This window comes from Panthera onca, chromosome F1 (genome assembly GCF_046562875.1).
Source record: "Panthera onca isolate mPanOnc1 chromosome F1, mPanOnc1 haplotype 2, whole genome shotgun sequence".
NCBI lineage: Eukaryota > Metazoa > Chordata > Mammalia > Carnivora > Felidae > Panthera > Panthera onca.
The window spans coordinates 3,889,839-4,023,957 of NC_138355.1; the positions used below are offsets into that span (position 1 = coordinate 3,889,839).

The 134,119-nt window shown below is 49.1% G+C and overlaps 2 protein-coding genes and 1 long non-coding RNA gene across 9 annotated transcripts; 2 read left to right on the top strand and 1 right to left on the bottom strand.

Moving 5' to 3' along the window:
* Positions 1-14,324: 14,324 nt before the first annotated feature.
* On the bottom strand, positions 14,325-103,367 carry NVL (nuclear VCP like). Of its 7 annotated transcripts, none has more exons than XR_014136403.1 (24): positions 103,056-103,237; positions 98,813-98,886; positions 97,020-97,072; positions 96,839-96,938; positions 93,681-93,738; positions 92,024-92,281; positions 88,914-89,043; positions 88,637-88,713; positions 87,938-88,072; positions 86,060-86,161; positions 84,133-84,250; positions 81,447-81,591; positions 73,429-73,732; positions 71,959-72,177; positions 71,099-71,203; positions 66,868-66,930; positions 61,032-61,151; positions 57,125-57,224; positions 44,432-44,538; positions 27,360-27,436; positions 25,839-25,927; positions 23,192-23,262; positions 21,583-22,674; positions 14,325-14,572 (listed from the first exon to the last, which is right to left on the bottom strand). XR_014136403.1 is itself a non-coding variant. In XM_081791825.1 (24 exons), exons 1-23 carry the CDS (start codon positions 103,110-103,112, stop codon positions 14,528-14,530), a joined length of 2,607 nt encoding a protein of 868 aa, XP_081647951.1. In that variant the 5' UTR covers positions 103,113-103,236; the 3' UTR covers positions 14,325-14,459; positions 14,494-14,527. The 7 variants fall into 7 exon arrangements, 6 of the variants coding, with proteins under 6 accessions (XP_081647951.1, XP_078297147.2, XP_081647954.1 ...); XM_081791825.1 differs by lacking the exon at positions 21,583-22,674 and having other exon boundaries at positions 14,325-14,459; positions 14,494-14,572; positions 103,056-103,236; XM_078441021.2 differs by lacking the exon at positions 21,583-22,674 and having other exon boundaries at positions 14,325-14,453; positions 14,488-14,572; positions 103,056-103,236.
* Positions 103,368-103,499: 132 nt separating this feature from the next.
* Positions 103,500-111,670, top strand: LOC132685899 (uncharacterized). The gene is made up of 3 exons (XR_013553178.2): positions 103,500-103,938; positions 104,099-104,220; positions 111,592-111,670. It is a non-coding gene; the product is annotated as an uncharacterized LOC132685899 (long non-coding RNA).
* A 6,622-nt stretch (positions 111,671-118,292) lies between these two features.
* On the top strand, positions 118,293-133,147 carry CNIH4 (cornichon family member 4). Its single transcript, XM_060643289.3, has 5 exons — positions 118,293-118,425; positions 121,833-121,901; positions 125,063-125,175; positions 130,653-130,793; positions 132,951-133,147. The coding sequence occupies exons 1-5, from the start codon at positions 118,357-118,359 to the stop codon at positions 132,976-132,978; spliced, it is 420 nt and encodes a 139-aa protein (XP_060499272.1). The 5' UTR covers positions 118,293-118,356; the 3' UTR covers positions 132,979-133,147.
* Positions 133,148-134,119: the final 972 nt, after the last annotated feature.

Here is a 134,119-nt window from a genome sequence, read left to right on the forward strand (position 1 = left end):
AAAGGCCTGGAGGAATTGCAGTGCCCTCCACGTGGGGCTCCGGATCCTTGCAGACCAGCAGTTTGCTGATCCAGGACGGCCTCTAATCTACCCCCCCAAGGCCGCTGGACGGGCCGTCGGGGGCGGGGGGGGGGGGGTGGCCGGGAGCGACCCTGAGTGAACAGCCACTTGTCAAAACGGGAACAGGGCCGGCAGGAGCCCGGGGTGGGGGGTGGTGGTGTAGGCCCCGAGTTTCCCTCCCACTTAGCGGAGGTGTCCCAGCCCCAAGCGCACACCCACCGTCCGCCTTCCTCTGCGGTGGCTGTTGTCTTGACCGGCACGTCATGTCCCCTCGCCAGCCGGGGCTGTCAGAGCGCTGACGGGAAAAGGGCCCCCAGCCCCGTGCCCCTTGCGGCCCCCCCCCCCCCCCCGGCGCCCTGGCGCTCCAGGGGCATCGGCTCTGGGCCGCCCACGGCCAGGTTCCCCGGTCGGGAGCCCGGTGCTTCTCCTCAGCCGAGGGGGGAGGGCAACACGCGGAGGGGCTCCCCGCTGCGCCCCACTTGCAGACTCCAGTTCACACGCTGCCTCCTCAGTTTTGTAAAAGCGACTCTTAATCTCCGGCTACCGTCTCAAAAACAGACAAATACAAGCGAGGGGGCTCAGCGACAATCAAGACGGAGTGACAAACTCCACACACTCTTGACAGTTTCTTTCTCCCCCTTGAGCGCAAGTGACCCGCGGACCCCAGGCCGCGCTCTGGGCTTCCCCCGCCACCCACCGGGGGCCCGGACCGCAGGACGGACCCAAGCGAAACCCAAACTCCCGTGGCCCCTCGGGAGCGGGGGCGGTGCCCGGCTAACGGCTCCCGAGCCCCGGGCCCCACGCGGTCCACCCATCCCTGTGTTGGCTCCTTTCTCCGCGGACCAGAGACGCGTGACGACGCCCTAGGAAGATCTCCGCCCTACGAGAATGTAGCCACGTTCTCTCCTTTCAAATCAGACGACTCGGTTAAAGGAGCAGGACAGAGACAAGGTCAGGCGGGCCGCCCGCTCTCCGAGGAGCCGCAGAACCACAAGCTTCAACTAGATCCTTCTGAGCAGGAGCCCGTGGCGCCAGGCCACCTGCCTCCCAGCACCCGCCCCTCTCGGTTCCCCATGTGGACCGAGGGCGCCGGGCCACGTGCGAGGGGCCCTGGGTCTGACTGGGGGGGATGTTCTTCTGCGCTGAGGGCCGGGCCCCAACGTCTCCCCGCCTCCCAGGGAGAAGGACCAGCCGTCTCTGTCTCTGCACCTCTAGGGGCCACCTGGCACGGCTCCGGGCCCCGGGGGACCCGGCCGCTCTGACGCTGCCCTAGCTCTGCACAGGTTTGCACGGGGCCATCTCTGCCGCTTTGCAGAGTTACATGTTACGAGGGCAAACGAATTTTCTGAGGAGGAGAAGCCAGCGGATGCACGTGGGCTGCATGTGCACAGAGTCCTTCCCCGGGGGTGGGGGGTGGGGGGCTCGCGGTGCCGAGGGGGCTCCTGGGGGCGGGGTCTGCCCGTGTGCCGTCAGTCCCATCATCCTCATTGTGCAGCTAAGGAAACAAATTCAGAGTCTGTGACATTGTTCTTGACTCCCGGGCCCACTTCCTGATTAGTGTGAAAACTGAAGTGTCAAAGACGGACGGGATCAGGTCTGTCACTCCCAGGAATGTGGCCCTCCTCCCCCACCTCCTGGCCACGTGGCCGGGCGGGTGTGACTGCTGCTCTTCAAGCTGTCTCCTCCAAGTGCTCCCGAGGCCCGGAGCGCACATCTAACCTAGCATTTTTTTTTTTTTTTTAATGTTTATTTTTTGAGAGAAAGAGAGAGTGTGTGAGCAGGGGAGGAGCAGAGAGAGAGGGAGACACAAAATCGGAAGCAGGCTCCGGGCTCCCAGCTGTCAGCACAGAGCCCGACGCGGGGCTCGAACCCACGAACCGCGAGATCGTGCCCTGAGCCCAAGTCGGATGCTCAGCTGCCTGAGCCACCCAGGCGCCCCAAACCGAACGCTTTTAAGAGCTGGCTCAGGGGGCACCTGGGTGGCTCAGTCAGTTAAGCATCCAACTTCGGCTCAGGGCACGATCTCACGGTAGGTCGGTGAGTTCGAGCCCCGCGTCGGGCTCTGTGCTGACAGCATGGGGCCGGGAACCTGCTTCGGATTCTGTCTCCCTCTCTCTCTGCCCCTCCCCGCTCACACTCTGTCTCTCTCAAAAGTAAATAAACATTAAAAAAAATAATAAAACAAAAAACAGTTCAAAAAAAAAAAAAAAAAAAGAGAGCTGGCTCAGAATCATACGGTTTGCAAAGGACGCAGCTCTGTAGAGACCATCCCGCCCCTGTTCTTGGAAAAGCAGGCAGGACCTGGGCCCAGTTAGCCAGCAAGAAAGGAGGTGGGCACGGGACGCAGTGAGCGCCCCTGCCTGGGAGGACGGGAGTCGGGGGGGTGGGGGCAGCCGCTGCAGACCCAGCTCCAGGGCCCAGGGCCCAGCCCCGGCCTGTGAGTGGGGCTCTGGGAAGGGGGCCCGGCCGGGCCACCGCTGTTCCGTGGCGCTTGAAGGACACCGCGTCACCTCTCGACACCTTGGAGACAACAGGGAAGAGAAACCGCAGCAAAGCCCTCTGTGCCGCTTCCCTGTCCTTCCGTCCACCTCCCAGGGCGGGGGAGGGGGGGACGCGCTGGGGGACCCTGTATTGAAGGCACGGTCACTGCCTGGCCTTAGCTCCTCCTGCCCCTGGGAACGCCACGGTGTTGAAACTGGTCACCAGCCGTCTGCCGCACGGCTAGCTCCGGAACGGGCCCCCCCTGCGGAACGGGCGCGTCTACACCCACGGAACGACTGCCCAGACGCTCCTCCTGCCCCCGAGGCCACCACTCCGCCTTCCGTGCCTGTGATCGCGACGCGGGTGTTCCTGTTTGAAAAGAAGCGCAAGTCTTAACCACGCACAAGCACCCACAGCAGTCACTCCGCGGGAGGCCTGTGTAGGGGCAGCCGCGCCCACACCGCTCGGGTCGGGGCGGCGGCCGGCCCCTGGTCCAGCCGGCGGCTGGGGTCCACTGGCACGACCCCGGCCCGCGGAAAGTCTGCCTGCCACCGGGGCCTCTGGGCCTGGGGACCCGCACGTCCCGCGTTACCGACATGACCTGCTTTTCTAACCGCCTGATTTGAGTAGATTCTTGTCCCGGGACTGGAATGGCCGCGTGACGTCGGCTTTTCAAAACTCAGTTCGCCGTGAACGTGCGCCTGAATGTGGACGCGCGGGTGCAGCTGGGCGGGGTGGGCGGCGAAACGGGAGGAGCGGGCGGGCCTCGCGCCTTCTTCCCGCCTCCCCCGGGACTCACACACGTGTGAGCGAGCACACGCGCACACACGCGTGTGCCCGCGGGACCTGGAGGCCCCGTGTGACGCGGCCTCGGCTCCCCGACTCGCTGGCGGCCCCCCCCCCACCCCCCCCCCCTACCTTGTCCAAGGTCCCAGGAGGAGCCTGGCCGTGTGCTGTGCATTGAACTGTCTCCCCCGAAAGACGTGCTGAAGCCGAGCCCCCAGACCTCAGAATGGGGCCTTATCAGACGCGGGGCCACGGTGGATGCAATCACTTCCCACGTGGTCATGCCGGTGTCCTTGTGATGGCCACCCTGGGCAGCGAACTCCCCGTGTTTGCACGTGCTCACACGTGTCCCATGGAACTCGGGTCTGATTCATCTGCTCTAGACGCACAGCGTCGTGCTCAGGGGCCTGCTCCCTGCAGGTACCAGCCCATCGCTTGGCCGCGGGGGCCGCCTCCCCTGCCCGGGGCACTCGCTCCCCAGGGAGCCCGGCGGGGCTCGCCACCCTTCTGCCGAAAAACCAGCCGGGTCAAGCCTCCGCCCCCGTCCCTCGAACTGGCTTCCGAGGGGCTCTGGGTGCAGGGAGTGAGGTGTGATGTGGTGGCCGCCTCCAGCCTCGACGTGAAGCCCACCGTGCCTGCTCCTTGGCCTTGGGCTTTCGGGTGGTCGGCACCGCGGCCAGCGGTTTCTGCCGTCCAGTCGTCTGGTGCGCGTGCCTCTGTCACGGCTGGATGGACAGTGCGTGTGGGAAAGTCCTGCGTGTTTTCACCGACGGCAGAGGAGGGGAATTCAACACGGAGACGAAAAAGAAAGCGCGACTCGGGCGCCGGCCCGGCGCGTCCCGTGAAGCACCAGGCGGGCGTCAGGGAAACGTCCCGATGGTGGGGAGGCCCGCAGAGCTGCGGGATCTGTCCCCCAAGGGCCCCGCGTCCAGGAGGGAGCGTAGGGACAGAGGCAGGTGACCGGTCAGGGACGCGAGACCTATTTGACGGAAGTGTTGATCAGGGACAAAACCACCCGGCACGTCTGACGGGAGGAAAACTTAGGCACAACGTTTGAAACACGTGAACAGTGCTGGTCTCGGAGAAGTGGGATTCGGCCACCTTTCTGTAAGTTTCTAGGGATTCCTGTAGCAGCAGGAAGGTCAGCATCAGCATCGCGAGCGAATCACGAGCTGGTCAGCGGACCCGGCGCCGGGCGCCCCCTCATCGTGTGGACCTGAGGCCAGGCTTCCAGGACTCGAGTCCTCTCTCCCCGGATGAGTCACCGCTCTGCCTTGGGACGGCTCACGGAGCAGCGGCCCAACCCCGGACCAACTGCCCCCGACCGTCCTTTGTGTCTGTAAAGAAAGGGATTTTCAGCCGCGAGGCCGGCCGGCTGCTCCTCTGGCTGTGGCCGGCTCCTCGCGCCGTCGGGGGTCACTTTCCTCACCTGCTGACCCGGCGGGCTGCCAGGACTGTCCCGGAGCGTCTTCGCGGAGGGGGCAGGACAGACGCACGGACACAGGACTGCCCGGCTGCAAGGCTGCGGCCGCGAGGGGCCCACACCATGATCCCACGCAGGGGAGCCCCGCGGGCCTTGCCGGCCGCCTGTCTGCTATTCCCGACGCGTCGGCACACAACGGCACGCTCAGCCCCTGAGCCCCGTGTGCCCCGTGTGCACGTGAGCACCCGTGTGTCCGGCTCACTGACCAGACCCCCACCCCCAGGAGAGCCCCACGGGGACTCTGGGTGTGCTCAGAGCGGAGCGGCCAGGGACCATTTTTTGTTGAACCAATTCACGAAATCTTTGTCTGCCCTTGGGCCCTTGGTGGCCCGGGCCACCCCGCAGACTCTCAAGCAGAGGCGCCCTTTCACCTCAGCAAACACCTGCCGGCTTGGCGCCCGGGGAGGGCAAGGGCAGGAGCAGGTGCCGAGGCACCAGTCTGCTGGGTCGGAAGGTGCTCCTACGGGCTTCACCCCGCGAACCTGCAGCCCCGGAGGCGGGCACATCTGGGTGGTGAGTCAGGGCTGGAGGGAGGCTGAGGGTTCCCGGCCCGTGTAACTGTCCCTGTGACCTTGAACCTGAGATCGCGTCTCCCTCAGCGACTCTCTCAGTCGTGCCGTGTTTCCCGAAAGCAGCCCCGACTCTAAAAATGCTTCCTTTGTGAAAGATGCCACAGATACAGGAAGGAGCGTAAAATGTCCGCCTGGCACTTGAAGGGTCACAACAGAGCAAGGATGGGGTCACCAGTCAAGGGTACAAAGCGTGTCGCAGGAGATGAACCGTGTGTGTGTCGTGCCCTGAGCCGTGCTTAACAACGCCGCGCCGTCTGCCTACAAACTCAGAAAGCGGGTAGATCTAAGGTCACATGTTCTTATCACGAGCAGGAAAATTAATGAGGGCGGGAGGAGGTGACAGGTTTATGCCACGGAATGTCATAACGACTTCACAGGTGGCCGCTTATCTCCAGTCTCCTCCAGCCGTATTCAGTGGGCACGGCGTTTTGTACACAGTTGTACTTCAATAATGTGGGTCAACAGGAACGAAGCAGGACACGCGCACCAGAGGGGACCCCGGGCGCCCGCCCCACCCCACCCCGTCCCCCCAGAGGAGACCATTACGTGCCTTTTGTGCCAATCCCTTCCTTGTATTTCTTCTCTTTTTGTGAAGTTCTCCACGAAAAAGTGTTCTTGAGCTTTTCGAGGAAGCGGAGATCAAAAGCATTGTGAACACACTACCTTCTCAATTGCTGCAAAACGTTTCTCATCTATTCGTTCATGGAATTTCTTCAAATTACTGCCACAAAATTTTTTTTTTAACGAGAAAACATTTAAAAAAAAAAATTTTTTTTTAACGTTTTTTTATTTTTGAGACAGAGACAGAGCATGAACGGGGGAGGGGCAGAGAGAGAGGGAGACACAGAATCTGAAGCAGGCTCCAGGCTCTGAACCATCAGCCCAGAGCCCGACGCGGGGCTTGAACTCACGGACCGTGAGATCGTGACCTGAGCTGAAGTCGGACGCTCAACCGACTGAGCCACCCAGGCGCCCCCGAGAAAACATTTTTTCATTAAAGCATAATCGGCGTGCGATGTTCTATCCATATTTCAGGCGCACGACAGTGTGGTCACCCTCTGCCATCACACGATGCCGTGACAGGAGTATCGACGGCATTCCCCATGTCGCACGTCACATCCCCGTGACTTACTTCTTTGTAACTGGAAGGTTCTGCTCTGGATCCCCCTCGGCCTCCCTGGGGCTCCCTGGGGACGCCGAGGCAGGCGGCAGGCGCGGTGTGAACGAGGTGCCACCTGTCCGGCAGGAACCTGATCAGAAGCTCGCAGGGAGTGCGCCGCTCTGGGCCTCCTGCCTCCAGACTCGCTGGCTGCCGGACGGCGGAATCCGCGCGCTCGGGTGCTCGGGAAGCGAGGTGACCAGCTCTCCGGGGAAGGGACAGAAGAACACGTGCTGAGGGAAGTGGGCCAGGCAGTCTTCATGTTCAAAGGACCGTGGGAGGCGGGCGTTCGCGCCGTGGTTACGCCCTGTGGCGGCTCCGTGTTGTCAGCGGCTGCAGGCTGGACAGGCGGCCTCCCCGAGGGCCCCCGGCCTCCTCCCTCTGTCCCCCGTCTTCTGTTCTTGGGGTTCCTCCTCATTCTGGTGGGGCGCATCCGGACACCCTCCTGAAGGGTGGAAGGGGCAGAAGTAGACAAGACACCCCCTGCTTCCCGGGACCCACCTCGCCTCCCTGGAGGTTGGGGGGGGGGGGGGCGGTCCCGGAAGAGGGCTTGCCACCGGGCTCGGGAGAAACTATCAGAGCCTTCGGGGTCGATGGGGTCGCAGAAGACTTGGGAGGGGCAAGTCCCAGCCCGGAAGAACTTCCGTGAGACCTGGCCCGCCGGTGGGAACCCTTCAGGAAGCGGTGAATGGAAACCCCGGGCCCTCCGTGTAGGCTCAGATGGGGGTGCGTCCCACGCTGGTGTAGCCGCTCTTACTGCCCGGAGCCTGGACGCGAGGCCTGGGCGCCGCCGGGCACCCTCCATGGGGCACGTGGGGTCTGAAGGGTTGGGGTTCAGACCCGGCCGCCAAGAAAGAATTCTTGAGAGGTCTTCAGTGCAAAAAGGTGGTTTCATTAAAGGACGGGGACAGGATCCGGGGGCAGAAAGGGCCGCCCTGGGGTCGTGGGGAATGACTGGTTATAGAGTTGGGGGAGGTAAGGACAGAGGTTTCCAAAAGGACTTTCCTATGTGAAACTCCCAGGATCCTGGAGGCCTGGCTATTGTCAAGCTAAGGTTGTTTTTCTCTAACAAAGCATTAACGTTAAGACGTTAAGGCGTTAAGGTAGGGAGTTCCTGGAGAAATGTTTTCCTCTGCCAGCTTCAGATGTCCCTCAATGGGCTGCAGGTCATAAGGAAACTTAATTTTTTCTGCCATTTCCTTCTGCCTTTGTTCCCATTATCAGAGGATAGGCCAGCCGGCTCTGCCCAGGAGGAGGGGCCCCGCCCGCGGTCTGCTCTGCCCCTGCCCATGTGCTGCAGGGATGCGGGGGGGGGGGGGGAGGGGGGGAAGGTGGTCTCAGATCAGTCCATGCCATCATCTCCCCATCTCAAGGCTGGCGAGCGTTTGCGGTCGTAGGACAAGCACCTGGGACCCACCCCTGGGCCCCACTGACGGTGTTTTTGGGCAGTTCGTTCCTGGGTTCCCCACCTTTAACCGCAAGGTGGGGTTTTACGGGTCCTCCCGGGGGAGACCGAGTGAGCAGGGCCCCCCACGCCCCACCCGGGGACCCCGAGTCAACACGTATCATGGAGGGGACACACCGACAGGCGACTCACAACCCAGAAGTTCTGAAAATCAACTGCAGGTAGTATTTTCGCCAACGAAATCCAAATGGTGCCAACGGCAGCGTGCCGCGTGAGCTCAGCCCCTCGGTGGGCAGCCCCAGAAGACACGTCCACTGTTCTCCGGAATCTAGAAACCACTTCTGCTTCTGCGGAGGATAGGTGGGCACATTCCTGTCCCTGGGGTTAAACATTCACCCATTTCCTTAAATCTTTGACTCGTGAGGCTGGACAACAGGGTAGCTATTTCTTCGCCCCCACGGTAGCCATTTAAAAATCACTGAACTGAAATACATATGGATTAAATGATACATCGTCTCAGGTTCATTTCCCAGTAATCCGTGGCGGGCAGTCTTGAGGGACGGACAGATGGAATGAGACTGGCCACGAGCTCATCGGCGGAGAAGCTGGGTGGGGGTGTGTGGGGAGTCACCCTGTCTGGACCAGGTGACATTGCTGTGTTTGGACCAGGTGACGGGACGTTGCTGTGTTTGATCTGCAAAACAGCAGCTGCTTATGGTTTAACCAAGTACTGTTCTTCCATATGTATTCAAAAGTTTCCGTAGGAAATCGCTAAATCACGCATTTGTTTTTACCTCTGTGGCTACATCTTGCTCCACAGACCTTGACCTGCAACCCGACAGTCATTTCAACAGGCGGTTGTTTTTCACAACTGGAGAGTTCACAAGTGGCTAGCGCCTAGAGGCTTCTGATGCTAGTTGCTTGAATTCGAAGAAACGTTGTCCATTATTTTAAAAAGATTATCGTTGTTTCGAGTCAGACTAGCTAACGGAGGCAGAACCTCTTACAGACCCAGGAGACACGACACAGAATTCCACTTCCTAACAAAGCAGCCGGTAGGATGTAGGAGGACAGAGGCTTTAGACTTAAGCCAGTCTTGGTTCGAATCCCCAGATGTCACTTGTTAGCTGTGTGACCAAGGGCAAGTTGCTTAACCTCTCTGGGCCTCAGTTTTCTCAAATATAAAAGGAAGATACTCTATTCCTCAGTTTCGATGTTTTAGTAAGATAATGTCTATAGTTCACCTTCCTCTGCATGCCCAACCCAGGCCACCGGGCAGAATGGCAAAGCTGTGACGTTTTGTGTTAAAGCACAGATACTCCAAACCTGTGCCCTGCAGAGCGTATGATGGTAGTGGAAGCAAGTGAGTCCATGTTTAAGAAGCAAATCTAAGCTGGAAGCAAGGGTTGAAAGGTCTGCTCGTTACTTCGGCATCGAAGTTCTTCGTGAGCTAAGAATCAAGGAGGCACCCGAAAGCCAGCAGACGTGAGGCAGGGCTCACGAAGCGTGTGTTGAATTAACACGAGAACTCGCATCCGGCACTTAGGGCTGATCTGGTGTGGGCGCCACAGTCCAGGTGGGCACAAAGCAGTTTGTGCAGAACCCAGGGGGAGGGATTGGGCGGGGCTGCTCGGGAAGAGGCACTTTCGGCCCTGGGGGGGGGGGGGGGCGGGGGGCTGTTCCAGGGAGCAGGGACATCCCAGCAGTGGTTCCATGTGAAAGAACAATGCGCCTCACTGGAGTGACAGTAAACGTGGTCAGGGGAGGGGGCGGGACAGGGGCCAAAGCTGGTGTCGTATCACAAAGGTCCCTGTGTTAACCTGAGAAGTGACTCTGTGACCCAACAGTGCAGAAGTGACGAGAGGCTGATGGCTGTTCCAGGCAGGGATTTACTGGGGCCCCGAGGAGTCAGGGGGGTTTGGGGGGCGGGGGGAAGGCAGGGACAGGTCAGCATGTCCCCGAGGAGAGGTCAGGGAGGGTCAAGAGGGAAGGCAGGGACAGGTAAGCACGTAGAGATGGGACTTTAAAGGTCCTGCTTCTTCTTGGGCTGTGAGTCTGCTGACTCGTTAAACCTCCGCCCCGGGCATGGGTTTTAGGATGGTGATGAGGGCGCGCGGGGGAGAGGTCGGCGCCGGGGTCCATCGAGGCACAGATGGGGTCGCCAGTCCCTGCTCGGCTTCCTTCCTGCCACATGGGCTTCGCAGGCACCGGGTTTCTACGTCTTTCCGTCTTCCTCACGGAGGATCCAGGTCACGCACTGGATCCGGCGGCTGGGGCTGAGGGGACCCAGGGGCTGGCCCTGCTCTGTGTCAACAGGAAGAATTAGAGATCTGGAGGGGCGACCCTGTGTGACAGTGTGCAGGGCTGGAACGGGACAAGGCACCACCGCCAGGGCCGCGTCTGGGGAACTCTCAGAAACGCTCCTACGGGAGCAGGGCCTCACCGCCACCCGGAGACCAGAAGCCGCCTTCAAGACTCGGAGCGCGGGAGGGCAGGAGGGCAGGTGTCCCAGCAGGTGCTGCTGGGACGGAGGGACCGACCCACGTTCCAGTTGCTCTGTCTGGCTGTGGTCTTGGGAGACGGAATATTCGGGGCCGTGACAGAACGTGCACTACTGGCCTCCGTGGCTGAGAGCCCCAACCTGACAAGCCTCCCTCCTGCCCCCGGGCAAGACTCACTCGGCTGCACGGTCATATCAACACCCAAGAGGGGAAACGGTCCAGGAGGCAACTTCCGTCCACCCGCCCTCAACGGCTCACCCTCTGCTCCTGGGAGCAAAGAACAGCACTGGCGTCAGGCCAACTGAAATAACGCTCCCTCCCTCTTTACCTCAGTTTCTCACCAGCCATGGGATGGGGGGACAGAGTGCGCAAAGCACCAGGGGTCTCAAGGAAAACGGAGGAAAGAAAGGTCAACTCAGCCTTGGGCCCATGTGGCTGTTCACAGCTAAGTAACCCCCACTTTCAGTACTGATGCTCTGTTCTTAATCTTCAATGTTTTCTACTATTGAAAGTTTTAATTAAGAAAAAAATTTTTAAATGTTTTTATTTTGAGAGACAGAGCATGAGTGGGGGGAGGGGCAGAGAGAGAAGGAGACAGAATCCGAAGCAGGCTCCAGGCTCTGGGCTGTCAGCACAGAGCCCGATGTGGGGCTCGAACTCACAAACCGTGAGATCATGACCTGAGCCGAAGTCGGACGCTCAACCGACTGAGCCACCCAGGTGCCCTCAAAATGTTTACTGTGAATCACATCAGATAAAGGATTGTGAATTATAGGGAAAATTGGGAAGTTGGTTTAAATTCTTTGACTGAGGTGAAGACACAGGAAAGAGCCCAGCACAGGGAGTGAGGACTTGCCACAGAGACCATGCGCCCGTGTGCTGGGCACTGGGTCCAGACCCCTTCCAGGCACCACCAGCCCAGGAGTAACCATCAGCCCGACTGCTAATGGCATCCGTGGCCGTGGCCTATTTGAACTTGATACGTTCCCGAGCAGGATGCACGAGGTCTGGGATCCAAGAGCATCGTCTGTGCGGTTGCAGGGTCGCATCCCAGTGACTGGGACACCTCGAGCGGCCGCTCCACTGCTGACAGATGTTGGGGCTGTCCCTGGTTCTGGTCTGGGATGGACTCTGCCGCTGTTTGGTGAACACGTGCACACGTTTCCGTCGGGTAGATGTGCAGGAGTGAGTTGCCGGGTTATAGGCTCTTCACGTGTCCCGGCCTCGGTTTCCGGACGACAAAGTCAGATTTCTATGACCCAATGAATCCACGTCATGTCTGCACGTGGAAGGGCCACGTGCCAGGCAGCAGTCTCCTCGCGATGGCCTTGTAAGACCGGAGAATTCACTTTCATTGGACGCGCCCCGGCACCAGGCCCTGGCTGGGTGAGGGAGCGAAGCGGCCGAGCCGGGGTGGGCGTCAGACGACTGCAAGGCTTGAATGTTTAGCTGCGTGTTTTGACCTTTTATACAAGTAAGTTGAAGATAACAGGCAAATGCCGATCCTAGTGATTGGCACGGTTCTTACACATCTAGAGCAATGGGACCACGGACAGCGTCTGAGTGAGGAGGGCGCCAACTTAGGCTGGATCCGTGGCTTCTCAGCTTTGGAACACGAACAGGACAGTTTCCAAGTGAGGATCTCGTCCACTGTGTCCAAATGTGTTCAGTCCCCGAGTTCAGGCAGCAGAGCCTGGGCGGCGAGACATGTGCCATGCGGACGCGTGTGTCAAAAACGCACAGGGTGATTGGGTAACTAATCGGGTAATTAGGTTACTCTGAGCTTTTGGAAATAAGACCCTCCCGCGGACACGACTTCGCGCGGTTGTGGCGATAACCTGCGAAAGAAAGGGAACGCCCACCTGCTCCCCAGGGACACCGGCCCCAGGTCTGTTCTCAGCTCAAGTTGCCCCTTCCCTTCCGGCATTTCCATCCTGGCCTCCAGGGCTCAGCTGAGACCTCACTTTCTCAGAACTTCCCTGGCCCCGGTGTGGCCTGGCTGCCCAGCCCCAGCCCTCCTCTTACCGCGTCAGAGCTCTGCTCGCGCTGGTTCACAACTGCCTCTTTCCTGGTCTGAACGCTGTGTTAACTAGGCCATTATTAGCCTGGCTGCTTTAACGGAGACCAAAATATAAATGGCTTAAGCCAGACAAAGGTCCAGTTCATCTGAGTCTGAGAAAACTGCTCACAGGTGCCCAGAGGCCTTGGCTTCTTACCCCTTGTGGCCCCACTGCCTCCCAGAGTGTCACCAGGTACCTGGCGGAAGGGGTTTGTGATCACAGAGCACAGCCCCGCAAAGGGCAAGGGTGGCGTTAAAAAGCCACACAGAATTTTCTTCTTCCAACACCAGTTGTGGTCTTTGGGGACGATCCCAGAGGCTCTGCTTACGGCCTCAGATCCAAGGTTTCCACGCAGGCTGCCCCAGGTGGGACAGGCCACGCAGGCCAGGCCGGGTCAGGTCAGGTCACTGTTCTCAGCACACCCTGTCACCAGAGGAAGAAGGGTGAACAACAGATCGTGGGGGGCCATCGCTGTTTGTGCCACACACACCAGCCTGGGCGAGGAGTTGAGGTCGTCAGCACCAAGTGTTCAGGGAGACCACGGAGCGTTTCCACATATGGACAGAATTCCAGGTGTTTCTGAACACAGGACCGGGTCTTTCTCACAAGTGGACTAAAAGCTGGGCAGGTTTAACTAGAGAGCCATATTCGTGAACCAGCTCCGGACCTCACTTCTGTCTGATGAAATGGGGGTGGCATCTGCCCCCCGGCGCGAGCCGGGGACCAAGAACTCATGACTGTGCAGCCTGCACATCGTGCTTACGTGGTGGCACCTCTCCTTCCTTCCGGAGAAGCACTGGCAGCACGCACTGTGACCCTAGAGGGTTGATCTCCCGCCTAGTAAGCACCTGCCATCCAGCCAGGCCCAGCTGTTGGTGAGGCTCAAGGACACGCGGCCTGTCCGGTCGCTCACGCTCAGGCTGAGCTCAACCACTGAAAGGAAGGGTGCTCAGACCTAACGTTCAAGTGCCACGAAAACCTTAGCCTTTTCTCATGATTTGCCACGTGATTTGCCAGTTGGCTTTCTCCTTCTATTTGGCTGCAAAAACAGTCGAACCTACTACTCAAATTTAGGGCCCCAAACCTTCCGGCCTCTAATAACTGCCCTTCATCCTTCGCCATCTCTAGCACAGGATGCCGTTCCATTGCCCCCGTGTCCCGTCCCCTAGGGTCCCAGAGCGCTGTCCTCCCAGCGCCCTGCCCCACGCAACAGCACCTGCGGCAACTGTGGGAGGGGTCACGTCAGAGGTCGCTGTGCTTCTGCGGGCTCCTCAGTAAAAAGGACGGTGTTTTATCTGCCTGGGGTGCTTTCATCTATTCGTATTTCCTCCACTTCGTCAAGTCCATTCTTAAAAGTAGCATAAACACTTCTGGAGCATGAAGGAGAGACTCTGGGAGGGGCTACAGCCGCGGACCCCACCGTGGGGAGCGCGGTAAACGAGGTGTAGCAGAAACACAGCACAAAGTGGGGCTTTCAGGACGGAGCAGTGACCGGTGGAAGCCTCAGAGGGGCTGTGGAAGGAGGACAATCTGGACACCACAGGGACACAGCAGAGTCTGATGAGGAAGGAGACACTTACCTGGTTTCCAGCACCTTCCACGGGAGGGCACAGCTGGGGCAGCTGGAGATCTGGAAGGGGCCTGAGGCCACAGGACAGCGGGTCCCACGGCTGCTTTCTCGGTTGTGGGGGTGTCCTGGCGGCAGGAAACAAAGTATCTGGGGGTGACGCGGCCTCAGGTTGGCAACGTACCTCAGACGGCTCAGGGGAGAAAAGCTCTTTTTGCTGTGATTGCAACTTCTCCGCAGCACAGTTGAGAACAGTTCAAAATAAACGTTTTATTTAAAAAAAGTTATCAGTGATTTTATTTCAACAGTTAAACGTGATTTACTTAAAGAGAGGGGAGGGTGTTCCCACGCGCGGCTGGTGGATGGGAAGCGTCTTCAGCTCGGAACGGGCCGCGTCGCTCTGAGAAGAACACGCGTACACGGGCCGCCATCCGCGGCCCGTCGGAAGGGGGGTCACCGGCCGAGGGACCGCTGCAGGGCTTCGTACATCACCTGGTCCTGAGAACAGGGGACAAGACACAGAGCTGGTGAGTGTGCGGTGGGCCGAACCGTGCCCCCGAAACGCGTATGCGGATATCCCAGCCCCCCAGGACCTCATGTGACTGTGACTGGAGAAAAGATCTTTAGGGAGGCGATTACGTTCAATCGAAGCCCCCGGGACGGGCTCTAAGCCAGCACGACCGGTGTCGCTGCAAGAAGAGGGGCGAAGCCCAGACAGGTGCGGGGACACCGTGTGAGGACGCCCAGTCTCCGGGCCGAGGAAGGAGCCGCCTGCTCGGTGCGCGGCCCGCCCCACGTGCCCCCCCCTTCCACGGGGACTGAGGTTTGCCGTAAAAGTCGGGTGACGAGCTGCTTACGGCTCTATCCACGCAGCAAAGAAAGCAGGATTTTAAGTGTTCTGAGCGTGGACGGGAAGGGGACAGCGGCGGGGGGGGGGAGGCTGCCTTCAGGGGGATGCCCCGTGGGGTCTCGCCGGGGCCACACACGCATCTAAGGTCTGGGGAAGCGGCTCGACTGCTGCTTGTTTAGGCCGAGGGAGGACGTGCTTGTGTTTCGAGCCCTCGAACACCTGTTTTAAAATCCAATGTCGTTCTTCTTTCGGATGCGCGAGGTGCTCGCAAGGTTCGAGGACCCGACGCAGTCGCAGAGTGAACGAAGCCCCTCCCGTCGACGCTGTCAGGTCTTCCTCCTGTGGCACGAGCACTGACGCCGCTGCGTCTCCCTCGTGTTTGACTGAAACAGGACCCCTGCTTCCCGACGGCACGTTTAGAAGACACTCCTCTCTTCCGAGTTGATCCGTCAGAGCCTCACAGCGGAGCCACCGTCGGGTCCGCTCCGCTGTCGTGAGCGCTTCCGGGGGAAGTTCCCGGAGCCGCCCGGCCAGCCGCGGCGGGAATCCGGTTCAGTCCCGGGAAAGGGCTGTGCCCCCCCACCTCCTCGTATCCCGGCCAACAGGCATCATCAAGTCCGGAGATCTTTGCCTACTGCCAGGCAAAGAGTAGTATCTTAGTTGCTTTTCTTCCATTATCAGTAAGGTGAGGAGTTTTCCGTTTAACGAGCCGGTTGGCTTTTCCGTGAAGGGTCTGTCCCTGTTCTTCACCTAGCGCCTCTTTTCCAACATTTTCTGTGTCGGTCTCTTCCTCATCAGTTTCTGGTCGTTCTGATTCACCTTTGTGACATTAACTGCAAACATTTTCCTTATTTGGTCACTTGTCTTTTGACGAGTATTTTTAGCGCAGAAATTTTTATCCTCGTGTGTCAGATTCTGAGTCTTTCATTTATGTTGCCGGGTTTTGCGCTGAGAGGAAACAAGGCACGCCCCACTTGAACTTCCAGACAAATCTCTGGTCTCCTCCTACTTTGATGGTTTCAGACTTTACTTTTAAACTCTCCCGCCGCCCCCCACCCCCGTCCCCCACCTGCAGTGTGACATGCGAGTCCGACTTGAACTTCTGGAGACGGCTTCCCAGCTGCCCCGACATCGATCACCATGTCTCCATCACTGGTGTGGGGGACACTATTATGTACTGTATATTATGACCAGTTCCTGTGCCATTATCACAGTGTTCTAATCACTGAGGCTTGTGTTTTTTAGGCCCCGCCCCCAGCTGGTCCCTTCTGCAGTTTCCCCAACTGTTCCAGTTTGCTTGGTTTTCCACATGCTCTTTGAATCGTTCTGGTTTGGTCCCCAAAACAAAACGAGCAAAAATGAAAACAAAGACCAAAGAGTAGGGCCACTGAAATGGTTTCAAACGGTAACAAATGGCCTTAGCGCTGACGTGTTTGCCGGCCTGCTTGGGGAACTTCTGCCAAAGGGACATGGACGTCCCGGCTTCGGGCAGGCACGAGGACAGGGCTGTTGAGAGGTGCGCAGAAATGCAGCTACGCTCACAGAAGCGGCCACGCACGGCAGGCTCTTCAGCACGTACGAGGTTTCTGACCTTTTACGAGTGAGTTTACAACCATTATCTTTTTCTGAGGACAGCCCTGAGTCAGATAAAGGCAGAACGGATGTTCTCTCTAGGCAACGACTCAGAGCCCTGAAACAGAGGGCAGGGCAGATTTTCCACTCAAGAAGGAAACCCATTTCCTGGACTGTACTCAGTGTTTACCCCGGTTTGAGAGACGGATTTGGAAAAAAAAAGTCTATGTACTTATTTCACTCATTTTTCCAAGTACCTCTCAAACGGTTTCAAAGGTAAACATAGAGTAGGTATTAGTGAAATGCCCAATTAACTTTGAAATAGGATAAAGAAAGGGTCCTTGTATACCAATATCACTGCTAAATCATAAACAGTAAAGATATTTTAAGCATGCTTTGTTTATAACCAGGTTAAAACAATTCCTTTTTCTGCAGTAAAATAACTTTTTAAAATTCTAAAACATGACTTATTGGAGAAATATTAGAAAATATAGATCAGAAAAAAAAAAAAAAAAAAAAAAAAAAAAAAAAAATTCTCATTTCCAGAGATAACTATTATTATTTTGGTCTTCCAGAACTTTTAAATTACTATTTTGCCAATTTTGAATTCTTTTGAATAGGTGATGCATTCTCAAGGTTCAAAGTTCAAAGAGGAGAAAAGGTGAACTTTTACACCCCTGTCCCCCTCCCCCACCCCCGCCAGTCTCTCCCTACCAGGAGCCGTCACCCGTTTCCTAAGTAACTGTCTCATGAGGGCCAGTCAATCTGCCAAACAAGGAGGGGGGCTGCCTTCACCCTGATGGTATGCCTCATTTTTAAAAGATCAAACAAATTAAAAATCAGTTTGGTCATCTGCTTTATTTAGTATTTATTCAAAATTCATACTATGCCTACCTCCAAAAGAGAAGCTGTAGCTTCTTATTCACCAAGTTTTCCAGAAATCAAATATTTAAAGTTTAAAGATTTATGACCACCACAAATATTAAACAGAATAAAACGGTACGGAGTCTCACCAGCCCATACATGTAGCCTTCCACGGATGTTCCTAAGAGAATAAAAAAATTCTACAAGGTCTGGAATGATAGGTTCAGAAGTGTTTTTAATAAAATCAGTCACACCGCCTTTGTCATGCGGCCGAGACCCTTTAAGCAAACACTGCACGCGAAGCACCTGCGACATGGATGGAACTAAGGGGCCAGGTTAGTCCGTGTTCTGTGCACAGGGGCCCCGTCTCCTGCAACTTCTGCATCTGCGAGCCCCGCACAGGGCCTGCGCACGTGCAGAGCTTCGCGATCAAGGTTGAAATCTGGATCTCAGGCAAGCTGTTAAAACACAGCTAGGGGAGAAGGGACTCTGACTTGAAACGTTTTTCTCTCAAGTGTCAGTGGGGTAGAAATAATCGGGGAAATGAGTGACCCATGTACTCCTGAGTGTGAAGAGGAGAATCAAAGAGCCACGGCCACGACTTCGATGAGCTAATAAACAGTTTCGTGGTGTGGCTTTCATAGAGGAAAGAAAAAAAATCAGACCGTATGTTTGAGTGAGGTTTCCTTCCTGATAGTGGAACAGCGCCAGAGTAAGCAGAGTAAAAAGACTATCATCTGAGGTAATAAATATCTGGGGAAATAACCTCAAGGCCTCAACATTTATCAATGGCTAACTGGGTCTCAGGTCTCTGGTGAGCAGTGAAACCGGCACAGTGGTTGTGCTGTGCTGGCCCATGAAGCGACACAGCCTAGACACAGGACTCTGAATTCTGAGACGCGGCTGGCGGACGGCCGTCTTATTTGTCGGGTGTCTGTCCTAATAGGGTGACGACCCATTAGGTCCTCTCAGCACCAAACAGGACCTGGTAGCCCGGGCAGGGATCTTTGGAGGAGGGAGCGAGGACGAGCAGGGATGGAGAAAAGGAAGGTCTGCTCACTGCCGTCACCACTCACCCTCAACCAGTTACCGAGGGTTTCCTGGGTCGGGTGACACATTGCTACATTTGGCCTCTGAACTATGTCCGCCAATTAAGTGCGGACACGGAGTCCACCTGACGTGCTGCCACTGCCCAACTCCAAATGAAGAATCATGTGGTGCCAGGGAGGAAAGCGCTCTAAGGTAAGAAACGGCGCCAGCTGGCAGGCAGGTGCACCTGGCTTAAGAACGTGCTGGATATTTCAGGACTAGAATGACCGGCCCTGCAGATTTGGGGACAGTACGGGCACACCTTTCTTCTTGGATGTCTCCTGACCATTTATGCAGTGTTAACGCGTCTCGAAGCAATTGCCACTTCTGTAAGTACGTCTTCAGGCTAAAACGTGATGTGTTCCTTTTGCATTTAACAAAATCTAGTGATTCTTTTTCAGCATGAAAAGATGACTCAAAATCCCAACCTGGCCACTAACAAGTCAATTAACTTGAGTACCAGAATCCTATCTACAGATTTTCATTCTAGGTCTTGAAGTCATGACCTTTATAAAAACTCTGTGGCCCTCACAACCCAGCCTGGCCAGAGTATCTAATTTCCTAACTGGCCACACTGGTTGGTTCTGGCGTGGGGTCCTAAACTGGGCTGGGCCGACCGCAGACTCCCCTGACACTCTCCCACCAGGGCCGGCAGGGAATTCTCTTGCTGGGGGGTGTCTGGGGTTGCAGGCAACCAGCTTCCCCCAGGAAACCCGTGACGAGGTTCCACAGCCAGCGTGCCCAATGCCAACCGTGTTCTCACGACCCTTGCTATGTGGACGAGTTCTGTTTCCCCCACTTATCTTAGCTGGATTGGGTTTCCATCATTTACAACCAAAAGAGCCCTAATATTAAAAGCAGAAAGAGGTGGCTTATAAACGGGCCACTCAGTTTCACATCCAGAAAAGCATCACCACAAATGCCAAACCTTTCTTTTGGTTTGATTTTATTTCCTTTCGGTTTGGCTTCTGAAATGGATCGTTTGACTCTGCCTATGCCTCGAATTTCAATGGAACTGTCCTTAACCAGAAGGAAGACGTTCTTTGCCACCACCCAGAACTGAGAAGACCAAGAAAAAAGAAGGAACGGAGACCCCTCCAATAAACATAATATACACTGGTTTCAAATTCACCAGCAAAAGTATTATACAAAGGTGGTAAAGCAGACTTAATCCTTAATTATCACAAAAAACATGGGCAAATTTAGGAATCAGGTCAAGCAACTATCGAGCTTTGGATCACACATTTGTGGCTATTAGTGATAAAATCGCTTGAGCAACAAACATGGAAACTTCAAAATTACAGCAGAAATTTAATCTAGAAAATTGATCTTTTTGGAGGCAAAACAAGTAAGAGAATGACAAATGAACCAGCCAAGGTCAATATATAAAAACGATTAGAAAACAAAATGAAAACCATTGACAAACAACATAAAAAAGTATAAATTATTTGGGAATGCAGTTGATGAAAGATGTGTAAGATATTTACACCAAAACTCACAACATTACTGAATAAATCAGGTGGATCTAATAAGTGAAATGAATTAAAAAGTGAATAAACTCTGAGAAATTAAATGAATCTAAACAAATGGACAGATGTACTAAGTTTATGAATTTTTAACTTCTGCTCTCACAGCTGATATACAGATTCAGTCTCATTCAAAATCCCAACAAGCTTCTTTTTCAGGAAGCGATCAGCTGATTATAAACTTTATATGGAAACGCAAAGGGCCTAAAATAAACAAAACAATTTTGGGGGGGAAAAGGGACAGATTTGGAGAACTTATACTACCCGATTTTGAGACTTATATATCTATAATAGTCAAGACTGTGGTAAGAAAGATACAGCAGCATAAAGTCAGATGTAAAGACCAATGGAACAGCACAGAAAGAGATTCTTGCATTTACGGTCAATCGGTTTTCAAACAGATGGTGCGGTAATTCAGTAGGAAAGTTTTTTCCACAGTCGGGTCAGAGTCAGTAGGCAGCTGCATGGAAAAACATAACCGTGACCCCTAAGTCGCATCAAACTAAAACAGTAATTTGAAATGGATCACAGGCCTAAACGTAAAGGCTAAAACTATTATGCGTCTAGAAAAAAACAAAGGAGAGAATCTTTGCCAACTTGAAATAGCCCAGACTTCTTATGACAGAACACGTAATACGTCAAAAGGCTCCTGCACGATTTCGGCTCAGGTCACGATCTCTCATTCCGTGCTTCAAGCCCCGCGTCGGGCTCTGTGCTGACAGCTCAGAGCCCGGAGCCTGCTTCGGATTCTGTGTCTCCTTCTCTCTGCCCCTTCCCTGCTCCTGCTCTGTCTTCCAAAAATAAATAAATGTTAAACAAAATTTTATATAAAAAAATAATAGGGGCGCCTGGGTGGCTCAGTCGGTTGAGCGTCTGACTTCAGCTCAGGAGGTCACGATCTCACGGTCCGTGAGTTCCAGCCCCGCGTCGGGCTCTGGGTTGACGGCTCGGAGCCTGGAGCCTGCTTCCGATTCTGTGTCTCCCTCTCTCTCTGCCCCTCCCCTGTTCATGCTCTGTCTCTCTCTGTCTCAAAAATAAATAAATGTAAAAAAAAAAAAATAAATAAAATAAAATAAAAAATAATAAAAGCTCCTGCTCTTTAGAAAGTTATCCTCTGTGTGCACATCTGATAAAAGCCTTCAATCCAGACTACGCTAAGAATTTGTACAAACATTTATAATAAGGAGAGAAACAACTTGAGTTTTTAGGGGCAAAGCACAAGGCCAGGAAACAAGAAATCCAACTGACCGGCAAGCATGTGAAAATATGCTCACCTTCCCGGTTGTTCGGGAAACGCCCCCTTAAACTACATGGGACACTGGTTCACATCCCTCGGACGGCTGACATTAAAGGACAGTGACACTCTGGTGTTCGTGAGCCCGTGGAGAAGCAGAAGCCCTCACCAAGCCCGGGCGGAGCAGCCCGCGTGCGAGACCCAGCCAGGCCCGTCTGGGTGCTGACCACGAGAAGTGAAGACACGTCCCCCCTCTCTCCCTTGCTCTATCTCACACACGTTCAAGGGACCTTTATTCACAAAAGCCAGGCCCCGGAAACGGCCGAGCGTCCCCCAGCAGGAGCAAGGACGAGACGCTGTGGTACGTTCTTACCCTGGGAAACCGCTCTGCAGCAGGAAGGACCAAACTCCAGACGCACAACACCGTGCACCTCAGAGACATCACGCCGAGCAAAGAAGCCGGACGCGCCGAGTGCGCCACACAGCTCCACGTGTGCCAAGTCGTCAGACGGAAGAAGTCAGAGCGGGAAGACGGGTCAGGCCTGGGGTCGCCCGGAACACCGGCCTCCACGGACGCCCCAGGACCTCCTGCGGGAACGGAGGGTCCTGGCGCTGGCCACAGCTGTCGCATGTGGCAGGACTGTGCTCTGCTCCACTGCGCGTCAACTACGTTTCAACTGAAAACAGGGAGGCTAGAAGGAACGGCAAACGCGGGGCCGCGTCCACATCTAACTGCTGGAAAGGCCCCAGACTCCCGCCGCAGGTGAGAAATCATTTCAGCCGAAACAATCTTTTGCTGACGGAATCTTCGGGGGCTTACATCACCAGTCTCTTGTTGATTAGCAGGAAGAGCCCCAGGACTATGAACTGTCAAACTGTCCCCAGTTTTAATCGAGAAGACCGTGTTTTACAAGAAGATGCTCAGGGGAACGAGCACACATCCCTGTGGTCGACAATATGCCCGGGAGGGGAAGGCAGACGGTTGTTTCTCCACAGACGGGGAGGACTCCGTCCCGGTGCAGCGGACTCTCGCTCGACTGCAGCCAGAAAAGCAGTCGGTCACATGCCTAAAAGATCCCACCGGCCCACACCAATGAACCGGGTGTTGAAGTTAACAGTGGTAAGGCTGGGGCTCCCGGCGGGCTCAGTCGTTAGGACGTGTGACTCTCGGTCTCGGGGTTGTGAGTCTGAGCTCCACGATGGGTGCAGCCATCACTTAACAATGAAATCTTTACAGAATAACTACACGTGGGAAGGTGGCCACCTCACCGAGAATGTTCAGAACAAGCCCGGAGGCTCTGCGACAGGGCAGCCCATCACCTGTCACCGCTAGGACTTTGACTCCCCATTTTCGATCAGTAGTTACAGTGGGAAACACCAGGCCTAAGGTAATAAATGGCTAATGATTTAAAGGAAGTTTGAGTCCAGCAATAAGCAGGTCTCATGGCTAAGGCATACAGCACTCCTAGGACATAAAAGACATGAAAGTGAATCAGACCAATGATGACGGAACCCGAGATAGAGGCTTCCTAGGGTTGGACACGTCCCCCAGTGGCCCTGTGTCACCGCAGCCACCCGAGTTACTACAGACGGGTCACCTTGGCACAGTAAGAGGCAAACACACAACATCTGGTGTTTTATGTAAAGAAATGTCAGCCATTTCCTTTAGCCCTTCGCCAACCTTCCGCAAGGACATTTGCACTGGCCTGGACACCAGGGCGAGTCTGGCTCCAGGCAGATAAAAGGCTGCCTGCAAGGGTGGAGAAGCTCAGATAACTGGTGAACCAGACGGATCAGAAATCCCAAGAGGGTGGAGACAGACACGAGGGGTCATTCCCTTCTGGCTTCAGTCTTCCAAGAAATACAAAAAACTACAATCTCTCAAGAATGTTCTCACAAAGGCAATTATTCTCCTTGTTGTCATGAGCTACCGGTCTTGATTCCAGTCTCTTTTCTGTGCACATTTTGAGAGCATTTCTTACCTTTTTTGATATAGATGGTTTCACTTTCTTGAAAGCTTCTTCAAAGTGCTTCTGATGGACCTTGAGCTCACCTGTGGGGCAGACGCACAGACACACGGGTGGGTACAGTGTGCTCACTTCCCATCGGTCAAGGGAATGTGGGGAAATGAGTGATCACATTGCTTCTGCTTTTTTTCAGAATGATTCAAGCCTCAAACAGTCTGCTTATCACATTTTCTGGACATTTTCTCATTTTCATTTAATTTACACACACCTGACCATATTTAATCTTACACACAAGTGCTTAAGTTTTATATCGGTGTCTATCGAGGCAATCAAAACAGTTTATTTTGGGACAAATTATATAAAAAAGTACTTTGTTCATCTTTAGAGATTCTTACACTTTGAAAAAAACAAAACAAGTCCACGTTTTCATTACCCGCCCCCCACTGTTGACCGAGCTATTATTAACATCTAACGTACGTAAGTCTAAGGTGTGCCGTGTGATGGTCCGATACACGCGCCTGCATGTGGTAAAGTGACCGCCACCACAAGGTTACTTAACACCTCCCTCCCCTCACATAATCACTTTTCGTATGTGTGGTAATAACTTCGAAGATCTACTGTCTTAACATCTTTCAAATACATAATCCATATTGCTAATTGTAGTCATCACGCAATACATCTGCTCCCCAGAGCCTGCTCATCTTCCAGCGGGAAGTCTGTACCCTTTGGCCAACGTCTCACCATTTCTCCTACCTTGTGCTCATCGGATTTTACTGCAGGATACCCCAAAGAGACATCACATACCCTCTGGGGGGCCCTCCTTTAACATTGTTTACCCTTTAATGGTGATATTTAATGAAGAACAACTAGAACTGTTCTTTAAAAAAATTTTTTTTCTTGGTGTTTATTCATTTTTTGAGAGAGACAGCGTGCGAGTGGGGGAGGGGCAGAGAGTGAGGGAGACACAGAATCTGAAACAGGCTCCAGGCTCTGAGCTGTCAGCACAGAGCCCGATGTGGGGCTTGAACTCATGAACCGTGAGATCATGACCTGAGCCGAAGTCGGATGCTTAACCAACTGAGCCACCCAGGCACCCCCGGAACTGTTCTTTTTTAAGATAAATTCCAATAATTTAACTAGGAACAGACAGTATTATTCCGTAGTAGTTACAAGTCCATGGAGCACCTGGGTGTCTCAGTCAGTTAAGCATCTGACTCTGGCTTAGGTCATGATCTCATAGTTTGTGAATTCAAGCCCTGTGCTGGGTTCTGCACTCATAGTGCAGAGTCTATTTGGGATTCTCTCTCTCTCTCCCCGTCCCCAACTCCAGCTCTCTATCTCAAAACAAACAAAAAGAGTCCATACATGTAATTAGATGTTATGGAATTATAACATGTATATATATAATGTACAAAGATAATAACACAACAATGGATTACAAGGAGCTCCAATTCTTTTTAAAAATTTTTTTACAATTTTATTTTAGGGGGCGCCTGGGTGGCTCAGGCAATTGAATGTCCAACTCTTGGTTTTGGCTCACGTCATGGTCTCATGGTTTCATGAGTTTGAGCCCCATGTTTGGTTCTGCGCTGGCAATGTGGAGTCTGCTTGGGATTCTTTCTCTCTCCCCTTCTGCCTCTCCCCTGCTCACACCGTCTCTCTCTCTCTCTCAAAATAAACAAACTTAAAAAAAAAATAATTAAAAAAATTTTATTTTAGAGAGAGATGAGTAAGCGGGGGAGAGGGGCAGAGGCAGACAGAAAATCCCAAGCAGGTTCCATGTCCAGTGCAGAGCCCAATGCAGGGCTCAATCCCACGACCACGAGATTGTGACCTGAGCCGAAAACAAAATGTGTAGTCGAAGGCATCGGTTGGCAAGAGACCCGTTCAGAGTCCCTGGAGGACAGGGAACTAGAAAGGCTAAGTGCAGCAGGGCAGGGGCATCAGAATGTGCTGAACAATCACCAAGTCACGTCCAAACAGCATTATTAGTAGTAGCGGCCAATATGTGAAGGGAGGCCTGTAAGTTTCCAGCGAGAAATCCTTAAACGCGGTCAGACTCGGCTCTCGGGCAGCACGCTCACATGTCGTTCCTCTCAAGATACCCTAATTTTGCAAGTTACATCACCTACTTCCGAGAGGAATCTGAAACAGCTTATGATAAAAGAAGTTCAGGTGCCTGAATCCGACAATTAAACAACAACAATTATGGCGTGGGTGGTGGGTGCTGATGAACGTAACCCACACAGATGCTGGGTGACGAGGAACAAAAGTTAGTTCGGAGACTCTCGGTAGCCAGAGGAAAGAAGGGAGGAGAAGAAAGAGAAAATCAGTAGGAATAAAAAAAGACAAGTTTTGGAAATGCACGGAACAGAAGATCAACATGGACTTGACCTGCAGATGAAGTGCAGGCTGAGAGGACAGGGAGGTGCGTGTGAGGGTCCGTGGGACTCGGGAGAGCGCGGCCACGAATTGCAGGCGACCAGGCAAATGTGGCAGAAACCAGGCGAGGTGCGGGCTCCTGGACAGGCCCCAGCAGAACATCAGTGCTAACATCACAGATAAGAGCTGCTATGACAGGGTCACTTTCCGGGTCAGTAGTGGCCTTAGCGATACGGAGTGCTAAGTAAGTGGAACCGAGAAATTCTGGGAAGAACGGTACCTTTCTTGCTCCCACTCTTTGGTTCCGCCATTTCCTGTCTCAGAGCACAGACAGAAGCTTCTCGTACCAAAGCAGAGAGGTCCGCACCCCTGCAAAAACATAACCATCCTCACTGATTTATTCTTAGACACTGCAAAGAACAGAAAGAAGTCTGACAGCAATTTTCAGTCACATATTACACAATTAGGAAAGAAACCAACCGATAAAGGTGGGGTAAACAGATGACGGTCAGTAGGAAAGAGCTTCTCACTTTTACTTAAAATATTTCTAATTTTTAGAAGAAGGGTAATTACGATGCAAATAAAGCAATGAATCGTAACTACTCCAATGCTAATAGCAATAGATACTGTTAATGCAAAAAGTGAATCGCCAAGTCAAGAGAAAGAAACTGACACATTTGTCGTAAAATCTCCATTCACAAGGCCTAGGCTGCCGACAAGCTGACCGCCCACACGCTACCTGACATCTCGAGTAAGCTCAGATAAGAAGTCATTTATGGCACCTAGTTCAAAACAGGGAAACACAAAGGCTAGAAAGTCTTTAATACCCTTGATTCAAACCTGAGCTGAGTGGACCTACCATAAATGAGCTAAAACAGGAAAACCAGCAAGGCTTCACATAATTACTCTGGGCAATAATATGCCGTGTCAACATGGTTCCTGAGTTCAGCGGAAAATGCTGGTGCTGACTGGTGCTTCACCACATTACATCTTAAACAGAATTCCTGCAGCCCTTCGGGAAAGAGTTTGAATCTGGGGGAAACACCTCATTTCTAGCCATTAAACCTATTTAATGTCTGAAGTTGATAACCCCGATAATATATAAAATTTAAATGCCCACAGAGCTTACATTGTGAAGTGAATCCAATGTTTCTGCGGTTAGGTGCTGGTTTACAATGCTATTTAATAATTACACACACGCTTGGGTGTTCACTGCTCTCCTTAACACTGAAACCCCTTACACAGGTGTGGAGGCGTCTTTATCACAAACGAGTAGCTGAAGCCTACAATTATCGGTCTCTCAAAGTGATTACAGGAGCATAAACCCCAAGCACACACCGTTCAACGTTAACCCTGACCCTTTATAATGCACACCCTACGCCGTGTAACCCAAGGATGTGGCCCGGGCTTAGCTCTGCCGTGACACGGCCTTTGTTGTGAACGGGACATCTTTTCAGATTTTAGCGCTTGAAGCTGTAAACTACTCACTTAAGCCTTTGCCCCGTTAACAGTAACTTCCCAAGAGGGCCGGGGTGAGGTGGAGACACTCTCCTTACAGGGTGGGAGGGGCGTTCACACGCTGTCACCACAGTGCTCTGATCACGTCCTGTCGTCCGGACAACCCCTGCACCTCGGGGTTCCTCGGGGCCTCAAAATGGGTGGTCCCTTCACTAAGAAGGAAGAGGCCGACAGAGGGGTTTCACCCCTGACTCAGTGCTCCCCGCAAGACCACTCTGCCTCATTGCGCCCCTGAGGAAATGGAGCCTGAGAGACATAATGGGCCCGAGACCCGGGTACTCACGAATAGCAGTCACAGCGAAGGTCCCCAGCAAGGGCTTCCAAACTGACATCTGCGGCCAGTGGGGGTTTGGTGCCGTTCTAAGAGAGAAAACACCAGCTTCCAGTGAGGCTTTCAAGAGCAGTACTTTTCCACATTCTAGGCTCTTAGTAAATAGTAACGGCCGCTTGACTAAATGAGTATCACTGACCAGTATGGGAAGAATTTTAAAAATTTCAGTTTCGAGAAGAAGGTTAAGAAGCAGATGCCAACACTGACGAAGCGAAAGCAAACGACTGATGCCTGTGACGTCCAAAGAAAGCGTGCAGCCACAGCAGGGACAAAACCCGCCCCCCGAAGCTGTCCAGAGGGGAGGAACACCTCCCCTTGGCAGGTTACACGTGGCGGACACTTGGGCAGTGCTCCGCTGTGACGCGGGACCGGCCGGGAAGGCGGAGCGGCTCAGAACTTGACCAGGGACGACGACACAGCCCTTTGGGCTCCGCGTGTGCTTTCGGAGGCCTTATCTGAACCTCGATCCAGACTTTGGTGCCAAGGCCCCTCCGGCTCACACACCGAGGGAAGCCGGAGAGGACGAGCGTCAGAATACGCCCCACGGCACCTTGCGTGCGCACACTGTGGATTTAGTGACATTTCAGTGACTGAAACCGCAGAGGCAAACGAAACAGTTTCTAGTGAGTTAAGATGTATGACCCGGTCAGAGGGTAGATATCTGCTTTACTATTCTGATTCACAACTTACATACGCTGCAGGCGGTCTTCCCGTTGTAGCAAACGCTATGTTAGAACACACAGGAAATAAGTGAGTAAACACGCTACTCAGCCTCAAGGTGAGTATTCGGTATCGACGCGGCAGGCGCCCAGAGCAGAGGTTGCCGCCAGACGGCCGGGCTCTGCACGCAGACGTCCGGTGTCTTATCACTTCTTCCCAGCTCGGCCTGCGTAAGGATTTCACAAACTATACAACTGCGAGCTGCTATTATTTGATAAAACACAGATGCTCATCTAACATAGGTTCAAGAAACAGTTGTGTTTCCCGCTCGATGCACTCTGATCCGGGAAGTCCTCACGGGGAATAAACTCCAGGGGACCTCAGGCAAACAATCTTGGTGCTTTTTTCTGTTTTCCCTCCAGTTGTGTGTAAACTAGACGGCCAGACGGCATGATCTCTTCTATTGCACAGGTTTTCCATTTAGTCGGTTAACCGTGGGCACAGGTGGTGGCAGCAGGGGGAGCACAGCTTCTGTGGCTCTGGTGGTCACCTCTTCTCTCACTGTGGTAAAATGTACTTAATAAGATTGATCATTTTAACCATTTTTAGTGTAGGGAGTACGTCCGTGGTGCTGTGCAGCCATCCGTGCCTACAGCTTTCTTCATCGTCCCCAAATGAAACGTCGGACGCACTAACCACTGACCCTCCCGTACCCGCTCTCCAGCCCCGGCAACACCACTCTATGGATGTAACTGCTAATGTTCATGTACTTTTAAAAAAAGATTGTATTTAATTTTTAAAAAATTCTCTGAGCAGACAAAACCAGTCTCATCATACAAATGTTAATTTGCAAGGCTAACTTGACCTGGGTAATGTCTTGCTTATACCTCCGAAAATAAGATTATTTTTTTCTAAAAAAAAATTTTTTTTAATGTTTATTTATTTTGAGAGGCAGGGGGAGGGAGAGAAAGCGCACAAGCAGGGCAGGAGCAGAGAGAGAGGGGGAGAGAGAATCCCAAGTAGGCTTTGCACTGTCAGCACAGAGCCCAATGTGGCGATCGATCGCATGAACCTTGAGACCATGACCTGAGCTAAAATCAAGGCAGATTATGAACAGATGGAGCCACCCAGGTGCCCCAAGACTTCACTTTTAAGAAGTCCCTACACCCGTGGGAGGTGAACCCACAACCTTGAGATCAAGTGCCACATGTTCCACTGACTGAACCGGCCAGGTGTCCCTAAATGTTCTCTTTCTTGATCTGGAGGTTTTGTTTGCAAAGACTCTTACGGCGGGCATATAACGATACGTCCACTTTTCTGTACGTGTATTGTACTTCATTAAAAAGGTCTAAGAAGAAGAAATAACTTTGGACCAGGAATTAAGAAATCTGAGTTCTGCAGGTCAAGTCTGCAACTGAATGAAGCTTTGGAAGTTCCTAAATCTTTGTTATTTATTTTGGTAATAAAAAAACTAGTATCTATGTATTCTAAAAACCAGAAAAGGATGGAAAACTTCCAAATTCATTCTATGAGGCCAGCATTATCCTGATACCAAAGCCAGATAAAGATAAAGTTCTCAGAAGTTCTCAAAAGCCAGATAAAGATAAAGTTCTCAAAAGAGAACTACAGGCCAATATCCTGATGAATATAGACGCAAAAATTCTCAATAAAACACTTGCAAACCGGGGTGCCTGGGTGGCTCAGTGGATGAAGCATCCGACTCTCCATTTCGCTTCAGGTCATGATCTCGTGGTTCCTGAGTCTGAGCCCCGTGACAGGCTCTGCGCTGACAGCTCAGAGCCTGGAGCCTGCTTGGGATTCTGTGTCTCCCCCTCTCTCTTCCCCTCCCCTGCTCTCTCTCTCTCTCTCAAAATAAACACACAAACTTTAAAAAGGTTTTGTAGATCAATATGATACATTACATCAGCAATGGATAAAAAGGATAAAACCATATGATCCTTTCAATAGATACCGAAAAAGCATTTAACGAAGTACAACATCCGTTCATGATAAGAACCCTCAACAACTAGGGACAGAGGGAACATACCTCAATATCATAAATGCTGTATATAAAACACTCACAGCCAACATCATCCTCAATGGGGAAAAACTGACAGACTTTTTTCCCCTTATGGTCAGGAACAAGACAAGGGGTGTTCACTCTCACCATTGTTATTTACCAGAGTACTGGAAGTCTCAGCTTCAGAATCAGACAAGAAACAAATCAAAGGCATCCAAATCAGCAAGGAAGAAATCAAACTTCCACTATTTGTAGACCACATTATACTCTATAGAAAATCTGAAAGACTCCACCAAAGAATTGCTAAAACTGATACCTGGATTCAGTAAAAGTCACAGGATACAAAATTAATGTATGGAAATCTGTTGCATTTCTATACACCAATAATGAGGTAGCAGAAACAGAAATTAGGAAAACACCACTATTTATAATTGCACCCAAAACAATAAAATACCTAGGAATAAACCTCACCGAAGAGATGAGAGACGAGTACTCTGAAAACTGTAAAACGCTGATGGAAGAAACTGGAGATGGGGCGCCTGGGTGGCTCAGTTGGTTAAGCGTCCAACTCTCAGGTGTAGGCCACCTCCACCCAGCACACTTGCTTTTAGTTTACGTCTAAGAACTACAGTCCCAGAAGCTGCACATATCTGCAAAAATGGCAAAATCTTACTAGGCCTTTTTATGTCCTGAGAACTGAGTCTGGAATTGTCAGGTTGGAGGCTCAAAACTACGGCCAGACAGAAATGTGGGTTAAACTCCACTTGCAGCTTGGATCCCACCAACTGCTGCCAGCCCTTTGGGAAATTACAGTGGCCACCATGAGGAGTCTTACAAGTAGATATGATTACTTTTTTTTTTAAAGGTAGGCTCTATGCCCAATGTGGGGCTTGAACTCATGACCTCAAGATCAAGAGTTGCCTGCTCCACTGACTGAGCCAGCCAAGCGCCCCTGATAGATCATTTAAAAAAAAAAAAATTTTTTTTTTAATGTTTATTTATTTTTGAGAAAGAAAGAGAAACAGAGTGTGAACAGGGGAGGGGCAGAGAGAGAGGGAGAGACAGAATCCGAAGCAGGCTCCAGTCCCTGAGCTGTCAGCACAGAGGCCGACAAGGGGCTGGAACTCAGGAACCGTGAGATCATGACGTGAGCCGAAGTCGGCCACTTAACCGAGTGAGCCACCCAGGTGCCCCGTCCCTGATAATTTTAAAAATACACTTAAAAACAAGGGTTCCAGGGGCGCCTGGGTGGCTCAGTCGGTTAAGCGTCCGGCTTCGGCTCAGGTCATGATCTTACGGTTCGTGAGTTCCAGCCCCATGTCGGGCTCTGTGCTGACAGCTCGGAGCCTGCAGCCTGCTTCGGATTCTGTGTCTCCCTCTCTCTCTGCCCCTCCCCTGTTCACACTCTGTGTTTCTCTCTCTCAAAAATAAATAAACGTTAAAAAAATAATACTAAAAAAAAAAAGGGTTCCGAAACCAAAGAGAATGGGATACTTATCTAAATTGGCATGAAGACGCCTCCAAAATGCTCCAAAACTCCAAAACTGCTACAAAGAAAGATCTATGGCAAATGCTAAAGCGAAATGAGAAATGAGAGGCTGTGAGACATCACTGGCTCCCCGCCTCCTTCTAGTTCTCCTCAGCCTCAACCCCTTTCACTCTGAGGAGACTATCAAATAGGTGCCTTTCCAAATAAGACTACCCAAGGCCACAGCCACGGCAATCCTCTTGGGGCAGCTTTCAATCCTTGGCCAACTGCCAAATTCAAGGTCCCAGCTAAATAATTTCCTAAACCCAAGGAGGATCCTTGAAGGTTTCTACACTTGCGTTCACTCCAAAGACTAATGGGTTGATAGAAGGCAGGAAACAGGATGACAGGCCACGGATCCGATTCTGAAGGACGAACTCTGGAACAAGAGTGAACAAAATCGGCCTAAGTGGCTCCAGCAGAGACACCCCATCTCCCCAGTAAGGAGGGCCCCACGGGCCATCCCCGAGCTGGTTGAGGCTGTGGGGGACCCGCTGGCTGGCGCGGCCTCACCCCCAGAACAGCCGGGGCAAACGGAGATGATACTTAGTGGGAAACCTTGTCAAAGTCTGGCAGGTGCAGGGCCTCTCCCTGTCCTCACACCTGCGTGGAAACTACACGTGGGATCCTGGAAACAAACAAGAGCCACCCGGGGGTGAACGTGCTCCCCCCAAATCGGCCCTCCCAGACCTCTGTGTATCCAGCAGAAAAAGAAAGAGAAAAATTTTTCTGCACCCTATTTGGTGACGACTCTTTAAGTCCAAGGACGGGTTCGATATTGCCAGAAACATTTGCTGTTTGTCCCAGCTAAAACAGACAGCATATTTAAAAAGATTTTTTTAGTACTTGGCTAAAGTAGAAGCTGATATTCAGAGCCTGCTTAGGAACTTTTTCCCGGCCTTGTCCCCTAAACTATGTACCCAGACGGAAAGAAAAGCCTTCCATAGGCTTTGTGGAAGGATTCCTAAGACTCTTAAAAATACAAAACCCAACCCAGGTGTTTGGAGCTTTCTTTCCCCCAAGTTCACATGATCTAGGATAATCTTTGGTGACTAAACGCTACTTTCGGTTTGTTGGTGTAATTAGAATAGACATGTCTTTGAACTAACATTGAATATAAGGCAACTGTTATTCTACCTGGTTTGCTAATCAGATACATTCCTGTTACCAGTTACAAAACTGGCTGGTCAGAAAACTATGTGTCCCAGGTCAATGAAGTTTTCATAAGTAATCCAGAGGCACTGGGGTGGCTCAGTTCACTGAGTACCCGACTCGATTTCAGGCCATCATCTCACGGTTTGAGAGTTCAAGACTTGAGTGCGGTTCTGGGCTGACACTGCAGAGCCCGCTTGGGATTCTCTCTCTCACTCTGCCCCTCCCCTGCTCATTCTCTGTCTTCCAAAAAAAAAAAAAAAAAAGTAATCTAAACATACCTGTTAAGAACAAATGATTTACACAGATGTAAATGGGAACAATTTCTAGGTGGAATTTTCAGCAAATAGTTTCCAAAATCTTTTGGTTACTCAAAACCTTAAAGCTAAGGTTTGCTAAATGATGAGTTAAATGAAATTCACTGCATACCTAGGTCATCCCCAAATGAAATACCCAAACACTACTAAAACCAGGTTCTTCTACATTTGGCTTTGCAGAGGAACACGAGATCCTTGGGTCTGGGAGGAAACATGTTTTGTGTTGCCAAAGCATTTACTGTGAGGAAAGCATACAGTTCTAGCAATTATAAGTATTTACAGGGGCGCCTGGTGGCTTAGTCGGTGAAGCATCTGACTCTTGATCTCAGCTCAGGTCATGATCTCACGATTGTGAGTTCAAGCCCTACGCTGGGCTCCACGCTGGGCATAAAAAAAAAAAAATTAAAAAAAAGAAGTATTTATAAATTTGCAAAGGCACAGAAGGCTAGTGAAGGGACAGTTCACGATTGTTCACTTCTTAATTTTCATTATAAATTAAGGTTTTTAAAAGTTGAGAAACAATTTTATGCATGGTCAAGGTAAGATTGACTTTTAAGGGTTAAAAAAAAAAAAGCTTTAATGCCAAGTGTGCTTATGCACAACTGAATCTGAACTTGATCTCATCTGCAGCAAGGACAAGTTTCCTTGGATTACTTCCCAATTTCAAATCCTAAATGTTTTGTTTTGTTTTTTTATCTTAGAATTAATCTTGAAATTGACCAGAGGGCCCCTAAAACATCTCAAAAGATTTTTTTCTCTCCTTCTAGAGGGACATGTTGAAGCAAGGCTCACTTGATATGTAAAACCAGCATATCAAGTAAGAAGTACAACCAGGGTGGTGTTTGTGCAGTTACAGAACTATTGCAGAGAGAGTCTGACATGTCCTGGAATAACGTTATCATCATAAAACCAGTTTTCATTTAAAAATGCTGCGTCACAGAACCAATCAAATCTCCCATCAACTCTATCACAATGAACTCTAATCAGATCTTTAACAATGGGCCTTGTTTGAAGGTGTTTGTCATTTATAGAGAGTTACTGTTTTACTCAGATGCTTTTGCAATAATGTTCCTGCCAAAGTGGGTCATCAAGGAGGTTCACAGCAACGCCCTGGCAAACACAGGTTTCTGGTGACTTCAAGATCATAAAAACGAACTGGGTAAGAATTTCCAGAACTCATGGCAAAACCTGATTCGAACAGAACAAGAATTAGTAACGTGGGACTGAACGAACTGAGGTTACAGATTTTACCACTCTTGCTTGAGGCACTGGTTCTTTACGTTTTATTTTTTCAGATTTGAGGAACCAGACGTGACCTACAACAGTCGGGTAAAGTACACCTTCGGAAACAAAGATGAAACACGTACTATCTCCCTACCTGATCCCCTAACATCTGAAAAATGAAGGTAACTGTGGAGACAAACTTCTCTGCACCTCCGTCATCCTCCCTTCTAATCCTGTTAGGTGCCTCTGAGGCTTTGTTACCCACCTGTCACGAGACCGGTCCTGAATTCCAGTTTCCTCAAACATCTGGCTACAACTCTCCAAAATAACATTCCACTTCCTCGGCCCCCTTCGTGGATGAGGATCTCTGAAGGGGCCACGCCCGGTGGTCCTCACTGCCCAGAGGGCAGCAAACTTCGGGCTTCACCTCTGAGTACACGTCACACGGCACAAGAGGTTCCGCCTGCGCCAGCGGGACCCGAGTTGGGGGGAGAAGCGATCACCATCGAGGTGGCCTGCTTCCTCCCAGCACGCCAGACGAGGCCTCCTCACGGTCACTAAACACAAACCCCGCCCCCTGGCATCGGCCTGAAAAGATAATGTCATCATCCGTATCGCCCAGGCCAAGACCAAGGGGGTAATCCAACCTCCACGTGACCGCCGTACTTGCCACGAGCCTCCTGCCTCGGTTTCTCTCGAACAAACTCAGCCCCTCTCCATCACCCCTGTCTCTCTGCACCTACGGTCCATTTCCCTGTCTCTAACAAACCCAAACCCAGGGAACCTCGCGTCCAGGCTCTGTACAAAGAAGACACAAGGCACAGGTAACCAGAATAAAACCATCCGCGTGGTCCTCAGACCCTTAAACTTTGCTGGACTCCCTGGCTGTACCAGAAGGCCCTCGTGATTCAAAATTAGCTCCTTCTGGCAGGTCCCAGCTTCCGTGAATTTGGTTAGGAATAAATGTAAATGAAGCCAAGATGAGGAACCTCTCCTTAACTCTTGAAAATCTGCCACTAAAGCAGAGTCATCTAATGAAAATCCTTAGACTCTGGCCCAACTTGTTTCTGATGGCAGGACAGGCCTTGATCGTGTCTTGGTCGCACAAGGGGGCGTCCGTGCTGCGGCCACCACCACAGTATTAACGTTTCTGCCGAAGCTGAAACTCAGCCTCCTGAAATCACCGAACGAGCCACTTCACGTAGAAAGGTCACTCCCTCAACACGGTCTTTCTCCGGCTCGATTTCGGTTGGTTCGGGTCTCGGGGGCCGTGGCTCTGAAGCGCACTCCCGACGCCGGGGCCACCCTGAGCGGGACCACCGCGGTCTCGCCGGCCGGCTGGACTCTCTCAGAAGCTGCGGAGGCCTGTGCGCAGCGCTGACCACCGGGCGAATCGGCCCCCCGCGACTGGAACGCAGGAGAGGAGCGAAGACGAGGAGCCACTTAAAAGGCGTGAGCCTCAAGTCGCGACCGCGGGGCGTCAGCACACGCTGCCGGGCCTGCAGAGCGCAAGCGGGGAGTGGCGCCCAGGCCTCCCATTTCTGGCGTCCTGAGGCAGGCCGAGGGGCGGGTCAGAAGAGGGGGCAGTTGTTCGGAAGGAGACAAGGCCCCAAACGGACTCACTCGGGCCGAGTCCCAGTCGGCAAACCGAGACGTTAACACCCAACCCAACTGCGGTCTCGGCCTCTCCCAGAAGGTGACCTTCAGCCCGTCGACCTGGGACCCCCATCCCCACCAGCCAAGGGACCACCTGGCACGGGAAGGGGACCATCTGACACGGGGAGGGGACCTCCTGGCATAGGGAGGGGACCATCTGACACGGAGAGGGGACCGTCAGCCGTCGGCTTGGAACCCCTGGTCCGCACAAGCCAGGGGACTTCCTGACACGGGGAGGGGACCGTCAGCCGTCAGCTTGGAACCCCCGGTCCACACCAGCCAGGGGACCTCCTGACACCAGGGAGAGTGGTCAGCACTAGTGAGACAATCCCCGCAAAAGGCCCTTCCGACCCCTCAGGAAGGTGTCCTGGTCTGAAACGACACACTTCTTGTTAACACACTTCCTTGTCCCACCTCCTTTCTGCCTTTAAAAGCCTTTCTTTTTCTACAGCTCTTCGGAGTTCCTTCTACCTGCTGGACGAAATGAAATGTTCCCACATTCATGAATTGTTGAATAAAGCCAATTTGATCTTTAAATTACTCAATTCAAGTGTGTTGTCTGACAACGTCAATGTACCAATGCCAAAGAATGGTACACTTAACAATGGTTAAAATGTAGGCAGTGATTTTCCCTGACCTTGGCCATAGAAACATTTTTCCAGATAGGTCCCCTCGGGCAAGGGAAAACCAAAGTGAAATTAAACTGTTTGGACTACGTCAAAATAAAAATCTTCTGCAGAGTGGAGGAAATAATCAGCAAAACTAAAAGGCAGCCTATGGAACAGGAGAAGATATTCGCAGACGACATATCCAATAAAGGGTTAGTATCCAAAATCTATAAAGAACTCAACATCAACGCCCCCCCCCCCGCCCCAAATAACCCTATTAAAATGGACAGAGAACCTGAATAGACATTATTCTGAGGAAGACAAACAAAAGGCTAACAGACACATGAAAAGATGCTCAACATCGCCAAATATCAGGGAAATACAAATCAAAACCACAGTGAGGTATCACCTCACACCTGTCGGAATGGCTCAAATCAAAAAGACAAGAAACAACAGATGTTGGCAAGGACGCGGAGAAAGGGGACCCTCTTGCGCCGCTGATGGGAATGCAAACTGGTGAGGACACTCTGGAAAACAGGGTGGAGGTTCCTCAAAAAGTTAAAAATAGAACTTACCCTACGACCCAGCAATTGCACTACTAGGTATTTACCCAAAGAATGCAAAAACGCTAATCCAAAGGGGCACATGTACCCCAATGTTTATAGCAGCACTATCGGCGAGAGTCGATGGAAAGAACCTAAGTGTCCACTGACTGATGAATGGATAAAGAAGATGTGGTATATATACATAATGGAGCAGTACTTAGCCATAAAATAGAATGAAATCTTGCATTTGCAACATCGTGGATGGAACTGGAGAGCATTATGCTAAGTGAAGTCAGAGAAAGACAAATATCACATGATTTCACTCATATGTGCAACTTGAGAAAACTAATGAACAAAGAGGAAGAGAGAAGCCAAGAAACAGACCCTTAACTCTAGACAACATACGGCTGATCACCAGAGGGGAGGTGGGGGGTGGGGATGGGGATTAAGGGGCGCACTTGTGACGAGCATGTTGTATGAGGCGTTGGATCACTGTATTGTACACCCGCAACTAATAAAAATGAAAAAATGACGGTTAAAATGATAAATTTAAGTTAAACATATTACCACGATTAAGAGAAAGGAAGTTATGTGCTCCTTTCGGCAGCACCTATAGTAAAATTGGAACAGCAGAGAAAAAAAAGGAAGTTATGACCCATTTACACTACTTTTCCTAGAATTCTGATTAAATACTAGATGTATGGAAAGCTCAGGTTCAGAAATATCTCATGACGTACTATTACTTTTATTTCAATAACTAAATCTATCTTTAGTCAGAGAAATCTATTCTTTGTCATATAACAGCGTCTGGAATCAGAATGACATCTATTTATATAGTTGATTGAAAAAAATAAAGAAAATTAACATCATCTTAGCACCATTAATTTACAATTTCTTGCCAGTCTCTAAACATATACATATAGAAATATACATGTCTATACCCCACTTTTGTGAGCTACGGTTTGCTCATCACTAAAATGGAAACGATAGTTGAATATTTAAATATCTCATTTCAAACAGTTCAAAAAGCAGTTGGAAGGATTAAGCATATCCATACATGCACAGTTATGACCTTCAAAAATATTACCTGTTATTATATCTGATATTCTTGGCTCATGAAAACTGGACAGATAACATTTCCAGGTGAGATATTAACATATATTTTAGTCTCATGGGACACAATTTAAAAAATGAATGGGGAATTTGGGGTCTTTTAGTGGGATTTTTATTGTAACTTTAAAAACCACACATTATCTGGGGTGCCTAGGTGGCTCAGTCGGTTAAGCAGGGCCTCTTGATTTCGGCTCAGGTCGTGATCTCACGGTTGGGGAGTCTGAGCCCTACGTTGGGCTCTAGGCTGACAGTGCGGAGCCTGCTTGGTATTCTCTCCCCTTCTCTCTCTGCCCCTCCCCTGCCCACTCTCTAACTCTCTCTCTCAAAATAAATAAGCATTTTTAAAGAAGCATTATATAAGAAAAGACTATTATCTCAAAGCCCTTGGCAGTTATCAAATGATCATTTTGGCTTTTTGATATAGGGCAAGTTCTAATGATGTTTATTTAAGGAAGAAATGGAAGTTAAAAGAAGAAATCCCCCTTGCCCAAGGGGGTTTTTACTGATAAGCCTCTAGTTACCACATCATTACCAGAAACACCAAAGAAAAGTAGTTTGTCATCGCTAATTTTTCTCTTAAAGAGAAAACTCTAAAAGACTCTAAAAGATACGGAGAAGTTGCTCTGACCTACAGATCTTTTCAGACTTTTAGGACCAAGATGAAAGAATTTTATTGTAATCTCTCCATATTACTTCATGCATTAAGAAGAAGAAACAGCATATATGCCGATCTGGGGGATTCAAGTAAGATGCCAGCAAACTTTGAAACCGGAAGGGTAAGCGTTGAGAATGCCACTTTTTCTCAGGTGGGACTGATGTACACGGTGTGTGCAGCCAGGGTGTCTGACTGTGGACTCTCCCCTGAAATCAGAGGCCTGAGTCCTATCCCTCTGCCCACTCTGGCTCTTCATGAACAAGAACATTCCAGGAGGGAGATGGGGAGGGGGGAGGGGGGGGAGAAGGGGGAGGAGGGAGGGGAAAGGGGAGAAGAGGGAGAAGGGGAAGGGGAGGAGGGGAACGGAGGGGGGAGGAGGGACGGGGGAGGAGGAGGGGAGGAAGGGGCCAGGAGGGAAGGAGAGGGTGGGAGCAGGAGAGGAGGGGAGGGGAGGGGAGGGGGGAAGAGGAGGGGGAGGCGGAGGGGGGACAGGAGGGGTGGAGCACACTGCAGTGCGGGCACCTCTCTGCAGGGTGGGCGCCCAGGCTCCCGAGGGAGAGCAGAGCACCCCCTTAACTCGAGCGGAACTACCCACCGAGGTCAGAGAGGAAGTCACGGAACGAACGCCTCCCCTGCCTGCACCGCTGACACAGGCTGAGGACCGAGCACGTAACAGTTCAAACCACAATGCTACAAAACGCTGCTTTTTAAAGTCAAACTGATTTTTCTATCCGAATGTCTTTTTGTTTTTTTCCTTTCCACATTCACAACCTTGTGCGTGAAAGTTGCCCAAAGGACGACGTCTGCCTGATTCTCCGCTCTTCCTCCTAAACCTCTACATTTATGCCAGAAAACCATTCTTTAAACCACCCCCCCCCCACCCCCCGCCACAAATATACTACACGCTCACGACAGAACGTGTGGAAACACAAGGCGGAGGAGAGAAGCAGTCCTGGACGCCGGGCGGCTCCCAACACCGTCAGGCGGGCCTCACTGCTGCCCGGCAATGTCCACACTCACAGCCAGCCGGTGCTGTTCTCCTGCTGGACAGAACGTCACAGAACGTGGACATCACACAAGGCCGCCCCGTGACCAGGACGGACCAAGACAAAAATGACACAAACAAGCCCTGACATCACCGTGTCTGAACGCAGACACGCGCACACAGGGTCCAAGCCACAAAATGGTCAGACTCCCCCGTCCTGGCTAACACGTGACGGTCGCTCTGTTACCGACCTCAGTGTCCCCGCGGTCTACCCTCCCTTGCAGGGACATCTGAAGACAACCCCTCACAGCGTCATGTCCGCCTTTTCAAGGTGACTCGGGGCAAAGCCCCTTCCCATCTCCGCAAACCTACCGCCGAGGCAGAGCGCTGACCTCACTGAGGTGAGCCGCTCACAGCCCTCCCGGCGGCTGGCGGTCAAAGTACGTGGCTGGTCCAGCGACAGCGGGCGGCTGCCGGTCACGGTGTGCAGGTGGCGGGCAGTGTGCGTGCGGCCGGAGGTCACACTGGGAGACGCCGACAAAGCCCCCTGGGGGTGCGCCCTCTGCATTCATACAGCGGACGCGGCCGGGCTATCTTCCCTTCGTTTTCCTCCCTCCTCGGGAATGAATGAATATGCTTGTTGTTTTATAAACATCATATTATCCTTTGGTCTGGAAGACAAGCCCCTCAGCGGTGAGGCCTACGTCTTAGGTTTTAGGGTCCTCAGAGTTCACACGCCATCGGGAATATAGGTAGTTTACGATAACGCAGGCTAATCCTCTACTGTCTTACTTTCTTAGTAATTTTACCTTTAAAGTGGGGGGCTTTGAGCATGCGCTCCTCAGTCTGAGGACTAATCATTTTGGCAAACAGCACTGAAAATTCTAGATGAAGAAGTGTCCAGTTGTCCCCCGGTGCCAAGCGCCACACAGAGGACGAAACACACCTGAAACAACCGTCGATCGAGGCCCTGAACGCCACCTGCGTCTTGTCTGGCACACGCACTCCAGTCTCCGCCCTTAATGAGTGATATCCCAGGGGCCAGTGTGAGTTATCACATCATGGCAACTGCAGGGACCTGTGGGCACAAACAGCGAGCGCACGCACATGCTCGGGGGTGCTTACATCCGTACACAGAGGCTTTGACCAAAGCAAACAAAACCTCGGGAACGCGGCTCCCAGACAGAGCCGGGGGCGGGGGAGAAAGGCCACACGCTCGTCACCATACTCACTGGACACACAACCGCGGCAGGGTCCCCTGGTGTCACTGACGCTTTGGGTCGGATAACTCGTGTCGTGCCCCGTAGGTGGTCCGGCAGCACCATCACCCCTGGCCTCCACCCTACATAAATGTCCCCAGACGCTGCCCAGGGGTGGCCGGGTAGACGGAGAGCCCCCGGGACGAAGCGGCACGTCTTCATGTCTCTGACCTGCAGCCACGTGCTGGTGGCAGCCAGAGGGCTCCCGAGAACTCGCAAGCTCCGAGCCGACTCCAGCCTGGAAAACCCCCGGGGAACCAGAACCTCCAGCAGCATCGCCTCCTCGTCCCCGGACCCTCATCTATTCAGCGGTCTGAGCAGAGAGTTCACCCTCCTCGGTGTCTGCCCCTCGACTCTACGGTCAGTCCAGCATCCTACGAAAACCGGACACGGTGCTCACACCCACGTCCTCTTTGCTGCGCCCGACACGGCCCGGGTTCCGGTGAGCCTCACCGCACCACCTCTGCCTCCCCTTCCTCCGAGCGGTCTTCCAGACTGCTGTCAGTGGGGGCCTCGGCCCACAAAGCGGGCCCTCGCTCCTGTCGGGAGGCGGCCGCACACGCTGCTCCCTGCAGTTGGGAGCAACGGCCCAGAGTCTCCCTCTGCCAGTACAGAAGGGGGGCGTCCTTCCCCCAGGCGGCCCTGCGGCACCGGGGGCACGGCCGTGGGGACGGGCCGCACTCTGGGTGGATAGGGCAGGTCCAGGTCACCACACGGGGCGTCCTCCAGGACGGAGCCCACTCGGGCGTCCCCGTGAGGGTGAACCTGTGCCAGCTCGGCTCCCTCTCCCACGCCAGGCATCAAGGACACGACTGCAAGGCAGCAGCAGCACCTGGCTCCCGGCAGAGCGGGAAGGGACAGAGGCGGGAGCGGGCCTCCCCACTGGGACAAGGAGGCAGCAGGGCTGGGGGTGGCGGGCGGAGAGAGGGAGGGAAGCACGGCGGGGAGAAGGGACGGGAGAAGGGACGACGGAGAGAGTTCGGGAGCACGGGCGCAGTGTTCCTAGTGCTCCCAGCGTCCACCCGGCACAGTGACCACGGAGAAAAAGGCAGAAGCCAAAGCGCGGGACCAACGGTAAGAGAGACAGAGCAGAAATCGGGCGCCTGAGAGAAGGAAAGCCCAGCGCAGGAATCAGAGGTATCCAGACGTCCGACACACAGCCCCCTGCCTGCAGCGGCTTTGGCACCCCACACCCAGAATGTGCGCCCACAGCCGGCAGACCACCAGCGGCAGCGAGGCACCCGCCGCCCTTACTCAGCTTCCCAAATGCAGACCAGGCAGAAAAAGCAGATCATCCCCCAGCGGGGAAGAGAAAGCGCCCAGCGGCCTCAGACATCTTTACAGATTCAACGTCCCAAAGGCATTTTGCAGAAACGGACGCGCCTGGTGGCTCAGTCGGTCGAGTGTCCGACTCTGGATTTCTGGTCAGGTCCTCACCTTAGCGTTCGTGGGTTCCGGCCCTGCATCAGGCTCTGTGCTGACGGTGCGGAGCCTGCTTGGGATTCTCTCCCTCCTCTCTGCCCCTCCCCTGCTCACACGTTTCTCTCTCTCTCTCAAAATAAATAAACATTTAAAATGTCAAATCACTATGCTACACACCTGAAACTAAAATAATATTGCGTGTCGACTATAACTCCGTTAAAAATAGATAAATAACACGGGCGCCCCACTGGCCCAGTCGGTGGAGCATGTGACTCTCAATCTTGGGTCATAAATTTGAGTCCCACGTTGGGCATGGAGATTACATAAAAAATATACATGCGTATAAATAAAAGTCAAAAAATAATTTTGCAATTTCTACAAAGACCAGGAAGAAAGACTGTGTGACCAAGAAAAACTCAATTCCGGCTACTATGTCATAAGTATAGTAACAACCAGCAGACATTCTTTAAAAGACTTAAAAAAACTTTTTTAATGTCTATTTATTTTTGAGAGAGAGACACAGAGTGTGACCAGGGAAGAGGCAGAGACAGAGGGAGACACAGAATCTGAAGCAGGCTCCAGGTTCTGAGCTGTCAGCACAGAGCCCGATGTGGGGCTTGAACTCGTGAACCATGAGATCATGACCTGAGCCGAAGTCGGCCACTTAACCGACTGAGCCACCCAGGTGCCCCAACAACCAGCAGGCATTCTTAATCAAAGAAAGAACTCAAGGAACATAGCAGAATGAATAAACTATTAAAAAAATTTTTTTTAATGTTTATTTTTGAGAGAGAGAGAGAGAGAGAGAGATCGTGTGAGTGAGGAGGGGCACAGAGAGAGGAAGACAAAGATTCGGAAGCAGGGTCCAGGCTCTGAGCCCCAGCACATGCGGGGCTCGAACTCATGAACTGAGAGATCATGACCTGAGCCAATGTCGGTCGCTTAACTGTAGATGTAGAGTTTACTTAAAAAGAAGAAAAGAGGGACACCTGGGTGGCTCAAGTCAGTTAAGCGTCCAAATTCGGCTCATGTCATGATCTCATGGTTTGTGAGTTTGAGCCTTGAGTCAGGCTCTGTGCTGACAGCTCGGATTCTGTGTCTCCCTCTCCCTTTGCCCCTCCCCCGCTCACACTCTATCTCTCTCTCAAAAATAAATAAACGTTAAAAAAAAAAAAAGAAGAAAAAAAAGACAGTACACATCAGCATGGAGGACAGACTCAACACTGTGGTTTCAAAACTCAGTTTTTCTCTGGATATTTATAATGGGCCTGTATTTATTGTCCAAAAGTTTCTATTCCATTTCAAATCCCTCTAAAGAAAATTTCTGTAAAGTAACAATCAAAGATCTCAAAGAATAAAACAAAACACCAAAAAAAAAGGGGGGGGGGGGCGCCTGGGTGGTTCAGTCAGTTAAGCATCTGACCTCGGCTCAGGTCATCATCTCACAGTTTGTGAGTTCGAACCCCGCGTCAGGCTCTATGCTGACAGCTCTGAGCCTGGAGCCTGCTTTGGATTCTGTGTCTCCCTCTCTCTCTGACGCTCCCCCACTCACACTCTGTCTTTGTCTCTCTCTCAAGAATAAACATTTAAAAAAAATTAAAAAAAAACATTAAAAACAATTTTATATAAAAAAATTAAAAAAATAAAAGAACAAAACAATATGATCAGAGTAAAATCTCAATTATATGAGTTGAGCATTTAACTCAAAACTTAACAAATATCCCTGTCATTTTAAGCAAATAACAAAGAATGCACAGTCTCTTCAACGATCAAAATCTGTCTTTGGGAGACACAGCCGAGCAAATATTGAAAGCGACAGATGCTAGTCTGTATCTGCAACGAGACAAACACACCCAAAATACGCCATTTCCTGTACTCACTTGGGTGATGGTTTTCAGGATGGCCAGGCGATCCGCTGGGGGCGGCAAACCCACAAAAAGTGTTTTGTCCAGGCGTCCTGGGCGCAGGATTGCAGGGTCAATGATATCTGGAGAAGAACGGAGAGTCAAGACTTCATAAAACAGAATCTTTTTAAATAATACAATTAACGTGAGAGGTGGGAAGAGCACTTTTTTTGAAAAGAAAAAACTGATAAACTAGACTTATTAAAAACTCCTGCTCATCAAAGTATATCCTTAAGAAAAGCCCACCCACCTTCCTGGCCAAACCCGCTTGGCTCCAGGCCTCTCTCTCCCCTCTGAATGGGCGCCTTCTCCTGACCCTGCCCTCAGTCAGGGCTGAGGGGGGCTCCTCGCTGGTCCCGTGTGTCCACTTCCCCGCTCTGGGACCCTGTGTGGTGCCTGCAGAACTAGCCCACATCTGTCACCATGGCAGGCAGGCCCTCAAGACCTGACCTCGCCCTTTCTGGTGCCCTCTCTCATATTCTCCTTGACTCCCACACCCCACTGACCAGACCTCTTGCTGTTCCTGAGACAACCTGAAGCCTCAAGCCTCCTCCTCTTTGCTCTCAGTGGTTCCTTCCTCTGAAACACTTTCTTCCTCATTTACACTACTGGAATTTTCAAACAAGGTCTCCTCCAGGAAGCCTTCCCTGAGTCCCCCAGAAGAAAGTTCCACCCTCCTTTGTGGCCACCATATTCTTGGTAACAGTAGCAAAGAGCAAACCCCAAACTGCCTGACACTGAAGTTCATTAGGAACAAAGAGCCCATTTCTTAAGCCAAATCGCTTCTAATGGTCCCTCAATCATTCCAGAGAAGCTTCCCAAAGCTCACAATAAGAAGACCTTTGTTCGTGTACAGACACACCTAGAAATGATGGGACTCGTGTTTTCTAATGCACGTATTGAGACTTAACCATTAATTTATTCTTCCATAAAGAAGCAGAGTTCTTTAGAGCCGAAATTCTGATTTTGTTTAGTTTTGTTCTTCAGTTACCTTGGGGAAGCTAAATACTTCATTCAGTGATTTTTCAATGTTCAACAAGCTACTGGACTTTCAAGATGCGAGGATAAACTACTCGGAAATGGGGAAAGAAAGATTACTGCACAACACTCGCGGCATCGTGATGGAGCGCTGCCCCACGCGCCTGGGCGCCATCTTACTCTACAGGGCAAAGGGCCCCACACATTCAGGTGCCAGGAGACCTTTGCAGTTTAAAAACTTACACGGGACCCCACTGTGACCTTTCTCTCCTGCTCTTCCCTGACCCCAAGAAAGTGCAAGCACGTTCTATGTGCTTTGCTTTCTTCTACTTAACACAATTATCCACATTCACCTAAGTTCCTGTGTGTGTCAGTACTTATCCTGTCTGTGTTGCGGGCAGTATCCCACTGTATGGATACGCCTCGATTTCAGGACAGAAAGAAGTATTCATTCTTCAGCTGATGAACATGTGGTTTCCAGTTCTGGCCCACCAGAAGCACACGTGGACATGTGTTTGCGTGAGTTTCTCGTTCTCTCTGGTGAGTCCCTCCGTGTGTGGCAACATCACACTGTAGGATGTGCTGGTCTTAAAGAATCCGACAGAGCGTTTTCCAAACTAGCTGTGCCATGTTACATCCCCTACAGTTGCTTGTACAATCTTTCTAATTTTAGTTCTTTTTTTTATTTCAGAGAGCGAGCACGAGTGGGGCAGGGACAGAGGAAGATATTCCCGAGCAGGCTCCTGCCCAGCACAGAGCCCGATGTGGGGCTCAGTCCCATGACCGTGAGATCACGACTTGAGCCAAAATGAAGAGTCAGATGCTCAACACACCGAGCACCCTCCCACCCCCCCGCCCCGGTGCCCTGGTTAATGTAGGGTTTGTAGTAGTCTCTCACGGCGGCCTTCACCTGCATCTCCCTGACGACCAGATGCCGAGCGCATTCCCATATTTATCTGCCACCGGGATCCCTACTGCAGTGAACGTCTGTGCGGTCCTTAGCCAATTTTTCATGTTTTTCTTTTGCTAAGTTTTGAGAACCCATCGCATGCTGTAGATATAGATCCTTCATCAGAGACACATTCTGTAAATGTTGCCTCCATGTCTGCGCGGCTTGTCCTTGTGAAGAGCAGCTCAATTTATCCTTTTGCTCTAAAACACTGTGCTTCTGATGTCATACCTAAAAGATCTTTGCTTAGTCCAAGGTAGAAAACACTTCTCCTCTGCCTCCTTCCAGGAGTTTTACAGATGTGACTTTTCATTGGTCTTTGATTCATTTTGGGTTAATTTTTCATGTGGCTTCTAACAGGTTAAAGGTTATTTTTCCCACGTATCTCACTGTCCCAGCACTATTTGTTTAAAACGTTATTCTTTCTCTACTGCATGGCCTTCGTGTTCTATAAAAACCCAATTATCCAGACCTTCTGCCTCCGGGACCGGACGACACCCTATTCTGAACTCAGCTCCTCATTACCGATCAACCATGAGCTCCCAGGTTCGTCAGAATTATCCCACTGAGGTGGAGGCCGCCGTCAACGTCCTGGTCCACGAGCACCCGTGGGCCTCCTACCCCTCCCTCTCTCTGGGCTCCTATTTCCACCGGGAGGATGTGGCTCTGGAGGGTGTGGACCGCTTCTCCCACGAGTTGGCTAAGGAGAAGCGGGAGGGTGCTGAGCGTCTCTTGAAGGTGCAAAACCAGCACAGCAGCCGCGCCCTCTTCCGAGACGTGCAGAAGAGGTGCCAGGATGGGGGGGTGAGAGCCTGGATGCCACGGAAGCCGCCCTGGTCTGGACCAGGCCCGTTTGGATCTACACGCCCTGGGTCTGGCCCGCACAGACCCCCAGCGCCGTGACTTCCAGGAGAAGCACTTCCTAGACGGAGGTGAAACTCATCAGGAAGATGGGCGACCCCCCGACTCACCTCCGCAGGCCGGCTGCCCCCCTCCCCAGGCTGGGCGAGGCCGGCATCTCTTGGAAAGGCTCACCCCCCAGCATGACTCGGGGTCTCTGGAGCCCAGCAGCCCGTGAGGGGCCCCTCTGGCAGCCCCCGGATGCCAGGGCTGGTGCCCGAGCCTCTCTCTGTGGCCACCAGGCAGCTTTGCAACACCCTGGAGCCTGCTCCCAAGCCACGGACCAAATGGAAACAGGAAAGCTTTTTGCAGCAGGAAACAACAACAACAACAAACCCCAAAAAACTAATCATCCAGATACGTGGGGGAATATTTTTATAGGTATTTTATAGGTAGGTCCTATCATGTTTCAATGATCTGTAAGTCTGTGTCTATGCCAATACCAAATGGTGGAAACATCTTTTAACTTGAGTATACAAGTAGATATTAAAAGTCAGAGCTGCATGCTCAAAAATGAAGCCTGATGTAAACAATCCCAATCATAATTAGAAGGCACTTAGTTTAGGAATTTTATAATCATTTAATATCTCTAACTGACAAGCACCATATTTAGTTTATTACAAATTTATTTATTAGTTTATTTTAAGGAATTACTTACTTCATTTCGAGTAAAAAGCACCCTGAGCACTTTATTATTTTTTTAAAGATTTTATTATTTTTTAAGTAATCTCTATACCCAATATGGGGCTTGAACTCATGACCTCGAGATCGAGTCGCAGGCCCTCAGACTGAGCCAGCCAGGACCCCCACCAAGCACTTTATACAGATCTTACTATGGGATGGCAAACTATGCTCTATCAAAAACTTTTCCAAAATTCGATGCATTACACCATCTCTCAAAGAAAATCCAGTGCTGTGTGTCTAGAGCTCGTAGGTACCAATCAGCTTCTTACACTTTAGAGGACGATAAAGGGAAAAGCACTCTTATCGTCCTCTAAAGGGAAAGAGCGCAAGGAATGGGCGTTGTAGAAAGTGAGAAGCAGGCGCACACCGGCACCTCCCTGTGACAGAGAGCCATCTTGGACGTGACACACTTCACACACGCCCCGATCTTCTCCCATGTCCTCCCCGAACGGGGCAACCATGCCCTCTCCTGCCTTGGTTGAGGCCAGCTCATCCTTCCAGTCTTTCCGGCCGAGACCTGGAGGCGCGGCCGGGCTCCACTCACTCACGTCCACAGCCAATCCATTAACAGGTCCCGTCAACTGATGACACTTCCACACCCCAGCCATCAGCTGCTGAGAACACTAACTTCTTGCCCTGGGAGTACTGCTACAGCTTGCTAAGTGGCTCCCCACCTCGATGTGGCACAGATGGGAGTCTTCAGAGTCAAGATAATTCTCACGTCCGCAGCGAAGAAGCCAGCCCAAATCCCACCGCTGCAAAGACAAAATCCGCTCACTCGCAAACAAGGAGGATGCGTGAAGAGCCCTCCCTTCCATCCGCCGGTGAGGAAGCACCACTCTCCCACCGAGTACCAAAAAAAGCTGACGTTTAAGAGCTAAAGGTAGTGACTTCCAACTTCAGGAAAAACTCCACCTTGCTGCAGACGGACCCCCGATTTTCAAGAGGTGCCCCAACAATTCAATGGGGAGAAGATGCCACAAATGTGCCGAGGCCGGTGGACGTCCACGTGCGAAAGGGTGAATCGGGACCCCTTCCTCAGAGCACACAAACATTAACTCAAAATGAGTCTAAGATCGAAGTGTGAGCACTGGAAGCGTAAAACCGTCACCACACACGGGGGTTAATCTTTGTGACCCTGAATCAGGCAATGAGTTTTTGAGACAGGACACAAATTGCATGTGATTAAAAATCTATAAATTGGACTTCACCAAAATTTCAAACTTTTGTTCTTCAAATTACACCATCGAGAAAGTGAAGAGACAGCCACAGGCTGGGAGAAAATACACGCAAATCATACACCTGGCTGTGGATTTGTATCTGGAATTAGTCATTCTTTAAAAAAAATTTTTTTTTTTTTAGTATTTGTTTATTGTTGAGGGAGAGAGAGACCGAGCACGAGTGGGGAAGGGGCAGAGAGAGAGAGACACACACACACAGAATCGGAAGCAGGCCCCAGGCTCTGAGCTGTCAGCGCAGAGCCCAACTCGGGGCTGGAACTCACAAACCGTGAGATCATGACCTGAGCCGGAGTCGGCCACTTAACCGACCGAGCCACCCTGGCGCCCCTAGAATTAATCATTCTTACTGCTCAATGACAAGGCATGACCCAACTAAAAAAAATGGGTGAAGGATTCAAACAGGTATTTCTCGGAAGAAGACACTACAGGAAGATACTACCTCACACCCACTGGAATGGCTGTAATCAACTAGAAAGGTTGTAACAAGCGTTGAGGGTGTGGAGACATCCGAACTCCCACACTTGGCTCTGTTATAATTATCGGCAGGAACAGAAAACGCTGGGCCTCTCTGGAAAAGTCTGGCTGCTTCCTGAAGTGTTACACACAGAGTCGCCATGTGGCCCACAGGCCCCACTCCTAGGTATCTACCTCCTGAGAAATTATGATATACGGCCACACGAAACCTTGTATGCGGAGGTTCACAACAGCCCTAAAGTGGACACGACCCAAATGTCCATCGGCTGGAGAATGGGTGGAACGTTGTACGTCCACACGACAGAACGTCATCCGGCAGTACGAGGAACGGAGTACTGACACCGCCACACGGATGTGCCTTGAACACAGGACGTCGAGCGGGAGAGGGCACACCCCGCAGCCCACATGTGTGACTCCACTTACACACGGAAGCGGAGGCCTCGGGAGACAGTGCTGCAGGTGGGGACGGATGGGGAGGGGCAGCTAACACGCACAGATCCTCTTGAGGGTGACAGAAATGTTCTCAGATCAGGCTGTCGAGATGGCTGTACAAGTCTGTTAATATCCTCAAAACCACTGGATCCTGTACTTAAAATGGGTAAAATTTATGGCATATTATAGATCTCAATAAAGCCATTTTCTTCGAGACTTAGAAACTGGACTAACAAGACCATCAATACTATGTCTATGAAAATTACCGCAAGATCAGACGACCTTCACGGAACAGGAGTAGGTCTCTTCTTACAATTCACAAAACAAATACTGAGTTTTATTATTTGCGGGTTCCTGAGAATCAGCAGAAATGATGCCAGGGCCTAGGTTACTTTTACAAGGGAAGCCTTGTGCCAAAGGGCGAGATACACAGGTCGGAACACGGCACCAACTCAAGGAGAATTTAACAACGATCCAGGGCCATTCAGACTGGACACAAAAGGGAAGGTTTTACTTGGAACTTTAAGTGGCTGAATATCTTACTGTGTGTAATGGAATAAATCTCTTCTTTGTTGCCAGCCATCGAGTCGCCTGACAAAAAACTACTAAGGGCTTATCACGATGGGTAGAGACTCTGAACTAGGAACTTTCTCTCACACATAAAACCGCAGACCTAATCCTTGTCCAGCAGTTTACACTTCTTTGTGTCATAATTTACAGATTTAATTTTTCAACAGAGCTGTGCGGAGAGCAGAAACTCTTTCTGAATACCGTGTTGCTACTGTAGGAAACAGACCCCCGCTGAGCAGTAGAGACCCTACCCGGTTGGTGTGGCTATCTGGGTATACCTGTCTGCAGGAGTGTTTTTAACCAGCGGCACAGAGGATTCAGTGGGGACAGACAGTTCCTCTCTGAGAATGTCCTTTACAGGAGATGACAATCAGGGCATCGGTGGTCTTAGTGGACTTTGTCCAGGGACCTTCATCTCCTGGGGCTGAGCACAGGGAAGCGGAGTATTTCCGGGACAGGGGGTGGACTCTGGTGTGCCACACATCACACAAGGGACATCACAGGTCTTGAGAGCAGCGAGGTGGGGGGCATGGGGACAGAACAATTCTTTCCCTTGTTTTGTAGAAAGCAGCACCTCACAAGTTAGGGGAAAAAGTGATGACAGAAATGGAAAATAGGAGAGGGGCGTCTGGGGGGGCTCAGCTGGCTTAGCCATCCAACTCTTCATTTCGGCTCAGGTCATGATCCCACCATCTGTGTGATCGAGCCCCTCGTCAGGTTCTGTGCTGACAGCATGAAGCCTGCTTGGGATTCTCTCCGTCCCTTGCCCGCTCATGCTTTCCCTCTCTAAATGAATAACCTTAAAAAAAGAGAGAAAAAGTCTTCCAAGCAGAGGGAACTGACGCCCTACCTGTACTGTTAGGGCATTCACACGAAAGCAGGTTTGTGTCCAGAAACCATGAGGGTGGGGGTGCCTGGGTGGCTCAATCAGTTAAGCGTCTGACTTTGGCTTAAGTCTTGATCTCACGGTTTGTCAGTTCGAGCCCTGCGTCGGGCTCTGTCCTGACAGCTCGGAGCCTGGAGCCTGCTTTGGATTCTGTGTCTCCCACTCTCTCTCAAAAATAAACATTAAAAAAAGAAATAAGAAAGAAAGAGAGAGAGAGAAAGAGAGAAAGAAAGAAGGAAGGAAGGAGGGAAGGAAGGAAGGAAGGGAGAAACCACGAGGGCTGGCATGAAGTGGCCCAATTTACAGGTATTGAAAGAAAAGAGTTCTGTCAACCCAGAACTCCATATAGGCTTCAAGAAACAAAGAACCGGAAATCAAGGCATCCTTGGATAAATGAAAACCAAGAAAATTCGCCGCAAGCTAAACACACCTAAAAGAACAACTAAAGGGAGTTTCTGAAACAAAAAGGAATGTCGGAAAAAAATTAGGAACATCAGAAAAGAAAAATCGATGGGAAGAGCAAAAATTTGGAAATACGACAAAGCCTCCTTTTCCACTTAAGTTTTAAAATTTTATTTGACAGGGGGCGCCTGGGGGGCTCAGTCAGTTAAGCATCTGACTTTGGTTTCGGCTCAGGTCACGACCTCACGGGTCATCAATTCCAGCCCTACATCGGGCTCTGCATTAACAGCTCGGAGCCTGCTTGGGATTCTCTCTCTCCCGCTCTCTCTCTGCCCCTCCCCCCACTCACACTGTCTCTCTCTCAAAATAAACAAACAAACAAACAAACAAACTTCAAAAAAATTTCATTCCACAGCTGAGGCAAAAATAAGAACGCTGTCTGAGGAGGTTCTGAGACAGTGGAGAAGGGACACGGAGGACAGTCCCGAATGGGGCTGGTGCAGGAACTCCAAGGCAGGCCGTGCATGCACTCCTTGCTGGAACTGGCAAGAGAAATGCTGACATCAGTAAACAGTGAGAAGCTACGTGTATGCAGTTCTACAACCGCCTCATCCACAAAAAACACTCTACAAAGAGATACACTCAAAAATAACAGGTAAATCAAAATGAAATTCTAAGAAATGTTCAAGTGACCCACAGGAAGGCAGAGAGAGAGAGAGAGAGAGAGAGAGAGAGAGAGAGAGGAAAAGCACGTGCATGTCAGCAGAGGAGGGGCAAAGACAGAGAGAATCCCAAGCGGGCTCCTCGATCCCATGACTCCAGGATCATGACGCGAGCCAAAATCAAGAGTCAGACCCTCAACTGACTGAGCCACCCAGACGCCCCTCAGTCTGTACTTTCTGATTAAGTTCTTATTTCCAAATTTCTGAATTCAGGGAAACACCCAGCAGGCAAAGCATCCCCAGAGGGAACCGAAACTACCCCTTGAAGCAACGGGGACTGTCCTGTCCCAGCAAGACCCCACCCACGACTGACCCCAAGACAATGACCAACCTTTCAGTGCCCACCAACTTTGTCCCACGCTTTCCTTTCTGAACCTGGACCTTTGCTCAGCACTTTGGAGAGTCTTTTGGGATGCCAGCCTCCCATCTCCCTGATGGGGTTTTGGAGTGGTGGTGGGGGTTCCGAGCTGATGGCCAAGTAAGAATTCTTGAAGACGTCTTTGGTACCAAAAGGGTGATTTTAGTAAAGCATGGGGACAGGACCCATGGGGAGGAAGAGCTGCACTGGGGTAGTGCAGGTGACAGCTTCTCTACTGTGGAGTTGGGGGCAGCCCAGGGGAAGTTTCCAGTGGGACTTCCATATGCTAAGGAAGACTCAAGGATACTGGAGACCTAGCTCTTGTCAAGCTAAGATTGTTTTTCCCTCCAGCAGAGTATTATCACTAAGACAGTAGGGAGTCCCTGGAGATTAGGCTATTGATAAAATTGCCTTTTCCTTGTAATGTTACTGAGATATTTATAAACTGATGGAGACTCTATCAGTCAACCGTGTGTCTTCTATCCTGTCCCCAGTCCTTGGGCAGCCAGGAGGGCCTGAGGAACGTCACACACATCCCACCCGGCGGGTGGCTTGGGGGAGTCGGCCTGCCCCGTGCTCCCTCCTCATCCCTGGCGCTGGCCTCGCGGAAATAAATTCCTTTCCTCTGTCAGCAGGACTCCCTTCTCTGCCTTCGATTTTGTGCGTTGCCAGTGGCAGCAGCTGGTGTGTCTGGGCCCCAGCAGCCAGGTGCTCTCGCCCCTTACGCCCTGGGTACATGTGCTCACACAGCACCTCTGCAACAGCCTTCCTGGACCATCATCTCTAAGTCAGCCCGCACCCCACCCCCCCCGCCCTCGCCCCCGCCAAGTCATTCTCTACCCTCTTAGCCAGTCTGTCTCTTACGTACCCAAGTTCCCCAGCCCCAAATCACAGTACACACAAAGCATTTTTCCAAACTCTTAGCCTTTGAATTCCCAAAGCCAAGCAGGACCAGGCACACGGTAAAAACTCCATAAATATTTGATGAGAAGAGAAGACGTGCTGAGAAATTAAAGAGTCTTACGCTGACCGGTGGGTCTTCAACACCAAACGGAAAGGTGGAGCTACACCTTGTGCGATCACAGAGCGCGTCAGGAAAGAAGCCTGTGTGCGAAGAGTCAGAGCGGCCGCAGGTGTTCGTGCCCTGCGTCCCTGCTCCGGAACCTCAGCCTCCCCACTGCTGTCCCCCGGGCGCCGCCTCTAGCAGGAATGGCAGCCTCCACCCTCGGCTCCTGGAACCCTGCGGTCACGTGAGAACGAGGATGCGGGATCCCGCCAGCGGGAGCCCACGCCACCAGGAGAGGCCTGGAGAGGGGACGCTCCTTGAGGAGGGGACGGAGATGCCGAAGCGTCACCGCGGAGACGGTCCTCTGGCCCTGCCACTCCAGCTGATGGCACCGGGATCGGAGAGGAACCTCTGGACAAGCCCTTCCGGAGTCCCCGACCCACAAAATTGTGGGTCAGAGCAAAAATGGTGATTTGAAGCCGCTGAGTATGGTGGTAGTTTGTCATGTGGCCAAAGCCATCAGGTGGGAAGAGATTTCCGGAAGCGGGGAGAAAACAAGTCACAAACAGAATGTTGCAGGACAGCGCACTAGGGAAGAGAACCGCCACAGGCACGCGCACGGGTGACACGGATGACCCACGGGGCCGCTCTTGGATTTCTGTAGGCAGCAAGGCAGCGGGATCTCTTCCGTGGATAAGGGGACGGGGGAGGGGCAGAGCGGAGGAAACAGGTTCAGGGACACCGGAAGGGACAAGACACAGGTGCCCACCGTGTTCCTGTCTCCCTCACCATGGCTAAAGTCAGCACAGGCTACTGTACTCAGCCCGGGCTTTCGCAGCTAAGAATCCGGAGAGCTGTCGAGAATTCAGAGAATTCAGAGGTGAACAGAGACCGGGAAAGGACACGCACCTGCACTGTTTGAGGCGAGGATTCACGTAAAACCCAGGGACACGGGGGGACCTGTTACGTTCTAGTCCACAGAGACTAAGCTAAAGATATGTGTTTACGATCACCAAACACGCAAACGGCGAGTGCCAGGTGAAGACAGGATGGCTTATCACAGACTATGGTGTCTTCTCGAAATCTCTCAGAAAAACTCTGCGTCTACCAGAAAACGCAGGGTGTGATTCTGCACAGAGATCTGTGAGGTTTTCCAGATTCCCCCGGGGACAGCTGTGAGTGTAGGACCTCGGGACCGCCGCCCTGGCTGTCACCAAACATGCTCTTGGCAGAGGCAGTCGTTACTTAACAGCTCCTTGCCACACGCCGTGGGAGACACACTGCCCTTTACGACCATCCTGCCAACTGGCGTCATTATCCTGGAAGTAACGTGTGCCCAGAGCGGAGGTGGTGTAACCAAGAAGGCTTCTGCTCTTTGTCCCCAGTTCCTGTCAGAAAGCTTCAAATAGCCTTGCCATTCCTTAGGGACGGGAGTCTTTGCTACGCTAATGACCAACTCAAGGTCGGCCCGAGATAGTAACTTCAGGATGGGCCAGTTGTCAGAAAGACCAAGCCCGTGGTTAGAGGGTAGAAGTGGGAGCCACATCTCTGGGGAGACGGGTTCAATCGCGCGGCCATCGACCAACAGTGACTAAGGCATAAAACCCCAAGGGAAGCTCTGGGCGGCAGAGCTTGGGAGCGTCCTGCTGACGAGCACACCGGTCTCCCAGGCTGGCGTGTGCCCTGGCTCCAAGGGGAGAGGGCCCCCGACGTCTGCACTGCCCCCCACACCTGGCCTTGTGTGCATCCTTCACAACAAACAGCAACTAACTCAAGTACAGTGAGCCTTGAACAGCGTGGGCGTTAGGGGCACCGACTGCCCCCTCTCCCCAGCCCCGCGCGCTCAAAAGTCTTGTGTAACTTCTGATTCCCCAAAACACTACTAGTGGCTACTGTTGACTGGAAGCCTTACCGGTAACGTAAAAATTAACACGTTATGCACGTTCTCTGTGTTATATGCTGTATTCTTACCATAAAGTACAGCAGAGAACAAAAACATTACGGAGGCCATAAGGAAAATACGTTTATAGGACTGCACCGTGTTCACGAGAAAAAGCCGCGTGTAAGCGGACCCACGTAATTCAAACCTGTGTTATTTAAGGGTCAACTGTACGGTGCTTTCCTGCATTCCTTTAACTGTTGTGGCGAATTACTGAACCTGAGGGTTCACCTGTAGCTGGCCGGTCAGCAGCGCGAGGGTCCTGGTGGCAGCCTCGCAGGCTCTGACACCAGCTCCGCGTGATCAGTGTCACACGGGTGACACAGGTGCTCGGCCGGTGTCACACGGGTGGGGGTGGAAACAGAACCGGTAAGAGAACAAGAGTTGTAGCCAGGACTCAAACCCAGGTCCGCCGGATTCCAGAGACGGTACTTTACTGCCGTCAAAGTACAAACCTTCATATATTTCCGTTTTCCATTTTAAAATGAAATCGTATATATTTCACGGAGGTTTTACCTTTCAAAGTAACTTACAAGACCCGAAAGACAAATTCTGTGAGCTTGACGGTGGCAGACAGTTAACACCAGTGTCCACGCGGGGTGGCTACGACACAGCGGCTCACGAGGACGGCAGAGTAGTTAGCAACAGGAAGAGACTCTGGGACCCTCAGTAAGAGCCGGGTGCTGACATTATGGGACTTTTCTAAGCCCCTCGGCTCCGCTGAAGCTCGTAACAACTTTAAGTAACAGTTACTGCAGGGATGGTGACGTGGTCCCGGTATAAAACCTTGTGACTCTATCTTCAACCTTCACATGCAGTGAAGAGCCTGGTCCTTGTTTCCTATAAGCTTGGGAGAAACCGCAGGACACAAATTCTGATAACATCTGTGTGGTCAAAAGCGGACACTGGGTTTTCTGACAAGACAACCTTCCGAGGACCAACACAGAAAAATCCCCCAAATCTAAGGAATAAAACTCTTTTTTTACTATCACTTGCATAAAAGCTTCCTAAGGTTTTATTTCAACTTACGAGCCAACAAGGGATTTCCTAAACTTAACCCTCCTCTAGTGGCATGAATGTAAATCCCGGTGTCGTGGAGCGCTGACAGTCATGGGGAGCACCCCCTACCTGGCCGGTTGGTGGCCGCCATGATAAAAACCTGCTGCCGCGCTTCCAGCCCGTCCATCTCGGTGAGCAGCTGGTTCACCACGCGCACGCTCGCCCCCGTCTGAAAGGGAATGAACACACCTCCATCAGTTTCCAATAAAAAGAAAACCGCATCGTCATTCTTTTCCATACAAAGTAACGTACCAGCTAACTTCAAGAAAGCTTCTGTCGAGAGGTAACGGCCATTATTTTCTGAGTGGTCGCTACATCCCGGCACTGTGCAACGCAGGGGCAGGAAGTCCCCGGAATTGTGTTATCCACTGTTCCACGAGGAAGCTGAGGCTCGGAGAGGCCACGTGTCCAGGCCTCACAGCCAGACAAGGGCAGGCCTGGCCGATCTAAATCTGGTGCCTCCAAGTTATTCAAAGATCCAATGGCTACGGGGCACCTGGGGGGCTCAGTCAGTTGAGCGTCTGTTGGTTTCGGCTCAAGTCATGGAGCCCTACATTGGGCTCTGCGCTGACAGTGTGGAGGTTGCTTGGGATTCTCTCTCCCTCCCTCTCCGCCCCCCTCCTCGAGCACACATGCATTCTCTCTCAAAATAAATAAACTTAAAAAAAAAAAAAAAGAAAAGATCTAATGGCTGTGGGGAATAAGTTTAGGAATTCCCTGAGCTTGCACCATGGGTTAACAAGGCATAAAGAATTAGAAAGTCAGAGGGTGAACACACCCAAGTTTGGGTAAACAGATTAGGTAAACGGGGCAAAGGCCCCCAGTATAAGGACAAAGGTATAGGAATAGGAAATCTCAAGATGAAAACATCCAAGATGAGGTAAACAAGATTAGGTATTCAGGGCGGAAATGCCCCCCAACTTAGTACAATAGCAGAAAGCTGCTTTCACAGGAAGGAAGAACCAAAATAGGTAAACAGGTAAACAGGACTTAAGACCACCGCAGGGTGAAGTTGCCCAGAGCGGAGCTAATTAGCAAAACAAAGGTGCCTTGCTGACCCTGAGGTAGCATGCTCCTTTCTCCTTTCAGTCCCCTAGGCCAGTTTAGGTAAACAGAGGTGGGGCCTCCTGTCTGCTGTAAACAACCTTCCACACAGCCAGGATTTTGTTTTGTATTGACACGAACCCTAACACAGCATATCTCCAAAACCCCTTTCCCCCACGCCCATGAGTTAATGTTCAAGACTCCACTGTCTCTTTGTGCACGTCCAGTCCATCACGCTTGTAAGCCTTCTGATCCAAACAAAGACGGAGCAAGGACCCCTACTCGGGGCTCTCCTCTCCTCCAGGACATTAGCCTCTCTCGTATTTTCAATCCTGTGTCCCCGTCTCTTGCTGGACAAGAGAGAACTCTACATCCAGAGTCGCAACAGATTTCCTACTGTTGGGCAAATGTAGACTCAGCCTCACGAGAGCCCCTGGGATGTGAGATGTTCCAGATCTTTGGACTGGGCCACGAGGCTTCTTCCCAGAGGCACACAAGCAGATCTACGGCAATACCCAAAGGAAAGGTCCAGGGCGGTGGTGGACACAGGGGAACTCACTCTGACACAGAAAGGTTTTAAATGCCCAATGGAAGAAATGAGAAAAGTAGTGCTGTGTATGTGTGGCGGGGGGGGGGGCGGTGGGATTACTGCGTTTCTTCAACACAGAGGTGGTAACAATTTCTCCAGAAAAGAAACGGTGCATGTCACCACTCCTTGAGGACACAAAGCTAATATGTCAGGAGATGCACATAGTGACAATCCTGACTGAGAACAGTAAAGCAGCCCCAGACACCAACCAAACACGGTCCTACCTAAACCAGACAAAATCCTCAGAATCAGCACAGGAATGTGAAAGGCAGGTTTTACTATAACAAAATTATAACATTGTACGTAATAAAAAAAATTAAAGGTAAGTGAGAAGACTGGGAAAAACGTGCCAACACACACAATCAGACAATGGATTAATTTCTAGCACACGTAAAAGCTCCTATAGATAAAAAAGAAGTTTTAATAGCAAAAGGATCAAAGTATCTGATCAGGCAATTTCTAGAAGATGAAATACAAATTCACTGAAGACAATCAACCTCACTGATAATCAGGGACGTGAATACTAAGATTTAATGTCACGTTTGACAATAAAACTGACGAAAGATTAAAAGATGGGTTTTAGCCATTGCTGACAATACTGTTGGCAGGCATATGTATCCGGTATTTTTTTGTGAAGGATGATTTAATGTCAGCTCCAAAACATAGTATGTATAGGTCCACATACATGTGCACAAAAGCATGTGCTTAGAGTTATTAGAGTTATTTCAGTTCTGTTTGTAAGAAAAACAATTAGAAACGATGTGAATGTCTAAAACAGAATTATTAAAGAAATCCTTCTGTTTCCAGAATGTAGAACATTTATGCAATCGTTTAAAAATTAAGTCATTAAGCACATGGGAAAATCATCAAGATGCATGACCACATTCATATAAAACTCTAAACCATACATGTTTTTAAGCTTATGGAGAAAGTTGTAGAATAACAAATACTACATACGAAACTGAGTGATAACCTCCAAGGAGAGTAACAGAGGGAAATGGGAAGAAGGACTCTTGATCTACTAACACGTGTACTTAATTTGAGTTTTGTCACAAGCGTGTGTCCATGCATAACTCACGCGCTAAAAAAAGAAATATGTATTCCCATTTTTCTCCCTATTTCTCTCCTTCAGAATCCCCTTCAGGTGAAAACGTCCAAAGAGAAGAACACAGGTACTGGAAAATGGAAACACGTGTTAGTAAACATCCAAGAACGAGCGAGAACCCAGACGTCAGAGCACGGTTCGTGTGGCCACAGACCTCTCTGTGGCAATGGCCGACCAGCCGCGACCCACTCACTGCATCTGTCCAAAGTCAAAATCACCAGCCGTTAACAGGCGGCTGCAAACCAACATAGGGGCTGTTGACAAATGAAGGGTTTATTCGGAACCAAAGACAAGGAGATAAATAGGAGTCAACTCCAGAGCACAACATGCCTTGACCAGCCGGACAGAAAGGGCAGTGCTTTGCTCTGGATCCCCCACCAGATTCCAGGATCTGCCAGCCGGCGGGGTGACCTGGGAAGGACCTCTGCGTGGCCACTGACCTCACCCCCAGAGATAAGACCAGAAGGATTTTCTGGGATGCTACTGATGACTACTGGATGAGGAAACAGAATCACTGCGACATGAATCACACTCACATTAGTCAAGTTTTGTTCTTGAGACTTTGGAATGTTTCTGGAGATTCTAAGTGAAATGAATTTAATAAATGTTTTACAGCCTAAGGGCACACACAAGATAACTATCTGAAGATGAATCACAAGAGAAACATAATCACTTCCTTAGTCATCATGTCACAAATGTACCCACTAGACAGTCTTCACACTGGTTTCCAGAAGGCCACGTGCTCTTTACAGCAGTGGACTCTGGGACAAGGTCCTTCTGATAACGACTGCTTCCAGGCCCCGGCTGTGCTGACGTTCCCGTGACCAGCGACGCTGCAGACTCGTGCAGGCGGAATGCAGTGCAGGCCCACTTCCCGTCCTCCCCAGGCACGAACTGTACAGCGTCAGAAAGCGCACCGCCTGACCCCATTCTGGGTGCGTGGAACCGCGAGGCACATTTTCTTGGGCCTCAAGAGCCCATTCACCTGATGAGGATCAAGATTACGAGGCGGGCTATTCACAGCCACCATCACTGCAACCCCCAGCTGCTCACCCCTGTGAGTCACAAGCGTGCCACCAAAATGACACAGACAAACGGATACGAGGGCTGATAACAACACAACTGTTACGCCTAGGCCCTCACTCCAAATTACCAGGTTTCTTCACTTAAAGAACCTCAGTGTTCTCAGGAAATGACTTCATAAGAACTTACAAAAGGCTTACGGTGCATACGCCTACCTCTCGGTCTGACCTTCGAGGGCACAGGGCGTCCACTTCGTCGAAGAATATGACACAGGGCGCGGAGTTCTTGGCTCGCTGGAACACCTGTCGTACTGCACGTTCACTCTCACCAACGTACTGAACACACACAGAAATAAAATGCAGAGACTGTTCAACTTTGGGGCTTTGGGCCAAATTACAGTAAAACTAGTTTTAAAAGACATTTAAATATCAGAGCCCACAAAGTACTAGGCTGATCCGCATGGAGCTGCTGATATATAACCGTTTTTGATGCAGAAACACAGCCAAGTGTATATGGTTCAACTTAATAAAGTCAGCTATTATTGAAGCCTATAGATTACCTCGTTTCTAAAACAAAGACAAAATAAATGTAAGGTCTTCTCTAGGTCAGACACAATCCCATAATTCTACACTGTGATTTTGGAACTAATCTCCTGAGGGGCACCTGGGTGGCTCAGGAGGTTTGAGTGACCAACTGTTGATCTCGGCTCAGGTCATGATCTCAAGGTCTGTGAGATCGAGATCCACGTCAGGCTCTGTGCTGACAGCACGGAGTCTGCTTGGGATTCTCCCTCTCTCTCTCTCTCTCTCTCTCTCTCTTCCCCTCCCCTGCTTGCTCTCTTTCAAAATAAATCAATAAACATTAAAAAAAAAAAAAAGAACTGATCTCCTACTCTGTATGCATATAAAACACCCAGCAGTAATTGTCATTAATCCAACACTACTTTACTGCCATTTCCTGCTCGACCATCATTTCCATGTGGGTCAAGTTGCTAATGAAAGATCTACTTTGTCATTTGGCATCAGAGAAGGCGAAGTGAGCCAGTGAGGGCTTCAACAGGTTTCACTGGACATACCATACCGTAAAATCTAAGTCAAAACATGAAACAGTAAGATCAGTCAAGAAACACAGTAATTCATAACGTCCTATAACATTAGGACAAGTTAATGCAGAGAGCTACATGTAAGAATATGGTCTCACTGTTCATGAGGCCTAAGAGACTGTTCTCGTAAAATTTCAAACTAGTGAACCAAGCATGTTTTCTCCTAATAAAACTGCTAAATAGGACAGAGTCTGCAAACTGTTTCCAGTGCCGACCCCACCGCCAGTGTTTGTTACGCTCTCGTGACCACACGGCCGTGATAAAGTAATGCAGGCAGAAAGCACACGCCATGGACGACAGTGACGGGAGGGTTTTCTGTCTTCTCATCTGTCCTGTCTTTTCTTGGTACTTTTGCTCAAGGTGCTTCCCTTACTTGATCTGTCTTCCAACCTGCCTCCACTTCTCCCGGTATTCGAGAAGGTCCCCGACTTTCTTCCTATTGCTCTCCCCACTCTGCCCTCACAGAGTCTCCTGCTACTGAGACTCCCAGCTGGTCTAGATAGTCCTTGGGAAGCAGAAGTCGTGGCCTTGATCATAACATCTTGTGTGGTATATAAATACAGTAGACTGGCTCAATTTCCTAAAGAATCCAAGTCAGCAAAAATTATATTTGAAATGCTGGACCAAAATAGTAGATATTTTAAAAGAAAAAGTAACAGTGAGCTGGGAGAGGTCAAGTATCAGACAGGGGTCGACGGAACGATCAACACAGCTGGCAAATGCACTGTGGCTAGAGCAAACCAAATGGCCAAAGGGAAACTTAATTTAGGGGAAGATAAACCTACAATTTCAAAAGGACAGATTAAAAATCAATCTTAACAAAGGTGACAGTGATTAAAAATAAGCAAACAGAAGAAAATCCCACTATCTTGGCCTTTATGAAATATTTCAAATAAGGATCCTATAGCTATCATTTCTAACTTCTTATTTGCCTTTCAGTTTTCAACCATGATAACCTGGCTTTTGCAAACACCCTTATTGAAAACACCCTCCCTGAAGTCACCAATGACCTTCTAATTGCCAAACCCAAAGCCCTACTTTCGGTTTCTCGTACGCTGCGGTTACTGACAAGGTTGAAGAAACAGCCTCCTGGATGTTCAGGCTCAGAAAGTCTTGGGCGTCCTCCACCCTTACAAGACCAGTCTCCTCCTTCCCTATCCCCAGCAGTGTTTTACTGGGGTCAGGGACCCCACTGTTTGTCCCCAGGGTTTCCAGTGCCACCCCGAATCTCCTGAACTCCGGGCTCACATCTCTGTGTCTGCTGGAAGTCTCTGGACTCCTTGATTCTGAATCGTCCTACAGCAAACTCATTATCTAATCCCAAGAAGTTTATCTTCCTCATTAGATCACCTCATCTCTCCCGGTCATTCCAGACTCTGCCACAGACCTCCTCCCCACCTTTCCCTAGGAAAAAAGTCAGAACACAATGAGAACAAGGCTCAGTCCTCGGATTGGCAGGAATGGTGCGGATGTGGGACAGCGGGAACCCCCACTCACCGCTGGTGGAGGCGTAACAGCAACGACCATCTTGGGGAAAAGCTGGCAAAACTTTCTCTTTCAGGAGTGAAGATACAGCAATTCTCCTTCGGAGAACATACCCTCATGGGAAATAGCTCACTGATGAAAGTAAGGATGTATGTATGTAATGTTCGATCTGAACATCAAGAAAGAAAGAAACTGATTTTTTTTAGAAGTGTGGTTCTGTTCATTCAGCGGCATGCCACACGGAAAACTGATGAACTAGAGGTAAACACATCAACAGAGATAAGTATTACTGCGATCTAATGATTTACAAGAAATATACATTTGATCACTCAGATGACTAAATGTACTTCTCAGACATATCTGGTTTTCCCCACAAGTTTCTGAAAACTGTCAGAGCCACAAAAGCGCACGGAGGTCCACTAGAGGGTGGGGCTGGCTGCCAGGAGGGCCAACCCCATGGTTACAGGGTGGAACTTTCAGTGTCCCCCCCCCCCCCACCCCCCACACCTCCAGGCAGGGGAGGGGGCCGGAGACTGAATAGACAAAGGTCAATGACTCAGCCAATCATGGCTCCACAGAAACTTTTTGGTCCTTCCAGACCTGGGGAACCATGGAGCCAGGCCCCAAGGCCCATGAGACTCCAGGTTGGGACTGTGCCCTATGTACCTCTTCATTTTGCTCTTGATTCTTCTTCTTTATCATGTCCTTCAACAACCTGGTAAACACAAGTGTTTCTCGGAGTTCTGCCAGCTGCTCTGGCAAATTAATCAAAACTGAGGAGGAGTTGGTTGGAGCCTCTGATCTGTAGTCGGTGTGTCAGAAGCACAGGTGACAGCCTGGGGCCTGTGACTGGTGTCTGCCATGGGGGGTGGGGGACACTCCTGTAGGACCGAGTCCTCAGCCTGCGGAATCGGATGTCGTGTCCTGGTAGCATCAGAACTGAGCTGAGCTGAGTCGGTTCTCAGACACCCTGCTGGTGTCGACTGCTCGAGGTCTGGTGACCACATACTTCCACAAGTTAGTCTGTGCTCCTCCAGGTAAGTGTGCTCCCATCCCCGTCACCTGTTTCACCGGTCCCTTAAAAATTACTGTCTTGGGGCGCCTGGGTGGCTCAGTCGGTTAAGCGTCCGACTTCGGCTCAGGTCATGATCTCACGGTCCGTGAGTTCGAGCCCCGCATCGGGCTCTGTGCTGACCGCTCAGAGCCTGGAGCCTGTTTCAGATTCTGTGTCTCCCTCTCTCTCTGCCCCTCCCCTGTTCACGCTCTGTCTCTCTCTGTCTCAAAAATAAATAAACGTTAAAAAAAAAAAAAAATTAAAAAAAAAAATTACTGTCTTAACATCGAGTATCCAGGGAGTGTTCAAATTTCCAACTGCCTCATTAAACATTTTTGAAACACGGACAGTAATGCTACATGTCGTTTAGGGATACATATACATATGTAATAAAAGCAGAAAGTACACAGAACAAAGACCAAATTCAGGATTACGGTAAATTCTGTGGGAGAGAGAACAGGGGACGTGGTTAGGGAAGATCTGCAGGGGCTTCGCTGGGTGACAGATACGTTACTCTTCCTAATTTCTCACGTGCCTGGAACAGATCCTCAGAATGTGAAGCAAGGTTGTGCCCTTGCTTACAGCCTCTGTCGGCTCTGGTATTCCGGAGACAACACCCAGCTCTGGCTGGGGATGAGAGCCCCTCACTGTCAGGCAGAACTGTCCTTCCCGGCTTCCACCCGCAACAATCCTCTCCCTTCAAGGTTCCTTTCTAACACCTCCTCTGCCAGGAAGGCAAAAGGAGCACAGGGAAAGTAAAGACGTACGGAGAAAGCCCGCAGGAAATGCTTAAATATAAATCCTTATTTTAGGAGGAAACTAACACATACAATAGGAACATATACAAACTGGTAAGGGGGATACATTTAAAAAGCCTTTTGAAACAAACAATACTTTTTTTTTTTTTAAGTATGTTCCGCACTCAATGTGGGGCTCGAACTCACAACCTTGAGATGAGTCACATTTTCTACTGACTGAATCAGCCAGGAGCCCCCAAACGATACTACTTTTACTTCTTTGAACGCATTACAGAACGGAACGGTGTTTTTACTTCTCATAAGGACGAAGGGATAATACAATATTCAAAATCTCTGAAGTCTGAGATATCATATAAACTGAAGGCAGAGAGGAGTTACTGTATAGTATTGTAGCATCTCCCCCCAGAGCACTTTTACTTTTTGAGACAAGTCGTGTGAGCTGCCCGACATCAGGATGAGGCAAGCACGCTGGGAGTCACGTAGCCCAGGCTCAAACCTCAGCTCTCCTCCCCCAGGGCCACTGGACTTTGGCCAAGGTGTGTGACACCTCCAGACTTGAGTTTCCTCGTTTGCAAATCAGGAATCAGAGGAAACAATAACCCGCATCTCACGGGACTGTCACCGTGAACGAGGCAGGGGTTGGGGGCTGACCACCCACCCTGCTGTTGAAGATCCACCTGTAACTTTTTACTCCCCTGAAACTCGACTTGTGATAGCCTGCTGTTGACCTTGGGAAGCCTTACGACACGAAGTCAACTGACTTTTGTCGGCTGTGTGTTCTATGTATCAAACTGTGAATTCTTACCGCGTCAGGTCAGCTAAAGAGAAGAAAATATCAGTGGGAAAACCATAAGGAAAATACACTTACAGGACTGTACTTATTGAGAAGTCTCCGTACATAGGTGGGCCTGCGCAGCTCAAGCCCGCGTCGTTCAAGGGTCGGCTGTATACGTACAGTGCTTGACGAATACACGGCACAGAGTATACGCTTTATTTATGTATTTATTTATTTTATTTTTCAGAGTACACACTTTAAAATGTCACCTGGGTGGCTGAGTCAGTTAAGCAACTGACTCGATTTTGGCTCAGGTCATGATCTTGTGGTTCATGAGTTCAAGGCCCACGCTGTGATAGTGCAAATCCTGTCAGGATTCTCTCTCTGCCCCTCCCTGTGCTCTCTCTCAAAATAAATAAATAAATGATCTTTAAAACATTTTTAAAAATAAAATAAAATGCCAACTTTTAAAAAAAGTTTATTTGGGGGGGTTGGAGGGCGGGCAGGCAGGGCAGAGAGAGAAGCAGGCTCCACGCTGTCAGCACAGAGCCTGACTCGGGGCTCAAACCCACAAACCGTGAGATCATAACCTGAGCCGAAGTCAGATGCTTGACTGAATGAGCCATCCAGGAGCCCCTAAAATGTCGACTTTTGATTATTTCCATTTTGCAGGAGGGAAAATGGAGGCTCAGAGCTGAAGAGACTTAGTTAAGAGAGCACTTAACACACTTCGTACAACAGAGCAAAGCAATGTCTTCACTCCTGCGGTGGAGACTTCACCAAAACGTCCCGTGTTTCCAGGACGCAGGGACGCTCTGCTCGTAACTGGAGCAGCCGTTACTTCTCATCTACGACCAAGGCTAACGCCACAACTTACCATATTTAGCAATTCGGGGCCCTTGACAGATATAAAGTTCAGTCCGGACTCATTTGCAACCGCCTAGTGAGAAAAAAACCAAGATACAAATCAGAAAAATTTACAGTAAACAGTAATTTGTGACAACACAGGACTTTTTGCAGTTTATACTGTTTCTCTCATCGGAGGAAGGAGATGAAAAGGAAAAGGAGAAATGGGTTAAAAAAAATCAAAGAAACATCTACAACTTTCTAAGAATCACTCAGACGAGAAACCAGACAGGGTGATGTGGACCATCTGTGTGAAGGTCTTGCTTACACAAACACGCTTACACACACACGTGTCTGTAGCCCGGCTTGCAGTGCCAGTGAAATCCCAGTCTGTGCAGCAAAGCGTGCCTTGCCCAATGAAAGCAATCGTTCACTCATAAACCAAAATTCAAAAACCTCAGTATTAGTCTTGGCCACGGGTCAGCGCTTACAGATTACTTTTAGTAACGATTAAACTGCACGGCTCAAAGCCAACACGGTCGTACGTGTAAAAGAACCCGCGAGAGGTCACCTGAGTGCCGAGAAGAAATGTGAATAAGTCACCAAGGATCAGGGAACAGAGTCCCTTCTCTCCCCGGAGCCTGGCCTCGGAGGTCCAGAGCCACACCCGACAGGAAGCTCGGCAAATCCTTCCGGACCTGATTCCTCAAATCCGTCATTTCCAAAGCAGGACGCCTGGATCTGTCCCAGCTCCCTCCGCACCCCACGTCCCCAACTCCGACAGCTTTTAGCCCCAGACCCTGGTGGCCCCCTTGACCCTTGTCACATCATCCAATCCGTCTCCAAGTCCCGTCAGCCTGAGGCCAAAATGTCCGCGTCCGACGCTTTCTGCTCCTCCGCCACCCACCCCTCACGCAGACCACCTGGATGTGCAAAGAAACCAAACCGAGACTGGACGAGACGACCCTCACGGGTCCCCTTCCACTTTCGCTCTCCTCTACCACTCACCAGAGTCCCCTTGTAAGAACGCCAATCACATCGTCTCCCTGGGACTCGCCTTTATCCCTGAGTACAACTTGAAATATTCACCACAGCTCACCAGCCTGTAGTCTGGGACACGACAGTTCCCCTAGTCCAGCCACTGGCTTTCTCGGGGTCCCTCCCCGCTTCAGGGCCAAACAGGCGGTCAAGGCCGCTACGCGGCTGGCGCCAAGCACCGCGGCCACCGCTGGCAGAGGGACGCGCGTGGGCTGCCCGCACCGCTCAGCTTCCTCCTCCCGGCCACCCGACACCGCGCGTGACGGAGAGTCAGGGCACATCGACTCAAGTCTGACTCCTCTGCATCAGCTTCCAGGCTTCCACGTGCCACGTAAGTGAGATTTAACCCACCGTGACCGTTGGCATTTCCTGAAATTGCCGGAGATCTTCCCCGTCTCCTACGTGGGACACGGTGACCCTACCGTACGTTTTCTTCCCGGATGTCACCATGAGCCTCACCTGTGGCGTCAGCAGCTGCCTGCGTCCGCGCCAGCGTCCCAGGTGACAGATGACGTTTATTAGTCATCAACCCACAGCGTGCTGGCTCCGGGAATCACACACCTGCACTTTCTGCTGGTCACGGACGTCCTATGTCCTCGCGCTTAGGAAACTCACTGCGATGGTGAGTGAACCAAAGCAGGAAGACCAGCCCAAACCCTCATCTTCTAACCAGGTTCTGTCCAGCACGCGGATCCACAACTTTCCCAAGGTAACATCTCGCTTCTGCTATTCGAGGGCATTTTCTACTATTTCTACTATTCTATTCTTCCGGGCATGAACCTCTTGGAGCATCTGAAGAAAGTGGTGAGCCCTCTCCCTGGAAAAAACACCGCCCGCATCCAGTGGGCTTGAGGCCCACCCCTGGAGTCCCGGGTAAGACTCCCTGCTCCGGACGAGCAAGGTGCCAGAAAGCTGACTGCACAGACAGGTGCCAAATTGCTGACAGTGAGGGGAGGCAGGAGCAGGGGCAGGAGGATAATCTGCTCTGGGATCTAACGATATCCATGGATTTCAAATAACCCGTCTCCTTTCTGCCAGGAGCAGGGCTACTCAAAGGCAAATGTAACTCATTAAAAAACAAACGATACAAGGCACCGGGGCCAGGGAACTGCGTCCACCTGGTGAACTGACATGTTCACGTGCAGGACCTTCTTTTGGGCTACATTCTTCCCAAACTGCTGTCAAGAAAACAGAGAACTACCTCTGCTGGTGTTCCCACCCCCCTCACAGCAATGCCTCGCAAGAGTACTGGAAGCGTTAAGCAAGGAAACTCAGTAATATCAGTACAAATAAGTTAGCAAAACTTCATGTATGTATTACACATGTCCACATGAATACATATGTGAGCAAATGGCACTGTGGGTATCTGATTATTTACGGAGCACTCACAAATTATATGGCTGTTGTAGTACTTCCTAAAAAGTCTTTACTTTTAATTTCCTAATTTAAGAGTAATTCAAATAATTTAAAAAGTTGACAAAGGCTAAGTAAGTTATAGGTGGAACATCATACAGATGTTAAAAACGACAGCTAACACAGGGCGCCTGGGGGGCTCAGTCGGTTGAGCGCTGACTCTTGATTTTGGCTCAGGTCGTGATCTCACAATTCGTGGGATCGAGCCCCATGACGGGCTCAGCATTGGTGGCATGGAGCCTGCTTGGGATTCTCTCTCTCCCCCTCTCTTTCTGCCCCTCCCCCATTCACGCTCTCTCTCAAAACAAACTTTTAGAAAATTGTTGAAGCAAAAGGGAGACACATTAAATCCTCTCCCCTCCTCCTACTACGAGCCACTGCTTCATTTTGTTGTCAGCTCTTCTCGATGTTCTTCTGTGACGCAGATATCAAGCTAACGTGTACCATAACTTTTACATGAATTCTGACAAATACGAGCTTTTTAAAAGTGCTTTTCTCACACAGCAATATTAAACATCTTCCCATATCAATATATGCACACGTCTGTATTTTCAATGTCTGCGTAGAATTCTATCGTAAAGGTATTCTGTACTTTACGGAAATGACCCCCACTGAAACAACACTACATTGAATAGTCCTGTACTTAAATTTTTGTATCTCAACCATTTTATTAGAACGCACTTCTAAGTAATTTTTCAATAAAAGGAATGTTTTTAAAGCTTTCGACCTGTTCCACTGGATCAAAATGACCCCTTACCAGATCACATCTGCTTCCTTACCAAAGTGCCTTCTAGACCGTCTGTGCGGATTCTACCCTGTCGCCTCAGTGTCTATCTTGTACACACTGAAGGAGTGACAGCCATTAACATTGCTTTTAACCTTTGACGGTCTGGGAGGCAAAAATGGTTTCTTACGCTTCTTAAGTGGCATTTTAAAAATTACCAGTGGGCTTTAAAAACTATACTTATTGGCTTTCACTTTCTTTCTTTTAAAGTTTATGTATTTTGAGAGACAACCCAGGAAGGGGAGAAGCAGAGACAGGGAGAGACAGAATCCCAAGCAGGCTCTGCATTGACAGTGCAGAGCCTGATGTGGGGCTCGATCTCACAAAGCTGTGAGATCATGACCTGAGCTAAACCCAAGAATCAGACACTCAACCAACTGAGCCACCCAGGTGACCCGAAAAAAACAATTTTTTAAAATAACAATTGTAGGGAACAGCGAAGAAAATACTTAGGTTATAAATAACTACAGCAAAGCAGGAAACAAGGTCAGCTACTACAACTATGCGATAGTACTCATTAAAAAGCCAGAGTTACAGGGAATATGATACTTGTTATATTAAAATTGATGGGGCCATGGCTCATGTAAAAAATTTTTTCTTTCATGGGGGTGTCTGGGTGGTTCAGTCGGTTAAGCGTCTGACTTCGGTTCAGGTCATGATCAAGCGGTTTGTGGGTTTGAGCCCCAAGTCGGGCTCTGTGCCGATAGCTCAGAGCCTGGATCCTGCTTGGGATTCTGTGTCTCCCTCCCTCTCAGCCCCTCCCCTGTTTGCACTCTCTCTCTCTCTCTCTCTCTCTCATAAATAAACATTAAATAAAAATAAAAAAATTTTTTCATTTCACAAATGTCCAATGATGTACCTTCTGTAATTAAAATAAAAGCAGGACACATTCCTGAAAACTGTCAGTCTTACTAAAATGACCTTGTGAGAAAAATTATGTAAAACTAGCCCACTCTAACACGTAGGCTAAATTCCCAGGACCCGACGAGACAGCAGGGGAGAAAACCCGCAGCTGCACTCAGCGCACCTTGGCCAGCAGCGTTTTCCCGCAGCCGGGCGGGCCCGCCAGGAGGACTCCAGCTGGGGTCACCAATCCGAGGGCTCTGAACTGATCGGGGTTACGTACCGGTGCCTGTAAAGAACAACGCCAAAGTTGATCCATTACGAATGTCCATTCACACCGCGCGTCCACGTTCTCTCCAGATGCAAGCTGCCACCGTGACCATGGGGTCCAGAGGTAAGAACAGTGCCGGCAGGGCGCTTACCTCCGCGCCAAGCACGGGGTACGTGGTGATAAATCAAGTCCCTGCTCATGAGGAAATCACACCTAAACGTAAGTTCTGAAAGCACTTCAGACATAAAGACACAACACCTTCAGCATCTTAAAATCAATGTTTTTAAAAAAACTACCTAAACTTCCAGGCTATGAAGCTTTCAGAAGGTGTCCTAGAGATGGAGGAGAGGCCGTGCTGTCCGTGGTCAGGAGCCAGGCACGCCCAGCCCCTGCACCTGCTCCTCTCCCAGCAGCTACACATCTCTACGTAGATCGTTCCTCATTAAAGATCAGTAAAGTGGAAAAGTAAGAGTGAACGAAAATCGATCCAGACTTTTATGAAACTTCTCTGACCCACAGGAGTGGGAGCGAGTTGAGAGAATATTTCTCAAATGGTCGGCTCTTGGTTGAAACCCAACTTTTTTTTTTTTTTAATTCACTGCCACAGAATTCAGGCACAACCATAGAATGAGCCTAAAACAGACTTCGAAAGAACAAAACAGGTTGCCGGAGGCTGAACAACAGTACAGCAGAACACATGAGAGAAAATGTACAGTCCAGCCCACCTGCACCTGTCACACGGGCCAGCGCCGTTCCACGGCGGACACACCTACCAGGATGGCCATGGTGAGCTCCTCTCGGACATCTTCCAGGGCACCGATGTCTGCCCAAGTCACATTGGGGACAGTGACAAAGCCCTCCCTTTTGGCCGAGGGCTGGACGGAGGACAGAGCAATAATGAAGTCATTCAGTTCAATGCGCAGCCCTTGCAGCCGCTCCTCTGAGAGGGGGTCCTGGTTTCGCAGCAACACCAGCAGCCTTTGCAATTCATCCTTAAAGGGAGCGATCGAAGGGAAAAGTGAAAAACTGCATATATATTGGAAAACTTATTTTTGTGCTTTTAAAAATTATTACCGCAATATTTCTTTAAGCTATAATGAACTACTGTGGATTTTAATAATTTTCTCCACTGACAGAAGCCATTCCTTTTACTCTGTGTGGATGAAGATTTGGCCGAGGAAAGGTCCACCGACTAGAACCAAATGCAGGACAAGGACGTCCGTGTGCTAACGAGGGCCAGCTGTGGCAAACATGGGCAGCTGGTAACAGTCATTTCTGCAACTATTTCTTCCAGTTTTCATTTACAAATAATCACGAAGCAGCTGAATCTTGATGAAATTCAAACAAAGTTACTCTGGTGGCAGTAGAATTCAAAACAAGGTTCCTCGAAGGGCACTACGTGGAGCCTTGAGCTTCGGAGGCAAACAGACTCCTTGTTCTGAGGAGACTATAAAGGTGGGAGAAAAGTAACCCGGAGTCAGTCTGTCAAGTCCTAACTTCTGTGTGTCTCATATCAGGAATATGCTTACTATTCTTTTTAACAGATGGACTGTGGCTCCAAGTGAGTGAGGAGGAAAAAGACATCTGACAACCACGGACCGGGACCTGCTCTGGGAAGCAGCTGTGTGGCCCCGGCAGGCCATGGTCGCTTACGCTTCGTTCCTTCGATGACAGGGCCGTATGAAGCCCGCGCACAAAGTATGAACTCCTAGAGCTCACAGCTGCAGCGTTGACCTTGGACACACGAGTCCCCCTCACGCACGTACTGTCCTCCAGAGCCGCGTGGCGCCGGCTCACGGATACAGGGCGCCAGAGGATCGTCCCGGCGCACCTGACCAGAAGGTGACCAGGAAATACAACCGAGTGCCCGGCGCTCCTACGGCAGCCGACCAGCTCTCTCTGGCCAGGTCTGGAGGGTGTGCACCGCACGCCTGTGGGCCGCACAGTCTCACGCCAGGGACCCCTGTGGGGGCACCGCTACGAAGTGTGGTGGCAGGGAGGCCACATGTAAATACAGGAGTGCGGCTATGACTTCAGTTTACAAGATAGGCAGGCGGCGGGGAGGCCACAGCTTGCCAACCCCTGGTCCAGAGCCTCATAATATTGTAAAAGGAATTTATTCGGGATCAGCTAAAAAAGTAAAACAACTTGTACTTTTCAAGCTACAGACATTCTGGGTGTAACTGATAATTATTCTGTGGATAAAATGCCAATAAAACATAAATCATAAACCTCAACCATACCGACGCTTGCTGGGCGGCCGACACGAAGGACAGGTTCGGCACCTGCGGGGAAAGCTCCTGTGCTTCGGAAGCGGGCTTCGTTCCGATCCCGTCTCCCCGGCCTCCTCTGGAGAGCAAAGCTTCCATCTCAGGGTCGGCCCGCGGCTCGGGCAGCTTCATCAGGACCCTACTGACCGCACACATGGCTGCCTCTCGGCAGAGCGCCATCAGGTCAGCGCCAACAAAGCCTGGAGTGAGGTGTGCCAAGTGGTGGAAATGAAAAGTTTCCGGAAGTCTTAGTTTTCTGCACAAAGTTCGAAGTATTCTGTAGGAAAGACAGGGAAGAACTTCAGCCTCCTTACCCACCAGAAAAAACAAATCACCGAACACATCTGAGGTCAAGTCTGCTTTTAGAAAAGATGAAATGGACACCTGCCGGAAATAAAAGCCACCAGACTCCGAGTAAACCATGAATTCCATCCATCACAAAAAGCTGTGGTGATACACCCCTTGCATCCAATTTTATATTAGGACGGTTACTTCTCCAACTTCACGGGATCGTGCGTATGCAGAGTCCACTTGCCTGAACCACGACGTGGCACGGGCCAGTGACCCGTGGGCCTCCAGGTCATTGTCATGAAGGAGTCCCTTAACAATCTGTGTAAGACCCGGTGAAGAAAGTGTGAAAGCGGGAACAATGGTTAGGGCGGAGGCTCTGAAGCCAGCTCTACCACACAGTGACTGTCCTTGCGCGCCTCAGTTTCCTCACGCGCGAGCTACAGGAGCGCTCCACAGGCAGGGTGAACACACACACACACACACACACACACACACACACACACACGGCCTTCAGAACAGTGGCCGACCTACGGCGAGGGCCCAAGTGTTCATTATTATTACCATTCACACACTGTGATATTCCAAATTAACTCAGACAAGGAAATACGTTTTGCAATTTTCAAATTTGTAGCAGAGAGGAGTATTTTCAAGTGCCAAGCCAATGGACAGTGAGTTACAGAAAAGGCATCTGAGATCATGTCAGTGAACCAGAGGGAAGCAGGTGAACATTACCGACCGATGAAAAATTACTCAGGTACTTTACACACCAGCAACCCACAAAAGGCTCCATGACAGAACCATTTCCTGAAGACTCAGACCTTATTCACTGCATTGTACAAGGATACTAAGCAACTTCCAATGTTATGACAAATAGCTCACACAAAGTAAGCGTCACCCGTTTCCCAGTTACAACTTGTATTTCTGAAAAAGTGTGGACACTTCCATTCATCGTACTCTGGGAACTCCAGAGGAGGAGAAAATAACCAGTAAGAGAGCTCCAGTTTCAAGATGGTAGATGTTTCAGCAACGTTTCCTCTGCCGGAAAAAAAAAACACCAAGAGGCACAAACTCCACAGTGAACGTAACTAGGAGGCTGCCTGGACACCCCCACCCCTGCCCCCGTTCTGGGAGGGAACTGCAGGGAACTTGCAATACAAGGTTCTGCCTTTTTTTTTTTTTTTTTTTAATTTTTTCAATGTTTATTTATTTTTGAGAGAGAGAGAGACAGAGCGTGAGTGGGGGAGGAGCAGAGAGACAGGGAGACAGAATCTGAAGCAGGCTCCAGGCTCTGAACTGTCAGCACAGAGCCCGACGTGGGGCTCGAACCCACAAACCGCGAGATCAGGACCTGAGCTGAAGTCAGACGCTTACCGACTGAGCCACCCAGGCGCCCCCATGATCCGCCTGTATTCTTACAAGGACTTTAACCAGCTGTCAGCACTGAGCTTAGGCTACAGGCTTGAGTGCTGCTCTATACAGAGAGGTAGGGGCGCCTGGGTGGCTCGGTCAGTTGAGCATCCGACTTGCGCTCAGGTCATGATCTCACGGTCTGTGGGTTTGAGCCCCACGTCGGGCTCTGTGCTGACAGCTCGGTGCCTGGAGCCTGCTTCGGATTCTGTGTCTCCCTCTCTCTCTGCCCCTCCCCTGCTCATGCTCTGTCTCTGTCTCAAAAATAAATAAATGTTAAAAAAAAAATTACACAGGGAGAGGTACTTATGCTGCTCGGATACTGAAAGAACAGGTGTTTGGGGGGTTCTGAGGTTTACACGTCTTCCTAGCAAAGAAGAGAAAGGCCTCTCAACACGGGGCTCTGTGTCAGCTCTAGCTGATGCTCTAAGGTCGGTAAATCCTTAAAAAGATTCTGTTAAGGGTTCCCAGAATAAATGATCCAGATTAATGCTATATTTGGCTATAAATAGGATGAGTTTTAACAAATTCTTTAAAAAATACACCTTTTATTTTGGAAGTTTAAGATTTACAGACTTACTGCAAAGACAGTACAGGGAGTTCTATGTACCACATACCCCTCTCCTATTAGGACAGTTTTGAGAATTAGTGACCCAGAACTTTGTAGATTACCCCTCAATGGGGGACTAGTCTGATATTTTTATGGTGATTAGACTAAGTCAACGTATCTGGGGGAAGAAGACGACAGAGGTGAAGCATTGGCCCCACTGGTCCCATCAAGGGTACACACTGTCGGCCCCCTTACCACCGGGATGCGAACACTGACCACCAGGCCTCACGCCGTGTCTGGAAGGGTTTCCACCGTGGGGTTTTAATCCTTCGCCCTTTTCCGTACCGCACTCTGCAAAGAAGTCAACGTGCCCAGCTCGCATTTTAGGGGTAGGCAGTGGGAGTCCACCTCCTTCAGGGCGGTGCGTCCACACACATATTATTTGGAATTCTTCTGCACCAGAGACTTGCCTCTTCTCACCCGTTTAGTCAATCATTTATCCATACCAGCACAGGCCAAGAGATATCTGACTGCCTGTACTCTCCAACCACGTTTATCAAGGACAGAAGTAGAGAATGGTAAATGTCCAGGAGAGGGCACAGAGTCAGAATCAACCTTTTTCAGAGAGGCGCGCTAACGAGAAGGAAGCGGATCTGTCTGGCGAACTCCAAAGACCAGGAACGGGAGGCCTCAAAGTGCTGGACCATGGAAACTGGGCCACAGCAGAGCCCAAAACCCAAGTGCTGGGAGTCGTGCGTGAGACGTGCTAAGACCCCACATCCTCCCCATGCCGCCTGCCAGCAGGAGAGGGAAGATCCGGGCACGCGCTCCACCAGGAAAACAGGATATACGGTTCCTCAGCATCCTTCCGACCTGCCTGTGTTGGAAGACCAGCAGCTAGACCCACAGCCCATGGTACAGTCTCAACACCTTCTCCTGAAAGATCTGAATCGACTCAACAAGACGCATCTTCAGCAATTGACCCTTGGAGGTTCCTGAGTAAAAGGTTAGCTGGTCATCTGCTTTACAGGGGGGCCGAGCTTCAACAAAACAGCTTACATTGCAGATGTCCTATCAGCCGTGCTGTTAGAACAGAACCTCAGAGAGGACTCCCATTTGAGGACAGCAGCAACAGGAGACAACAGAATTCACACCAGACACTGCTGTTCTGACTTCACATCCGCTATCTCCTACTGCCTCTCACCGTCACATAAGGTAAGGGACAGACCCACACCCGCGCGCAGACCATTGGAGGAAACACAGAATGTGAAAAAAGTTGCAAGAAGGTTAGTAAATGACAAAAACGTGGCAATCGTGGATTCCAGAAAAGTTACAAAGGTAAAGAAAGGTAAAGATGTGTGATCCTAACAGGTGACTTGGGCTGGCAGCGAACAATCCCTGTGCAGATGAGACAGGAAAACGCTACATACTGAAATGGTTTTATACCGCAAACCTATGGATGTGGTTCGGACATCGGATGTATCAAAGAATTATTAGTGAGCACGTAGGTTAAATAAAAAGTCTTCACCCGTTAGATTCTGAAGTATTATTGTGGAAACAATACGGTGCCCGAATTTTGCTTTAGACACTCCAGGAAAAAGCATGGGGGACAGACAGAACAGGACTGAAACGGTGAGGATTGTTTGTGGCTGGGTCATAAGACCCGGGCTTCACCATCGTGAGGGTTTGAAAGGCATGTCTGTACGCTCTCGGCTCTCCTCTTCTGGAGTCTGGGCTGACCTCAGCGGCTGGTCAACAGCACAGAGCAGTGGGACAGACGCTATGAGACCGCCCAGCTCTGAGAAGCCCAAACTGTCCCGTGAAGGGAGCCACAGGGAGAGGGGAGGAGGGGGACAGACATGCGGAGACGCAGCCGAGCCAGGTGAGACAGGCAGGTGTGCAGACGCGCACGGCCTGGCTGCTCCAAGCTGCAGCCGCCACCTCTACAACCACACGGGAGCCGGGCCGGGCACAGAACCGACCAGCTGAGGCCTTTCGAAATTCTCTACCCACAGGGCTTGTGAGAGACAATAAAATGACTGTTGCTGAAAGCCACTACATTTTGCAGTGGCTTGTTCTGCAGTAACAGAAACTAGAAGAATTATATCAGACTGCTTTTGTGTACGTTGGAACGTTCCGGAACAAGATACTTTCGAAGTCCAGGAAAACACCAAGAGCAACCTTAAAATTTCTACGAGTCAGAAGCTGTGCTGGGTGTATTGATGCGATCCTTACGAGGAGCCTTTTAAAGCGGGGGTACTGTTCCCATCGTAAAGATAAAACGAGGCACGTTACTATTATTTCTTTGTTACGAGCAACCAAACAAAAGCTAGGATGAGTTAGGAATCTGGGAAAAGGCAGAGGGACGTGGGGCACCCGCCGCTACTTCCTCCGTCCCTCCCCAGGTCCCCTCAGAGAAAACCAGCAGCACAGAGGCTCAAATCAGAAACCTGAAGGGCGCCCAGGTGGCTCAGTTGGTTAAGCTTTGGACTTCGGCTCAGGTCATGATCTCACGGTTCGTGAGCACAGGCCCTGCCCTGGGTGAGCCCTACTTCTCTCTCTCTCTCTGCCCCTTGTGAGATTCCCTCTCTCCTGGCCCCTCGCTCATTTGCACCCTCTCTCTCTCAAAAAACAAAAACAGATAGAAATGGGACTATTCCTTCCTGCTCAATCACAGCTCCCACTTTCCACATGTACCTTCTGCCAAGAAACGCAACCCACTGGGTCTACTGGCTAAACGACTGATCACTCCAGATGCGCTCTACCTGTGTGCTCCCACCGGGCACCGCTCCGCTTATCTCCACCTATTGCCCATCTCCTTAAGCCCATCACCATCTCGTCCAGACATCGTAACAGCCCCATCGCGGGTTCACCAGAACCTACTCTTGCTCTTTTTCCCTTCATTCTTCATGCTGCAGCTACAATGATCTCTTTCCAAATAAAAAGTCTGTTTCCATCACTGTCTTGCTTACAGTAATTGCTTTCATTCCTTCCCACCACTCACAAAGAGGTCCAGAATCTACCAACTGTGTGTGAACTGCCTTCTGCATCCCTTGCCAGCCTTTCCACGCTTTATCTCTTCTACAGCCATAGTCTTCTTCTTCTAGGTTCCTGGACTCACTGAGCTCAGTCACCTCAGGGCCTCCCTGCACATGCTACTCCTACCAGGGACACTCTCAGCATCACGTGATCAGTTAATTGCTATTATTCTTAAAGTCTCAGCTTCCTCAGAGAATCCTTTAAGAACCCCCCAGACCAGGTCTGCTTTGCCTGACATATCCTCCCTAAGACCCCGTTTCTTTTTGTATTCATCGTTCTTCTGATCACTCACAAGTGACTGAAATGCCAACCGCTGTGCCAAATGTTAATTTTGCAGGATTCAATTGCAAAATGGAAAAGTACTAGAAATTTGTTCCAAAGTAAATAAAAATTAATATTCCTAAACCATACTGTTAAAAATGGTCAGTGTGGTAAATTTTATGTGTTTATTTTTACCAGAATAAAATTTTTTTAAAAATATACTCACTTAAAAAATTCTCACTCATGATTATATTCAAGAGCTATCATCTTTCAGGCTTTGACCCCATTCTACCCACCTGGCCTTAAACACAGCGAACACCTAACACCCCCTTCGTTCTGAGACACAATCCCCGCGCTGGCCGCCGTGACCGAGCCAGGCCACCCAGCCTGCACGAAACACCGACGTGAACGCCAACAGACCTCACGCGGAGTCTCACGTGGAATTTGGACAAACGGACAACAGGCGGCCATAAACACCCTTTCGTGCCAGAAATGTCTGGATTGCGTTAAGAATAAAGGAAAAAGGTACCTTTAGAGGAGAAAACTCTTGACAAACTTCCCAACTGAGTGACCGGACTTAACAGGACCGATAATGACACAGAGGAACACTCGGAGCCTCCTGAGAGGACGCTGAGGACACCTCACCACCCAGGCGGTATTTTGCCCAAAATGCCGACGCTGAGTCCCATCAGGAAGAGACGGTCAGGCAAGTTTAAACTATGAGGCACCTGGGAAATGTCAATGTCATGAAAGCACTTCCTCCCTGAAGAGGCAGGTTAAGGTTAAAGGGTCACATTGACTAAACAGCAGGTTTGATCCCAGAATGGATGCCACACGAAACACAAAACTACACAAGATCAAGAAGAAAGCAATTAAAATGGACATTTTAGGGGCAACCGGGAAAATCAGAACAGACCGTATGTTAGTATCATCGCATCAGTGTTAAATTTCCTGAAATGGTGTGAAATGGAGTGACAGTCACCCGGGGAAGTCCTTATGGCTGAAGCGTCATCCTGTCGTCCTCCGTCTTCAAATGGCTTGGAAAAAAAAAAAAGGTACACACACACACACACGCACACAAACATATGTAGGTTTTCTGCAGAGACTGGAAGGGAGTGTGGATGTGCGAGTGAGTGGTGCCCCCAGCTGAAGGGTGTGCACATACTCATCGTACTATTCTTTTAACTTTTCTATAGGCTTATATTTTTCAAACCGTGGCCCTCAGCAGAAGCCCTTTGACGCTGTCGATGAGGGAATGCTGGGTGGATGAACGAAGGGTCCTGTCTAGCAGCGAAGACGGGCCCCACGTGTCCCTCTCTCTACAGAAGGTGGGCACAGGATGAAAAAGGCTCGATAAAGGACACAGGCCTCTGCAAAGCAAGGACTCGTCACTCTTCGTATTCCTCACGACGCCTTCCAGAACGTACCAGCACACCCCACACACTCAATACATGTTTGTGGCGTAAATAGGAACAACTCAGACATTAACTATCATTTTGCGGCAGGTTAAACACACTAAACAAGCCTGAGTAGCTGCGTGACTGTTTAAACATCATACGTGTGGCAGTACGAGGAGCACGTGAGCCGGACCGAATACGGTAACCGAGGAAGGAACTGCCAAACAATCAGAAGCTGAAGCACATCACATACGGGGAAGAAGGAAGGTCGATGCGCTCCTGTCTCACTCTCTCTAACCTTCTCTCCCACCACGTGCCTTACAACCACGTTTACTTCCGCGAAGCCTCCTGCCTGTCACCCCTTCCCTCCGTCACCGTCCTGTGACTGTTTCTTCTCACTACATGCCACCTACTCCTCGAACCACATACACCAATTTTAGTGTCACAAACTTAAGCCCAAAGCCACGACAGACACGGCGTCACAGAAAAACCCTTTATCAGACATCTATGCGCTGCCTCAACGGTGCCTCCCACACCTTCCTTGCTTATTGAGACACTGGCAGCGATTTCTTTGCTCTCCGGACATTCAACCCCCATTACTAGGAAAGGCTGGTCCTGCAAAATACAGAGACAGCTTTCACTTACAACTCTCCAGCTGCCTTGTCAGGAAACCTGTGGTCTTAGGCAGGTTAGTGGTCAATGCAACTGACAAGTGGGCCAGTGAGCACGCTCTGTTCCCCAGCTGCCCACACTGTCCCTACGTTGATCTGCAGACTCCATGACACCAGCCACCGTCAGGAGGACCAGACCAAGGGGTATACACACATACATCCACCATCACTACTGGGAAAACAGCCTGAAACAATGGCCCTGTTATTGACGAGCATGTCAGTTTCTTAAGTACTAATTTAAAGAGGGCCTTTTCCTGTCCAGGTCAAGGTTACTGGGACAAGAACAAAGAGAAAAAAAAAAGGCTACGTGGTTTTTGTCACCTCTTGTTTTCAAAACATTCAGTTCAGGTGACCCGTGACATACGAAGAGTGTACCTTTCCCTGGATGCTTCATCTGGGATACCCAGGCATATTTCTCGGTCGAACCTTCCTGCACGTCTCAAAGCAGGGTCTAATGAGTCCGGGCGGTTAGTGGCTCCAATGACTAGGACCTGAGCGGTGGCAGCCGTGGTATTCAGATCTAGTAAGAAGCAGACACAGGATGAATGGTGGATAAGGCCCCAGGGACGGAGGACGATCACGTTTACAGAAGTGGTTTAAGTGGCTACAGAGTAGTTCACATTCTGCCAGCAGTATGGACATAAAGCTATCATTTACTAATTGTCTAATACGCGAAAGCTGTAAAGAAAACAGACACACTTTGTCCTCAAGAAGTTCACAACCTACGGAGAAAGCCACGGGACGCATTCCGTGACACAGTAACAGGTACAAACAAAGCAACGCAGGAATCCGACGGAAGACAGCACGGATTCTGATGGAGGACCGACGGAGATTCACAGAGGAGGTAACGTTTGGGGAAAGCCTCGAAGGATGAGGAAGGACGCTAATAAGCGGACACACGTTGACGAAATCCACGTGACGACACGGTGTGAGCGACAGCACGGAGGCACGAACACGTGTGGCGTGCTCAGCCTGGGGAGCAGCCCAGCAGCCGGGTCTGGCAGGAATGAGGGGTGGCGGTCTCACAGCAGACGTGTGGCGTGGAGACGGGGTGTGCTACCGTCTGCGCTGCTCTGGCCCAATCTAGACAGCTCTAGGAATGACGGACCACACGGCCCCACGTGTACCCTTCCTTCGGATTACTGCCTTCAACTGAACCCAGGTGGGCCGGCGGGGAGTCTGAGGTCACACTCCTCATGGGTAACAAGGGAGTAAGACGCTAAGTAAGTACTCTGACATCCAAGACACGAGAAACTTGTAGAATATCCCTTAGCCAACAGGAAGCCAGGAAAGGGTTTTTCTGATAAGGCTTGTGTTTCAGGAAGACAATTCTAATGGTAATTTGAACAGAGTAAAGAGGAATACAGGGAAGAGCTTATTGCAGTCTGATCACGGCCATCAGGCGAGAGGAGAGAAGGTTGGGAAGAAACAGGAAACACCCAATTGCAGGGCAGCTGCAGACACAGTGGAGGGCACGGAGAAGGGAGAGACACGAGGGCCTCCTCTGGACCATAAGGAGGGAGGGGGTACTGCTGGGTGAGGACAGAAATGGGAGGGAAAGGCAGAGGGGCGACGGGGGGAGAGGGTCCGGCCTGGGACACACAAACTGTGACGGATCTCGCAGGCAGCCGGGAACAGGTGTTGGAGGCTTCTTAGATATCGAGGTTACAGATGAAATTTGTGTCTCATGAAGAGACACAGGAGACGGCTGGGAGATGGGCAGAAGGCAAGGAGAAGACCGAGTGGGAAACCTTACAGAGCACCTCTGTATAGAGGATGGGGGGAAGCAGGCAGGCATGGAAGAGGACCGGTGAGGACGGGCCAGAGAGCCAAGGGGCCGCCAGAAGGACAACGGTCATGCTCCAGCCACCTGTGCCTACGACAACCAGGACGAGGGCGTTGGCCACATCGAACACTGTTGAGAACTACCGAGCTGACCTGGCACTCACTGCCTGCCAGGCACCAGGGCACAGTGGCCCTTGGCCAGGCCCCACCACACCTGCAAGAGGTAGGTCTGTAGACGAGGAAACTAAAGAACAAAGGTTTGGAGAGGTCAGCGCTGGGATGCCCCACGATCATTCCACGATGAGCCTCGGTACGATGGCAGAGGCGGACGTGGAGTTATGGGTGAGGTGCAGGGTAGAACAGAATACAAACGTGTTTACTTGACAGCAACTATGCCTTTGGCAAACCTCAGGGTGAGACGAGAGACACAAGGTGGGAGGTTTCAGTGACACAGGAAGGCTCTTACATACTTGATGAAAACTGCATAAAAGCTCAAGGAAGAGGTTCATGCTACGAGGTCACTACTGCACAAGCAAAAGAAAGTACAGGAGGTGGCACGTAATACTTCAGGCAGCATCATGAGCTGCACACGCATGTTCACGTGATGACGCTCTGCACGCGCTGAACGCCCCCGGGCTGCGACCGGGATGGGAGCAAAGCTGATCCCACTGCTGAGGCATGTGGGTTTTAACGCCCGCAGCCAAGAGGACGAGCAGCAGGAGAACTCTGTCCTGAAGAGAACCCTGCAGCAGTCAAGCAGCAAACACAAAGGCATTGAAACAGCAACATTTCCCACATGTACTGTTAACATACAAACAACCAGGGGCGCCTGGGGGGCTCAGTCGGTTGAGTGTCCAACTCTTGATTTCAGCTCAGGTCATGATCTCACGGCTCGTGAACCTGCTGGGGATTCTCTCCCCCACCCCCCACCCCCCGTCTGCCCCTCCCCCACTCATGCGCCTGCATGCTCTCTCTCTCTCAAAATAAACAAATAAACAAAAAAGATGCAAACAACAGGTTATATATAACAAGGTGTATGGTGCAATCTCAGCATTGTAAGAAGCAAAACAATGTCAGTATATTTCTGTCTGTGTATAAATGCATTAAAATAACCGTCAGATGCACTCCAAAAAATTAATGATCTAATTCTTTATGAAAAGGATTTTTTACTCTCAGCTTTACTCTACCTGAATGGCTCATGTCCTCACACGTTACTTACACTGGTAAAAGAAACACAATTTATCATCTTAAAATGAATGTAATTTTTTAAACTGACCGTCCATGCAGGTTAGGAGCTGGGCCACAATCCTTCGTTCCATATCTTTTGAAGCAACATCTCTTTTGGGGGTAATGGCATCAATTTCATCAATAAAGAGGACACAGGGTGCATTTGACTGGAAATAAAAATACCACAAAAGGCCATCATAAACTGGAATTTAAATAAAAACTTAGAAAGAAAAAAATATTTTCTCAATTATTGCTAAAATACAAGTTCTCTTCTAATTTCTTACCAGCTTCTACACTGGCCACGTTCAACAACCCTTACATATTCTGGGTGCAAATAATGACATAAAATTGATCTTTTCACTTTTTCTTAGTTTTAACTACAGTGACAACTAGTGACTCTCAAGTGTGCACAATGTCACAGCATCTACCAGGCATCTGCCATGAGCTGGGCAGGCCACTGAGGCTTTGTAAGGATCCTCCCATTTAATACGCCCCAAACTGCCATGAGATTTGAGCATTATTTTCTTTAAAGCGTATTTATTTTGAGAAAGAGAGAGGAGTGCAAGTGCAAGCAGGAGAGGGGCTAAGAGAGACAGAACCTCAAGGAGTCACTGCAGAGCCCGAGGAGGAGCTTGGTCCCAAGACCATGAGTCTATGACTTCATGACCTGAGCCAAAATCAAGAGTTGGACGCTTAGCTGACTGTGCCAGCCAGGCACCCCTTAAGTAATGTTATTAACCCAGCTTCCCGGCAAGGAAACTAAGGGTTACAGTGGTTAAACCTCTTCTGTCCATGACCAGGCGGTCAGTGCATGGAGGCACGAGGACTGGAGACCATGACTCTGACTGGCAAGCACAGGCCTGTAACTATCACGTATCCTCAGGATAAAGTTCTAATAGAATGTAAATGTCTTCCCCAGATGTTCCTAAACACCCACATTTTAATAGTGCATTAAATAGTAATTTAATAGTAATTAATAGTAATTTAATAGTAATTAAATAGTGAATTTAATAGTAATTCAGAAATGAATTACAATTAGGATAAAATCCAGGCTCGTAATTTCTCTGGTTAACAAGATTTTCTTTGTACAAGTTCAATTAGGCAAAAGGAGAAGAGTTTATCCTGGCATTTCTATGGTTGTTTTTAGAATGTGATAATCCTAAATGTTAAAAATTTTCATACTACTTACAAGTTGTTCGGTAACTTAATTTGTGCAAAGTGAAAGTGACAGAAAATCTCATAAGGATAATGTATTTTCTTTTTTTTTTTAATGTTTGTTTATTTTTGTGGGGTGTCTGGGTGGCTCAGTTGGTTAAATGTCTGACTCTTGATTTCAGCTCAGGTCTTGAACTCAAGATTCATGAGTTTGAGCCCCACATCAGGTTCTGTGCTGACAGTGCAGAGCCTGCTTGGGATTCTCTTTCTATCTCTCTCTGCCCATTCTCCGCTCACATTCTCTGTTTCTCTCAAAAGTAAATAACATAAAAGAATTTTTTAAAAAATATTTCTTTTTGAGAGAGAGAGAGAGATCGCATGCACACACGCTAGTGGGGGAGGGGCAGAGGATCCAAGCAGGCTCTGAGCTGATAGCAGAGATCCTGACGTAGGGCTGGAACCCATGAACTGGGAGATCATGACCTGAGCCGAAGTCAGAAGCTTAACCGACTGAAGCTTAACCTAGTGAGCCACCAGGTGCCCCAGGGTATCTATTTTCAGCAAACACCCACTGGGTGTGACAGCCCAGAACTTCTCACCAATTACAGTTACGCTTGATTTCAGACTGAACAGACGATGTTATCCAACAGTCTGTATCAGTGGATCTATTTTAAATATTTAGTCATCACGGATAACAAATCACCAAGTTTACAAGAGGATGGCAGGCGACCAGGCTGACAGACACTGGCCCTGGATGGACAGGCTCTCCGTGGTAACGCCACACGAGCAGACAGCCCGACGTGGGTCACCAGCTGACTCACCACTGCCTGCTCAAACAATTCTCTCAGCTTCTGCTCAGACTCCCCAGACACTCCGGATACAATCTCCGTGGCAGCTACTTTCAGAATTGGGAGGTCCAGTTCCTGGGGACAAACACAGGAAAGAATGACCACATTTTGAAAATTTATCTCCCCCCTCCTTTTTCCTTATTCAGTCCCTCTCTCAAAAGTGAATTTTTTTTTAAAGTTTATTTATTTTTGAGAGAGAGAGAAAGAGCATGGGGGAGGGGGACAGAGAAAGGGAGAAAGAGAGAGAGAGAATCCCAAACAGTCTCTGCACCATCAGCACAGAGCCCGACGGGGGGTTCGAACTCGAACTGTGAGATCATGACCTGAGCTGAAGTCGGATGCTCAACTGACTGAGCCCTACCCAGGCGCCCCTCAAAATTTAATTTTTAAAATGACCTCTTTTCTGAGGAACTTCATCTTTTGTGTTGGTCCGATGAAAACCATTATTTAAAAATCTACAGTTTAATTCAAACACAGCGACTAGATACTTCCACCTGTTTTTACTTCATAGGAGTCACCATGAAATTGTCGTTACGTCTTCTGAATAAAGGGTCTTGAATCTGCAGAGACATGTTTACCCCCGACTTATAGCTGAGCCAGAACGATTTTTTTTCCTTAAAAAACTTTTTTTTAATGTTTATTTATTTTTGAGAGAGAGACAGAGTGTGAGCAGGGGAGGTGCAGAGAGAGAAGGACACACAGAATCTGAAGCAGGCTCCAGGCTCTGAGATGTCAGCACAGAGACCGATGCATGACCTGAGCTGAAGTTGGACGCTCAACTGACCGAGTCACCCAGACACCCCGAGCCAGAACAATTTAATAGGAAAGGGCAGGGGTTGTGACAGTCCTTCCCGCTCACGCTACAGGCACTTCTCACCCCTGCATCCCGAGGAGGAGCCAGTTAGTCGGCAGAGGACAGGTTCCTGTCATAAAGGAGGAGCAGCCGCTGCAGCCCCACCAGCACGGAGGGCAACAAGCCTGCCTAAGCCCTACTCATCCTCAGGCTATTCTGAAAATCACTTGCTCAACCACGGGCAACCTGGGACCAGCTAGCATCCCACACTTCCTGTCTCCCACTCATTTCCGCTGTGACCGTGCACAGCGTTTACTTGTATGATAGCTGCTTAATGTCGGCCTCTCCTATTAGACTGAAAAGCTCCTTGAACGTAAACCTGGATTTTCTGTACTTATCGCTGTTTTCCAGCATCTGGCATGCACCTGTCACAGGACACTTTGTTCAACAGAGGAGCAAGTGAGGCAAACCTGTTGTCCCGTAAGAGCACCGATCCCGCAGATCCTAACCTATTAGTAGCTACTATGACACGCTATTCTTCAAACTGAAGTCACTGGGACATTTTGCATTTACCACCCAACAGTTTCCAAAAACAACTCATGGGATGAAAATAAGATTGCTAACTTTATTTTGCCAACTAAGTATTATTACCATTTCAGAAACGTTATTTTAACACTAAAGAGTATAAGAACATGACTCTGAATGGAGATTTTCAGTATATTTAGCTGTGAAAAACAATATAGTCCTTGGTTTCCTTATTTACTGCTTTTGAGAATCACTGGCTTAAAGGGGAAAAGGGAACTAAAATATACACTGTGTGTTAAAAAAAGGGTATTTACAGCCATATTATTTTGCTTCCCACCCAACCTTTGCCATATAAGTAACTGGATGCATTAAAAAAATAGCATCTCACAAAGAGCTGCGTGAAAGAGGTGAAAAATGAAGAGAGGATCAGTCCTCCTGGGAATACGTCAAGTCTGGTTCAAGTTGACCAAAGAGGAAAATAAAGACAAACAGAACAAAAGCAACAGAAGCAAATGCGTGTCAGCAAAGCTCACCCCTGCAATGGCGTGCGCGAGCAAGGTCTTCCCGCAGCCCGGCGGCCCGTGAAGGAGAACCCCACGCGGCGGGGTGGCGCCCAGGTGGCGGTACACCTCTGGGTGACGCATGTGGATGAGCATCTTGCAGACTTCCTAGCAGGGAATAAACAGGAAAGAGGTCTTTCGCGGCCCGAGAGAGAAGGAATCCAAGTGGAAGGAAACCTGTTCTGCAAAGCAGCAGACTCATGAGTTTGAGCCCTGGCTCTGGGACCCACAGTGGGACTCCACAGGAACCTGCCTAAGCCTCTGTGTCCTCAGCTGTGGTAACAGCTACCTCGCACTGATGATGGAAAGTAACCACCACGGTAACTGGCAGAGTAGACACTGGACAATAACTAACAGGGTTACTTACGGTTTGGGTAGTGCGCTTGAGTTTCTAGGAATCTCCATTTCTTCCAGATTGCCCAGTTTGCTGGCATATAATTTTGCACAGTATTCTCTTAGAATTTTTCGCGTACAACAGTATTACTTACAAAGCACGAACCTTAAGTACACCATAATTAGTGGTGGAAAAGCGGAAGGTACTGTTTCTTTTATCCCTCAGCACCCTGCGGGGTACAGGCCAAGTTTCACCACCACCCCCCCCTTCCAGGCTGCTTTCCGTGAATAACTGATTGGCAATATACCATCTGAGTAAAATTCTGAATGTGAACTAACTTTTAATGTCGTATCGCTGCCTCCAACATCTTCAAATTTCACCTTGGAGATCTGTAATTCCAGCCCCTTGGCTTTAGCTGGCAATCAAACGAGGAGACGAAAAGATTAGTGATTCAGTAGTAACTCAGCGCTGCATTTAATAATGTTTAAGTAAACTGAGACCACGAGACACCGAAGTGTTTTCTCATGAACCGCACACAGCAGGCCCCCCAGAACGACAGCTGGGACTAGCGAAGCCTCTTTCACGCATGCTCAGCCCCCCAGACCCGTGGCTCACCTTTCCTCTGCAGGACGGCTTGTATTTCTCCGTCTACTTCCTGAAGGTCTTTCTTCCTCTTGTTTCCCTTGCGCTTCAGCCTGCCTTTCCTTTTTTCATTACTCTCCAGCAGAGAAGCGTCTTTGGAATCCTGGACAGAAAACAAATTTAAATATGCCATGCTTGAAATCACAATGGCAAGGTTTTCTTAAAGAGGGCTGTTATTTAGGCGCACCTGGCTGGCTCATTCGGAAGAACATTCAACTCTTGATCTAGGGGTCATGAGTTTGGGTGGAGAAATTACTTAAGTAAATAAAAGTAAATAAAAAACAAAAACCAGGGACGCCTGGGTTTTTTTTTTTTTTTAAACAAAAACAAAAAGATGGTCATTATTTAAAATACCCCGTTTCTTTTAAGTGTATTCTTATTTATTTTGAGAGAGAGAGAGAGAGAGAGAGAATGTGTGTATAAGTAAGGGAGGGGCAGAGGGAAAGGGAGACAGAGAATCCCAAGCAGGTTCCGCGATGTCAGCACAGAGCTTGACGCAGGGCTTGAACTCATGAACAGAGAGATCATGATGTGAGCTGAAATCAACGGTTGGATGCTTAACCGACTGAGCCACCCAGGTGGCCCTAAAATACCCCATTTCTGCCCTGGCACTTGCACCTACCTTGGCTATTCCTAACCTCTCTGCTCCAGGATGGTAGCTGCTGGAGAGCATCCTTCTCTTCCACAGCTGTAAAGCTCAGTTTATGCCCTGACACACGATTCTTCTCGTTAGAGTTAATCTCATGCCCATATTCCCAGAACGCTGAATTTGCAACTGTATTATAGCCTGCCATAATCTGCCCTGTGTTTGAGCAACTCTCCTTGTTTCTTTCACGGGAGGTGAGATGCTCATGTTCACCTTTAATTTCTCACTGAGCTTTTCACCAGTTGGTCTTCATGTGATGCCTGATGAACCGCTAAATTAAATATGACTACAGAACTGCTTCGAAAGCCATAAAAAAGTGTAATTCAACTTAAGACTCAAGCTATTTCCTTAACCTTGCAATAATGTCCTCTAAAAACATGATTAACACAAAGAGGTTTGAAAAAGGTCTAGTGAAAATTCAAGAGGAGAATGGTTTTGCCACATCAAGTAAGTGGTTCTCGAAAACCACTTACAGTGGTGTCGTCCAAGAGAAACACAATGCCACATACAAAATTTTAAATATGTTCTAGTAGCCACGTTTAAAAAAGAGGGAAATCAACAAGTGAAATTTAGTACCTGACTTAACAAAATATACTCAAAATATTATCGTTTCAACATACAGTCAGTATAAAAAATTGAGAGGTCTTACATTATCTTTCATAGTAAGTCTCCAAAGTCTAACGTGTATTTTATGCTAATAGCACATCTCAACTCGTACACTAAATTTTAGTGGGAAATATTTAATTTGCATTTAGACTTCATAAAACTTACAGCTGAAAGAGTACATTCACATGCCCAAGTTGTTCCAAACATACTTAGTTTTTTTGTTTTTTAATTTTTTAAAAATGTTTATTTACCTGTGAGAGACAGAGATAGAGCATGGGGGGGGGAGGGGCAGAGAGAGAGAGGGAGACAAGAATCTGAAGCAGGCTCTAGGCTCCGAGCTGTCAACACAGAGCCCGATGTGGGGCTCGAACTCACGAACTGTGAGATCATGACCTGAGCTGAAGTCGGACGCTTAACTGACTGAGCCACCTAGGCGCCCCGTATTAGAAGTTTTCTAATAACTGAAGTATTATTTTACAAATTTAAATGAACAATTCAGTTCCTCATTTTCACTAGCCACATTTCAAGTGCTCAAGAGCCATGGGTGGCTAGCACTTACCACACTGGACAGTGAGCCCCGGGGGCATACTCAGGGCCTATCGTGGGACGGATCACTGTAAATCCCCTCTCCTAGGGGATCTCCTAGGGGATCTCCTAGGGGATCTAATGCCAGGCATTAGAATCAGTTAAGGGGGCACCTGGATGGCTCAGTGGGTTAAACGTCCCACCCTTGATCTTGGTTCAGGACATGATCTCACAGTTGGTGAGATGGGAGCCCCACGTTGGGCTCCGTGCTGACAATGGAAACCTGCATGGGATTCTGTCTCTCTGTCTCTCTCTGCCCCTCTTGCACTCGTTCGCGTGCCTCTCTCGCTCTCTCTCTCAAAAAAAAAAAAAAAAAATCAGTTAAGGATGGTGCCCAGTGTGTTCACTTTGTGATAATTCATCCAGCCTCACTTTTATGTACAGTATACTGCAACTTACAAAGGTTAAAAAAAAAGGGTGTCCCTTATTCAGTACATTTTCACGGTGTGCCCGTTCGTACAGGCTCCCTGAAGGCATTACCCGAGGCTCCACACGAACCACACAGCTGTTTCACGAGCTGACTTCCCTTCCTCTGACAACAACCAGCCTTCCAAACATAACACGCACACGAGGTACCTATTCTTTAACTCGCGCTGGTAAATGCACCTCGGAAAGCTCATCAGGCACAAATTCGACCAACCGCCTGACAACGACGTGCTGGGTGCATTTTAGCCAGGGAGACACCATGAAGCAAAACAAAGGTCCTGCTCTCCGAAGCTGAAGACAGAAGACAAAGAAGAAACCCAACTAAACAATTCTACAGTGAGTTCTAAGTGGTCACAAGGGCTTGACCAAAAGGAGAGGAGGCAGGAAAGAGCATCCCACGACGTGCTATTGAACACGTCAGTATGTGACTCTGCGAAGATTACAGGGAAGCAAGATGGTGTGAGTCACAGGAATCTGGGGGAGTTTCAGACAGAAGCATGAGTGCAAATGCCCCAGGTGACAGCGAGTGGGTGTTCTGCAAACAGCGCCAGGCCACGGTGGCTGAGGCGGGCAGCAGATGACTGAAGTGCCAGCAGGACAGCCACGCACACAGGGCTTTCCCGGCCATTACTTGTGAGGACTCTGATTCTAGACTGAATGGAGTCGTTCTTAATACGCGAAAGAACCACCCGACTTAACTCGTAAAAAGACATCTGCGTGTGGAGACTGATCTGGAGGAAGGTCACCTCCGTCAGAAGGCCGGCACTTGGAAAGAAGCGGTGGCGGTAATGGGGCCGTGAACACATCACTACAAAAATACCTCTCTCTCAGATCCTGGCTTCTTGTGATTGCTCTTCTCGTCTGCCAGGTCCATCCTTCCACTGGGAGTTCTATCAATAAACCACCCTCCCTCTGAACCCCTGGCAGGGGTCTTCGAAGGAATGGAGTCTGTTCCGGAAGGTGTCCGTGGGGCCGAGACGGTGGCTTCTCTGTGATCCATCTCGGGAGTCCGTGAAGCAGAGTCAGGATGTCCTTTCCGATATAAGGAGAGCAGGGAGCTGTTCATGTGATTTGCCGCCTGGCAGAAACACGACATCGCCTACGTCACCGCGCTGGCGCTCACGGACACGGGCTACCCGCACGAGCAGCCACCAGCAGCTTCCCTCACAGCACTTCCAGTCAAAAAACACGGGTGCTGACAGATGCTTCACCAACATTTCCTGTTCAAACAGATGTGCCCCCGCTTCACCGCCACTTAATAAATGAAAGTTAAAGAAAACCGAGGAAGCGTGCTCGCTTTTTAAAAATGTAACATAGGGGCGCCTGGGTGGCTTGGTCGGTTGAGCGTCCGACTTCGGCTCAGGTCATGATCTCACGGTCCGTGAGTTCAGGCCCTGCGTCGGGCTCTGTGCTGAGAGCTCTCCAGCTCAGAGCCTGGAGCCTGTTTCAGATTCTGTGTCTCCCTCTCTCTCTGCCCCTCCCCTGCTCATGCTCTGTCTCTGTCTCAAAAATAAATAAACGTTAAAAAAAATAAAATTAAAAATATAACAGAATTGGGGGCCCCTGGGTGGTTCAGTCGATTCAGCCTCTGACACATGATATTGGCTCAAGTCATGATCTCGCGGTTGTGAGCTTGTGCCCTGCATCTGGCTCCTCGCTGAGCGTGGAACCTGCTTGGGATTTTCTCTCTCCACCCCTGCCCTGCTCACTCTCTCTCTCTCAAAATAAATAATGAACTATTAAAATATATAACAGAACTGGGCTTGACAATGAGCTGGCCAAGAAGAGCCACTATTACCTCATCAACTCAAAACCAGATCACATGTCATTATCATCCTGATTTTGTCAATATATCAAAAAAATGGAATTACCAATGGGAACAAAAGAGAGTAAGTTATAAATTATCTGGCATCACTTAAATACGTCTCTTAAATGCAACCTTACTTATTGGCAACCGCAGCCCTTTAGCAGAAAACGTACCCTTTTCTCAATTTTTACTATTAATTCCCCTTTCTATTTCTGTGTACCCTTATTTCAGGCCATTCTCTTCCCTTCTTCTTCCTATAAAACAGGCCATAAACACAAATACTGAAAGGATGGCCTTCCCAAGGATTCCTCAACACTGTCCACAGAAGTATTGATGAAGATGTTTAAAAAATTTTTTTAAATGTTTTATTTATTTTTGAGAGAGAGAGAGACAGAGGGTGAGCAGGGGAGGAGCAGAGAGGGAGACACAGAATCTGAAGCAGGCTCCAGGCTCCGAGCTGTCAGCACAGAGCCCGATACGGGGCTCAAACTCACAAACCGCAAGATCATGACCTGAGCCGAATTAGGGACGCTTAACGGACTGATCTACCAGGCGCCCCTTGATGATGACGTTTAAATCTCTTATTCTATTCCACACTTTTTTTTTTTTTTAAGGAGGGTTCATAATGACTAAAAAAAATAAAAGTGGGTCCATTAAATGTTTGGCTTACCTGTGGATCTGGGTAATCTTCCATATCTGAATCATGATCTGAAGAGCTTTCAGTATACCTCAGTAAGAAGAGGAAAAGAAACATTTTAAAGGCTTTGCTCCCACATCCTAAAAAAAATTACTACCCCAAACAAAAAATTTACTAAGGCAAAGTATTATGGTGCTTAAGAGCCCAGGCTTTGCAATCTGAGAATTCTGGTTACTGGTTACTAGCTTCTACTTAACCTCTCTGAGCATCAGCTTCCTTATCTATAAAGAGAAGATAACATGTAACGTTCACGTCTCTGAGTCATTAGAGGATTAAACAAGCTGACAAAGTCCTTAGAATACACATAAATGCTTAAAAACTGTGGTTATTTTAATGCACGCAATAAATAAAAGTGAAGTGCAGAGTCCTATCAGACCCAAAGGTCTCATTAGGAACATCAGATACCAACAAAAGGAAATATTCCAGCAAGCCATCAGTAAGTAATCGAGTAACAAATTCACAAATTCAACATGACCCATCTGTGTGACCAGGGTAGCTTTCCCAAGTCTGCCCATGAGAAATGAAGGTAGGAGAGATTTTCATATGATGCATGAGAAACAGGGATAAATCCTATTAACTACAAACTGTAGTGCAGGCTCAGCTCATTATAACCCAGAGTTGATGGACCCTGCTACTGTTCAATGGTGTTTCTTTAGAAAATAATTAATAAAAAAAGGACTCTTCCTAAGTAAAAAGGTTTACATGCATGACATGACCCATCTTTATAATTAAGACATGAATTCTTTTGCTATTCATTAAATTCTATTAATATACTTTTGGGCGTTTCTAATCAACGTAAAGAAGGTAGATTATTCAACTATTTGGAAAAGAAATAATTTTGCCTTACAATTTATACCCTACAAAGTGGATCAAAGAGTTAAATGGAATGCTATAAAGAAACAAGGATTCCACATATTGTTGTGAGACGTCTTTCTGAGTATTTCAGCACAAACCATACGGGAAAAGACTGACATATCTCACTAGGTAAAGATCCAGAACTTCTCTAACCAAAAGACACTTTTTTATTTTTTAAAGTTTGTTTATTTATTTTTGAGACATACACACGCACACACACACAGAATCCCAAGTATCAGAGCAGAGTCCAAAGCGGGACTCGAACTCACAGAACCGCAAGATCATGACCTGAGCCCAAACCAAGAGTCGGCTCTCATATGACAGACAAAACCCATATGCAAGCAACTAACAAAGGAAACATGAAACAGTCAAATAGTTTTAATCTCACTAGTTATCAAAAAACTACAAATAAAAACATCAATTTTTGCCTAGGAAGCTGGCAAAGATTACATAACAGTGTAACTAGGATTGCAAAGGTGCAGAGAAACGCACTCCATTTTTTTTTAAGTTTATTTATTTATTTATTTAGAGAGAAAGACAGCAAAGGGAGGTGCAGACAGGGAGGAAGAGAAAATCCCAAGCAGGCTCCACACTGTCAGCAGGACTTGAACCCACAAACCGCGAGATCATGACCTGAGCCTAAATCAAGAGTCAGACGCTCAACCAACAAAGTCACCCAGGCACCCTGAAGTCTTTATACAAAGTTGCTGGGAATATAAACTCTTTACACTCTTTATACAAAGTTGCTGGGAATATAAACTGAGGCAACTTTTTTGGGAAAAGAACTCCAAATGTACCAGAAATCTGAAAAAGACATCTTTGACCCCAGCAATACCACTTCAAGAATTTAACATTAAAAAAAAAAAAAAAAAAAAAAAAAAAAATATATATATATATATATATATATATATATATATATATATACACACAAAGATATATGTGCCGCAGGATTATTTACTGTGTGTACGATAGTGCAAAACTGGAAACAACCAACTGTCCACGAGTGTGGAACTAGTTAAGAAAATAATGGTAAATCCAAACGAAAAGGCAGCAATGCGGCTATAAGGTGAAAAGGAGCGATCACCACAGATCCTATAAACATTAAAAGAAAAACGAGGGGTGCCTGGGTGGCTCAGTCGGTTAAGAGTCCGACTTTGGCTCAGGTTATGATCTCATGGTTCGCGGGTTTGAGCCCCGCATCGGGCTCTGTGCTGACAGCTCAGAGCCTGGAGTCTGCTTCAGATTCTGTGTCTCCCTCTCTCTGTCCCTTCCATACTCACGCTCTGTCTCTCAAAAATAAATAAACATTGAAAAAAAAATTTAAAAAAAAGGAAAAACGAGAGGATATCTTGAAAACTTTAAGCCAACAAATTCCACACTTCAGATGAAATGGGCAACTTTCTTTAAAAGTACAACCTACCAATGCTGATAGAAGAAGAAAAATAGGAAGAGTTCTTTGTCTAACAAAACTGTTCTCTAAATCCTTTCCAAAAAGAAGCCTCCAGGCTGAGATGAATTCTAACAAACTATTTAAGAAGAAAGTAACAGTAACATTATACTAATTTTTTTGTCAAATAGAGACAAAAAACATTTTCCAAACAATATGAAGCCAGCATAACCCTAACACCAAAACCTGACAAAGACACTGCAAAAAAGAAAAAAAATTCAGATCATTATGAATACAAACATAACCATCTCCAAAAATGATTAGCAAAATGATTTAACAATATATAAAAAAGGATAATATACCTGGACCAAGTTGGGTGTATCCCAGGACACAGGACTGGCTTAGCACTCAAAAATTAATGTAATTCACCAACAGAACAAAGGGAGACAACCATAACAGAATCTTTCATTAAGTGCATAAAAAGTATTTAACAAATGTAAAATCGATCCATGATAAAAACTCTCAATACAAACAACCTCAAGCCGTATGATAAGCATCATAACAAACATCTGTAACCAGGAGCTAAGGAAATACTCAGGAAGCCAAGGCCCCACAAAGGCACTAATGTGGCCTCTTGAAAGCTGAGTGGTAGTTCCTAATGGGAATGAACCCTCCAGCTACAGAAAACCACTCATACAAAGGCACAAAGAAAGAATCCAACCTCTCTGGGCAATAGTGAGCACTCAGTGTGCCCAAAGCAAAGGTCTGGAGAGATCAGGTATTCTGCACAGCCTCGCTGGCAAGGAAAAGCCACGGAAAATTTCACAACTGGCAATGTATGTGATCAGGTTCATGGTTTTCAAGTCACCCCCTTTTCTGTAATCCTTACTCGTTTTCCTCTTCACCTTGTCTTGCTCTTTTGGCCAGATGCTCATCTTCTAATTCTGTTAGATCCTTAGGTTCTTTCTCACTAGTAATTACGCTAAATACTGAAACAAAAAGAAACAGTCGTGAGCTAAAACAATTCTTTAACTTCATTAATAATTCAGCTCTAGTACTAAAAGACTCACCTTTTTCTACCTGAATCCTAAAAGCATTTCTTTTTCTTCGACCATAGTCTATACTGAAAAACAGAACAAGAAGCTTAGTACAATGGTCTCCACCAACATTTTCCCATTAAAACCAATCTAAATTGATCCCATTAATTTGCATGAATATATAACTGTCACTGAATTCACACCGACCATAAGCTTATTTCTGGTAACTTCTGAGTTTACATTTTCCCTACTGTAATTTTTTTTGGTTAGAGACGGGGTTACAGCATCAGAAACCCCGGTAGCTTGTACTGGAGGAGACAGGGAGGATGAAATGAAGGAAGGTGGCTGGACTTCTGGGATTCTACAGGAGAGGGGCCATCCAGCTGTAGACATGTGTTATCCTTCAAGAGAAGGGATGAACGCCTCAGAAGGAAGCTCAGAGGTTGGCAGGGTTTCCACCACCACCATCGGCCCAGGGGGCACGGGCCCGGGGAGCTGCACGGTCTCCTCGGTTCCAAAGGGCAGGGCAGGGCAGCCATCCTAGTGGGCCCACAGGACAGAGCACTGAAGCAAATTAATCCAATACGACTGGTATTGTAATCAGGATAAGAGGGGTACATGACTTTTATCTTATTCTATCCTATTCTATTCTATTTTTAGAGAGTAAGTGCAAGCTGGAGAGGGGAAGAGAGAGAAGAGGAGAAAGAATCCCGAGTAGGCCCCAAAATACCAGCACAGAGACTGACGCGGGGCTCAATCCCATGAACCAGGAGATCATGATTTGAGCCAAAATCAAGAGTTGGACACTTAACTGACTGAGCCACCCAGGCACCCCAGAATAAGAGGGGCGCCTGACTCTGGATCTCAGGGTTGTGAGTCTGAGCCCCACTTTGGGTATGGAGATTACTTAAAAATAAAATATTTTTTTTCCTTTTGTTTTTAAAATTTTTATTTTTTTAAGTTTATTTATTTTTGACAGAGACAAACTGTGAGCATGAGCTGGGGAGGGACAGAGAGAGAGGGAGACACAGAATCCGAAGCAGGCTCCAGGCTTCTAGCTGGCAGTGCAGAGCCCAACGCGGGGCTCGAACTCACAAAGTGTGAGATCATGACCTGGGCCGAAGTCGGACATTTAACCGACTGAGCCACCCAGGCGCCCCTAAAAATAAAATCTTAAAAAAATAATAACACAAGAAGAGATTAGAATACAGACAGACACACAAAGGAAAGACCATGTTAGGACACAGGGAGAAGATAGCCATCTGCAATGCAAGGAGAGACAGTGACCGTTAACTTCTAGCATTCACAACTGTGAGGACTTAAACTTCTGTTGTTTAAGCTCCCCAGCTTCTGATACTTTTTTATAGCAATCCTAGCAAACTAATATACTGAGAAGAAAAAACAGGAGACTTTGAAATATACAAAGTGGTAATAATTAACGGAGTGACCTATCAGGAAGGGTGGGATTAGAGACACGAGAGAAAAACTGAATCTTTAGTAGGAAGCCTAGAGATGTTTCAAAGTAGCCAGGAAGCTCAGGCAGACCATGCCTACTGGTTTTAATCCTTTAATGAGATACGAGAAGAGGCCATACTGCTGACCAGTCTGGAAGGTACTGAAAGAGAAGCAGCAGCCATTGCCCTTAGTAACGAGGACAGCGCGTTGCACATAACAGGTACCTGATAAATCTTTGTATAATTGAATTCTGAACCTATGGACTGGTGAACTAATGCCAGCAGCGATAATATCAACTGAAAATTTGGGCGAGACGGAAACTCAAAATGGTAGGAAAGAAAGGCAAGAATCTGGAGACGACATCTCTTTACCTGTACATTCTTTGTAAATCAGATGCTAAAACTCCAGTGTCCACATATTTGCCACATCTGTTACTGGTGAGGTACTGAAACAGAAAATACAACAAATATTCAACACTCAATCTTTCAAACTCAGATTTTAATCAGAGATTGAGCTACTCAAACATGTTATGCTATAATGTAAATTCATTATTAAGCGTATCAAAAACATAAATAAAAATTACTAAATAATTGTCAAGTCTGGAACCAGAGAATTTAATTAACATTATTAATCGCTATGATGACACAACAGCAACAATTAGAATAGCTGTAAGGTAGTGAGTGCCTACTGTATCCTAAATTCCCAAATACCCCAGAACAAAGCACTAAACTCACAAGGGCATCAAAGGCTATTTTGAATTTAAGGGAACATATAACATTTGCCACCGGTCCAATACTGCAGGGACTTCCAGCCCAAGAAAATTCATGGTTTCAATATTAAATCACCTTTTGATGGTGTCGTATTTTTACAAAACTGGGTTTTTAGCCGTTGCTGTAAGTAAATCCCATGCAAAAATGAATGTGGAACAGGAAATGAGAATGGCAGGGTCAATCTGATCCAATAGGCATACAAATCCCATTCGTGTGATCAGTTAAGAATGAAATACAACTATGTTAATTTTCCTTCCATTTTTACATGTTATTTTTTCAAAAAGCTACTAACTTATTTGGACTATATAGTCACTAAGTGGCTTGAATGTAACTACCTAATAAACAGACCTAGCAGGTGTTACTTTTGGCCTGGAGGCACCACGAAAAACTCCCAAGAAACTTGGTGCGCCGTGCACCTGCTGCATCACATAGTCTTTCGGCAGCACTCACAATCCTATGAGGTGGATGTTCGTCTTCCCAGTTTATAGATGGGAAAGTTTAAGAGACTTTAAAAGGCTAATTACTTGGGAGCGCATAAATTACAGGGCCAGATTTCAAACCAGAATGTGTGTCAGCTTCCTCGTGTCCAGGCTTGCTGGTTATCCCGTCAAGGGATGCCTGCCTTCATACCGCAGCTTCTTCCCAAGAACCCCTAATGGTCTTGGCACAAATGCCTCCAGTGACGAGAGACTAGACACACAAAGCAGGACCGTTCCCGCGAACCTTCCCCTTCTCTGGACTCCTATCGCGTGTAGTCACTTGCTACAATTAATGTTGGATTACACATATTTGTGTACATCTCATCTCCACAAGCAAACAGTTCCTTGACGGCAACAGAAATAACAGCTAACTTTGGGGGTGGTTATGCAGCAACATGTAACTAACACCCTTGTTAATAGGAGACAAACGTACTACGTGTGGGGAGAGGACTACAGTCTACCGCTAAGTGAACAGAGCAAGCAGAACCAACGCGGATGAGCCCGTCCGTGTGAATAAAATCTAGGCGTATGTATAAACTCTCCATGTTGACCTCTACACACATGAAGATGAAAGCAAGTCATTTTCTTTTACACCCTCTGTCCCTTCTATTTTAAACCGCAAGAACCTAGTGTTGTTTTTTTTTTTTAATTTTTTTTAACGTTTATTTATTTTTGAGACACAGAGAGACAGAGCGTGAACAGGGGAGGGGCAGAGAGAGAGGGAGACACAGAATCTGAAACAGGCTCCAGGCTCTGAGCTGTCAGCACAGAGCCCGACGCGGGGCTCGAACTCACGGACCGTGAGATCGTGACCTGAGCCGAAGTCGGACGCTTAACCGACCGAGCCACCCAGGCGCCCCAAGAACCTAGTGTTTTTATAACGAACCCAAGTAATAACAATAGGCGAAAACTGAGAATGTGAAGTGGTGAAGACTGAGAAGGGCCACTGGATCCAGCCATCAGGAGTCACCGCTGAGACACCTCCTGAATAAAGTGATGCAGCAGGTGGTGGAACATCCAAAGCCAGCTGAGAGCTCCCAGAGCGAAGGTCAGTGTGGTCAGGACAGTGGAAGCGGGCAGGACAGCAAGGGACACAAGGCCAAGGAGGAGACGGGGGCCAGAACGTGGCAGGCTCTGTAGGAGGGGTCTTCTTCAGCCACTCTGGGAGCCCACCGGAGCTCTGTGAGTGCGGCCCTGCAAGCTCTCTTTCAAGGGACCTCCCTGGCGGCCCTAATGAAGGACACACCTTATATAAAACCAGAATCACAGAGCTCACCTAGGGGGCTACTGTCATAGTCTAATGAAGAGATGGCAGTTTTGGGGCACCTGGGTGGCTCAGTTGGCCAAGCCTCTGACTCCTGATCTCGGCTCACGTCGTGATCTCATGGAACTGTGAGCTCGAGCCCCACGTCAGGCTCTGTGTGGACGGTGGAACCTGCACGGGATTCTCTCTCTCTCCCTCTCTCTGCCCCTCTTCTGCTCTCTCCCTCTCAGACTAAATAAAATAAATGCTAAAAAAAGAAGAGAGACAGAAAGAGAGATGGTGGTTTGGGCACAGATGGTTGGAGGTGGAGATGGAAAGGAGTGGCTGGGTTTGGAGTATACAAATAAATTGCTAATTAATTGGTTATAGAAGCTAAACAGGGACACCTGAGTGGCTCAGTCTGTTGACTGTCCAACTCTTGATTTCGGCTCAGGTCATGATCCCAGGGTCATGGGATGGAGTCCCAGGTCAGGCTGGGGCTGAGCACGGAGCCTGCTTAATATTCTCTCTCTCTCCTTCTTTGCATCCTGCCCCCTGCTCACGCACTCTTTTCTCTCCTTCTAAAATTAAAAAAAAAAAAAAAAAAAAAAAAAAAAGAACGTGAAACAAAGGAGTAATAATGGTTGTTAAGATTTTTGGCCCCGACAATGTGTCATTTACTGATATAGAGAACATTAAGAAAGGACAGGTTTGGAGAGAACACAAAAAAATTCAGTGTGGATATGTTGGTGGAGGCACTGCTCAGACAGGAGGAAATGTTTAGTGGGCAGCTGGGTGTTCAAGATAAAATCCACACTGGAGACATAACTCTAGGAATATATAGATAGTATTTTCTAAAAAAAAAAAACAAAATTTAATGGTTATTTATCTTTGACAGAGAGCGAGAGAGTGCACATACGCGGGAGGGGCAGCAAGAGAGGGAGACACAGATCCCAAGCTGAGCTGTGAGCACAGAGCCCCACGCAGGACTCGAACTCACGAACCGTGAGATCATGCTCTGAGCTGAAGTCGAGGCTCAACCGACTGAGCCCCCCAGGCACCTCTATAGGTAGTATTTAAAATGAATGTCTTGGGGCGCCTGGGGGGCTCAGTCGGTTGAGCCTCGACTTCAGCTCAGAGCATGATCTCACGGTTCGTGAGTTCGAGCCCTGCGTGGGGCTCTGTGCTCACAGCTCAGAACCTGGAGCTGCTTCGGATTCTGTGTCTCCCTCTCTGCCCCTCCCATGCTCGTGCTGTCTCTCAATAATAAATAAAATAATAAAGTGAATATATCTTCATTTAATTTATAACTGTGTTTGTATTGGACTTCGTGTTTATAATATTTTTAGTGAATAGGTAGTGTTTTTGGGTTTTAGATGGGATGAAATCCCGCAGGAAGTAGGTAAGAGGACAGAGAAACAGCACAGGGACTCAAGCCACTTCCAACATTTAGAATTTAGTGGAAGAAACTGATCCGCAAAGGAGGAGGCAGCGCTCGGAAATTAAAGAAAAACAAAGTATACATCCCCCCTCCCCCCCCACCAAGTGCAAAGTGAAGGAACGGGCCCTCTCCTCCTAAGAGTGTCCGCAGACTGTGCGTCTGCAAGGCATTCAGCACACAGACTGTCTACCCAGGGCTACAAAAGTGACAAACCCTAGGCAGGGCACCTGGGGGGCTCAGGCCGCTAAGCGACTGACTTTGGCTGGGGTCACGATCTCACGGTTCGTGGGATCCAGCCTCGCATTAGGCTCTGCGCTGACAGTGCAGAGCCTGGTGGGATTCTCTCCCTCTCCCGCTCTCTCTCAAAATAGGTGAATTCAAACTTAAAACAAGAAAACCAGATGCAAACCCACTCCAAACACCCGCCCCTGTCCTGGCTCCTCAGGGTCCGCACCCGCCTGGTCCCCGGCTCCTCAGGGTCTACACCCGTCCGGTCCCCGGCTCCTCGGGGTCTACACCCGCCCGGTCCCCGGCTCCTCAGGGTCCGCCCCGTCCCCGTTCCCCTGCAGCCCCGCCGCGGCGGGAGGGCTGCCCGCACCCCGTCCAGGACCCGGGCCGCGGCGGACGGCCGGCCCAGGCTGGCCCGGGAGCCGCCGAGAAGGGGCCGCGCACGATACCCACCTGCACGACTCGCTGCTTCAGCCTGTTGTCCACGAACCTCGCGGGCCGGGGCTTCATCGCGGGTCCGGGAGGCCGCAGCCAGGACGCTGGGCTCCACGGGCACCGGGATCCTCACCGGGCTGCCCTCGGCGATCGCCGGGCAGGCCGCTCCGCCTTCTCCCGCCCGCCCGCCGCCCCGGCCGTGTCCCCGGCGCTGTACCTTCGCTGTCCCACCGCGAGTGAGGAGAACGCCACCGAGGAGAGGAGACCTGCCCACACCCGGGACTTTCCGGGCGGCCTATCCTGCAGGCTTGTCCGGCGGGCCCTGGACGCCAAGGACCCCTTTTGAACACGCTCAACTTTATTGTTCCCCGCTGCGCGGACACGGGCGCGTGGCGGCTGCTGGGGCTTCCGGCGAGCGTCTTGCGTCTTCCCGCTCGCTCGTCGGGGTCGGACCGCAGCTTGCGCGAGGCCGCCTTGGTCCTGGCTGCAACCTTAGCAAACCCCGAACCTGGGGCGCCTGGGACGGTGAAGGCGGGATGAACCCGCAGGGAGGCCCCTGCGGGCCCGGCGGGTGTGCGCGGGGGGGGAGGGGGGGGCGGCGTCCGCCGCCTTCGGAAACCTGGCTGCCTTGCCCGATTTTCCGCCTCCGGTTTGTCCAGCACGTCCAGTGCAGGACTACGGCTTGACCTAGAAGCTGCCCAGAATTTTGGTAAACGTCCGTATTTGCCCGTAAAGTTTTAAGGAGACACAAACGGACAGTTAGCGTTCACACACACGCACGCGCAGTTACCGGCTTTCGTTTCCGTTTGCTCGCTTGCTTAATCGCGTGTTGAGGCTGGGGTCGGGGGGAGATGGAATCAGAAGGCTGTGAGATGTGAACACGTGACTCTTCTTACTCAAGGTACCGCAGGGTAATTTTTCCCTCGGAAGTGCAGATCACGTGGCTGCCCTTTTCGGTGGTCCTTATCCATATAGATGCTCACGCCGGTATTCAAAACTTTGGTTGACTTGGCTCCGCCTTCATTCCTCACTTCTTCACTGTGTGTGCACCCTGCTTGCAGCTAAGCAGCATTGCCTGCGTTTACGCGTCGGTACTGAGCACCTGCTATGTCCCAGGCACTGGGTTCAGCTACGAAGAAACAAGAGATTCCTGCTGCTCCGAGGCTTCCGGTTGTCCTGGAAGGTAATGCTAACAGACACGTTGATCGCACGCAGCTCTTTGCTCTCACCGACATTTCCGCTGGTCTATCATGCCATTCCTGGCCAGTCTGTGACTTGTAGATTCCTAACTAACCATCTCCCTTTCAGCCTTTCCAGATACTTCCCTTCGTTACAATCTCCACCCAGGGAACCCTCCTCTCACTGAACAAAAATTTAGAGTGTCTCCCAGTTCGGGTCCCTGCCCTGCCCTTGAGTCTTGTGGGGAAAAGCAAAAGAATTACGATTATACCTTTTTACGATATCTTTTTTTATGATTAGGTTACTTATGTACTTGATTATATTAAGCTTTAAGGAAGATTTCATACAGTAAATAACACAAATACAGTCAACGCCCAGTAACTTTTTAAACGTGATTTAATTCTGTGCATGTGAAATGTATCACACAGAAAAAAGCAGGCTATAGGGCCCAGCAGCATCACACTGCATACAAAGCAGTGTGGTTTGTAGTCTGTAATTTGTCATAGAATACTATTCTACATTTAGGGCTGGCTTCATGGGTGCATGACCTGTGCATGCACAGGTGCCCCTATATGTGTGTGTGTGTTTTTTAAATGTTTTGCTTAGGGGTGCCTGGGTGGCCCAGTCGGTTAAGTGTCCGACTTCGGCTCAGGTTATGATCTCACAGCTCATGGGTTCGAGCCCTGCATCTAGCTCTGTGCTGATAAGTCAGAGCCTGGAGCCTGCTTCGGGGTCTGTGTCTCCTTCTCTCTCCGCCCCTTCCCTCCTCGTGCTCTGTCTCTCTCAAAAATAAATAAACATTAAAAAAAAACATTTTGCTTAGGGGTGCCTGGGTGGCTCTGTCGGTTAAGTGTCTGCCTCTTGATTTCAGTTTAGGTCATGATCTCACGGTTCAGGCTCTGCGTTGACAGTGTGGAGCCTGCTTAGAATTCTCTTTCCCTCCCTGCCCTCCCTCACTCTCTCGTGCTCACACACTCTCTCTCTCAAATACATACACTTAAATATTTTGCTGGGGCACCTGGGTGGCTCTGTCGGTTAAGCGTCTGACTCTTCATTTTGGCTCATGTCATGATCTCATGGTTCGTGGGTCAAGCCCTGTATTGGGCCCCACCCTCCCAGTGTGGAGCCTGCTTGGGATTCTCTCTCTCCCCCTCTCTCTGCCCCTTCCCTGCTCGCTCTCTCTCTCTCTCTCTCAAAATAAATTGTGTGGAAACCAATTTGACAATAAAGTTCATATTAAAAAAAATAATAAAAATAAATGAACTTTAAAAATGTATTTTGCTTAATGTAATAGTATTCACAGTATTTCATTGTTAAAAGCATTAAACATTTAAAATATATGATATGAAATGCACCATCTTTGATAATTATTTTTTTGACTGTCTTTTTGTCAATCCTAATTTAATTAAGAAATTTAATACCCTAAACACTAGAATTTTAGGCTTTTTAAAAATTTTTGTATGGCTGTCAAAGGAAGGTATTACTTTTAAGAAATATAGTATTTCTCATTGTTCCTAATCAAAGGATTTCTTTCTTCTTTTCTTGGAAATACAATTGACACACAGTGTTTCCACCTTGGAATTCTTAAAACTTTTTGAACAAGTAGCCCCTTATTTTAATATTGCACTGGGAAAGGGGTGCCTGGGTGGCTCAGTCGGCTAAGAATCCGACGGCTCAGGTCATGATCTAACAGTTTGTGAGTTTGAACCCCGCATCGGGCTCTGTGCTGACAGCTCAGTGCCTGGGGCCTGCTTCGGATTCTGTGTCTCCCTTTCTCTGTGCCCTTCCCCCACTCATGCTCTGTCTCTCTCAAATATAAATAAACATTTAAAAAATTAAAAAAAAATATTGCACTGGGAAAATTTGCAAATTATGTGACCCCTACAGACCTGAAGTACTTTTCCACAATGCCTACTTCTTAAGGGCAAGCATTATGTTTTTCACCATTTTACTACATCAGGCGCAGCAGGCAGTAATTGAAAATAAGTTAATACTAGGTATTGATAACGGTATGCTTGAACATTTTCCAGTGGATTTCCTGCTAGTAATTATTTCTCTGAAGACAACTTCCATCAATTCTAGTGTTCAGATTAAATAGTATCATACATCTAAACCAAAAAGATGACTGACTAGTAACCTGAGTGCATAAGATCTCAAGAACTTCCTGCAGTAATTGGAATGTCCTCCAACCCCACCTAGTGGTACTGGCACATTTCACCTTCTGTGCTTCACGCCTTGGCCCTCCCAAACTTTGTATCTCACTGGCAGCCTAATTGTGCTTTATAATTTGGGTGATCTATATCCTGACTTAGGATAGTCCCGATTTTTACCTCTTGATCCAGCATGGTTATTAATAGTGTAGCAATTGGTGGAAATACATGAAAATCTCCCAAATGAGAACAGGCAAAGACTATTCAGAACTTGGCAATAGCAGGGGAGGCCACCACCATCACTTGCATTCTGGCAGAGACTCAAAGGGACATGGAGGAGTGGGGAAGCTTTGTGGCTGAAACAGGGACGGCTTCCGGGGTGCCCTGGTTGGAGGCTGTTGGCCTGGGGAAGCTGTAGGAGGGTGTATAGAAGCAGGGCATCCTATGTGATTAGGGGAGTGGACTCGGCTTTTTCTGGTTGGTCCTAAAGTTGGGAGTGGGGACGAAAACCAGGGAAACTGTCAGTTATTAATGGAGTCCTGGCCATTTGGGGCCAGTTGTTGATAGGATTTATTGTTTGGCCTCCTGGATTATTTGTTAGATTAATGGTCTGGCATTCTGTCAGCCAGACTACTGGCTTCCTGGGTTGGATGCTGCAGGTTGTAAGGCAGAGTTCTGTTTGATTGATTCATTGATTGATTGATTTATATTTATTTAGAGATGATTTATATTTATTTAGAGAGTGCAAGTGAGAGAAGGGCAGACAGAGAAGAAGAAAGAGAGTCCCAAGAAGGCTCCACGCTGTCAGCACAGAGCTTGATGTGGGGCTCAAACTCACAAACCGTGAGATCATGACCAAGAGGTGGATGCTTAACTGTCTGAGCCACCCAGTTGCCCCCAGAGTTTTGCTTTTATGTATAGCCTGGCTATTGTTCATTTGTATATTGGGTTTCTCACGTTATATCTCAGAAAGTTCCAGCTTGTACAGTAAATTACGTGGTCACCCCATGTTGTATGATAGGAACAAGGAGAAAAGGCGAGAGTATGCATGGCATTGGATTCTCACCCAGGTTCCCAAGGGATGTTGCCTGCTTGCTGGAAGCTAGAGACTGAGTCTGTATCCTTGCTTTCTCAGGTTAAGGAAAAAACTTTGGGGGTCCCTGGGGGGCTCAGTCTGCTGAGCGTCACGTCTTCAGCTCAGGTCATGATCTCATGGTTCATGAGTTGGAGCCTTGCGTCAGGCTCTGAGCTGACAGCACGGAGCCTGCTTGGGATTCTCAATCTCTCCCTCTCCCTCTGTTCTCTCCTGCTCGTGTGCTTTGTTTCTCAAAATAAATAGACTTAAAAAAATAAAAATGAAAGGAAAAAAACTTTGATTTCTTTTATCTGATAAAGGCTAGTAATTCTTTTAACTTATAAAATTTTCCCTCCTTTGAGATGATTGCCTCACTCTAATTTTAAAAGTTTTTTAAAATTAATTTTATTAACACTTATTTATATTTGAGAGACAGAGCATGAGAGGGAGACACAGAATCCGAAGCAGGCTCCAGGCTCTGAGCTGTCAGCACAGAGCCCGACGTGGGGCTTGAAACCACGAACTGAGATATCATGCCTTGAGCTAAAGTTGGGCACTCAACCGACTGAGCCACCCACGCACCCTTCATGTCCCTAATTTTAAGTAAAATGAAAATAATACTTTGAGCTGACATTTTATGTATTAAATCCACAAATGTTTGTCATCTACTCTCTGCTGGGTCTGTGCTATAGTGAGGCTACAGTGACTGTCAAACAGATTATGGTCCTGAAGCTTAATGTTCCAGGGAGAGGGGCAGGCCCCAGACTGGCAAACAATAAATGTATAGTTAGAATGATAAGAATTAGGGGCGCCTGGGTGGCTCAGCCAGTTAAGTGTCTAATTCTTGATTTTGGCTCAGGTCATGATCTCACGGTTTGTGGGTTCGAGCCCCACGTCGGGCTCTGTGCTGACAGCGTGGAGCCTGCTTGGGATTCTCTCTCTGTCTCTCTGCCCTTTCCCTGCTCACGCTCACGCAAAAGCTCGCTCTCTCTCTCTCTCTCTCAAGAAATAAACATTAAAAAAAAAAAAATGAGAACTAGCAAGGCTTTCACAGCCCCTGGAATGGTCCCTTTGGAAGAAGGTGTTGGATGGATGATTGTCGGGAAAGTGAATGAACAGGCTGAAGTAATTAACAGTGTACTCGGGTGTCCACAGTAAGAGGGAACCTGCTTCTGTCCAAGCGGCCAGGGGAAAACTGTGAGAACGTTACAGTTAAGGACCTCTGGGAGGGCAGAGACTGGTTGTGTTGGAAGTTTCTGGTCGAGAGAGTGAGCGTAGGTCCTAACGCCTCTGCTTGTTCCAGGAACGGAGAGGAAAAGTAGACTGACTTCTTGCTTAAAGCACCGTTACTTGAAGTTTCTGTCAGTCAGAATCAACATGAATTTGAGCCAATGTAGGTTATTCGGAGGAGTTTCCGAAGTTGAGTCCAAGATGAATATGGAGGGACAAATGGCCAGGAAGAGCCCGTTTCCTGAAGAAGAACTCAGCACCTGCTCTCTCTCTTTTTTTTTAAATTTTTTAAAAAATGTTTATTCATTTTTGAGAGAGAGACAGCATGAGCGGGGGAGGGGCACAGAGAGGGGGAGACACAGAATCCCAAGCAGGCTCCGGGCTCCGAGCTGTCAGCACCGAGCCCCACGCGGGGCTCAAACCCACAAACTGTGAGATCATGACCTGAGCCGAAGTCGGGCACTCAACCGACTGAGCCCCCCCAGGCACCCCCGCCTGCTGTTTTTTAAAAAACTCTATTGAGGGGTCACGTATGATGAATGCATCTGTTTTAAGTGCATAATTCCGTTATTTTCAAAATGGAGGTAAAATTTATATAACCTAAAATTCTCCGTTGTAACTATCTTACACTGTGAGATTCAGTGGCTTTAGGGCATTTGCAGTGATGTGCAACATTACCACTACGTAGCTCAAGAGCGGTTTCGTCGACCCCAAAAGAAGCCCCGCGCCGTGTCCCTCCCAATTCCTCCCTTTCCCCTCCCTGGAAAGCACCGAGCTTCTCTCTGTCTCTATGGATTTCCCTGTCCTGGACGTTCATTTCAATGGAGCCGCACGATACGTGACCTTTTGTGTCTGGCTTCTTCCACTTAGCAGTGTTTCCAAGGCTTATCCGGGTTGCAGTGAATGTTGGTCCTTCGCTCCTTATGGTTGAATAATATCCCACCGAGTGGACAGATCACGTTTGATTTAGCAGTTCATCAGTTGATTGACATTAGGTTTAGTTCCTCTCTTTAGCTCTTAAGAGTAATGTGCTGGATCGTTTCTGTACAGGTTTTTCTGTGAATACCTCGTTTTAGTGCTTTCGGGTACATACCTGATGGGGATTGGTGGGTCATTGTTGATTCAATGTGTACCTTTTTGAACAGTGACACAACCGTTCTCCACGGTAGCTGCACTGTTTTACATTCCCACCAGCACTGCATGAGATTCTGGTTTCTCTGAATCCTCCCCAAAACTTGTTTTCTGTCTTTTTTGTTTTTTAGTGAGTCATTTATGAAACGATATTTCATTGTGATTAAAAAAATTATTTTTTAATGTTTATTTATTTTTGAGAGAGACAGAGCACAAGCAGGGGAGGGGCAGAGAGAGAGGGAGACCCAGAATCCGAAGCAGGCTCCAGGCTCTGAGCTGTCAGCACAGAGCCCGACGCGGGGCTTGAACTCACGGACCGTGAGATCGTGACCGGAGCCAAAGTCAGATGCCTAACCAACTGAGCCACCCAGACGCCCCATACCACATTGTAAATCCATTAATCCACCAGTGGACATTTGGATTGTTTCCTCTTCTCTGCTATCGTGAACAACACTGCAGTGAACATGGGTGTGCAAATATTTCTTTAAGATCTTGGCTTTCAGTTCTTTTGAATATATACCCAGAAGTGGGATTGCTGGATCACATGGTAATTCTACTTTTAAGTTTTTGAGGAACCTCCATACTGTTTTTCATAGAGGCTGCACCAATTTAAATTCCTATCAACAACACACAAGGGTTCCAGTTTCTTCACATCGTCACCAACAGTTGTTATTTTCTGGGTTTTGGTGGGGTGTTTTTTTTGTTTTTGTTTTTGTTTCTGTTTTTTTGATAGTGGCCAACCTTAGGGGTATGAGGTGATATCTCATTATGGTTTTGATTTCCTGAGTCTGATAATTAATGATGTTGAGCACACTTTTCATCTGTTTGTTAGCTGTTTGTATATATTTGGAAAAATATGTTTGAATCCTTGCCAATTTTGTAATGGGGTTATTTTTGTTGTTGTTGAGTTGTAGGAATTCTTTATTCTTGTTAACTCCTTATCAGATACGTGATTTCAAATATTCTCCCACTCTGTAGATTGCCTTTTTGCTCTCTCAGCAGTTTCCATGGATGCACAGTTTTTGTGGGTTTTTTTTTTTTTTTTAATTTATGATGCACAGAAGTTTTTTAAGTTTGATGTAGTTCTATCCATTTTTGCTTTTGTTGTCTGTGCTTTTGGTGTTATATACAAGAAGTCATTGTCAAATCCAATGTCATGAAGCTTCCCCGTATGTTTTCTTCTGGGAGTTTTACATTTTACTTTTTTTCTTTTTTTTAACATAATTTATTTTTACTTAAAAATTTTTTTTTTTAATGTTTATTTATTTTTGAGAGAGAGACAGACAGAGTGTGAGTAGGGTGGGGCAGAGAGAGAGGGAGCCACAGAATCTGAAGCAGGCTCCAGGCTCTGAGCTGTCAGCACAGAGCCCAATGCGGTGCTCAGACCCATGAACCATGAGATCGTGACCTGAGCTGAAGTCAGACGCTCAACCAACTGAACCACCCAGGCGCCCCTGTTTTACTTTTTAAAAAAAATGTTTATTTTGAGAGAGTGCGTTCATGAGTGGGGGAGGAGCAGAGCCAGAGAGAGAGAGAGAGAAAGTGCAGGTGGGAGAGGTACGGGGGAGGAGAAAAGAGAGAATCCCATGCAGGCACCTTGCTGTCAGCATAGGGCCCAAGGAGGGGCTCCTTCCCAGGAACCATGAGATCATGACCTGAGCTGAAATCAAGAGTCAGATGCTTAACCGACTGAACCACTAGGTGCCCCTACATTTTCCTTTAATTTTAAGGACAATTTTCTGCATATAGAATTCTCGGTTTAGAATTTTTATTTGTTTTCTTTTTTCAGCACTTCGATTATGTTATCTCAGTGTTTTCTGTTCTCCAGGATTTCTGATAAGAAATCAGCTTTAATCTTACCAAGATATGTGAGTAATCTCTCTTGCCGCTTTCAGAATTCCATCTTTGACTTTAGATAGTTTGATTATAATGTGTCTTGGTGTGGACCTCTTTGAGTTTATCATACTCAGGATTCATTGAACTCCTTGGATGTGTAGGTTCATGTACATATTGGTCATTATGTTTTCAAATGTTCTTCCTATTCCTTTCTCTCTGTCCTTTTCTGGCACTCTCATTGCACACATACTGGTTCTTTGATAGTGTCCTGCAGATTTCATGTGGTCTGACGATTGTTCTTTATTTTTCCTTTCTTCCTCTTAGGCTATGTAATTTCAGTTAATATATCTTTAAGTTTGCTGATTGTTTTTCTGCCTGATCACACCTTGTAGTGAATTTTTCATTCTAACTCCTTACTTAAATTCTATTGGGTTCCTTCTGTTGAAATCAGTGTGTGTCCTTCAACTTTGATTTTTTTCTTTCAGAATTGTCTTAGCTATTATAAGTTCTTTGTCTTACCGTATAATTTTTATAATAAGCTTGACATTTCCTTTGAAGAAATCCTACTGTGATCTTGATTGGTTTTGTATCGAATCTGTAGATCCATTTTGGAAGAACTGACATTTTAACAACTTCGACTCTTCTAAGCCATGAACATGGTATATCTATTTTAGGTCTTCTTTGATATATTTCATCAGTGTTTAATAGTTATCACATACAGATACTGGAGATATTTGATCAGATTTATCCCTAAATATTTCATGCCTTTTGGTGATACTGTAAGTAGTACTATTTTAAAATTTTGATTTCTGTTAAGTAGATAATAGAAAAATGCAGTTGATTTTTGTGTATTGATTTTGTGTCCTCCAACCTGGTTATAAAGACAATCTATATGGACTGAATTGATTTCCTCTTTTCTAGTCCATATGTATTTTTTTCTTCTTTTGTGCTAAGCAGACAGCAGAGATGTACAACTGAACACAGCAAGATTAGGCGAGTGTCCTCACATGAAACCCCAGCTCCATTTCCCCATTTTTCCTTCTCAGAAATCTGGCAAGTTTGGCTTATACTCTTCCAAGCAAGAGTTTGGATTCTTTTCTGGACTAACTGAAGGGCTCTAGGGAACAGACACACATTTGAGGAGGCGAGGGTCAACCACTGACCGAGTAGCTGACCACTGATCGACACACAGTGAAACCTACTAGTCAACCAGCCCTGCCCATCCACACTGAGCTCCCAACCACCTTTTTTGCATTTTTATTTTTTATCTTATTTTTAAAAAATTTTTAATGTTTATTTATTTTTGAGAGAGAGAGCACAAGTTGGGGAGGGACAGAGAGAGAGGAAGACACAGAATCTGAAACAGTCTCCGGGCTCCAAGCTGTCAGCACAGAGCCCAGCGTGGGGCTCGAACTCACGAACCGGGAGATCATGACCTGAGCCTAAGTCAGAGGCTTAACCTACTGAGCCGCCCAGGTGCCCCTTGTTTGCATTGTTAAATTTAACATACGAACAGACAGACCATCAAGGATTAAAGTTAATCTCCAACATTGAAACACAGACCAAAATAAATTAGTGGAAACAGAAATTAGAGGTAACAGAGGTAATGCTCAGAGCAGAATATGTCCGATACACCAAAATTTATATCCTCATGGAAATGAGAAGATACTGTATCACTGAAACAAGAAGAGGATAGTATAAAAAAAAAACAAGACAAAAGGGATCTCTTATAAATTAAAGAGAAAACAGTAAATAAGCTTCATCAGAAGGTTTGTCAGGTAGAGTTGAGGAATTCCCACAGAAAGTAAAACAAACAAAATATACAGGGATGGAAATAGAGGAACAATCCTGTGTCTAGGAAGTCCCAGTGTATTAATAAAAGTTGTTTTATGAAGCAACAAGGTACAAAACAGAAGTTTTACAAAACCTTAGCAACCCTGCAAACGTATGAGAACTGGAAGGCATGTGTTTCACATCCACAAGTCCACTGAGTGCCTAACACACAGTGAAGAAGACATGTCGTCATGACACTTCAGAACATCAGAGAAAAGGGAAGGTCCTAAGTCTTCCCGGAAGAACGGACAGAATACATCCGTAGGATCAGGAACTTTAGAACGCACAAAAATTTCAACTTAGGCATTAATACAAGCTAGAAGACAAGGGAGCAATGCTGCGAAAATTATTCCAGAAAATTTCCAACCTGTAATTCTACACTAATTCAAACTATCGATCAAGATAGGACTAGAACAAAGCTAACCCCAGACATGCTAGGTGTCAAAGATTTATATCCATGTATCTTTTATCTGGAATCCTCACCCAGCAAGTGAGGAATCCATTCAGTTTGAGAAGAGTATGTATTCTGTTGGGTGGAGTCATCCATTGATTCATCCATAGATGTGAATTACATCCTGTTGATTGATGGTGTTGCTGCACTTGATCTCAGCCAAAAGGCCGAGAAGCGATGATTGATGGTGTTGTTGAGTTCAGCTGTGTCCTTACTGATCTTCCATCTGCTGTGTGTGTCCATTTCTGTCACAGAGTTGTTGAGGTCGCCAAGTCTAATGGCGGATTCATTTATTTCTCCTCGTAGTTCTGCCAATTTCTGCCTCACATATTTTGATGCTCTGCTGTTAGGCGCATACACACTAAGGATCGTTGTGTCTTCTCGGAGGCTTGGCCTTTTATCATTATGCAGTGCTCCTCCTATCCCTGATAATCTCTCACTTTGAAGTGTGCTTGGTCTGAAATTAATATAACTTCTCCTACTTTCTATTTTTAATGTTTATTATTTTGAGAGAGAGTGTGCCAGCAGGGGGAGGGCAGAGAGTGAGGAAGAGACCGAGAATCCCGAGCAGACTCTGCACTGTCAGCATGGAGCCCTATGCTGAGCTCGGACTCAAAAACGGTGAGATCGTGACCTGAGCTGAAATTGAGAGTCAGATGCCTAGCCGACTGAGCCCCCCAGGTGCCCCTATCCCACCTTCTTTTGACTAGTGTTAGCATGGGATATCTTTCTGCATCCCTTTACTTTTTTTTCCCTCCAGCTTTATTGAGATCTAATTGCGTATAACATTGCCTAAGTTGAAGGTGTACAGCATAATTATTCGCTGCATGTAAGTAAGATTAATGAATACTTCCTTTGCCTCACGTAATTACCATTTTGTTGTTCTGGCGAGAATATTAAAGTTTTACTCTCATAGCAACCGTCCCTTTACATTTAATTTATACGTGTCTTTATATTTAAAGTTTATTCTAGACAGCATGTAGTTGGGTCTTGTTTTTTGATTCACTATGATAATCTCTGTCACATAATTTGTACGTTTAGACCATTAACATTTAGAGTGATTATTGGTACAGTTGTATTCACATCTACCATTATTTGTTACTGTTTTCTATTCATTGCCTTGGCGTTTTTGTCTTCTATTCCTTTTCTGCCGTTTGGGATTTTAATAGAGCATGTTATATGATGCCTTTTTCTCTTCTTTCTTAGCATATCAATATCACTTTTGTGTGTGTGTGTGTGTGTGTGTGTGTGTGGTTGCCCTAGAGTTTGCAATACGTATTTATGATGACTCCACGTCTGCGTTTAAATAATATGATCCCGCGCTGGCATTTACAAATGGCCACTTTTGCCTTCCCCTGTTGGGAGATTTTTCTTCAGTCTTCACTAGGAAAACCTGAGAACTCCAGGATGTAAGATTCACGCTAGTGTGGCTGCTCGAGTTTTCTATTCAGCCTTGTCCCACTGAGCCTCCGACTTTGTGTCACTGTTGAGGGTTTCCTGCCCCAGTGGAGATTTCTGCCCCAACAAGTCATGATTGCGACAGCCTGTCTCTCTCTCGTGTATTTGAAGCAGTGACCTCACTCCTCTGATGGATGTAAGAAATGTTGATTTTTCAGTTTATTTGGCTTTTTATTTGTTAGGACCTAGGGGTAATTTGCTAGCTCCTTACAAGCCAGACTGGAAACTTTAACAGTTCAGTTTATCCTTTTAACTTTTTTTAAGGTTATTTATTTATTTTGTAAGAGACAGAGCATGAGTGCTCAAGCAGGAGAGGGAGAGAGAGAGAGAGAGAGAGAGAGAGAGAGAGAGAGAGAATCCCAAGCAGGCTGATGGTGTGGAGCCGGACACAGGGCTCGAACTAACTGTGTTATCATGACCTGAGCCGAAATCAAGGGTCAGATGCTTAATCAATTAAGCCACCCAGGGGCCCCTCAATTTGTACTTTTAAAAGCATAACCCATATTTTATTTAAAAAAGTTTTTTTAGGTTTATTTCGAGTGAGAGAGAGAGCAGGAGCAGGGGAGGGACAGAGAGAGAGGTTGAGAGAGAGAATCCCAAGCAGGCTTGGCACTGTCCGTGCAGAACCCACTGTGAGGCTTGGACCCATGAATGCTGAAGTCATGACCTGAGATCGACTGAGCCACCCAGGTGCCCCAAGCTATATTTTAAACCCAAAGACTTGATCTCTCTGTTTCTCTCTCTCTCTCTCTTTCTCTCTCTATGTTGCACACATACACACTGTTTTTGAATCCTGATCAACATTGTTCTCTCAAATTTTGCCATTGCAACCATGTTTTGAATTTTCAAGTAGAATGAGGCAGAGACTGTCTTGATTAGAACTTGCAACTCTCACTCTTGATTCTGGTCCCAGATTTTTTTTTTTTTTTTTTTTTTTTTACTCAGAATTAAACAGCACATAAAGAATGTGGGATAGCCTGTTGTTTTCTGCTCCAACTTGAGAGGAACGTGAGATTAGGTTTACGTTTTTAATAAAATCTGGAATAATTTTAATGAAATTTCTCCTTAGAGTCCGTATAGGTCATTCATTTAGCAAACATTTATTAAACGCCAGCTATTCACAGGATGGAAGCTACGGGGGTGTACAAAAACTAATAACATCTGTTACTTTCAGTGTAATCTAGGGCATGGCTGGCTGGGCACGTGGAGCAGTTGATGTGATGAACGCTCTGACAGTGGTGTGTGCAAGGTGTGGGGGAGTATAGTCCTAGCTGGTCTGTCATCTGTTCCCTGTCTGGCATTAACCTACGAACCATTGGTGATCTTGTGGATTTATGCCCCGTCCAGGAAATCCTGTTGGTTTGCGGTCACATGGGTCCCCTTATTCATCCTCTCCTACGTGGTTTCCTTGCAGACAAACCTGACCCCTTCCATACCTATAGTGCACCACACAGAAGGATGTTTTAATTAATTTATTTATTTTTTATTAAAAAAAAATTTTTTTTTGATGTTTTTTTATTTTTGAGAGAGACAGAATGTGAGTGGGTTGGGGCAGAGAGAGAGGGAGGCACGGAATCTGAAGCGGGCTGCAGGCTCCGAGCTGTCAGCACAGAGCCCGACTCAGGATTCGAACCCACAGACCGTGAGATCATGACCTAGCTGAAGTCGGACGCTCAACCGACTGAGCCACCCAGGCACCCATGGAAGGATGTTTTTAGAATGTAAATCAGACCAAGGTACTTTTATACTTAAAACTGTCCTGTGGTTTATCATCATATGAGAATAAAGGTGAAACTTGTGGGGGGAGGGGTGGGTCCACAAGGCCTGTGTGACCTTTCCATGCCACCTCTGACGGCAGGTCAAAATTCTACCCGCTTGTTCATTGTAGTACAGCCACATGGTCCTTTTTTCCTGTTCCTTAAAGACGTCAAGTTTCTATGAGCAATGGGGCCTTTGCAATCCTGATTCCCATCTTCTGAAACACGCTTTTGTTCAGAGTTCAAATTAGATGTTAGCTGGTCAGCCTGGCTTTGTTCAGTCTGCAACGTTTCACCTCCCTGTCTTCTTCCAGTTACTTACAACTGCCTGTCAGGAATAGATTTTTGTTGTTGCCCTCGGTCTCCCCCATTGTAATGGAAGCTACCGGAACGTAAGGACCTTCCCCGCCATTCTTCATGTATCCGTAGGGCCCAGGAGCTGGCACATATTAGCTGGCACCAGAAAATACTGGTGGGGGGATACCTGGCTGGGAGTTGCTTGGGCTTGTGACTCTTGATCCCAAGATCGTGAGTTTAAGCCCCAGGTTGCGTGTGCAGCCTACTTAAAAATGAAATAAAAATAAAGTATTGGTTGAACAGATGTGTGAGTTTGATGGACTTTGCCTTTGAAATAAATGGCCTTTTCCCTGTGACTCCCGGCCTGCCTGGCTGGTTTTTGTGCCTGGGGTCAGAGCAGGTCTCGGCCTGCAGTGGGGGCGGGTGCGTGAATACTTGCTTAAGTGAACAAGACAACACACTGCGTCTTCAAAAATCCTAACGTCTGCAGCGGAGCGAGTGGGCGCTGCAACAGCTGAGGCAGGGAACGGTGAGGCCCGCTGACAACGCGGCCTCAGGAGGGCGAGTCTCCAGCGGGGTTGTCGCTGTCGGACTTGCGCTTTGCGGGGAGAACCACTTCCCGTGGCCAAGTCGGGTGCCCGGGGGACGCAAGCGTTCTGTGAATGCTCGCTGATTACTTCTGGTCACCGTTTCCGGACCGGTCAGGATGAAGGTGGAACTCGGCCCTCGCCTCGCGTCCACGTCGGGGCTCGCGAACTACACTTCCCAGCCTGCGTCGGGACGGCGGCGGCGGACTACAAGTCCCGGCATGCCGCGGCGCCGGGACTACGCGCCCCAGCGGCCCCGGCGAGGGCCTATCAGGGGCGGGCGGGCGCGCCGGGCGCCGGGGCCGGTTTGACGGAAGGAGCGGCGGCGGAGGAGGATGGAGGCGGTGGTGTTCGTCTTCTCTCTCCTCGACTGTTGCGCGCTCATCTTCCTCTCGGTGTACTTCGTATCCTTGGCTGAGGCGGGCGCAGGCCGGCCGGGCCCGGCGCCCGAGGGACGGGGCTGAGGCGGGGCCGGGCAGGTGCGCGGGAGTGGGGGGCCCGGGCCCCGAGCGCGGAGCCGGGCGGGAGGCCGGCCCCGCTGCCGCTCGCGCACCCCCTCCCTCCCCCCGCCGTCCCCCTCGCCGCTGCCGCTGAGCCCTTCCCCTCCCCACCCGCCCTTGCCGGGGGCGCGCGGGCCGGCGGGCGTCCCCCCTGCGGGGGCCGTGGCGGCAAGCGGGCGTCGTGCGGACCGGGCTTGCGGGGCCCCTGCGGCGGCCGCCTTGGCGTCGGTGCCCGGCCGCGCCCGCACTTTGTGGTCGTGTGCTGTCGTCACGCGGTTTTCGGGGCCCCTGCGTGGATGGGGGACCCGCACCCGCCCGCAGGGAGCGTCCAGCCCCGGGCCAGTCAGAGGTCCTTAAACAGCGGGGAAGAATCCGTGCCAGGCTGCCCCTTGTCCTTCCTCGGAGATCACGGGGGCTGCTTCCTTTGTCATGTTTTCCTTTTGCTTTTTGTTTTAATGTTTATTTCTTGAGAGAGCGAGCGGGGGGAGGGGCAGAGAGGGAGAGAGAGGACCCCAAGCAGGCTCCTTGCTGTCAGCGCAGAGCCCTACGGGGCCTCCACCCCACACAACCCGTGAGATCGTGGCCTGAGCCACCATCGAGAGTCGGAAGCCCCCTCGGGTTGCTTTCTGAGCGAATCAAACTTTCTTTTCTCCAGAGCACCCTGGCTTGGGGATAGGCGTGGCGTGGGTTTATCGGTGTGACCTCGAACTTTGTTAGGGACAGGCAGCCTGATCTGCAGGGAATGGACACAGTTTGCAGTGAGGACCCCAGTGCTCAGCCAGAGGCTCGCTGTGCGCAGTGTTGCACCTGCCTCTGTTCTGGGTGAAATGGGAAGTGTTTACTTGCCAGGAAGGGGCGCGCGCGCGCGTGTGTGTGTGTGTGTGTCTGTGTGTGTGTGTGTGTGTGTGTGTGTAGTGAGAACACACGTTCGGCACCCAGCACAGTGCCCGCCCCGTGGCCCCTGGGCTCTGCCCCACCCCAGCCCAGTTCAGCTGCAGTTTTTTCTTTAACAGATGAATTCTAACGAGAACTTCAGGTTGTTTTGTTTTTTGCTTTAAAGATTTTTATTTTTTATTAAAAAAAATGTTTTTTTAATGTTTATTCAGACAGCATAAGTGGTGCGGAGGGGGGTGGGCAGGGAGAGGGAGACACAATCCAAAGCAGGCTCCAGTCTCAAGCTGTCAGCACAGAGCCTGACACGAGGCTCGAACACACAAACTGAGCCGGAGTCAGGTGCTTAACGGACTGAGCCACCCCAGCAGCCCTCAAGATTTTATTTTTAAGTAATCTCTACACCCAACAGGGGGCTCAAATTCATGACCCCGGGATCGAGAGTCGCAGGCTCCACCGACTGAGCCAGCCAGGCACCCAAGAACCTTCAGTTTTATTAGGCTTGGTGAAGTGACTGAAAAAGCAGAATTACTGGCCTAAATTTTGGTGACCTATGTCCCTCTTGTGACATAATGAACTGGGACTTAACAGAGAAATAAAACCTGGGTTTCTGGTTTTGATGTTTGGAAAGCTAGGCTCGATTTAAAATAGCCTTGGCTTATAGCAAATTGTGTACAAAGGAAAGTGTTAGGTAGACATTAAGGTGCGTGTAGGGTGTGTTTGGCTGGGATTCAGCACGTTACTGTCATTTTGGATAGTTGCCTGAGCTTCCTTCTGGAGGTAGAAGCGGTCAGGGTAGAAGTGCTGTAGGGATGGGAGTTTTCCTGGACTTCGAACCCCGAAGAAAGCCTGTGCCGAAGGGGAGGGGTGGGTGTTCGGAATCAGACAAGAGCAAAGGTGCAGAGACAGGCATGTTTATGGCATTCCTGGGTGATGGGGTCAAGGCATAGAGCATCTGGAGCACACGGTTGATTTTGGCCGGAGAAGGTCAAGGTTGGAAAGGCTGGATGAGATCAGACTTTGAAAGGTTTGCCTGTGAAGGTGGGGACAACTTGAGCTTTCACTTCTATCCTCGAGGCAGTAGGGAGCCATGGAATGTTCTTGACATTAACAAATGGTGTGTTAGGAAGATGAGTCTGTAGAGTGGGTTGGAAAGAGGAAAGACTGGAAGGTAAGAAACCATTGGGGAATGGGCCTGTGTGGGTTTGAAATAGGGTTTGAACCGTGGGCCGGTGGAAGGCAGGATTCCTGGGCAGAGCAGGCCGGTGAAGGCTGCGTGTGGGGTGTGAACACGAAGGCAGCGATGACCCCGCCGGGGTTTGAGCCTGGACAGGTGATGCTTGTGTCGGCGACAGAAACGAAACCCGCGTGGACGTGGAACAATTTGTGGAGACGGTGACGAGTTTGACTTTCATTGTGTTGAGGTGATAGGGGAATATCCGTACAGAAATGTTTAGGATTTGGGTGAGAACACCTACTTTCACTTGTGCTATTGGACATTTCCAAACATTACAGTAGAGAGTGTCGTGTAATAAACCCCGTGTTTCTGTCGCCTGCCGACAGTGATCTTCAGCATTTTGCTGTTTCCTTTCTGCTTTGTCCCAGCTATTGGGGGGCAGGGGGTGGGGGGTGGAGAATTTATTTGACAGTAGTTTTCAGGCCTTGTATCATTCAGTTGAGGCCGTTTCCTTCTGTGTCTGTCCTCACATTTTTGTGAGTTTATATTCTATGCTAAAACTCGTTTTTTGCTTAATTCTACTAGAATGTGTGCTTACTGTGCAAAGTTTGGGAAAGAGAGAAAAATACGAGGAAAACAAATCCTCCATGAGGGAGCCATAACCACTGCTCACCTGTGACCCCACTGTATCGATAGTGGGGTCTATTCAGGTTTTTCACATTTAAGTTGTTTTTATAGGTCTTATTTTCCGATTCTTATGGTCATTTTCACTTTTGAGGAAGTCAGATTGGATGTTCTGGTATGGGTCACTTGAGAATTGAGCATACTAAGATTCTTTTGTGAAAATAATTTGTTGAAGGAACATAAATGAGAAAATTGAGTTGTCTAATGAGTGAACTTTAAGGAAATAACTAAAATTTTTTCAAGGCAAATCTAATTCTGCACTACAGTTGGGTTTTTTTTCCGAAACTTGAAAACATTTAGCTATAACAAAGAAAAAAGTCTTGTAGGGGCACCAGGGTGGCTCAGGTCATGATCTCACGGTTCACGAGTTCAAGCCCCACATCAGGCTCTGTGCTGACAGCTCGGAGCCTGGAGCCTGCTAAGGAGTCTGTGTCTCCCTCTCTGTCTCTGTCCCTCCCCTGCCTATGCTCTCACGTGCACGCTCTCTCTCAAAAACAATAAATAAAACAAAAAGTTAAAAAAAAAAAAAAGTCTTGTAATTCCTTATCTTGATCCTCAGATAATTACATTGTCCGATTTAGAATGTGATTACATTAATGCTAGATCATGTTGCTCCAAATTAAACAAGGTAAGACATTTCCTTACTCGTTTTTTGTGTTTGAGGTTATTATAGATAACCAACATATGTATATTTGGTTTTGAAGTATATGTTGTTTCCTCCTCGTTGGAATGTTTGTAGAACTACTGTGTTTCTGCAGTATTTTAGATCGTGAAACTGTACTGGGAGACCCCACTTGAAATTTGTTGCTTTACTCGGCTTCTACCTTGTCCCTGTGTCCGTAGGTACTTTGGGACGAAAAGGCTTGTTATGAAGATAATCGTTTTTGTCTTCTGTGTCGAAACCCATCCTCCCTGCTCGTGACTAAAAAGCCCAGTCTGTTTTGTTGCATAAAAGATGACCTTCTTTTCGTGGTTTGCTGAGAAATGGAATAAATTAGTTGATTTGTCTCGAGACCATTTTACCTTTAGTGCATGGTCAGAACTCTGTGTTGGCAAGGATGCTCTGAACCGCAGGGTTCCTCTGGATGTAGGGAAACCAGTTAGTCCTGATTCATTTTACGAGCTGAGCAGACAGAAGACTTTCTGGATAAAAGTTCACGCCACAGCTCACTAAATCCTGCGAGGTGCTCTCGGCTTCACCCGGAAGTCACTCCCGTGTGTTTTTTCTCTTCTGCATCTGCTTCTATTTCTCTGGTCCATGGGGGAGAAACGTGACATTCGGACAATTAAAATTTCTGGCAAACTATATTCCTCCTCTTCTTTTTTTCTTTATTTTGAATTTTCCAGAATGTGGTTTCATACAGTGATAGACCTAGTCTTCGAAATAAAAGATTTTGTGTGTATTTATCTGCCAAACTGCAAGACTTTTTAAAAAAAATCGAGGTGTAATCAGCATTATATTACGTTCAGCCTTCTCATCTTTAGGAGAATGGTTATTTATTTTACCAGCTGGGTTGTATTTTTTTTTTTAATGATGATTTATTTTGAGGGAAAGAGCCTGTGCATGTGCACATGGGGGAGGGGCAGGGAGAGAGAGAATCCCAGGCAGGTCCATGCTCAGCACAGAGCCCGACACGGGGTTCCATCTCACAAGCTGTGAGATCACGACCTGAGCCGAAATCAAGAGTGGGCGCCCAATGGACTGAGCCACCCGGGCGCCCCTCCCCTCTTTTTCTCTCTTCTCTTTCACCAACTTTCACGCACTGGATAATTCATCTGCTGGATTCTCTGCCCGTTCTTTTTTAAAATTTTTGTCCCTTTGGGTTTTGTTCTGCCTTTTGGTCTTAAGATTCCTTCTGCTTCATCTTCTGATTTCCTACAGACACGCCATTTACGGCAAGGTTTGCATTTCTGAGACCTTGTTCCCTTGCTCAGGTGTGAGTGTCCTGGCTCTCTGAGAATCTCGATTAGAATAGTTTTGAAATTGCCTTCTGCTTCCTACATTATATCTGCTTCCTCCAAGCTCCTTTCCCTTTGTTTTCCCCTCGGGGGGGCTTCCTCAATTTCTGGTACACGGCCGTCTATCCGTGCTTAGGGCAAGGCACGCACTCACGGAGGCGCCAGGCCGTGGGCCAGGCTGTGGGCCGACGTGTAGACAGGCCGCCTCACCGCGGGGTCATCGGCGTCCCCCTGGACTCTTGCTGGGGCACCCGAAAGGGCAGCTGTTCGCACGTGTTCTGTCGCGTGCTGTTCAGTTACTCCACGGGAGGACTTTCAGAGAGCAAGTTAGGGGGAGGACACCTCGCTGAGGAGGGACGACCACGAAAACACAGGGCTTGGCTGAAAGGAAGGAAAGCGAGCAGAGGAAAGCGAAGTGTCGCTTCCTAAGACTCTTGCCTCTCGTTAGTGGCTGTAAAACAAAGTGACTGCCGCCCAAGGTAAGAAATCCAGTTTGGAAGCTACGCTGGGGGCTGGGGGCCGGGGGCCGGGGGCCGAGGGTGCGGCCGGTGGTAGCAGTAAAAGCGTTTCCAGCTCTGCGGGGCCACGCCTGGTCTCCTTCCGGGCAGCGGCGTCCTGAGGTGCGAGGTGCAGGTGCGGGCATCCTCAGCCACGGTTTACAGATGCGAAAACCGTGGCTCCGAGAGGGAGAGCGACCTTTCCTGAGCCTGTGGTGCCAATCAGTAGGGGAGAGCAGGGATCCAGCTCCAGGTTTGTTTGACTTCTGCAGCTTACCCTTGTAAGCGTTGTGCTCAGTTGGTTACACTTCAGAAACTCCTTTTTGCGTCTTTAAAAGTTTGTTGATTGCCAATTAGGTTTAAGGCCTAGCAAATCCCTTCTTTGTTTCCAAAAATAAAGTATCCAAAATGGAAATGCGAGAGACCTGGGCCCAGTGTGTTTGGACTTAGACTATTTTATTCTGCCAACTAAGTAGCTTTGTGACCTTGGGCAAATTACTTAACCTCTCTGAGTTTTGCCTTTCTGCTTTCTGCAAGAGGCAGTTTGTGTCTGCCTGTTACTGTTAACTTCCACGGAAAGGAAAGTCTCTGTTCGCAGGGGAGGAGGATTACTGGTGGAAGGAGGGCCTGCTGCCACAGCTGTTGGCGCATGAGCAGTAGAGTACCCCGCGGTTGGCAGCACGCGTAGGTAAGGGCCCGGGTGCCGTGGGGCCAGCAGGCTGGGATTCCCGGATCCGGGTCCGTTGTCATATTTGGTCAGCTCCTCGCTGTTACTGTGAGCTGTTAAAGTACGTGTGTGTGTGTGTGTGTGTGTGTGTGTGTGTGTGTGTGAGCTGTTAAAGTACGTGTGTGTGTGTGTGTGTGTGTGTGTGTGAGAGAGAGAGAGAGAGAGAGAGAGAGAGAGGATTTCCCTCATGGTTCGGGAGATTGGAGAATGTTTAAGATTGATATTCTGATTTGCAAGGCAGTGTATATTTGGATATAAACCACCCCAGTTAGAGCGAGGGGCTTTGGCACAGACCTCGGAATAGCAGGTAAACGATGCTCCGTTTCTTCCCCAGTTGTCATTCATACCCGCTTAGTGAATGAATCTGAACCTTTGCTGAGGATAAAACTTAATTGCAATTTAAGTGCATTATGTTTAAGCTGTGTGTGACGTGTTTGCACGGCGTGAGCATTGGCAGCGTATGCACATCTGGGTCATCCGAGTCTAAAAATAAATCTTGGAACACTAGCTTGTAAACGCTGCGTATCCACTGACTTAGCTTCAGATAACACGGACGTCCGGGAAGAACACAGCAGGGCGATGTAACGCCGTGTTCTTCCCTTGCAGTGGGTCATTCCCGAACTGATCGGCCACACCGTCGTCACCGTGTTAATGCTCATCTCATTGCACTGGTTCATCTTCCTTCTCAACCTGCCCGTTGCCACTTGGAATATATATCGGTGAGTATAGTTTAGTTTGTTTACTGATGCTTCGTGTCCTGGCATTTAAAGGAAAATTTAAAAAAATGTTTTAATGCTTTTTTTCTGCAATAAAATATGTGCCAGTCACGAAATAACTGACAGCCGAATGCCACGTGGAGTCAGCATAAATTCCTGTTTACTTTGGCAATAGCAGTTTGCATCGTCCAGCCTTAGAGTCAGAACACGAATTTACACGCATAAATTTTAACAATTTGTAATGTTCGGTTGCGATGTCTAAGGACATGTGTGTTTTCCATAAGAGTGGTCACTAGTCTAAGAATATAAGATTCTTGTTACTTATATTGTAGGTTTTAATTAGAATATACTGGGAATGCTTCAGAGAGAATTTCACTTTAGTTTTTAATTTATCTTTGTACTCTAATTTTGTTTTAAGTTTATTTGAGAGAGAGAGGGGGAGGGAGGGAGAGAGGGAGAGAGAGAGAGAGAGAGAGAGAGAGAGAGAGAGAGAGAGAGAGAGGAAATACTAAGCAGGCTCCACTCTGTCAGTGCAGAGCCCCACATGGGGCTCGATCTCACCAACTGTGAGATCAGGACCTGAGCTGAAATCAAGAGTCAGACGCGCTCAGCTGAGCTGCTCAGGTGCCCCGAGGATTTCACTTTAAAGCCTGCAGAGTAGATCACGTCAGAACTGTACCTTAACGCATTCGGGAAGTGTTTCAGGCCCCGCTCAGCGGACACACGCTGGATGTGCTGTTACTGCAGTGGGGCAGTTATACGGGACGCATTTTCTTGTGAAGGTCTGTGGGGGGATGGGATTGCTTTTATTGTGCCTTGCTGCTCTGCTAAATTTTTAGGTTTTGGTTTTATTTTTATCTAGTTTTTTGAGGTGTAATCATTCATCATATTTTTACGTGTGAGTTTTTATTTTTATTTTTTAAAGTTGATTAATTTTTTAAAAGTTTATTTATTTTTAGTAATCTCCATAACCCAATGTGAGGCTCGAACTCAGGACCTCGAGATCATGAGTCACGTGCTTTTCTGATAGAGGCAGCCAGGAGTCCCATAAATGTGATTTTAAAGTGCAGTTAGGGAGGCGCTTGGGTGGTTCAGTGGGTTGGGCGTCTGACTTCAGCTCAGGTCATGATCTCGAGGTTTATGGGTTCGAGCCCCACACTGGGCTCTGTCCTGACAGCTTGGAGCCTGGAGCCTGCTTTGGATTCTGTGTCTCCTGTCTCTCTCTGCTCTTCTCCTGCTCACATTCTGTCTCTCCCTCTCTCTCTCTCAAAAATAAACATTAAAAACAGTAAATAAATAAATATGAAAAACTGTAGTTAGAATCAGAAGGATGGAGATGCGCTCAGAAGCGCATGTGACTCTTAAGGTCCTTAGTTCGAGTCCTGTGTTGGGTATAGAGATTACTTAAATAAATAAGACCTAAGAAAAAGAAGAAGGATAAAGAAAAGAATAAGGGAGGGTGGGAGGAGGTGATAGCACACAGAAGGCTGTGAGGAGGAGGAAGTGAGCAGATTTGGGGGATGAATTTAAAAAGATCGTGAGACTACGACCTGAGCCACGGAAGGGATTTTAAATCTCTGGACCCCTTTTCCAGAGGGAAACCATTACTTTTTAAGTTTCTCAGTGTCCCTGCATGGTCATCCCGGAGACCAGCACCCTGACCTGAGCTCAGCCAGAGCACGGGCCCCTGCCCCAGTTGGCAAGGTGCCGTCCCACGCAGACTTTGAGCATGGCTCAGTATCCCTGTGATCAGGAACGGGAATTTGGGAGGGAGAGCGGGAATCCTGAGACTGTATCTCAGTGACTCCCCGAGCCCGTACCGTCATTCGTCTGTGACAGCAGAGTGTGCCAGAGGAAGGGAGGCTAGCTCCATGCGGCTTCTTCGTGCGTGGTACCAAGTATGATGGATGGTTCTAGCGGGTTTACTGGGGGGGGACAGAAAAGTTCTATAGATTCTGTTTCCTGCCATCACAAAGATCACGTGGGTTTATTGCCCTGATAATTTATTCCCCCAGTGACAGATTGGCTGGCTGTTCCCAGATTTACCTGCTACTTAAAAAGGTTTAGAAAAAAAGTCAACAGACGGACACTTTCCTCTTTTCAGACATCTGCACTTCCTGCTTTTGGGGGCGCGGACCTGTGTGAGACGGGCTCTGCCCGCGGGCCAAGAGGCAAACGCTGAGTGACAAAATAGGCAGCTGGCTTCAGTACGAGGCCGGCTGGGCCACCCGGCGGGTGGCGGGGAGGCCTCGCGCTGGGACCTTCCCAGGAGGGGTGTCTGCGCAGAGCCTACGAGGGGAAGGGGAAGGTCTGACAGACGGGAGGGGGAAGGACTTCTCCAGGGTGTGCGGGCAAGGGAGCGCTGGGGGGCTGGAGGCAGACGCACCAGGCGCGAGGGCCGGCAGGCTGCAGGCGCGGACGAGGGAGCCGGAACAGCTGCTGACGCGGTCAGGACGCGCCACCCAGAACCGTGCGCACCGGCCCGCGGAGCCCGTGTGTCGGCACGCGCCCTGGTGGCAGGACGTTCACCCACTGCGGGTTCTCTGTTCAGGATCTTTCTAGTATGTTCATACGTGTAAGCAGCCGGCACCAGTCTGTTCTAGAACATGCTCCTCACCCCAGAAGGAAGCCCTATACCCATTAGCAGTCTCTCCTCCCCTCCGCTACCCTTCCCCTCCCCCTCCCCTCTCCTCCTCTCCTCCTCTCCTCTCCCCTCCACTTTCCTCCCCCTTGCCTCTCCTTTCCCTTCCCTCTTCTCCCCTCCGCTCCCCTCCCCTCCGCTCCCCTCCCCTCCCCTCCCCTCCCCTCCCCTCCCCTCCCCTCCCCTCCCCTCCCTTCCCTTCCCCTCCCCTCCCCTGGCCCCGAGCAATCAGTTTACCTTCTGTCTCTCATAAGATAACCTATTCTGTGCAGACTTGTCAGACAGGAGCGATCAATATGTGCTCTTTCGTGACTGGTTTTGTCACTCGGCACGTTTTCCAGGCTCATCCGTGTGGCGGGTACCGTGTTCATTCCCTTTAGTTGCCGAATCCCGTTCCACCGTGTGGACGGCCTGCATTTTGTTTATGCAGCGGATGGGCATTTCCGTTGTTTGTACTTTCCGGCCCTTACGAACAATTGCCCTGTGAACATTCACGTGCGTGTTTTTGTGCGGACACACGTTTTCTTTTCCTAGGAGTGGATTTGCTGGCTCATGTGGTAACTTTACACTGAACTTTTTGAGGAGCCGCCTGGGCTTCGAAAGCAGCCGCACCATTTTGTGTTCCCATCAGCTGTGTGTGTGGGTTCCCGTTTCTCCACATCCTCGCCAACACCTCTTGTTGTGTGTCTTTCTTTTTTTTAATTTAAGTAGCGTCTCCCCCCGCGGTCGTGACCAGCGGATCATGAACCGCACGCCCTTCCGACTGAGCCCACCCGGCGCCCCTGTGACCTTTCGTTTGAGCCATCCCATTGGGCGTCGTGTTTCGCTGTGGTTCTGACCCCATTTCTCTGGGGACTAACGACCTGGGTACCTTCGAATGTGCTTCGCAGCCATTTGTGCGTCTTGTTCGCTCTGTATGCTTTTGAGCAGCTGAGCTGATGAAGGAAGTGGTTTTTGGGAAGATTTCCTGGGAACATCGGGTGGTAAGGACCGGCTGGTGGGGAAGAGCCAGGAGGCAGGGGTGGGACGCGGGCGTGCAGAGGACACCCCCGTGTGAGCGGGACTCGGGGGGGAGGGCGGACGGAGATGGAGTCTGACCGCCTGTCGGTGACAGATGAGGGCCGGGGCGGTCAGGACCCGCGGGAGAGGGCTCTGAGACGGAGCGGAGTCGCTCGGCTCTCGGTTACTCGGGGGCGGCAGGATTGGGGGAGTGGGGGGGGGGTTAAGTTTGTGGAACTCGGGGGCATTTGCATCTCACAGACGTCCATGTGAGAACTGCGCATGGTAGGAAGGGACCGGCCCGTGCGAGGTTAGGGCACGTCCTTGCACATGTAGTCCCGAGAGGTGTCGAAGCGGGTGGACGCTCCCCGAGTGAGCCGGCTCCTCGGCCGTAAAGGGGGTCGTGTGGGGGAGCACCTGGTGCACGTGCAGCGATGGGAAGGAAGCGGGAAAGCCTGAGGGCTTCCCCGGCGTGTTAAACCGGGGTCTTCAGACTTTTTTAAAAAGTTGGGAGTCCCTCCCGAGTCTGGGAACATTGGGTCGAACTGGTCTGGCGTCAGAACGCGGCGCGGGCTCGCTGTGCCCTCCCTTGCTTTGCCTTGTGGCCCTTGCTCCCGTCCCCACAACTGCTGCGCCTCCACCGCTCCGCAGAGGGCATCTCTGACTCGTCGGGGTATGATCGCTTAATACCGTGCACTCAGCCTGCGTTTTTAACAGTTCCGTAAAGTTAGACGTTACGTGCCGTGTCTGAACTGTCTACTGTCTGAACCGAAGAGGGGTTTTGTTTTATCGGGGTAGCGCTTACTCTAGATCATTTCCCTTCTGTCTCCTCCAAATTGGGTCTGTAAACCGGCACCATTCACAGACCGTGCGGATGGAGGAGTGTCATCCTCGGGTCAGGAGCCTCCCTCCTTTGTGACATGGGAATAACTGAGACTGCTCCTCCCCGTAAAGGTGTTGTGGGACGAATTGTATTAATTATTTCAGAACTTTCTAGATAAAGAAGTTTCTAAGAACTTGATAAAATTGGTTTGGTTTTGGAGTCCCCTTGGCTGTGTCTGCTGGAAAACGGCCGTAGGTATGACCGATTTAGAAGTTTTCTACAGGTGGGTAAAAGGGTCTCAAAGCATAAAATACCCTTCTCTAGAGTGTTACCAGATTTGTTTAGAGGGCAGAAAATTAACAAGCGTTGTATCTTTCAGAGGAAAACCACATGGTGGCCAACGACGACATCAGACTCAGTCCGTCCGTGTCTGGTCTGAATTTTAGGTTGCTGTGATTGGTCACTTTTATTTTTTTATGTTTTTGAGAGAGAGCGCGAGAGAGAGCGAGCACGCACGAGCACGGGAGAGGCAGGGAAAGAGAGGGAGACACAGAATTCAAAGCAGGTTCTGGGCTCTGAGCTGTCAGCACAGGGCCTGACGTGGGGCTTGAACTCGTGAACTGCGAGATCATGGCCTGAGCTGAAGCTTAACCGAGTGAGCCACCCAGGCGCCCCTGTGATTGGTCACTTCTAAAGGCTGGTTGTTGGGGCGCCTGGGTGGCGCAGTCGGTTGAGCGTCCGACTTCAGCCAGGTCACGATCTCGCGGTCCGTGAGTTCGAGCCCCGCGTCGGGCTCTGGGCTGACGGCTCGGAGCCTGGAGCCTGTTTCCGATTCTGTGTCTCCCTCTCTCTCTGCCCCTCCCCCGTTCATGCTCTGTCTCTCTCTGTCCCAAAAATAAATAAAAAACATTGAAAAAAAAAATTAAAAAAAATAAAAATAAAGGCTGGTTGTTGTTGGGTGCTTACTTTGAATGTTTGTGCTGATGATTGGATTTCCTTTTATCGCGTGTGCCTCAGGTTCATTATGGTGCCGAGTGGTAACATGGGAGTGTTCGACCCGACAGAGATCCACAATCGGGGTCAGCTGAAGTCGCACATGAAGGAAGCCATGATCAAGCTTGGTTTCCACTTGCTCTGTTTCTTCATGTATCTTTACAGGTGAGTTCACGGCCCCCTGGCGTTGTCCTGCACGGACGCCTGCTCACGGTGGGGGGCTGTGGGTTCTGCGGCAGCGCTGTGGAGCCTTGGGGGACCCTGTGGAATTCTCCCGGCCTAGACTTCTGTGTCATCGGATCGGCGATCTGCGTGACCTGCCGTAGGTACTTGGGATGTTAGTTGCTCCGTGGCTGCGGAGGCTGTCCCCGGCTCCCAGGGACCGGCCGCCTCGGGTCTCCGGGGGATGTGGTGAGGACGTAGGTGTGCGCCGCCTCGCCACGTGCCGGGCAGCCCGTCCCCGTAAAACCGCGTCTGCCTTCCAGTCGTAGCGGATGGGGAGTGAGGGCTACCAGCAAGGACTGGCCCCCAGACGCGGGAAGCCTCGTGCGGTCCTGTCTGAACCTTAAATTGTGTTTTAGGGAGAAACATGCCACCTTTTCCCTTATCTGTCCCCAGGCCAAGGAGTCGAGCAAAGAAGAGAAAAAAATCGTGTGTGTGATTCGATTAAACCTTTAGGAGACTAGAAGTCAGGCTTAACCTTTTTTATGCAGCCTTAACGAGATCATTCCTATTTCTCTTCCCAGGTAAATTTTAATTTTTCACACAGGCATGAGGACTGTTAGAAAGAACTTGTGTTGGCCTAAATTTTCGTCACTCAAAGGGTTCCGATATTTAGAAACTGCATAGAGATGGCAGGTTTTTTCTTTAAGTTTATTTTCAGAGACTGAGGGTGAGCAGGGGAGGGGTAGAGAGAATCCCAAGCAGGGTCCATGCTGCCGGCACAGAGCCCAACGTGGGGCTCGAACCCGTGAACCAGGAGATCATGACATGAGCCAGAATTAAGACTCAGATGCTTAATAGACTGAGCCACCCAGGCGCCCCTTTAATAATTTATTTTTAATGTTTACTTATTTTTGAGAGAGAGAGAGCGAGCGTGTGAGCAAGGGAGGGGCAGAGAGGGGGGACGGAGGCCGACAGCACAGAGCCCGACGTGCCCCTTGTCAGGTTTCTAATGCGGGGATTTCACGCAGCTTCTGTCTGGAATCGCCTGCCGCGTGGCGGACAGTCACATCCGTCCGTGTTTCTTACACAGAGTGAAAGGGAGAAATGCCTGTATTCTTCAGATAGTGATGGGGTCGATGCTCTTGGTGTTCTGCTTGGGTGCTGGGCTCGTGCGGTCTGGGGGCGACCGCTTACCGTGTGACCCAGGGCTGCTTCTTAACCTCTCTATGCCTCAGTTTCTTTGTCTGAAAATGGGACGGTATCTAATGCCTGCCTCGTTGGATTGTGATCTGGACTAAATGAGATAATGCATGTAAAGCATGTAGGTTTGTGCTGACTGGCGGTAAACTCTCAGAATCTTTCACGGGGATCAGCCGCTCCCGTGAATCTGTGCTGCACGTGGGCTACACCTGGTTTGGTTAAATTTGGGCAACGAATCACTGCATTAGTAACGTGTAAGAGGGTTTCTGTGAAGTTTGGTCATCTAAGCAGGGAAAGGAAATGATGGTAGTTTCGTTGCTGCTGTTAACTGTGGTGGTTTTAGCAGAGTGTTTACTGAGCGACCGCTGAGTGTCAGACGCCGTCAGGCCGCGCGGGTGGCACCCAGGAACAGCCCGGAATCCCGCGTGGAAGCGAGGGTCCTGCCCGGTGCACTACTGCCGGGCTGCAGTTTGCATGTGCAGAGAATTAAAGTCTTGTTTGGTTTTCTGTGTTTGCTCCAAACTGTAGCCCAACGTTGGTTTTAGGTTGTACTCCCACCCCCACCCCAGTTATTTATTGTTTTTCTAAGTGAAAAAAATTAAGGCTTTGAGAGGCCCTAATTACACATTTTTTAAAAGTTTATTTAGAGAGAGAGCAAGCACGGGCAGGGGAGGGGAGAGAGGGAGAGAGAGAATCCTAAGCAGGCTCAGAGCTCCACTGTCGGCACAGAGCCCCACTCGGGGCTCGATCTCACGACCGTGACCTCACGACCTGAGCAGAAATCAAGAGTCAGACGCTCGGCTGACTGAGCTCCCCAGGGGCCCCCGGACATTCTTTCTTTTACGTGTAAACGATGGTCTGTTCCTTGCTGAGCCCCAGACAGCAGCGTGGCCGGGCCGGGCTGTGCAGGAACACCGCTGAGGAGACGTCGGTAACACCGATCTCTTCTCCCCGCAGTATGATCTTGGCTCTGATAAACGACTGAGGCTGCGGGCGCCGCGTCTGGAGCCGGCCCACGCCACCGCGCGTCGTCGGGGAGCCAGAGACCACGTGGATCATCCTGAGAACCGTGACCATAGCAGTATATTTTTTCCTCTTTGAACAAAATAAAATATTTTTGCTGTATTTTTACCATATAAAGTATTTAAAAAACACGAATTGAGTTTCTGTAGATTTCTGGTTCTCCACGTCAGCCTGAACCCCGACGTGTGGTTTTCATCGTCTGTATGTCGAGGACTGGCATTTGTACATAGTGACGGCACGGCCGCCCCAGCCTTGCCCGCTGCAGAAACACAGGGAAGCCTGTGGACAGCAGAAAAGGCAGAGTGCAGAGCGCCGCTGGCCACCCAGGCAGAGGAGGAAAGCGTTGCCCTTTGGCCTCTGTCGAGGCAGCTTCGCTACGTTCAGTATGGTTTAAAGGTTTATGGGACTGTTGGCTGAGTTTTCTCACAAGAACGTTAACAGAAAGTGACATTTCAAAAAATACGTATTTCTTTGCAGAATCTGTGAAACCTTATAAGCCATTTGCCCAGGTACGGTGTAATTCCCGCTTCTAGAAAGGAAAATAAATCAAAAAAGCAAAATATTATCAAGCATTTTCATTTAAAGCCATGGCCTCCAAACTCCGCCTCAAACCCATTCGACCGCACTGGCTCCAGCCGGGTCTTGCTTTCGTGTTCTAGCCGATCCCGCTGCATTTGGTTCTTGGGGTTAATGGGTTTGGGGCAGTGATTTGGTACAAGATGCTCGTCAGATTAGAGCAGGAACGGCGGGTCGTCGAGGGACCTTGGAGCCCGTCACCGCTCTGCCTGGGGCCCCGCTACCGCGCCGATGACCAATGCGTGATGTGGGAGATCTGGACGAGCCGCCCCTGCGGTTGGTGGGAGCCCCGGGGAGCACTCACCTCTCCGGCTCCGCTGGGTGAAGTGAGCCAGGCCGTTTCTGTCGCTCCTGTCTGGCACCCTAACGCCACTCTCTGAAGCTCTGGCCGTGGCAGAGCCCGAGGGGTAAACCCTCTATGTGGCGCGTCCGCAGTGACGGGTGAGGAGAGGTGCTCTGCCGGCCTCCCGGGCCCCGACAGGCCCTCCTCCCTGTGAGGATTTGTGGCTGTGCCGGCAAAGAGCCGA

Coding starts and splice junctions, on each gene's coding strand:
- NVL (XM_081791825.1), bottom strand. CDS start 103,112: ATGAAGCCCCGGCCCGCGAGGTTCGTGGACAACAGGCTGAAGCAGCGA. Junction 61,152..66,867: donor GCCCCGAATTGCTAAATATG/GTAAGTTGTGGC, acceptor GTGTGTGTTCAG/TACGTTGGTGAGAGTGAACG. Junction 14,573..23,191: donor AACCATCTATATCAAAAAAG/GTAAGAAATGCT, acceptor CCCTGTTCTCAG/GACCAGGTGATGTACGAAGC.
- CNIH4 (XM_060643289.3), top strand. CDS start 118,357: ATGGAGGCGGTGGTGTTCGTCTTCTCTCTCCTCGACTGTTGCGCGCTC. Junction 118,426..121,832: donor TCTTCCTCTCGGTGTACTTC/GTATCCTTGGCT, acceptor CTTGATCCTCAG/ATAATTACATTGTCCGATTT. Junction 130,794..132,950: donor TTCTTCATGTATCTTTACAG/GTGAGTTCACGG, acceptor TTCTCCCCGCAG/TATGATCTTGGCTCTGATAA.